The sequence below is a fragment of the Haliotis rufescens genome, unplaced genomic scaffold (assembly GCF_023055435.1).
Source record: "Haliotis rufescens isolate VD_foot unplaced genomic scaffold, xgHalRufe1.0.p SCAF_8, whole genome shotgun sequence".
Taxonomy (NCBI): domain Eukaryota; kingdom Metazoa; phylum Mollusca; class Gastropoda; order Lepetellida; family Haliotidae; genus Haliotis; species Haliotis rufescens.
Window position 1 is genome coordinate 21,013,627 of NW_025964372.1, and position 144,179 is coordinate 21,157,805.

At 44.9% G+C, this 144,179-nt stretch overlaps 5 protein-coding genes across 10 annotated transcripts; 3 read left to right on the forward strand and 2 right to left on the reverse strand.

Annotated features, from left to right (window-relative positions):
- Positions 1 to 4,382: 4,382 nt before the first annotated feature.
- LOC124114173 lies at positions 4,383 to 29,262 on the forward strand. 2 transcript variants are annotated; one of them, XM_046474748.2, is made up of 5 exons: positions 4,383 to 4,480; positions 9,359 to 9,987; positions 20,580 to 20,766; positions 27,487 to 27,701; positions 28,419 to 29,262. In XM_046474748.2, the coding sequence occupies exons 2-5, from the start codon at positions 9,874 to 9,876 to the stop codon at positions 28,587 to 28,589; spliced, it is 687 nt and encodes a 228-aa protein (XP_046330704.1). In that variant the 5' UTR covers positions 4,383 to 4,480; positions 9,359 to 9,873; the 3' UTR covers positions 28,590 to 29,262. The 2 variants fall into 2 exon arrangements, with proteins under 2 accessions (XP_046330704.1, XP_046330703.1); XM_046474747.2 differs by having other exon boundaries at positions 4,424 to 4,501.
- Positions 29,263 to 33,515: 4,253 nt separating this feature from the next.
- LOC124114174 (serine/threonine-protein kinase Nek7-like) lies at positions 33,516 to 45,782 on the reverse strand. The gene is made up of 9 exons (XM_046474749.2): positions 45,698 to 45,782; positions 44,368 to 44,567; positions 43,420 to 43,482; positions 41,334 to 41,444; positions 40,606 to 40,714; positions 38,930 to 39,037; positions 37,726 to 37,820; positions 37,374 to 37,487; positions 33,516 to 36,735 (listed from the first exon to the last, which is right to left on the reverse strand). Exons 2-9 carry the CDS (start codon positions 44,557 to 44,559, stop codon positions 36,529 to 36,531), a joined length of 999 nt encoding a protein of 332 aa, XP_046330705.1. The 5' UTR covers positions 44,560 to 44,567; positions 45,698 to 45,782; the 3' UTR covers positions 33,516 to 36,528.
- Positions 45,783 to 50,946: 5,164 nt separating this feature from the next.
- On the forward strand, positions 50,947 to 92,754 carry LOC124114175 (nuclear pore complex protein Nup214-like). Of its 5 annotated transcripts, none has more exons than XM_048388901.1 (28): positions 50,947 to 51,059; positions 52,807 to 52,933; positions 54,234 to 54,460; positions 55,620 to 55,815; positions 56,580 to 56,708; positions 56,986 to 57,089; positions 60,183 to 60,280; positions 61,522 to 61,588; positions 68,568 to 68,703; positions 69,941 to 70,096; positions 71,243 to 71,545; positions 72,192 to 72,845; positions 74,620 to 74,762; positions 75,342 to 75,491; positions 77,977 to 78,245; positions 79,050 to 79,223; positions 79,325 to 79,479; positions 80,941 to 81,024; positions 81,293 to 81,546; positions 82,074 to 82,386; positions 82,760 to 83,068; positions 85,399 to 85,578; positions 86,363 to 87,428; positions 88,271 to 88,339; positions 88,782 to 89,089; positions 89,569 to 89,752; positions 91,158 to 91,529; positions 92,569 to 92,754. In XM_048388901.1, exons 1-28 carry the CDS (start codon positions 51,018 to 51,020, stop codon positions 92,600 to 92,602), a joined length of 6,303 nt encoding a protein of 2,100 aa, XP_048244858.1. In that variant the 5' UTR covers positions 50,947 to 51,017; the 3' UTR covers positions 92,603 to 92,754. The 5 variants fall into 5 exon arrangements, with proteins under 5 accessions (XP_048244858.1, XP_048244859.1, XP_048244860.1 ...); XM_048388902.1 differs by having other exon boundaries at positions 50,959 to 51,059; positions 74,623 to 74,762; XM_048388903.1 differs by having other exon boundaries at positions 50,959 to 51,059; positions 72,192 to 72,731; positions 74,623 to 74,762.
- Positions 92,755 to 94,906: 2,152 nt separating this feature from the next.
- Positions 94,907 to 99,284, reverse strand: LOC124114177 (protein FAM78B-like). Its single transcript, XM_046474754.2, has 3 exons — positions 98,879 to 99,284; positions 97,782 to 97,895; positions 94,907 to 96,168 (listed from the first exon to the last, which is right to left on the reverse strand). The coding sequence occupies exons 1-3, from the start codon at positions 99,070 to 99,072 to the stop codon at positions 95,601 to 95,603; spliced, it is 876 nt and encodes a 291-aa protein (XP_046330710.1). The 5' UTR covers positions 99,073 to 99,284; the 3' UTR covers positions 94,907 to 95,600.
- Positions 99,285 to 99,533: 249 nt separating this feature from the next.
- On the forward strand, positions 99,534 to 104,960 carry LOC124114178 (polyisoprenoid diphosphate/phosphate phosphohydrolase PLPP6-like). The gene is made up of 2 exons (XM_046474755.2): positions 99,534 to 100,159; positions 100,954 to 104,960. Exons 1-2 carry the CDS (start codon positions 99,874 to 99,876, stop codon positions 101,334 to 101,336), a joined length of 669 nt encoding a protein of 222 aa, XP_046330711.1. The 5' UTR covers positions 99,534 to 99,873; the 3' UTR covers positions 101,337 to 104,960.
- The last annotated feature ends 39,219 nt before the right edge of the window (positions 104,961 to 144,179 follow it).

The following is a 144,179-nucleotide window of genomic DNA, read 5'->3' on the forward strand; positions in this document are numbered from 1 at the left end:
AGGGGAATGTGTTAGTGTCCCATATAGTGTTTAGATACGCTGTTAGCGTCCCATATAGTGTTGTGTATACGCTGTGTTAGTGTCCCATATAGTGTTGTGTATACGCTGTGTTAGTGTCCAGTTTTGTGTTGTGTATACGCTGTGTTAGTGTCCCATATGGTGTTGTGTATACGCTGTTAGTGTCCCATATGGTGTTGTGTATACGCTGTGTTAGTGTCCTATATAGTGTTGTGTATACGCTGTGTAAGTGTCCCATATAGTGTTGTGTATACACTGTGTTAGTGTCCCATAAAGTGTTGTGTATACGCAGTGTTAGTGTCCTGTATAGTGTTGTGTATACACTGTGTTAGTGTCCCATATAGTGTTGTGTATACGCTGTGTTAGTGTCCCATATAGTGTTGTGTATACGCAGTGTTAGTGTCCCATATAGTGTTGTGTATACGCTGTGTTAGTGTCCCATATAGTGTTGTGTATACGCAGTGTTAGTGTCCCATATAGTGTTGTGTATACGCAGTGTTAGTGTCCCATATAGTGTTGTGTATACGCTGTGTTAGTGTCCCATATAGTGTTGTGTACCGGGCAGGAGTTTGGAAATGTGTATGTGGAAGGTGGAAGGTGTAAGTAAGTGTACGGGGCGGGTGTAGGGGAAGGTGTATATGGCAGGTGTAGATGTATGTGGCAGGTGCAGGTGTACGGGGCAGGTGTAGGGGGAAGGTGTATGTGGAAGGTGGAAGGTGGAAGTAAGTGTACGGGGCGGGTGTAGGGGAAGGTGTTTATGACAGGTGTAGGGGAAGGTGAATGTGGCAGGTGTAGGTGTACGGAGCAGGTGTAGGGGGAAGGTGTATGTGGAAGGTGAAAGGTGAATGTGGCTGGTGTAGGGGAAGGCGTATGAGGAAGGTGTAGGGGAAGGTGTATGTGGAAGGTGTAGGGGAAGGTGTAGGGGTAGGTGTATGTGGAAGGTGGAAGTAAGTGAACGGGGCGGGTGTAGGGGGAAGGTGTATGTGGAAGGTGGAAGGTGAATGTGGCTGGTGTAGGGGAAGGCGTATGAGGAAGGTGTAGGGGAAGGTGTATGTGGAAGGTGTAGGGGAAGGTGTATGTGGAAGGTGTAGGGGAAGGTGAATGTGGCTGGTGTAGGGGAAGGTGTATGTGGAAGGTGTAGGGGGAAGGTGTATGTGGAAGTTGGAACGTGAATGTGGCTGGTGTAGGGGAAGGCGTATGAGGAAGGTGTAGGGGAAGGTGTATGTGGAAGGTGTACGGGGTAGGTGTAGGGGGAAGGTGTATGTGGAAGGTGGAAGGTGAATGTGGCTGGTGTAGGGGAAGGCGTATGAGGAAGGTGTAGGGGAAGGTGTATGTGGAAGGTGTAGGGGAAGGTGTATGTGGAAGGTGGAAGTAAGTGTACGGGGCAGGTGTAGGGAAGGTGTTTATGACAGGTGTAGGGGAAGGTGTATGTGGAAGGTGTAGGGGAAGGTGTATGTGGAAGGTGGAAGTAAGTGTACGGGGCGGGTGTAGGGGAAGGTGTTTATGACAGGTGTAGGGGAAGGTGTTTATGACAGGTGTAGGGGAAGGTGTATTTGGAAGGTGTAGGGGAAGGTGTATGTGGAAGGTGTAGGGGAAGGTGTATGTGGAAGGGGTAGGGGAAGGTGTATGTGGAAGGTGAATGTGGAAGGTGTAGGGGAAGGTGAATGTGGAAGGTGTAGGGGAAGGTGTATGTGGAAGGTGTAGGGGAAGGTGTATGTGGAAGGTGTAGGGGAAGGTGTATGTGGAAGGTGGAAGTAAGTGTACGGGGCGGGTGTAGGGAAAGGTGTTTATGACAGGTGTAGGGGAAGGCGTATGAGGAAGGTGTGGGGAAAGGCGTATGTGTACCGGGCAGGTCTAGGGGAATGTGTATGTTTGAGATGAATCTTGTACTTGTTCCTAAAACATCATAGGTATTTATTTAAACTAATCCCAAGCTCTTTAATTAGTGGACTAATCCATTTTGACCAAAGGGTATATGCCTATTGTTGTTTTAACTAATACCTCATTTGCTGTATAACTATTGGGAGTATGACAAATGGGCGTATGACTAATGGGATATGACCGTATGTGGCAGGTGTAGGTGTACCGGGCAGGTCTAGGGGAATGTGTATGTGGAAGGCGTATGTGTACTGGGCAGGTCTAGGGGAATGTGTATGTGGCAGGTGTAGGTGTACCGGGCAGGTCTAGGGGAATGTGTATGTGGCAGGTGTAGGTGTACCGGGCAGGTCTAGGGGAATGTGTATGTGGCAGGTGTATGTGTACCGGGCAGGTCTAGGGGAATGTGTATGTGGCAGGTGTATGTGTACCGGGCAGGTCTAGGGGAATGTGTATGTGGCAGGTGTAGGTGTACCGGGCAGGTCTAGGGGAATGTGTATGTGGCAGGCGTATGTGTACCGGGCAGGTCTAGGGGAATGTGTATGTGGAAGGCGTATGTGTACCGGGCAGGTCTAGGGGAATGTGTATGTGGCAGGTGTATGTGTACCGGGCAGGTCTAGGGGAATGTGTATGTGGCAGGTATAGGTGTACCGGGCAGGTCTTGGGGAATGTGTATGTGGCAGGTATAGGTGTACCGGGCAGGTCTAGGGGAATGTGTATGTGGAAGGCGTATGTGTACCGGGCAGGTCTAGGGGAATGTGTAAGTGGCAGGTGTAGGTGTACCGGGCAGGTCTAGGGGAATGTGTATGTGGCAGGTGTATGTGTACCGGGTAGGTCTAGGGGAATGTGTATGTGGCAGGCGTACGTGTACCGGGCAGGTCTAGGGGAAGGTGTGGGGGAAGGCTAATGTGTACCGGGCAGGTCTAGGGGAAGGTGTATGTGGCAGGTGTATGTGTACCGGGCAGGTCTAGGGGAATGTGTATGTGGCAGGTGTATGTGTACCGGGCAGGTCTAGGGGAATGTGTATGTGGCAGGTGTATGTGTACCGGGCAGGTCTAGGGGAATGTGTAGTTGGAAATTGTGGTGGAAGATGCAGGTGTACGAGGAAGGTGCTCCAGCGTCCCGCCAGTGTAGGCGGGGGCCTTCAGCTGATCTAACAGATATCGGCTATATCTCTCTTATCCATGCCGTACCGGAAGCTGAACAAGCCGTAAAGAGACACGGAAGCAAGTTTAACCACATATGTCGGAAACTGCGGTTTCCAACTTAGCAAAAAATCCGGAAGTTGTGGTTTAAATATTGTCGGTTTGAAAATAAGAGTGGAAGATTTCAAAGACAACTCGTACGCTACACGCGATAACCCCACCCTTATCTTGTCCCCCGCTCGTGATAAAGGATGTCAGCTCAGCAAGACATTAACAGGTGCTTCCGAACACTCTCCCCCTCCTCCTTCTCCCACCCCTACATGATCATGAAAACATCACACATCCAGGGAGCTATTATTGTTGTGTGCATTTGATAAGTCAATGTCTATAATTAGGCAATATGTATATTGACTGATTCACTAAGGCAATGTACATATTAACTGAATTTTTCAGTACGCATATTGCCTCATTTTAATTTTGATATATTGTGATCTTACGATTATCGATGTGACTTTTCTGAGTATGTAGTTTAAACAATATATTGGAAGCAATCTGATGCCATCTTCCCGAGGCAATGGAGAATACTGATTATAAAAGTCGAGTTTCCACCCTTGACGAACGAGGCTGAAATTTCGTGGTTCAATCGTAGCGCCATCAGTTGCTATTACGAGTTATTGAGTTGGATCTCATCAACAGATTCAAATTAAAATGAGGAGATTAACTTAAAGTGTATAACTCATGTCAGTCAATCTGTATAAGATCCATTCTCGTTTTTCAGCGGTATGTATATTGAAGGAACATTTCAAGCAATGTGTATATTGACTGAACATTTCAGGCGAGTAAGTAGTATTCAGCATTCATGGGTAAGAAAATATGACGGAGTCTAAAAAAAGATTGTATTCGGGATTCAGGGAATGGGTTGGCACCCTCACACACACACAAACACACGCCCGCACGCGCGCGTGGTGAGTGTCACGCTCTATCGTGTGGCTGGTGACAAGTCTCACGTACTATATGTGGCACGTGTCACGTACTTTCCACTGCAGTTGTACCAAGTGACAACACTCATTAATATGCCGCGGGGATTCGAAAACCAATTCCTTAGCACCCGTGCTGTCCCGAGCTCCATTAATCGACCAGTCCCTCGACATGGCTGTCTACTATGCCAGACAACCCCCCCCCCCCTCCCCCCCCCGCAACATCTCCCTTTCCCCCCCCCCCCCCCCCCCCCCCCCCCGCAACATCTCCCTTTCCCCCCCCCCCCCCCCCCCCGCGGCGTCTTCAGACGTTGCCGACACGACGATCTGGACATATCGATCTGATGTTGACGCCGTCTTTGTGTTGACCGCGAGTCCTGTCATGATGAGAGGTGGATGATTTGGCGGCCGAAGCGCGGACCGAGGGCCGGACAGTTGGACAGACAGACGGACGGACATAGGCACGTGAGTACACCGGCCGCCTTGGTATGTATACATGTGTATGCTTGTGTATCTGTGTATATGGTCGCTTACGTTGTGGATGTACGTCGTGTCCGCTGTAATGTGAAGGCCAGGGGAAACCTGTTCACAGACAGATGCAGGGACAGAGGGTCGACCACTGCTCAGTTACTCCGCACCCTGACAGCCATCTCTACCTGACACACACACGCGCACTCACGCACGCAGACACACACACATACACACACATGCTCAATTGTTTGGTTATAGAGAAGGAGTCATTGTCTAGATTCAGATAAAACGAAATGTTTGAATAGGTCAACCCCTTCGCCGATGGAAGCCATTACATCCCTGATGACGTACATCGCTGAAATTCACTCCTGGGTATCTGTTTTACAACTGGCACAGCAAAGTGAAAGACCCCATGTCCATGCGTCCACGCAACCACCGGATACCCGTTCTACAACTGATACAGCAAAGTGAAAGACCCAATGTCCATGCGTCCACGCAACCACCGGATACCCGTTCTACAACTGATACAGCAAAGTGAAAGACCCCATGTCCATGCGTCCACGCAACAAATATTGATACCCGTTCTACAACTGATACAGCAAAGTGAAAGATCCCATGTCCATGCGTCCACGCAACCACCGGATACCCGTTCTACAACTGATACAGCAAAGTGAAAGACCCCATGCGTCCACGCAACCACCGGATACCCGTTCTACAACTGATACAGCAAAGTGAAAGATCCCATGTCCATGCGTCCACGCAACAAATATTGATACCCGTTCTACAACTGATACAGCAAAGTGAAAGATCCCATGTCCATGCGTCGACGCAACAAATATTGATACCCGTTCTACAACTGATACAGCAAAGTGAAAGATCCCATGTCCATGCGTCCACGCAACCACCGGATACCCGTTCCACAACTGATACAGCAAAGTGAAAGACCCCATGTCCATGCGTCCACGCAACCACCGGATACCCGTTCTACAACTGATACAGCAAAGTGAAAGATCCCATGTCCATGCGTCCACGCAACAAATATTGATACCCGTTCTACAACTGATACAGCAAAGTGAAAGATCCCATGTCCATGCGTCGACGCAACCACCGGATACCCGTTCTACAACTGATACAGCAGAGTGAAAGACCCCATGTCCATGCGTCCACGCAACCACTGGATACCCGTTCTACAACTGATACAGCAAAGTGAAAGATCCCATGTCCATGCGTCCACGCAACAAATATTGATACCCGTTCTACAACTGATACAGCAAAGTGAAAGATCCCATGCCCATGCGTCCACGCAACAAATATTGATACCCGTTCTACAACTGATACAGCAAAGTGAAAGATCCCATGTCCATGCGTCCACGCAACAAATATTGATACCCGTTCTACAACTGATACAGCAAAGTGAAAGATCCCATGTCCATGCGTCCACGCAACCACCGGATACCCGTTCTACAACTGATACAGCAAAGTGAAAGACCCCATGTCCATGCGTCCACGCAACCACCGGATACCCGTTCTACAACTGATACAGCAAAGTGAAAGATCCCATGTCCATGCGTCCACGCAACAAATATTGATACCCGTTCTACAACTGATACAGCAAAGTGAAAGATCCCATGTCCATGCGTCGACGCAACAAATATTGATACCCGTTCTACAACTGGCGCAGTTAAGTGAAAGATCCCATGTCCTTGCCTCCACGCAACCACCGGATACCCGTTCTACAACTGGCACAGGAAAGTGAAAGACCCCATGTCCATGCGTCCACGCAACCACCGGATACCCGTTCTACATCTAGCATAGGAAAATCAAACACTCTTTATCTTATCTCTATGTCAGAATGATGAGATCTGAGTGGTTCACGGGATCTTGATAAAATACGATGAACTCGCCTAGGAGGGAATAAATCCTGAGCGGGAGAATAAATCCCTTATACCCCGCCACGAAGAACACTAGCTGCACGTGAATTTCTGACTGGGAGAATAAATCCCTTATACCCCGCTTCGAAGCAAAAAGCCTCACGCCTCACGTGAAAAGCACGCGACATAGCACAACCTAACCTCAGCTGAATCGGACAGCTGTTTTCAATCAATTTTGAATTTGTTTTAATTCTTTCACAATGGCAGATAAAAACATGTCGGTAAGATCCGTTCGTTGTTGCAGTATCACTCGGTTTCCGGCTCATGGTATAAAAGCTAACCGCGATAATAATATGCATCAAAGCAACCACGGGATAGCCGTTCTGCAACTGGCTCACTCGGGTGCATGGGCCAAACGCACCTCGAAACAAGCAACAGCCACATATCGTTCAGATGGAAATAGTCGTCAGAGAGAATCTGCCCTGCTGCGTGATCAGGCGTGGCTAAGTGTCGCCAAACGGGGACTGTGCTGACAATTACAACTAACAAGACGCCTCCTGTCGTCAGCCCAACGCAGTGTCGCACGTCTAGCGTAATAGTGCAATCTCGCCAGTCACTGGGTGTGAGATGAGTGTCTATCCCTGCTGTGTCTCCACAGCAAAACACAGTCCAAACACATACGTATCAAACGTATCACTTTCTATATGTCTAGTTATCACCTTCTGTATGTATATTTATCACCTACTTTATCTGTATAGCTATCACCTTCTATATGTAGAGTTATCACCTATTTGTATATATATCACCATCTGTATGTATAGTTATCACCTTCTGTATGTATAGTTATCACCTTCTATATGCATAGTTATCATCTATCTGTATAGTTATCACCTTCTGTATGTATAGTTATCACCTTCTATATGCATAGTTATCATCATTCTGTATAGTTATCACCTTCTGTATGAATAGTTATCACCTTCTGTATGTATAGTTATCACCTTCTGTATGTAGTTATCACCTATTTGTATAGATATCACCTTCTGTCTATATAGTTATCATTTCTATATGTGTAGCTATCACCTTCTGTATGTATAGTTATCACCTTCTATATGTATGGTTATCACCTTCTATATGTATAGTTATCACCTTCTATATGTATAGCTATCACCTTCTATATGTATAGTTATCACCTTCTATATGTATAGTTATCACCTTCTATATGTATAGCTATCACCTTCTGTATGTATAGTTATCACCTTCTATATGTATAGTTATCACCTTCTATATGTATAGTTATCACCTTCTATATGTATAGCTATCACCTTCTGTATGTATAGTTATCACCTTCTATATGTATAGCTATCACCTTCTGTATGTATAGTTATCACCTTCTATATGTATAGTTATCACCTTCTATATGTATAGCTATCACCTTCTGTATGTATAGTTATCACCTTCTATATGTATAGCTATCACCTTCTATATGTATAGCTATCACCTTCTGTATGTATAGTTATCACCTTCTATATGTATAGCTATCACCTTCTGTATGTATAGTTATCACCTTCTATATGTATAGTTATCACCTTCTATATGTATAGCTATCACCTTCTGTATGTATAGTTATCACCTTCTATATGCATAGTTATCACCTTCTGTATGTATAGTTATCACCTTCTATATGTATAGTTATCACCTTCTATATGTATAGTTATCACCTTCTATATGTATAGTTATCACCTTCTATATGTATAGTTATCACCTTCTATTTGTATAGTTATCACCTTCTATGTGTATAGTTATCACCTTCTATATGTATAGTTATCACCTTCTATATGTATAGTTATCACCTTCTATATGTATAGTTATCACCTTCTATATGTATAGTTATCACCTTCTATGTGTATAGTTATCACCTTCTGTATGTATAGTTATCACCTTCTATTTGTATAGTTATCACCTATATGTTTTGTCTACTCGAATCCTCGACGGATAATCTACTCCCGGTAGTCACTACTATTTTTTAACATTTTGCAGTTACGTATGATCTTTCGCAGGACTCTTGTATTGTAGACGTGCAAACATCGTTGCAGTTTGCAGGTTCACAGCACTACTAATAAACAAAACATTATGTCAAAAGATCATCCCAAAATTCATCGCGGCGTCTACTTACGACCTTGAACTTCGTGATTTAGGCCTAAATGAGAGTAGCTTCCCTTAGATCAAGTGGACAGTCGTTAGAAATCGGTGGCCTCTTGTCAAGCTATGTAATTTGTATGACACGAATTGAACACATGGCGTAGTTTATGAAGTCACATAGCCAACATGATCGACATGGCTCGATGAATCGATCGTTTCACGGGCTCCCGCGACCGCGATGCACGGTGCAAACACCGAGTTTGAAACTTGATTTTCCGTTGACGGCATATGTTTTCAGCTTAGGGATGTTTGTATATAAATGCTGTTGTGAACATGATTTTAGAATCGGCATCATCGTTTGTCATTAATAGAAGAAAGCTACGCACGTCATTGCCGGGTTGCACACGAACCTTGCGAGAACAGGCTGGCCGAATGATTGGTGGTACGAATGTTGTATTCGTACGCCAACCGTAGGCTTATACATGTTCCAGCAAAGCATTTTTTTTCAACGTTGAATTTCGATAATGATTAAGTGAGCCATAAATAAATTACGACACCCGTTCCGTTTTGCATTTCGAAACATATGAAACTTGCTTTCGCCTGTTAACTGGCTTAGTAACCCATATTTATCACATGCATGTGTGTTTTCGAAGTCATTATTTGTTCAGGGAACACTTCTGTCAACTTTTCTGGGAATATATGCTTGCCTCATAGCAATGGTCGTGTTTATTGTGTATAGTGTGTCCTACTGCGTCTCAGCAAATGATCTACTAAACCCTCGCGCGTGATGAATACAGAGGACGTTATTCAATGTGTGTGACATGAATATGGAATCTACCATAATCACTGTTTGTGTTTCCAGGCGTACATGCCCCCCATCAGTGACTACGTCCCCTCCATCAGATGACCGGACATCGGACATGCGACATTACCACGAGGATATCTACTCAAACATCCGTTAATTTGTTATAATAGCGTGTAATTGTGGCGCACTAGCGACAGAGCAGGAGGCTGCTGGCCAACTCAGTCTAGATCCATCACTTGGCGACAATTAGCCGACTGATAGTAACCCCTCAATATCTCTTGCACTACTTGTGTGTATCACTACTCTGTGAATGAAAGTGTCCCGTCACTCATTCTGTAGCTTGCCTCCGCCCCCGCACTTGCCGCCCCGCGCGTGCTCACTCATTCATTGGTTGGAGGAAGCACGCGAGCTCCGGTTTTTGTCATATTAATTGTTAAAGGCGAAATAAAGATGTTGAAATGACATAAAAATAAACACAGGCTTGAGTCAGAGCCAAGCGTTCACAGCTGACCGTTTTGTATATAAGGCGGGAGTGTAAAGGAGACAGCAGACAGTACGACTGACAAACAGACATGGATCTGATTCAAGTAATATGCGTGTTCCTACTAAGCCTGATCTGCACGTGCAGGGGGAGGGCGTGGCCGTTCACTGACCGGATCAACTTCGTGGGGCCGGACCCAGCCGAGGTGAGACTTGACATTCTTAAAATAAACTTCTAGAACCAATACTACTTTTCATCAAATAAAGTTGCTTTATAAAACCGATTTCAATACATAACGCTGTAAATATGTTTCTTCAGTAAATGTTGTCTGTGTGTCGCGCTTCATTATGAAAAGAAATATTCAGAATATGCCAACCCCCCTCTTTTGAAGTTGATGATATATTTCATATCTGCGTACATCCCACCTCTCCCCTCCTAGCTGTCCAAGTCAGGGCCTCGACGCTGTGTTCTTGTAAAGGATTTGTTTGGAATTAATTACCACAAACATTTTCGTCACCCTCACTCTTACTAAACCAACTATGCCAAGTGTGACTGATATTCTCGGTTGTCACGGTGTCACGCGGAAAGAGAGATGCTTCATCAACAGTCATTGACCCATGGCATGGGGCGACGCTGCGTATGCCTTCTGTGTCTGTGTGTCTACGGGTATCTTGGTATTGTGTTTTGGGACACAACCTTGCTTTGTCTTGAGCTGAAAATGGTTATGTATATTGTCTGTAGTCAAACGTACGAAAGTTGGTGGAAAGCTATTCAAGATGTGTGTTTTACCGCTCCCTGACGAAACCATCCCCAGAGGGGTATCTTAGCACACATCACAGAGGGATACGTCGGCATTACAAAGTCGCAATATATCCCAAATATATCATCATGTTTTAGTCGAGTTTTGTAGATTCTGTAAAGCCCACAACGTATGTTTTAGTCCAGTTTTGTAGTTTTTGTAAAGCCCACAACGTATGTTCAGTCCAGTTTTGTAGTTTTTGTAAAGCCCACATACGTATGTTTAGTCCAGTTTTGTAGTTTGTTAAAGCCCACAACGTATGTTTAGTCCAGTTTTGTAGTTTTTGTAAAGCCCACATACGTATGTTTAGTCCAGTTTTGTAGTTTTTGTAAAGCCCACATACGTATGTTTCAGTCCAGTTTTGTAGTTTTTGTAAATCACATATACGTATGTTTAAGTCCAGTTTTGTAGTTTATGTAAAGCCCACAACGTATGTTTAGTCCAGTATTGTAGTTTTTGTAAAGGCCACATACGTATGTTAAGTCCAGTTTTGTAGTTTTTGTAAAGCCCACAACGTATGTTTAGTCCAGTTTTGTAGTTTTTGTAAAGCCCACAACGTATGTTGAATCCAGTTTTGTAGTTTTTGTAAAGCCCACATACGTATGTTTAGTCCAGTTTTGTAGTTTTTGTAAAGCCCACATACGTATGTTTAGTCCAGTTTTGTAGTTTTTGTAAATCACATATACGTATGTTTAGTCCAGTTTTGTAGTTTTTGTAAAGCCCACAACGTATGTTTAGTCCAGTTTTGTAGTTTTTGTAAAGCCCACAACGTATGTTTAGTCCAGTTTTGTAGTTTTTGTAAAGCCCACAACGTATGTTTAGTCCAGTTTTGTAGTTTTTGTAAAGCCCACAACGTATGTTTAGTCCAGTTTTGTAGTTTTTGTAAAGCCCACAACGTTTGTTTTGTCCAGTTTTGTAGTTTTTGTAAAGCCCACATACGTATGTTTAGTCCAGTTTTGTAGTTTTTGTAAAGCCCACATACGTATGTTTAGTCCAGTTTTGTAGTTTTTGTAAATCACATATACGTATGTTTTAGTCCAGTATTGTAGATTCTGTAAAGCCCACACGTGTATGTTTTAGGGAGTAGATTCAGAAAGCAGCAAAGTGAAAATAGCGTTGAACAGTTTTCCCCTTCAAAGAGTCATGCCAAACATCAGTTATACATGTTCTATCGTTTAGATAGATTATATCAATCGGAGATGTTGTATTAGTTACACAAAACTTCGGAAACAAGTTACGCCTTTTATATGTAATGGCGTGTAAATCCCCGTGATTATTGCTTGTTTAGCAACGTGGTGGAGAACTCTGGATTCACAATGCTAATGCCTTCTCAAATATTCACTTTCAAACAGAAACAGTCACAGTATTGTTCCTATGCTCATGAAGCATGTGATGTAACCAGGGTTATAAATCCCCCTCCATGCGCAGGTTGCACATGACGTATGCCAACATGCAGCACCATCTGTCAATGGCGGGTCTGCCGTCACTGCAAAGCGCAAAGTCCAAGCGTCAACCTAGGATTTACTGCGACCCCCCTCCCTGCATACAAAGTGAGGCTATGTCGCCCCCCGCAACCACCCCCTTGCACACAAAGTCAATATTTGCCGCCCGCACCCTAGTTGAGGGATAACCAGGGTGTTTTACAAGGGGCCGATAAGACAAAGTCTGACGAAGTTATGCCGCCATTACATCAGGGCGGAACTATGAGATCTATCCGATCCTTGACGAAGACTTAGTGTCTATCCCTATACCCTGATTGCGGGACGGGATTATGAGATATATCCCGTTCTTCACGAAGTGTCTCTCATACCCTGATTGCGGGACGGGATTATGAGATATATCCCGTTCTTCACGAAGTGTCTCTCATACCCTGATTGCAGGACGGGATTATGAGATATATCCCATCTTTTACAGAGTACCGCTCCCTACTCTGATTGCGGGGCGGGATTATGAGATATATCCCATCTTTTACAGAGTATCTCTCCCTACTCTGATTGCGGGACGAGACTATGAGATATATCCCGTTCTTCACGAAGTGTCTCTCATACCCTGATTGCGGGACGGGATTATGAGATATATCCCGTCCTTCACTAAGTGTCTCTCCTACCCTGATTGCAGGACGGGATTATGAGATATATCCCGTTCTTCACGAAGTGTCTCTCCTACCCTGATTGCAGGACGGGATTATGAGATATATCCCATCTTATACAGAGTACCGCTCCCTACTCTGATTGCTGGACGTGATTATGAGATATATCCCATCTTTTACAGAGTATTCCTCCCTACTCTGATTGCGGGACGTGATTATGAGAGATATCCCATCTTTTACAGAGTACCGCTCCCTACTCTGATTGCAGGACGGGATTAGGAGATATATCCCATCTTTTACAGAGTATCTCTCCCTACCCTGATTGCTTGATGAGATTATGAGATATATCCCATCTTATACAGAGTACCGCTCCCTACTCTGATTGCTGGACGGGATTATGAGATATATCCCATCTTTTACAGAGTATATCTTCCTACCCTGATTGCTGGACGGGATTATGAGATATATCCCATCTTATACAGAGTACCGCTCCCTACCCTGATTGCGGGACGTGACCATGAGATATATCCCATCTTTCAAGAAGTGTCTCTCCTACCCTGATTGCAGGATGAGATTATTAGATATATCCCATCTTATACAGAGTACCGCTCCCTACTCTGACTGCGGGACGGGATTATGAGATATATCCCATCTTTTACAGAGTATCTCTCCCTACTCTGATTGCGGGACGAGACTATGAGATATATCCCGTTCTTCACGAAGTGTCTCTCATACCCTGATTGCGGGACGGGATTATGAGATATATCCCGTCCTTCACTAAGTGTCTCTCCTACCCTGATTGCAGGACGGGATTATGAGATATATCCCATCTTATACAGAGTACCGCTCCCTACCCTGATTGCAGGACGGGATTATGAGATATATCCCGTTCTTAATGAAGTGTCTCTCCTACCCTGATTGCAGGACGGGATTATGAGATATATCCCATCTTATACAGAGTACCGCTCCCTACCCTGATTGCTGGACGGGATTAGGAGATATATCCCATCTTATACAGAGTACCGCTCCCTACCCTGATTGCGGGACGTGACCATGAGATATATCCCATCTTTCAAGAAGTGTCTCTCCCTACTCTGATTGCGGGACGTGACCATGAGATATATCCCATCTTTCAAGAAGTGTCTCTCCCTGCCCTGATTGCAGGACGGGATAATTGGACAGGAGCCGGGCCTGGGACACCAGACGCAGCTCGATAGTAAATACTTCTTCCGCTCGCCCCGGAAGTGTCCCATTCGCCATATTGTGACCACCCTCTCCTCCCACAAGCCTTGCCCACTCAACACACCACTTGACACGGCGTAATACCGAGTGTGTACATTTAGCAACATATCGGACGGAAAATATTTCATTTCATTTCCGAATACTTGTTGATTCTTACACACCACCTTGTCCGCCCATAGTGCGAAAAATACAACTACCGCATGTGTCAGAGAGTGCACCATGCGTCGTCCTCGTAGTGGGCTCCTTACAGCTTACCTGGGCTTGCTGCATCTGCTACAGGCAGGACGCCATGTTTACTGCTACATCTGCTACAGGCAGGACGCCATGATTACTGCTGCAGTTTCTACAGGCAGGACGCCATGATTACTGCTGCAGTTTCTACAGGCAGGACGCCATGTTTACTGCTGCAGTTTCTACAGGCAGGACGCCATGTTTGCTGCATCTGCTACAGGCAGGACGCCATGTTTGCTGCATCTGCTACATGCAGGATGCCATGTTTACTGCATCTGCTACAGACAGGACGTCATGTTTGCTGCATCTGCTACAGGCAGGACGCCATGTTTGCTGCATCTGCTACAGGCAGGACGCCATGTTTTACTGCTATAGTTTCTACAGGCAGGACGCCATGTTTGCTGCATCTGCTACAGACAGGACGCCATGTTTGCTGCATCTGCTACAGGCAGGACGCCATGTTTGCTGCATCTGCTACAGGCAGGACGCCATGTTTGCTGCATCTGCTACAGGCAGGCCGCCATGTTTTACTGCTATAGTTTCTACAGGCAGGACGCCATGTTTGCTGCATCTGCTACATGCAGGATGCCATGTTTACTGCATCTGCTACAGACAGGACGTCATGTTTGCTGCATCTGCTACAGGCAGGACGCCATGTTTGCTGCATCTGCTACAGGCAGGACGCCATGTTTTACTGCTATAGTTTCTACAGGCAGGACGCCATGTTTGCTGCATCTGCTACAGACAGGACGCCATGTTTGCTGCATCTGCTACAGGCAGGACGCCATGTTTGCTGCATCTGCTACAGGCAGGACGCCATGTTTGCTGCATCTGCTACAGGCAGGCCGCCATGTTTGCTGCATCTGCCACAGACAGGACGCCATGTTTACTGCATCTGCTACAGGCAGGACGCCATGTTTGCTGCATCTGCTACAGGCAGGCCGCCATGTTTTACTGCTATAGTATCTACATGCAGGACGCCATGTTTACTGCATCTGCTACAGGCAGGACGCCATGTTTGCTGCATCTGCTACAGGCAGGACGCCATGTTTTACTGCTATAGTTTCTACAGGCAGGACGCCATGTTTGCTGCATCTGCTACATGCAGGCCGCCATGTTTTACTGCTATAGTTTCTACAGGCAGGACGCCATGTTTGCTGCATCTGCTACATGCAGGATGCCATGTTTTACTGCTATAGTTTCTACAGGCAGGACGTCATGTTTGCTGCATCTGCTACAGGCAGGACGCCATGTTTGCTGCATCTGCTACATGCAGGCCGCCATGTTTTACTGCTATAGTTTCTACAGGCAGGACGCCATGTTTGCTGCATCTGCTACAGACAGGACGTCAGGTTTACTGCATCTGCTACAGACAGGACGTCAGGTTTACTGCATCTGCTACAGGCAGGACGTCAGGTTTACTGCATCTTATAGGCAGGACGTCAGGTTTACTGCATCTGTTACAGGCAGAACGTCAGGTTTACTGCATCTGCTACAGACAGGACGTCAGGTTTACTGCATCTGCTACAGGCAGGACGTCAGGTTTACTGCATCTGTTACAGGCAGAACGTCAGGTTTACTGCATCTGCTACAGGCAGGACGTCAGTTTAACTGCATCTGCTACAGACATGACGTGTTAACTGCATCTGCTACAGTCCGAACGTCCGGTTTACTGCATCTGCTACAGGCAGAACGTCAGGGTAACTGCATCTGCTAAAGGCAGAACGTCAGGTTTACTGCATCTGCTACAGACATGACGTGTTAACTGCATCTGCTACAGTCAGAACGTCAGGTTTACTACATCTGCTACAGACATGACGTTATAACTGCATCTGCTACAGGCAGAACGTCAAATTTACTGCATCTGCTACAGACATGACGTGTTAACTGCATCTGCTACAGTCAGAACGTCAGGTTTACTGCATCTGCTGCAGACAGAACGTCAGTTTTACTGCATCTGCTACAGGCAGAACGTCAGGTTTACTGCATCTGCTACAGACAGGATGTCCTTTTTACTGCAGTTTCTACAGGCAGGATGTCCTTTTTACTGCCGTTTCTTCAGGCAGGACGCCACGTTAACTACATATTTACTGCAATTGATACAGGGGGGACTTTGTTAACTAAAGTTGTTTGACGCACAATAACTTGCGTACCACATGCGGAATAGGTTGTGTCTAATGCAAAAGCTCACGATGACATATCAGGCCTATTTCACACAACGTTAGCACTTCAACATTGTCTGACAATAAACATAAGCCATAGTTCCGTACTCCTGTACTTTAATATTGCATTGTTAAGCCATCACAAAGAAATCCTACACACAGGCAAGCGTTTTTTTTGGTGACACCTCACACAACCGTCATTTGTGTCAGGCTCCCAAAGTGTTACAGTTTAAACTACAAAAGCAATTATGGACGTCATTACGACATGTTAATTGTAAAATAACATAATCAATGTGACCAGAGCAGATTTAATTGTAGTCAGTATTCTAATAATGTAACGTTACGCCGCCAGATTGGCGTCGTTAGCTCACCGACTACAAGACGAGACGGGTTATTTAGGGTTTAGGATATCTAGTTCATCCCGACGGGGAACCGGATCCTTTTGATGATGGCGTTAATTAATCATCTCTGTAGCTAGGGACTGATTACCATTGTTTCAGTTTCCGCGATGTGGCGACGTTAAATCACGCCATTCAACTGCAAGTAATCATATTCTTTTACCAAGCGACACAACTGACCACAAACTGAAGTAGGATCTCTGGTCTAACTATCGCAAGATATCTGGTCTAGCTGAAGTAGGATATCTGGCCTAATTGAAGTAAGATATATCTGATATAACTAAAAAGGGCTTCTGGTTTAACTGAAGTAGGATATATATACTAACCGAAATAATATCTCTTGTCTAACGTGAAATCCTTGATGCGTTCTTCGCGTTTTGGAAGTGTCAATTTGAATCACTCAGTTTTACAAAATGAAATGTCAATGTTTGAACGTAAAGCAGACTAATTGTTTGGCAAAATATCTATGGAAAAGTATGCCGCCATCTTGGATGAAGATAAGATAAACTTACGACGGGTATGGGGCTATCTTAGATTTACGACAATCTTAAGATACCTTAGGGCTACGATAGTTTCGAAAATATGCTACGATAGCCTACGATTTCCTTACGATAAATTTACGATAATTTTAGGGCTATGGTCGTTTCGAAAATCTAGGCCCTGGTCGTCACGGAAGCAGGATCAAACTGACATAGCACAGCTGGTATAACTGAAAAAAGGTTTCTGGTTTGACTGCAGTAGTATCTTTGGTCTAACTGTCTAGAGCAGGGTCTCGTTTCTAACAGAAACTGGGTCTAACTTAAACAGGCCTGTGTGTTTAGCCAGTTCTCCTCATTAGCTGTATTGAGCTGCTGGCCCAGTAGAGTGGGCAATACGTGCAGCTAAGCTCCTGAATATGGGGGTATTGAGAAACTGTCTAACGCGCGATTGACGATGAATCCGCTGACAATCCATTAATACACTCACTTGCTGAGTACAGCGACTTGGTGAATGAAAGGACGTATTGATGAAATAGTCAATCTGATCGATCGACAAACGTCTGCCCTCTCTGTGTTGTCTGGCTGTCTCGCTACATCTGTATCCAAACACAAGCCCCTCTGTGTTGTACTTCTGTCACTGGGGTGCATATCTCTGCACCTGTACCCCAGCACATGTCAGCCCACCCCCTACCCCCACGACTTGTCCTGCTGTCACTCGGGGACATGTGTCCCTGCACCTGTACACCAACAAATGTCAGGCTGACTGCCACTCCCGGTTTAATGCCGGTTTAAAGTGCCAGACAGCTGAGATACCACGCCGCAATGAATACCCCGACCAGTTTTATCCCGTTAATGATGAGGGCCAGGCAGGGAACCATCTGTTAACCTCTTTTGGTATGACGCGGCGGAGGATCGATTCCCCGAATACCCGCTGCCCGGGCAGACGCTCTGTCCACACGACCACGGAGCGAGATAAGGTCAGTGAGTTGGACAGTAGTTCCGTTATCTCACGGAGTGATGCGGGTGGTAGACATATACCACTGAGAAAACCGACGTGCAGGAGTAAGGTGCTGACAAACCCAGAGTATTCGAATTCATGATTTGTTTGTTTGTTTGTTTGTTGTTTAACGCCGCACTCAGCAATATTCCAGCTATATCACGGCGATCTGTAAATAAACGAGTCTGGACCAGACAATCCAGTGATTGACATCATAAGCATCGATCCACGCAATTGGGATACGTCGAACTCATGAACACAGCATTAGAAATCATGAACACGGCATTCGAAATCATGATCACAGGATATCCACACACACACACACAAAAACCCACTACACCACACTCACGCACGCACACACACAAACAAACGCACACACACACACGCACGCACACACACACACACACACACACACACACACCAGACAATCCAGTGATTGACATCATGAGCATCGATCCACGCAATTGGGATTAATGAAATGCTTCAACCAAGTCTGCGAGCCTGACCAACCGATCCCGTTAGTCGCCTCTTACGACAAACAAATTCGCCTTTTACGGCAAGCATGGGTTGCTGAAGACCTATTCAATCCCGGATCTTCACTCGTCATTATTCATTGGGTCACGTTCAGTTCTATTTCCAGTAGTAGAATGGCGATATCCGTGTTTTGTCTTACTTCTTCATTATTTATTACGTTCGTGACCAAGTCATAGTAAGATCTACCATAGATACAGGAGTACTACGAGAATCTGCCACGCGCTTCAGTCTCACCATTCAACATCGTCAATGCATTATCTGAATATGGGGATTCAATACACCATCGTCAGTGGATAGTCTGAATATCAGATTCAATATCTGAGCCCCAGTGGATAGACAGAATATGGAGATTCGGTTTCTGATTGTCAATCTGTAGTTTCATCGTCAGGCATTTAATTCCGTCATTACATTTTCGTCCTGTGTGATCTGTGTCAGTGGGGAATATGCCTTCTAGATGACTATAGTGCAAGAGTCACCGTGTCCCGCCCACCCCGGTTCCTGACACAGACCTACTTTTCAGTCTCCTCGCCACTGCTAGTTCTGGGTCGGATGTCTCTGGAGAAATCACGTCCAAATACGCCCCCATTGCCAATCAGTTCACAAGTAATTAATTATTAACTCCATGACGATCGTTTTGGGCCGAGTAATTAACCCTTGATTGGTGCATCCCGGTCTTTCTGCCGCCAGAGGGCGCTGGGGACAAGAACCGAGACACCCGCATGACCGGTTACCATTGTTCTGATGACATGAAACTACAGTGACAACTTGGTTATAAGACGTAAACTGTAGTTGCGCAATCACTACAATAAATAATCTCAGCTGGAAACCGCTAAGTACGTAGGTTTCCATACATCCATCCAATGCATACTTCCAACCGATACATCTTGCCACCCAACCGACCATGCACTTCATGCCACCGACCCTCCACACCCTGCATTCCACCCGCCATGCCCTGCTATCCATCCGCTACTCACTGCCTGCTAAAACCCGCTATCCACCCGTCACATCCTGCTATCCACCCGTCACATACTGCTATCCCACCGTCACAACCTGCTGTCCACCCGTCACACCCTGCTATCCACCCGTCACACCCTGCTATCCACCCGTCACACCCTGCTATCAACCAGTCACAACCTGCTATCAACCCGCCACACCCTGCTATCTACCCGCCACAACCTTCTATCCACCCGTCACACCCTGCTATCCACCCGTCACACCCTGCTATCAACCCGCCACACCCTGCTATCAACCCTCCACAACCTGCTATCCACCCGTCACACCCTGCTATCAACCCGCTACATCCTGCTATCGACCCTTCACACCCTGCTATCCACCCGTCACAACCTGCTATCTACCCGTCACACCCTGCTATCCACCCGTCACACCCTGCTATCCACCCGCCACACCCTGCTATCAACCCGTCACACCCTGCTATCCACCCGTCACACCCTGCTATCAACCCGCCACACACTGCTATCAACCCGCCACACCCTGCTATCAACCCGCCACAACCTGCTATCCATTCGCTACACGCCTTTCCTCACCTATGCCCTGCATTCCTTGCGCTTCACCCTGATATCTACCCGCCACACCCTGCTATCAACCCGCCACAACCTGCTATCCACCCGCCACACCCTGCTATCAACTCGCCACACCCTGCTATCAACCCTCCACAACCTGCTATCAACCCGCCACAACCTGCTATCCATTCGCTACACGCCTTTCCTCCCCTATTCCCTGCCTTCCTTTCGCTTCATCCGTAAATCTACCCGTACCCGCCACATCACGCTTTACATCCGCTACAAACTGCTATCAACCCGTTGTAAGTGCATGTGTCCTTCTGCTAATATTTTCGAACTCTTGCAGCAACTGCCGCGATGTCCCCGGGAGAACAAGCCCTGCAAGGTTTTGGTGCGTGAATACTTTGGCAACGGGACGTTGAAGCAGGAGACCCGTAGCGGCAGCATGTGTCTGTGTGAAGGCGGCACGTGCCCGACTGAGTGGGACCATAACCCGGAGAGATCCGTCACCAGATTCCTCCGCACACCACGCGGTAAGTTTGACCCATCACTAGATTCCAGCACGCACGTGTTAAGTAAGCTCGTCGCCATGTCATGACCATATTCCAGTACGCACGTGTTAAGTAAGCTCGTCACCATGTCATGACCATATTCCAGCACACGAGTGTTAAGTAAGCTCGTCACCATACTACATGACACACGTGTTAAGGAAGCTCGTCACCATATCCATCACTATATACCATGACACACGTGTTAAGTAAGCTCGTCACCATGTCATGACCATATTCCAGCACGCACGTGTTAAGTAAGCTCGTCACCATGTCATGACCATATTCCAGTACGCACGTGTTAAGTAAGCTCGTCACCATGTCATGACCATATTCCAGCACACACGTGTTAAGTAAGCTCATCACCATAATCCATGACACACGTGTTAAGTAAGCTCGTCACCATAATCCATGACACACGTGTTAAGGAAGCTCGTCACCATATCCATCACTATATACCATGACACACGTGTTAAGTAAGCTCGTCACCATAATCCATGACACACGTGTTAAGGAAGCTCGTCACCATATCCATCACTATATACCATGACACACGTGTTAAGTAAGCTCGTCACCATGTCATGACCATATTCCACCACACACGTGTTAAGTAAGCTCGTCACCATGTCATGACCATATTCCAGCACACACGTGTTAAGTAAGCTCGTCACCATAATCCATGACACACGTGTTAAGGAAGCTCGTCACCATATCCATCACTATATACCATGACACACGTGTTAAGTAAGCTCGTCACCATAATCCATGACACACGTGTTAAGGAAGCTCGTCACCATATCCATCACTATATACCATGACACACGTGTTAAGTAAGCTCGTCACCATGTCATGACCATATTCCAGTACGCACGTGTTAAGTAAGCTCGTCACCATGTCATGACCATATTCCAGCACACACGTGTTAAGTAAGCTCGTCACCATATTCCATGACACACGTGTTAAGGAAGCTCGTCACCATATCCATTACTGTATTCCATGACACACGTGTTAAGTAAGCTCGTCACCATGTCATGACCATATTCCAGTACGCACGTGTTAAGTAAGCTCGTCACCATGTCATGACCATATTCCAGCACGCACGTTTTAAGTAAGCTCGTTACAATATCCATGACCATATTCCAGCACGCACGTGTTAGGTAAGCTCGTCACCATGTCATGACCATATTCCAGCACGCACGTGTTAAGTAAGCTCGTCACCATATCCATCACTATATTCCAGCACGCAAGTGTTAGGTAAGCTCGTCACAATATCCATGACCATATTCCACCACACACGTGTTAAGTAAGCTCGTCCCCACATTCCACCACTAAACGTGTAAAGTAAAACCCGTCTTTATATACCACCATTAACGTGCTAAGTGATCTAGGTGATATGTTAGACACCTCAACAGTTGCCGTAAGTCATGCATGTTCTTTAATCTAGATGTCGACAATGTCAACACTGCAATAGAGACGAGCACAGTGGTCGATATTTTGAAGAACAATCAGTTGTTATCCCACAACACCAGGCACAGGTTGACACGATGAACGATATTTATAGTATAATGGGTAGGTTTCTCGGCAGGATAAAGACAACGGATAAAACGGTGTTGGTCAGGTAGTAGCTAGTCTACTACTTTCAGTGTTTACAAAGAAACATGGCGTTGCCTTTGCATATCGAAGATAGAGTCAGAATTGACCATCGGGGATCTGGACATATTATTGAATCATGTCAAAATAATTGTCTAAAATATCGAAAATCAGTGAATACAACTTTAAAGACATAAATTGCGAAGCGATGTTAGCGAGAAGGCCAGCGGGATCAGTTTCCATATCTGAGACTGTGCTTAAAGAATGTATGGTATGACTCTATATTATCGCGGTCTCTATCGTGGTATCGGTAAATCTCGCAATCCACACCCCCTGTTGACTGTTTATTTATGCAAATCTTAGCACGATATTTCATCGTTTGATCGAATACAGGACAGACATACACGTTAACTTTTTTTATTATAGTTTCTGGGATGTTTTTGAAGTTGGGATTTCCCCTACATCTATTCGAAATTGACGAAATTAAGCGAAGTCCCTTGGCCCCACCAAGGTCGTACGTACACTGATTATGCGTATTCCAAAAGAGGAAGTGATGTAAATAACATAATCCACACGTATCACACCACAAAATAGCCACACCGCGATAATATAGAGTTGTCCGCCCTTGAGTCGCTAATACCAGGTAAAGAACTCGGTAAAGAAAATCAGCATCGATCAATCCTAATTAATGTGTTATAAAAATTAACAAGGAACAAGAAACATTTTGCGTATGACCATATTTGTAATAGGTCTGTAAGCGTGCGCCATTACGAAATTAACTACCGCGATAATATAGCGTACCATCCTATAGATTTGTGCAAGTTGGGGGTCTTTTCCCGAATTTAAAACAGTCGTATTTGGTCGTAATGTTTTACCTTGTTTCGCTTTGTCTCTGTGTGTGTGTGTGTGTGGGGGGGGGGGGGGGGGGGGGGGGGGGGGGGGGATCTAAACGAACGCGACGTCTCATAAACGAGAGTAGCCTCCCTTTAGCAAAGGGCAGTTACTCTGGCGGGCGAACCAATGGATTGCCGCGAAAGGCGATCACTGACGTTGAAAAGTTATGTGTTGGCAATTGTGTTTTTTTGCCTTAAAGTAGTTACGCCACTGTCTACAAAAGCAATTTTCAGTTTAACTACATTAACTGTCCGACTGGCTAATCACTGACCATGTCACGTGAAATATCAATGCGCACATTCCAGTAAATTTGCAATGTCTGGGTATTTTTTGTGAAAGATGAGAATACCGTTTTCGACAATGTTAATTAAGAATGACATTATATGATAAAGAGGTTGTCACGCTTGTGTGTATTGGAATAGTAAACATCCTTTATTAGGAATAAAGCCTCGCTAAATACAATGTCATTAATACAGGATATTTACCATCCCAACTCGCTTGATAACGTCTATTATTTCTATAATATGTATTATGTTGGGCGTCAGCTGTATGAAACGGCTTGACAATGCTGGGTGTCTGTCTGACGTCAACTGTATGTGAGACAGACACCGGTGATGTGTACAATATTGGGTGTCTGTCTGACGTCAACTGTTTGTGAGACAGACACCTGGTGATATGTACGATGTTGGGTGTCTGTCTGACGTCAACTGTATGTGAGACAGACACCGAGTCATATGTACAATGCTGGGTGTCTGTCTGACGTCAACTGTATGTGAGACAGACACCGGGTGATATGTACAATGCTGGGTGTCTGTCTGACGTCAGCTGTATGTGAGACAGATACCGTATGTACAATGCTGGGTGTCTGTCTGACGTCAACTGTATGTGAGACAGACACCGGGTGATATGTACAATGCTGGGTGTCTGTCTGACGTCAGCTGTATGTGAGACAGACACCGGGTGATATGTACAATGTTGGGTGCCTGTCTGACATCAGCTGTATGCGAGACAGGCACCGGGCGATGTGTACAATGTTGGGTGTCTGTCTGACGTCAGCTGTATGTGAGACAGACACCGAGTGATATGTACAATGTTGGGTGTCTGTCTGACGTCAGCTGTATGTGAGACAGATACCGTATGTACAATGTTGGGTGTCTGTCTGACGTCAGCTGTATGTGAGACAGATACCGTGTGTAAAATTATGGGTGTCTATCTGACGTCAGCTGTATGTGAGACAGACACCGGGTGATATGTACAATGTTGGGTATCTATCTGACGTCAGCTGTATGTGAGACAGATACCGTATGTACAATGTTGGGTGTCTGTCTGACGTCAGCTGTATGTGAGACAGATACCGTATGTAAACTTATGGGTGTCTGTCTGACGTCAGCTGTACGTGAGACAGATACCGTATGTAAAATTATGGGTGTCTATCTGACGTCAGCTGTATGTGAGACAGACACCGGGTGATATGTACAATGTCGGGTGTCTGTCTGACGTCAGCTGTATGTGAGACAGACACCGGGTGATGTGTACAATGTTGGGTGTCTGACGTCAACTGTATGTGAGACAGACACCGGGTGATATGTACAATGTCGGGTGTCTGACGTCAGCTGTATGTGAGACAGACACCGGGTGATATGTACAATGCTGGGTGTCTGACATCAGCTGTATGTGAGACAGACACCGGGTGATATGTACAATGTTGGGTGTCTGTCTGACGTCAGCTGTATGTGAGACAGACACCGGGTGATATGTACAATGTTGGGTGTCTATCTGATGTCAACTGTATGTGAGACAGACACTGGGTGATATGTACAATGTTGGGTGTCTGTCTGACGTCAGCTGTATGTGAGACAGATACCGTATGTACAATGTCGGGTGTCTGTCTGACGTCAGCTGTATGTGAGACAGACACCGTATGTACAATGTTGGGTGTCTATCTGACGTCAGCTGTATGTGAGACAGATACCGTATGTACAATGTTGGGTGTCTGTCTGACGTCAGCTGTATGTGAGACAGACACCCGGTGATATGTACAATGTTGGGTGTCTATCTGACGTCAACTGTATGTGAGACAGACACTGGGTGATATGTACAATGTTGGGTGTCTGTCTGACGTCAGCTGTATGTGAGACAGATACCGTATGTACAATGTCGGGTGTCTGTCTGACGTCAGCTGTATGTGAGACAGACACCGGATGATATGTACAATGTTGGGTGTCTGTCTGACGTCAACTGTATGTGAGACAGACACCGGGTGATATGTACAATGTTGGGTGTCTGTCTGACGTCAGCTGTATGTGAGACAGACACCGGGTGATATGTACAATGTTGGGTGTCTATCTGACGTCAACTGTATGTGAGACAGACACCGGGTGATATGTACAGTGTTGGGTGTCTGTCTGACGTCAGCTGTATGTGAGACAGATACCGTATGTACAATGTTGGGTGTCTATCTGACGTCAGCTGTATGTGAGACAGATACCGTATGTACAATGTTGGGTGTCTGTCTGACGTCAGCTGTATGTGAGACAGATACCGTATGTACAATGTTGGGTGTCTGTCTGACGTCAACTGTATGCGAGACAGACACCGGGTGATCTGTGCAATGTTGGGTGTCTGTCTGATGTCAGCTGTATGTGAGACAGACACCTGGTGATATGTACAATGTCGGGTGTCTGTCTGACGTCAACTGTATGTGAGTCAGATACCGGGTGATATGTACAATGTCGGGTGTCTGTTTGACGTCAATTTGTTACAGACAATTGTACACATTAAACGACCATGTTGATCTTGCGTGTGACGTCATGTATATTTGTCAGAGGGACTGATGTTCCTCTCCCCGGTGTTAGAATACTTAACTGCTGACAGTAAGAGGTCAAGGGTTATCATCCGGGTCTCCAGGAGATTGATGTGGCTAATGCTATTGACAAAGGTATTAGTGTCGTATCGATGTGCGGACATTTGAGGGCCCTGGGTAAACGGTCGACCGGCCTCTTTCGGCGCCAAGAGCTGGCCGCCATTATCTCTAGTATTCGCCATCCCCCGACAATTCCCATTGACACTGACCTTGTCAGTAGTTGGGCAAGGCCGCAGCGTGTTATTGCCCTTGTGGGGAGGGAGATCAGCCACAAGTGTGTTGTCGCTTTCGCTAATTGTGGCAGTTTTCTGATTAATTCTAATGAGAGAAGTGCAATGACATATCACAATAACAATTGTTAAAGCAGAGACCATATAATAGATCTATTATATGGTCTCCGGTTAAAGATGGTATAATTCGTTATGTCTCCCGGTTCTCATACCCGGGTGTCCGATAGCCAGGTCGCTGTGTGGTTTAAACCCAGATCACACTGCCGGCGAGATGTTTGACCCAGGTCAACACAAAGTCGGCGTGTTGTTTAAACTCAGATAACACAATGTCGGTGTTTTGTCTAAAAAACCCAGATAACACACTGTTGCCGTCTTGTTTAAACCCAGATTACGCAATGTCGTTGGCGTGTTGTATAAACCCAGATAATACACGGTCGGCGTGTTGTTTAAATCCTAAATAGGAAACAGTCGGCGAGTTGTTTATACCAAGATAACACACTGTCGGCGTGTTGTTTTAAACCCAGGAAAAACGCTGTCAGCGTGTTGATTAAACCAAGATAACACAATGTCTGCGTGTTGGTAAACCAAGATAACACTGTCGCCGTGTTGTTAAACCAAGATAACACACTGTCGCCGTGTTGTTAAAACAAGATAACACAATGTCGCTGTGTTGTTAAACCAAGATAACATTGTCGCCGTGTTGTTTAAGCCCAGATAACAAACTGTCGCCGTGTTGTTTAACCCAGATAACACACTGTCGCCGTGTTGTTAAACCAATATAAAATTGTCGCCGTGTTGTTTAAGCCCAGATAACAAACTGTCGCCGTGTTGTTTAAGCCAAGATAACACAATGTCTCCGTGTAGTATAAACCAAGATAACACTGTCGCCGTGTTGTTAAATAGGACCGCGTAGTGTTTTCCTTGGGCCACGTTCACTGTGTGGTGTGGTCTAATATTATTTATACGGTGTTGACTGAGGCAGTTTGTACCGATCTTGTGGAAGAGTAGCTTAGTTTAATAGATACGTGTGTATAGTGGTGAAAATGTCATCTTTTCTGACATTATTAGAACCAATAGTTATTAGACAAATGTTTTGGGTAGGCTGAAGTCACGTGGCCTATTTTGCAGGCTCGGAGACAACGTTACAGCTCAAGTTCTGTCAGACAGTCCACGCCGAGCGAATCTGTCAGCCCCACGAGGTAGCACTATCGCTCAAGGGTAGATCCATTCTGCCTTCGGAAGTGACATCAATCAACTGCAGGTGCTCGGACAACCGGCCTCTGCATCTCCAGAGTGTACTGTATGAAAGTTACGAAAGGCACGAGAACTTCGTGTGTTCTATGGTACGTGTGGTCTATTTCTTGGCTAAATTTGATAATTATACTGATTACAAAATAACGGAACATATCGCCATAACAGAATGTTGACTGCTGCATGCAACGTCGGGTTTTCATCATTGTAACCAAAGTGAGTTGGGTTTAACGCCGCTTTAAGCAGTATTCCAGTTATATCAGCTTAATGTGGGAGGAAAGCCCGAAGTGATGCAGGTCTCAGATGTTTATCGCTTTCGTGAAACCCACGGGCACGGGTATGGTGCTGAAAAACCTAGAAACTTAAACGGGGCGAACAGGGATTTGAACCCACTATCACAGGTTTCTGCCGTGCCCAAGGGACGCAACTCTGCACAGCGCATTGCGGCGCCTCAGACGACTGGGCCACCCGTGCCGAGGTGCCTTGTGTAACAAGCACTGAAAACAACCAAACACTGTGGTCAATTTGTAAAATGCCTACGCGGGATTGTGGATAATTGAATTGGAAATATATACATTGTGAATTTATTCAAAGCAGGACTCTGTTTTATGGTGTAATGTGAAATATTTTGTCTACTTATGAAAGAAATCGGGTGTGTTATTTAAAGACGCCTTGAAACAAGCGTTTACGTTTGGACAGTTTCGCTACAATAATGATTGGCGGGTTGGGGTTAACAGGCGGGTTGGTGTTGGGTTTTGGGGCCATGTTTATGCCCAGGGTTTTCTTGATTGACTTTGTTTTGTCCACAGCCGGACTGTGCCCATCCCTCGCGAGGCAGCGCCACCTGTCAGCTCAACTTCCGGAACTCCACACGACGTGAGAGCCGGGTGTTGTGCAAGTGCCCGGAAAACAAGCAATGCTCCTCACAGCGCAGCCACGGTTCCGAGTATACGTTTGGGTACTGCTTGACGTCGATGTGAGGAGTCCAAGCGAACTGCGGCGATGACCACCTTGCCCGGTTGTGTCCAGGCATATATTCTTGGGTTCTTATGCTGGTGTATACACAGCTTTTCCCCCCGAGATGGAGGAACTGTTTTCAGTATTCGTTGTATAATATTTATTATCATTATAATGCCATTGTACGTCACGGCTTAAGGTTTGTCAATGGACACCTACAGCACCTGATATACACCCAATATCTGACCTTCCTATTGGTTGTGAGTTGATGACATCACATTGAGCGATCACGTGACATGTCAGTGCTCCTGATCCGACATCAGCCACGCCCATACGTCATTTACGTCCGCTCTTCGCTAAAGTCTGGAATCCAGAATTTGACCTTTTTTAGAAGTAAGGTAATGTACAATGGTTAACCCCTCAATGGGGAGTTAGTCACAGATGGCGATTGCTACACTTTGTCCCGAGTGTCATGTGACATGATACGTCACTGCCGCCATGTTGTCCCCTTCGTACAGGGAGATGGGGACAGTTGTGTATGTGTGGGGCGTTACCTACTCAGTTGTGTATAAATAATTCGTTGTAGTTGTATGATCCTATTCCTGTCTAAAACGTGGCGTCATATGATGTCCCCCGCGTACATCTACTATCTTGACGTATAGTTATGTCCTCATTAAAGACATTCATTCCAAGTTAGTCAGTGTTGCGTCGTATTTGGTGGAGACTGGGGTGCCAGTCGTACTGTTAGACATGTAGGATTTTGGTTTGGTTGGTTTGTTGTTTTACGCCACACTCAGCAGTATTCCAGCTATATGACGGCGGTCTGTAAATAATCCAGTCTGGGCCCCGTTCCTCACAGCGATCTTAGCGCTACGACGATCGTAAACCTATGTTAAAGTATGGGACTTAAGAACACCTTGGTGCTAAGATCGCTTTGTGGAACGGGGCCCTGGACCAGACAATCCAGTGATTGCTATCACGAGCATCGATCCACGCAATTGGGATATGATGACATTCATCAACCAAGTAAGCGAGCCTGACCACCCGGTCCCGTTCGTCGCCTCTTACAAGCATGGGTTGCTGAAGACCTATTCTACCCCGGATCTTCACGGGTCTGGACATGTAGGAAGCACACAGGTGTGATTGCATATGATAGGTTGATATACTGCGGGTTTTCTTTAAATGTTTTGTACGCTTGTCTGGACCAGACCAGTGATTGATATTATGTTTGTTTGTTTGTTGTTTAACGCCACCCTCAGCTATATTCCAGCTATATGACGGTGGTCTGTAAATAATCCATTGATTGCTATCATGAGCATCGGTCCACGCAATTGGAATACGATGACATGCATCAACCAAGTCAGTGTTAGTCGCCTCTGACGGTAAGCATTGGTTGCTGAAGACTTATTCTACCCCGGATCTTCAAGGGTTGATTCGTATTATGAGGTGAAATGGGGTTTAGCGTAGATTCAAAATTACTGCACTTTCATAGGGTTTTGGTTTGTTGTTTAACGCCGCACTCAGCAATAGTCCAGCTATATGACGGCGGTCTGTAAATAATCGAGTCTGGACCAGACAATCCAGTGATTAATATCATAAGCATCGATCCACGCAATTGGGATCGATGACATGCATCAACCAAGTCAGCGAGCCTGACCACCCGATACCGTTAGTCACCTTTTACGGCAAGCATGGGTTGCTGAAGACCTATTCTACCCCGTAATCTTCACGGGTCTACTTTCATAGGGACGTGCATTCACGTGTGTGTGGCATCTTGTACCAGTCAGGTGTAATGCCGGTTTTGTAGTGTTAGCCCACTGAAATACCATGCCGCAGTTTAACATGGACACCCCACCCAAGACTCCGAGCCGACCAGTCCTTGTGTTATCCCCTTTATGCCGAGCCCCAGACAGGGAAACAATAAGTACCATCTTTTTATGTATTTTGGTATGACCAGCCGGGGATCGAACCACCCAGCTTCCGAACTCCAGACAGACTATATCCAGACAGACAGCAGTCATTGATATCATGAGCAACGTCCACCACTTGTCGTGGGATCAGGGGATTGTGTGTGGGGGCCCCGTGTTTCACACTGGTGGTTGGCGGTAGGGTAGACGATAAACCCCTCTTAACCAGGGTTTTCGACTAACACATGGATACACCGTTGGGTTTCCCTTGCTGTGATTTTGCTAAAACATTGCTCAACACGAGCAGGTATTTTAGGACAAACAAATACTCGTAATTGGGGCGAATCTAGAATGCTTTCAAATGAAAAAAGCATCCTTGCCAATATGGACCCAGTATATCATCGACAAACCATCGAGAGTACGGTGACACACAACCATCCCAGCCCACAAAGCCCGACTACCTGTCCCTCATTTCTGTAGACTCTTGCAACAAAATGTTATCGACTCTAAAACAGGCAGACAAGCATTGAATGGGCTGCCAACCCCATTTTGGTACGCGGGATTCGGGGTCTATTTATGGTATTCGGGACTTATTCGTGTGGTGCGCGGGACGCAAAAATTATCGCAATTGGTACGCGGATTCAACATTTAAAACAAATCTTTATATATTCGATTGTTTTGCACAAGTATCGCACCCTTTTTTGACCTAAGTAGGTATGGTTGCCTGCGACCGACATTCTGTCTTGTAGATTGAATTCTAGATGTGCTCTTGATATTTGGGTTAAGTAGTATTCGAGATTCATTGAAATAAAGTGGAACGGCCCCGCCATCGGGGTACGATGACCCTCGTCTTAGACCATGGGCCACGCCAATGAATCTCTTCACAGACATACACAAACACAAGTGGATGTTTCCTGTATTATATTTATTCATAGATTACACCCACAGCAACCCCCTCTCCATCCTGACGCACCCCGGGAGGGTACCTACATCACGCAGACACTCTAGGTTCACAGCATTTGACAGGTTTCAATGCAGAGAAAAGTATGCCATTCCGTGCAATTTGTGATATTTTTAACATAGAATCTTCAACTCATATCTTCACATCAACATTAGATTAGAATGGACATAAGTGAACTCCCCAAAATAAGCAACACGTGAACAATGACATTTACTTCGGTGTATCTTGGTTACTAATAGTCTACTATTCGCTACATCCTTCCTTATATCCTAGTTGAGTGTATACATGGGATGGATGGAGAGGCTTTCATGGCCTGTGGTATATGTAACTGACGCTGGAATGTTTGTGGAATCATTTCCTTGGTTGAGCAATACACTCTGTGGTATTTCTACATGACATATCACACGATGGCGCCACCGCCCGACTACAGCAGAGGAGTCACCTGCAATCTGGTCTGCCATGTGTCACGAAGCGATCGCTCATGGTAACTCCCATACTTCAACACGGAATTGCAGTCATAGTAGTGTTTGTTACCAGGCCCAGTGAGTCTTTCCATAAAACGATCTTACTCACATACTTTAACATATACTTACTACAGTCGTAGAGCTAAGACCGCTTTGTGGAACGGCTCCGGGCAGTAGCAGTGAGTGAATATCGATAAACGCCCAAGGGAAGGTGTCCAAAATATCAAAATCCTCTCTCCCATAATTTTACTGCCTACAACATACTACATTAAGTGGACACCACTCTGGATCCGCCTATGACACCAATCTGAGGTTAAACATAAATAGTTCAGGAATGTCTTGTGGGAAGAAAGTGGAGCAGGCAGCAGCCGAGAGCTTGTGGAAGGGTACAGTTTAGGTCAAAATAAATTTTTAAAATTCAGCTAGAAAAGTTGGCGATTTTGTTTACCAGCAGGCTGAAGATGTGTCTCCCTTCTGTAGTCAGATGGTGGCCAGAAAAAATGTAGTGAAACCAGACAGAATGTATCAAGGCTACGGAAATACAATGACACCAGGACAAAGTATGTGTTGATGGATGGTGAAAAACCAGGTGTCATATTGGTATCATTGACCAGACAATAACATGCGGTGTCCAGTGACACCAGGGTATGGAGGTGGGAAAGGGGTGACAATACAATACTTTCTATGTACAATATATCTGTTAGACACCTAATAACAATAAGTGCTTGTTTCATCTGTGACTGGATAACACAACAACTGTATTCACAACAAACACAGGGCAACATTCAATGTCTTCACAGACGAGGTTAACAACAGCAAACTAACATGCTTGAACTAAAGCTAAATTCCAATCATACTGTGGACTCCCCTCATCTCAGAGAGAAGCAACAGTCTGGGGACCAGCAGATATTAGGGGACACAAGAACACCAGGGCTTGCGGAATAACATCCTCTTTTATCCCCTGTATCTCTGGCTATATACCCTGTACCCATTCCCACCACCCCTTCCTCATAAGTCTGGTTGAAATTACACAACCCTAAGTACAGTCATCTATCACATAACAATCAAGTGTGAGAGAAATTCTAAGGACTGATGAGAGAAGGGAGGTGGTGAATTCCCTTCCCAAACATAATTATCCTGCTAAAAGACCGCCCATTAGATATTTGGGGGTTATTTCATCAACAACAAAATTGTTACAGAAAATGCTTGAAAAAAATAATTATGCTTCAGACTTTGGGGTAAAAAGGTTCTGTCTGCTACAATAAGCACATTGTAGCAAGGTTTTGTTAAAAAATATATTTTGGCTCATACATTTGATTAAACCACTATCCATTTTTTCAGCTGTAGCTGAAAAAATATCTAGTCGCCATACAAAATCCCAAACATCCACCCCTAAATATCAAATGGTTGGTCCCTAATGAGCCCAGGATAATTATCATAAGAATGGAGAGAACATATTAGAATATTTGAGGAATAACAGATAAAGGTGAGTGAGTGAGTGAGTTGGGTTTAACGCCGCTTTTAACAGTATTCCAGTTATATCACAGCGTGTCAGCTTAATGTGGGAGGAAAACCCGAAGTGATGCAGGTCTGACGTTTACCACTCCGGTGAAACCCACGAGCACGGGTATAGTGCTGACAAACCTAGAAACATAATTGGGGCGAACCTGGATTCGAACCAACAATTGTAGGTTTCTGGGGTGCCCAAGGGACGCAACTCTGCACAGCAAATTGAGGCGCCTTAGATGACTGGGCCACCCATTCCCCCAACAGATTAAGGGTGACGTTTAGGATGAGATAAGGAAAGTCCACTGTACTCGGAGATATCACATATTTGATCTGTCATCTGTGTAGTTATGTAGACAGTAGAATGTGGGGTCTGTACCACAAGACCCAATTCCTTTTAATGGCCCATTGGCAGTTCAACAACTTGCTACATTAGTGCTATTGAAGGTTTAACACTGTGTGCTAAGAACTATTGCTTGCTAAGTAAATACTCTTCTTGGCAACTGAAGAGACAAGTACAATACGCCTGTCATACAAATAGATGCGTTGCCTTGGTGACCAGAGTGTAAAGCTGTGGATGACTACAGCTCAAACCTAGTTACAGGCAGGGGAGGCAACTCCACCTAAACTTAATACTTTTGCTGAACAGCACAAAAATAACACAAAAGTGACAAAACAATGGACGGATTTCTAGAAAAACAACAATATCTAAATATAAGACATGTCAAACATCTAAAGGATGATATGTAAAATATAATATAAAATGCTTCTGAACAATCACGATGGACGATGGACGGTTTCTGCAGAAGAAAGCTCCTGCACGGGTGAGCACAAGTGTTCCAATCATGTGGCATCTTCTGAATAATTATTGAGTAATCATGATTATGATTATGATGATGATCAGATCGTAAAGCGATCACTTCAACCTGGTAAGACCATCTTTGGCTAAAATTAACAAACTAAATAAATACTCTCAGAGAAGCAGTAACTCAGCATCAGTCGAACATCACCAAGTCGGTTGCTCTGCTAGTTCAACAGAGGATGAAAATAAATATGAGAGAAATAACTAATAAAACAAGAAAAACTTGCCACACAACATCATCTCAGTGTGCACACATGTAAAGCAAACCAATCAAGTCAGGTGGTTCAAGGGGGGTAACTCTTGGCCCCTGGTGTGTGAAAACAATGGACCGATAAAGTGTTTATTTGTTTGTTTGTTTGTTGTTTAACGCTGCACTCAGCAATATTCCAGCTAGATTTATATGACCACAGTCTGTAAATAATCGAGTCTGGACCAGTCAATCCAGTGATTGATATCATGAGCATCGATCCACGCAATTGGGATCAATGACATGCATTAGGACCGGTTCAGTGAAACCCATAAGACCAGCCATTGCTTAATGCAATATTCCAGCAATATCACGGCCTACAAGAAGTAAAATATTTCCACTTCTGGAAAGCTTCTGGGCAGATCACGTCTGACCATTTGTGGTTGGTCCATCCTAACACTATCCCAATGAATCTGAACAATTAACAGGGTGGTGTGCTCACAGCACCATTGTGCAGCAAGGGAAGAAAGGGAGATAACTAAGTGTCAGACAGATGTACCAACTTCTACAGGAAAACCTTGCCGACAATAATACTGGGATAATACTGTGCTGTGTCTGGAGGCCTACAGTGGATGGGAATAACGTAACAGTCATTTCACAGGCTTATCATCTTCCCATGAAGTATCAGTCAAATACATCATCAGAATCAAATTAATTTGTCAAAACAGCTCACAGTTAATAAGTGTTACCGCCTGATGCCCGAGCCACACAACACATGCATCCAAACACAGCTAATTTGTTGAATGTATCCACACAATGCTCACATCCAACCACAGCAAATTTGTTGAATGTACCCACACAACACTTGCATCCAACCACAGATGATCTGTTGAATGTACCCACACAACGCTCACATCCAAACACAGATAATCTGTTGAATGTACCCACACAACACTTGCATCCAAACACAGATAATCTGTTGAATGTACCCACACAACGCTCTGATCCAACCACAGCAAATTTGTTGAATGTACCCACAACGCTCACATCCAACCACAGCAATTTTGTTGAATGTACCCACAACGCTTACATCCAACTATAGCAAATCTGTTGAATGTTCTCACACATCGCTTACATCCAACCACATATAATCTGTTGAATGTACCAACACACCGCTTACATCTAACCATAGCAAATTTGTTGAATGTACTCACACAACACTTGCATCCAACCACAGATAATCTGTTGAATGTTCTCACACATCGCTTACATCCAACCACATATAATCTGTTGAATGTACCAACACACCGCTTACATCTAACCATAGCAAATTTGTTGAATGTACTCACACAACACTTGCATCCAACCACAGATAATCTGTTGAATGTACCCACACAACACTTGCATCCAGCCATGACTAATGTGTTGAATGTACCCACACAGCAAAATCAATTGCCATGGTTATCAGAACTGTTCTGCAGCAGCCCCAGAGAGGCCACTTTCTGGAGGTGGGGGACTACATCAGGACGTATCTAGGAGTGTTCAAGTGGCCATATTATGCAAGCAGTAAATAAATAGGACCACTGTGCAAAACTGACTGATCTATCATGAATGAAGCAATTGGTTCAAATTGCAGGAAGGTCATTGTGTACTTCCAGCAAATAAGCATTCTAGCAGTTGTTGTGTTTTGACTGGCGAGGTGGTTTGACCTGCCATCTAGGTGCAGGGAAGTATAGAGTGCTGGTGTATACAACACACATATCCGGGCAAGACATGACCGAGTGTGACCATACTCGGTCACGTGAATACAGTGATCATCACAGGTCAGCTCACACCGTGGCAACAAAGATAGACCATTTACAACCTAACAATGTCAGTCTGAATAAAATCTCTGGATTTAACACTTTACACAACTGCAGTGGATTAAATAACATGACCTGCATAACGACAGTGACCCCTACAATGAAGGAAAAGGTCACATAGACAAGTGAAAGACAGCTCTCTGTAACCTGATAGTGACCTCTAAAGTGAAGGTCAAGGTGAAATGACACATGAAGGTCAAGGTCACAATTAAGTCAGGACTGCTGGGGTGTGGACGTAGCCATGGCCTGGAACTGCTGTGGTACAGCTGGCTTTTGCACCTGTGTGGTGGCACCAGCACCCTGCTGTTTCTGTTGCTGCTGGAAATGAACGTTCATCTTCTGTGCCACGGAGTACGCATAGTCGATACTGGGCCTCTGTTCAGGGTCTGGGTTGATACACATGGCTACCAGTTCTCGCAGCTGTAAACAAGCAATTGTGAAGTGGTGTTATGGATGCAGACATAAACAACGAATGTGGAGCTGTGTCACAGACGCAGCTGTAACAAGCAATGTTTAAGTAGCGTTATAAGGTTATGGATGCAGCTTTAAACAAGATGGAAGTCTGTGTTATAGACAGGAACAAGTTGTGAGTAATTCAAGTCTGTGTTGTACAGAGTAATTCAAGTCAGTGTAATACACAGAAACAAGCATAGAGTAATTTGTATACAGAAATTCTTTTACAATAAGAGCTATTTGCAACATAAATCATCATCCACTGTAGCTAAATGCTATTTTTAATATCATCAAGTAATATTGGCCTGTGTTTTTGTTTCGTTTGTTGTTTTACACCGTACTCATAAATATTCCAGCTATATGACAGCGGTCTATAAATAATCAAGTCAGGCCCAGACAATCCAGTGATAGAAATCATGAGCATCGATCCAGGCAATTGGGATATGATGACATGTATCTGTGAAATCACAGCCTAACCACCCGATCCCGCTAGTCGCCTCTTACGACAAGCATGGGTTGCTGAAGATACATTGTAACATTTTCACGGGTCTATTGGCCACTGGGAGCCCCTGGCTAGGGGGCACCTGCGAACACATGTATCTCACCTCGCGGGAGTAGTGGTCAGATGGCAGCGGTGGGTAGTCACAGGATTCAATCTTCTTACACAGCGAGTACAAGTTCATCTTATCTCCATAGAACGGGGACTGTAGTGCTGCCATCTGGAAGCAAGGGAGACAACTCATTATCACACAGACATAGCATGTAAATAGTAAGTAAATATCTATGAATGATAAATTGTAAAAATATCAAACACTTGACACTGACAGAAGGACTGGCAACACAGGTCACCATGGTTACATTACTGAGAGCAAGACACAGCAGGAATGTAGTGATAACAAAAACACACAGGGCACTGTCAGTGTCAGTGTGGGTCGTACTATCAGACTATATCATCACCTCATACAGTAGACAGCCCAGTGACCAAATGTCAGACTTGAAGTTGTAGCCATTTTCATGAATTCTCTCTGGAGACATGTAGTATGGTGTCCCCACTGCAACAAAAACATATACCTTACTAACAACATAAACATCAGCGTACTTATCAAAACCTCAGGACAGGAAACATGACAACTATTGTGCTGCACCTGTCTACAGTGTACCTACCCAGGAAATGTGTAGCACCTGTGTACCTACCCAGGAAATGTGTCACAGCTGTGTATCTACCCAGGAAATGTGTCGCAGCTGTGTACCTACCCAGGAAATGTGTAGCACCTGTGTACCTACCCAGGAAATGTGTCACAGCTGTGTATCTACCCAGGAAATGTGTCGCAGCTGCGTACCTACACAGGAAATGTGTCGCAGCTGTGTACCTACCCAGGAAATGTGTCGCAGCTGCGTACCTACACAGGAAATGTGTCGCAGCTGTGTACCTACCCAGGAAATGTGTAGCAGCTGTGTACCTACTCAGGAAATGTGTTGCAGCTGTCTTCAGTGTACCTACCCAGGAAATGTGTCACAGCTGTGTGCCTACCCAGAGAATGTGCTGCAGCTGTGTACCTACCCAGGGAATGTGCTGCAGCTGTGTACATTGTACCTACCCAGGAAATGTGTCGCAGATGTGTACCTACCCAGGAAATGTGTTGCAGCTGTCTACCTACCCAGGAAATGTGTCACAGCTGTGTGCCTACCCAGAGAATGTGCTGCAGCTGTGTACCTATCCAGGCAATGTGCTGCAGCTGTGTACATTGTACCTACCCAGGAAATGTGTCGCAGATGTGTACCTACCCAGGAAATGTGTCGCAGCTGTGTACCTACCCAGGAAATGTGTCGCAGCTGTGTACCTACTCAGGAAATGTGTCGCAGCTGTGTACCTACTCAGGAAATGTGTCGCAGCTGTCTACAGTGTACCTACCCAGGAAATGTGTCACAGCTGTGTGCCTCCCCAGAGAATGTGCTGCAGCTGTGTACCTACCAAGGGAATGTGCTGCAGCTGTGTACATTGTACCTACCCAGGAAATGTGTCGCAGCTGTGTACCTACCCAGGAAATGTGTCGCAGCTGTCTACAGTGTACCTACCCAGGAAATGTGTCACACCCAGAGAATGTGCTGCACCTGTGTACCTACCCAGGGAATTTGCTGCAGCTGTGTACATTGTACCTACCCAGGGAATGTGCTGCAGTTGTCTTGGAACTGAAGAATCGACCAAGACCAAGGTCACCAAGTTTGACAACACCCTGAGCAGTAATGAAAACGTTGGCTGGCTTGATGTCTGAAACATAATACTTGATAGTAGAATCATAGTATGGTATAATGTAGTATGATATGATGTATGACTTCATTCGAAGGAACGCAACTCTGCACAGCGAGTTTGTTGTTTACGTGATAGAACCACAACGGCCACATCTCCGACTACAGCAATACTAAGATTGAGTGGGAAATCAGCTCAGACAGTGAGGAACTGTTTTCCTGCTGAAGGTATGAAGGCTAGCTGACCAGTCCGAGGTGTCATTTTGACGGACTTGCATTGTCGGCTTTGTTGTCAATGGTGTTTAGGACACAGTGTATGGCCACATTTGCGATGGAGACATATTTGGTTAAGTGACGAGTCACACTTTATGCTTCGCCATGCAGATGGTAGACCTTGTGTTTACAGGCGTCGCGGGGAACGTTATGCATGAAACTGCATACAGGAACTAGACAGATTTCGTGGTGGAAGTGTGATGATGTGGGCAGTCATCTGATAGAACACTGGTAGAACAGGCTTGGTGCAGGTTTGGGGGAATTTAACTGATGTCCTTCCCATCATGCAACAAACAAACATTATTTTCCAATCTCATTAAAATCAGATCTTAGTTCTCACTACAGCTAAACAAAGATCTGAGGACATCCCATTACGGGTCACGTCAGACCGACCAATGGAATGACCAATCAGAAGGCAGCTTTCTCGTGCTTTACGGCACTAATTTCAAATTGGCGACTACGCTTCAAAACATATTATGACAAATTCTCGATTGCGAATTTGAAACCCGAACAAAAGAACATTCTGGAACGGCTCATAGATGGTCTACATTGTATGGATTCAGTCGTTAAACCTGTAACTATCGTTCGGAGTTAAAGTTTTCGAGGTTGCATGATTCGAAATCACATTCCGACTGTCACTTTCATAATCTGGTAAGCGATGCTCTGATTGGTCGGATGAAAGGCCGTTCTGACGTGACCCCTAATGGGATGTCCTCAAATCTTTGTTAAGCCGTAGTGAGAATTGAGGTCTAATTTTTATGAGATTGATTATTTTCCAACAAGACAAGACAATGCCCGACCTCACAGGGCAAGACTGACAACAGCCTTTTTCAAGAATCACAACATCCATGGCCCTCCATGTCTCCAAAATTTAAACCCAATCAGACATTTATGGTGTGATGAACTGGATCAACGACTGCGAAAACGTCAGCAACAACAACAACAGAATCTACACTTGGCACAAGCACTGCAGGCAGAATGGGTGAACATTTCCCAGGCCACAAGTCAAGTTCTGATCATGCTGATTGCTTCCTTGGGATGACGATGCCAGTCAATTCTAATGGTGGCCATGCAAGATATTGAGAACAGATGACCTTCACCTTGAAAATCTGCTGTTCCATGTGTGCCACACATGCCATATTGAACCTTGGTCAATGACATTGATGAACACCTAAAACCACTTTTCCGGAGATTTTTTGCCATGTTTGCTTAGTATATTTCCAGTGTACACACCCACCTCTGTGAGAGATCCCTGCATATATATCTACAGTATCCACCCACTATGCATGATTTCATGATATATCTGTGTAGACCTACCTCTATGCATGATCCTCCTGGAATGCATATGATCAAGGGCACTACAGATCTGCACAAAGTATTTCCAGATGGTTTTCTCAGGGATGAGGCGGTTCTGCTTCTTAAAGTGCTGAACAAGAAATAGGAACATGATCAGGAGACAAAAATATTCTCTGTACATGAGAAGTCTATCACTGGTAACAAAAGAGTGGTGTAAAAGTGCCGTCAAATACCTTTCACCACCAAGGAATAACATCCCCACTGGAAAATATGGAACAGCTAGAAATAACCTATATTACCCATAGGGTTAGAAATACCTGAGTTCCTACAAATTGTATGTGCACTGGTGCAAATATTACTTCTTGCGCACATGTGCATTGTTTCCTGTCATCTGGACATCATTCAAATCTTATTGTGACGTTAGGTCGGAATGACGTCACACTAGAAACAATGTCAAAGCTGAAGGTTGTTGACGTCATTCGACAAATTGTAGTTTTCTAGGACAGTGGTGGTGATAAGAGCATTTTTCTAAAGGTGAGCTCAAAAGGATAAGAAATAAAGTAATAAAGAAATTATTACACTCACATGTGCGTCATACTGATTTTATGAAACTTGCTGAGGCTTGGGAAATACAAGAATTCTGATACTCATTTCAAAAAATCAGTATGACACACATGCTTGTATAATAATCTCTATGAATGTTGTGCATAAAAAACACATGTTCTTACAACCGTCTCAAAACTCCATACCTTGATCATCCTAGACAGGTCCCCAGCATCCGCCAGCTCCAGCACGATGTTCAGCTCATTGTTACCAATAAAGTTGGCCAGGTATTTGATGACATTTGGGTGATTAAGTTGCTGCAAGTAACAATTGTACTGATACATATGTAATGCTAGGGTTCATAAAAAACTTGAGCGACTACATTTAAGACCTCTTCAAGACTGTTTTCAAACTTTAAAGGCTAAAACTAAATCACATCATAAATAATCAAATTTTGGGATATAACCGATAGGCAAATTAATAACATGATCCATCAGTGCACGACTAGTCATCCCTTTGTATTATAGACAAATTAGTGTAACATCACACCAGTTACAACCCACACTGATATACACCAGTTACAACACACACTGATATACACCAGTTACAACCCACACTGATATACACCACTTACAAACACTGATATACACCAGTTACAACCCACACTGATATACACCAGTTACAAACACTGATATACACCAGTTACAACCCACACTGATATACACCAGTTACAAACCACACTGATATACACCAGTTACAACATGTACAACCCACACTGGTATACACCAGTTACAACCCACACTGATAAACACCAGTTACAACCCACACTGATATACACCAGTTACAATCCACACTGATATACACCAGTTACCATGGTTACAATCCACACTGATATACACCAGTTACAACAAACCCTGATATATATCAGTTACAACAGTCACACTGATATACACCAGTTACAACACACACTGATATACACTAGTTACAACAAACCCTGATATACTCCAGTTACAACAAACCCTGATATATATCAGTTACAACAGAGTCACACTGATATACACCAGTTACAACACACACTGGTATACACCAGTTACAACACACACTGATATACACCAGTTACAACACACACTGGTATACACCAGTTACAACAGACAGTCTCACTGATATAGACCCGTTACAACATACACTGATATACACCAGTTACAACACACACTGATATACACCAGTTACAACCCACACTGATATACACCACTTACAAACACTGATATACACCAGTTACAACCCACACTGATATACACCAGTTACAAACACTGATATACACCAGTTACAACCCACACTGATATACACCAGTTACAAACCACACTGATATACACCAGTTACAACATGTACAACCCACACTGGTATACACCAGTTACAACCCACACTGATAAACACCAGTTACAATCCACACTGATATACACAAGTTATAATCCACACTGATATACACCAGTTACTGTCCACGCTAATACACACCAGTTACAATCCAGACTGATATACACCAATTACCATGGTTACAATCCACACTGATATACACTAGTTGCAACAAACCCTGATATACTCCAGTTACAACAAACCCTGATATATATCAGTTACAACAGAGTCACACTGATATACACCAGTTACAACACACACTGATCTACACCAGTTACAACAAACCCTGATATACTCCAGTTACAACAAACCCTGATATATATCAGTTACAACAGAGTCACACTGATATACACCAGTTACAACACACACTGGTATACACCAGTTACAACAGACAGTCTAACTGATATAGACCCGTTACAACACACACTGATATACACCAATTATAACACACACTGGTATACACCAGTTACAACACACACTGGTATACACCAGTTACAACAGACAGTCTCACTGATATAGACCCGTTACAACACACACTGATATAAACCAGTTATAACACAAACTGGTATACACCAGTTACAACACACACTGGTATACACCAGTTACAACTGACAGTCTCACTGATATAGACCCGTTACAACACACACTGATATAAACCAGTTATAACACACACTGGTATATACCAGTTACAACACACACTGGTATACACCAGTTACAACAGTCACACTGATATACACCAGATACACCAGTTACCACACACACTGATATACACCCCACAAGTTACAACCCACACTGATACACACCAGTTACAACAGACACTGACCATACTGATATACACCAGTTACAACACACACAGATATTACACAAACTAGCTGAACTTACCCTCAATAAATCGATTTCCTTGATGCAATCCTGCCTAGCCTTGGCATCCATCATCTCAAATATCTACAACAGAGCGGGGATCTATCAGTCACATCAAGGATAGAAATGTATTTTTATTTTCAAGTGTGTCACAGGGCAACTATAAATATGTTTAAAAGTGCTGTATGGAATAATAGTGTGCCAACTACAAGAAAACATATAGCCATTTCACTAAGACTAGACAATAAACAGCTGTAATTTGGAAAGCTTGCCTCATTCATCATGTTGATAATATCCTTTTTCATTTCTCAATACCCAAGTCAATATTTACAAATCATACTGTACATAAAACATGTTCATATGTTCATCATTTCCCATGCGTTTGTCATATATTTTGTGGTTTTCTATAAAAAGTATTGTCACAAGGTATTTTCAAACATACTATGTTTTCTAAGTGTGCCCTTCAGGCATCAGAAACTTATTTCAACCGCACATTTATAATTTTACAATGTCGTCGGAATTAAACTACAAGGAATCAAACCATGTATGTCTATAACATGTGTATAAGGCATGACGATTTATGACAATATAACCACTTCAAACTACTACCACTGTTCAGGTAGAGCACTGCGAGTGAAAACATGGTTTTCTCACCAACCTCCCAAATAATCATGATAATAACCTTGGCTACCTATGACTCAACCGAACATGCTTGAGGTTACCTGGACTTTCCTAACATGCTTAGAACTACAATATTGTTGACAGACTACAGACTACAGTGAGTGAGTGAGTATGGTTTTACGCCGCTTTTAACAATATTCCAGCAATATCACGGCAGGGGACACCAGAAATGGGCTTCACACATTGTACCCATGTCGGGAATCGAACCCGGGTCTTCGCCGTGACGAGCGAACGCTTTAACCTCTAGGCTACCCAACCACCCCTTACAGGCTATAGACTACTACATACTTGCACTTTCTTGAGAGCGACAATACTGTTGTCGATGAGGTTGAGTGCCCTCCAGACCTCGGAGAACTGCCCCTTGCCGATCTTCTTCTCTACCTTGAAGTTGGTGAGGCCACTGTAGATGTTGTCAGAGTCCTGTGTGACGCACACCTCGGACTCCACATGGCTCGGGTCACACTCCATCGGGTCCATCATGGGGACGGCTGTAAACACACACAGGCATTGTAAGGTGGATGGTTAAAAAGTATTTCAATATTATGTCGTTTGCTGTTTTACATCATTATACATTGCAGTAGACAATTTCAAAGCTACATCATTGCAGAAAAATAACTGAGCCTGGGCAAGAAAACATGCAGTTTACCAGGGGCAGCTTATTTATTGCTAATTGGATCAGGCTGCCACTCTTGCTTCGCAGATCTTGCTTGTCGCTTTGATCCTTAGGGTTAGTTGTGTTAGCAGTTAGGGTTAGGTTAGGTTACCTCTAACTCTGTCCTTAGCCTCTGGATCCCCTTTCTGATAAAGTGTCCCTTTTATGATTATTAGGGTAAGATACCCCTTTCCCATCAAACATCCCTTCACAATCTTTAAGGTTGGGCAGCACGATCCTTAGGGTTAGACAACCTTTTACAATCCTTAGGAGGATTAGTAATGAGGTAGGGTATGGGCTAGCTATCTCTTTAACAAATTAATCCATTGTTATTTGAAGAAATGCTGAACAATTTTTACCAAGTTTCGCTGAGAAAATGTGTACTGTGCATGCACATAAAGGTAAACAATCGGGTGCTGATGACTTGGAAAACAAGTGCCGATGTTCCCGTGTTAGGATGTTGGCAAATTAGATTATCTTGTCAGTCTAGGTTTGCTTCAAGCTGGCAATGTGAGTTCGATCCCACACGCAGTGCTAACTGAAATCCGAAAAGTGCACTAGGACTACTTCCAGTATTTTAACCTTACATAAATTATTAAAAGTCCATTTTGTCACCAGACTCCACAAAACGATGTCGTGGTGTGTTCACGACTCTTGTGCCTGACATTCTCCAGACGTGGGGACTAAAGGTACAATGACGAAATGTACTGCAAATTGTTCTAAATGTATTTGTTTTCTACAATAATGAATTGTCTCCGCGATATCGATGTCATATTAAAGACAATATTTTGTTGATTGTCACTCTACCCGAAAATCGGCCTGTCGTCGGCCATGTTTGTTGACATAGTCAAGGGACTTGTCACACAGTTACTGCACGAGATCGTCTGCTTAACCTCTATCTCAATCTTACTCAGATACCAGCCTTTCACTTATACTAGTCAGGATGGTGACATATCTCACACGTACCTATAATATGGACGGATGAAATTAGGAGTGGTAATTCCAAAAGATCTGTCAGTCCCTTACTCCTTGTCCAGCTGAATTTACAGGAAGTAGCACACGCGCATGCGCAAATTCAGATGTCAACAAATGACGTAAACAAGTTGAGTGAGTTTGGTTAGGTTGAGCAAGTGATCTACCTTATTTATTCACTTGTTGATATAGACTAATTAATCGTATCTCTCAATAATTAATTAGATTAATACTAACTTATTCATTTAATATCTCACTCTTCGTTTCAGTTATATTCAATTAAGCTTGATTTTATTGATTCCTTTCAATAGGTTTACGAATGTACGTCCCTTATACCGTATTAATTAAGTGTCTATGATTAAACAATCTACCTGAACTGTACATGTATGTCCCTGCGGGGCCCATAGTAATATGCAATATAATAACAATACTTTTATTACTTACCACACGAGTGTATTTGAAAAATATGTTTTACCCTCCATAAATGTTGGTCTTAATTGTCATTACCTCCCATCCCCGTTGTTTTTGTATCTAAGAGCTCCAGATAATGTTATGAGCCATTAAATATTTACTCACAGGTTATTGTTCATATTAGGTATTGATAGTTTTCTTTGGGTATTCAATAATATAAATACTTCCTTGGGTCTAATCTGTTTGTACTTTCACATCAATGAGAAGACATATGAAATTGTGTGATAGGCATTACTTAGAAGTTGACGTATCTATACCGAAACGTCGCCTTTACATGAATTAAAGAAGCTGTTATCCATAAATTGTGTCTACTCTGAGAAGACATATGTTCTTTGTTAATCTGCTTACAATGCTGTTTCAGACGACTTCTAATTTGTATCTGTTCGTGTGCTGGCCCAGCTATGTAATATCAGAGACCATATAATAGATTATATTATATGGTCTCTGGTAATATGTCTGATTAACAAAAAGAGAGACGTAGCGCCATTTTAGGCTTTATTACCTTCAGTAAATAAAGATCTGTAAAGAAATATTATTTTGTTTATTTCTTCATGCGTATTAATACGCCGACTACTCCAAATTAATTACGCAATGGGGATTTATTATATATATTTTACGCAAATATGCAGCTTAGCTGCATCACATCTGTGCAACGAAATGAATATTTGTAATTGATTATTCAATATACAGACATAAACATTTAAAATATTCAAGGGTGTTCTGTTTAATTGATTCATTTTCTTTTTGTATTGGAAAAATGAATTTTTGTCACCTGGAAAAATATACAAACAAACCTGTTTCTGTCGTCTTGTGGGCGGTGCTGCAGCCCTGACTGGGGTTCAATTCCCCACATGCATGGGTACAATATGTGAAGCCTATATCTGGTGTCCCCGCCGTGAATATAGCTAGCATATGAAACATCAACGCCAGTCTCGCTTCTCTGCCGAAACAGTGATGAACGTACAAGTAATTACATATTGTTCAAGTCCTGTCGGACGTGAGTGTAAGATAACTGAATATTGTTTAAGTCCTGGCGGACGTGAGTGTACGAGTAACTATATATTGTTTAAGTCCTGGTGGACGTGAGTGTACGATAACTGAATATTGTTTAAGTCCTGGCGGACGTGAGTGTACGAGTAACTGAATATTGTTTAAGTCCTGGCCGACGTGAGTGTACGAGTAACTAAATATTGTTTAAACCCTGTCGGACGTGAGTGTACGATAACTGAATATTGTTTAAGTCCTGGCCGACGTGAGTGTACGAGTAACTAAATATTGTTTAAACCCTGTCGGACGTGAGTGTACGATAACTGAATATTGTTTAAGTCCTGACGGACGTGAGTGTACGAGTAACTATATATTGTTTAAGTCCTGGTGGACGTGAGTGTACGATAACTGAATATTGTTTAAGTCCTGGCGGACGTGAGTGTACGAGTAACTGAATATTGTTCAAGTCCTGGCGGACGTGAGTGTACGAGTAACTGAATATTGTTTAAGTCCTGGCCGACGTGAGTGTACGATAACTGAATATTGTTTAAGTCCTGGCGGACGTGAGTGTACGAGTAACTGAATATTGTTCAAGTCCTGGCGGACGTGAGTGTACGATAACTGAATATTGTTTAAGTCCTGGCGGACGTGAGTGTACGAGTAACTAAATATTGTTCAAGTCCTGGCGGACGTGAGTGTACGATAACTGAATATTGTTTAAGTCCTGGCGGACGTGAGTGTACGAGTAACTGAATATTGTTTAAACCCTGTCGGACGTGAGTGTACGATAACTGAATATTGTTTAAGTCCTGGCGGACGTGAGTGTACGAGTATGCGACTATTGTTAGTCGTCGTATCAGCAATTTGGCAGTCACATACGTAGGCCCACATACACATACAGACGACGTTTTATTCTGGACTGGAGAGGCCACTGAAACATCTGCCATGTAAGAGTCACAGTGTCGTCTTTAACCTTCAGGTAGTGCACACAATCATCCATCATTAATGTATCTAATTATCATAAAACCGCCACTGCTCCGGCATCTGTGTGGTATAAACTGTATACCTCCACGTATGTAACAAGATTTTTCAAAAGACGAACGTTCAAATCTCAGACCATATTAAAGCGGGAAAGTTGCTACTTTCTACATGTGCATTCCGTGTCAGTGCCAGCTGGCTTTAACCGTCTGTATTTGTAAGGAGACGCGTGTGCGTATTTGACAGAAAGGAACTCTTCATTTGATCACCTATCTATATGTTAAATAGGTCCGTGACTTGATGTAAGTCTGTGAGAATTCGTCTTTATTTACCGGAGTTTGGTTTAAAGGATCATTGAACAGTATTTCAGTTATAACGACGTATATATTTGACGTGACTCTGCAATAACAGTGTCTATTTGACGGGTGGTTATGTAAGGAGAAATGTGTGCTTGACGTAGGTCTGTGTGAAATTACTGAGAATGCGCCAGTACTGGGCGTAAATCGGCGGGGTGTTGAAGACGTCTGTGTTTGACGTACATAAGTCTATCTCAGACCCCGAAACAAATATATCCAAAAGAGCCCATGCAAGTGTATAATAGTTTGCAAGTCTAGATTACTGCAGTTTCTGAAAATGGAGAGACTCTGGGCTTCATTTGTTGTGTTTGACTAAGTCTATAAGTTGTAAAATTAAGGGAGCATTAATTTGAATTGTAGGGATTTATTTGAGAACAATCAATATTATTTCCAGCTTTATCCAACAAACTATTTATTTACCGAACACCCCATCAAACGAACTATCATTTTCACCATAAACAAACAAGTTTTGACGTTTGTGTATTTTCCACAAAACAAACTATACATTTTCTTCACCACTGCCAACAAACTACTCATTTTGGGCATACTTCTAAACAAACTTTTCGTTTAAAAAATACCCACCCATTATAAAAATCAAATGGATGTTTCCTAACGCTATATGCGTGGATACGTCTGTTTTTGACGAAAGTTTATGATGCAGACGTCTGTGCATGACAGAAGAAGGGACATGTGGGAGTTTCTTTTGAATGTTAATGTCAATTCTTCAAGGCATCCATTTTATTCTGGGACAACTTTGCGTTTCTCCATTTTAAACAGCTGATCAAATGACCTCTAAGACCTATCAGCTGGCTATAGCTGGTACACCAATTACATGAAAGCGCTATAGAGTTCATGACAAAACATTTGACACCGCTAAAGAGGGGCTGGGGGCATGAAAAAAGGCTCACAGTTCTGTAATTTTATCAAAATATGACACAGTCTAAGCTAGAAGTGTATATCGATAAACATAGTAATGTACATGTGTGTTATTTGTCCAAATCTGCACACCACAACAATAAGCTGTAGGATATGTACATTGACTACGCACACCATCTGCGTCCGCTATGAAACGACTAAACATTCGGAAAACGTCGGAAAGGGTGCATGTTCTCGCTTTCACGAGTGCGTAGTGGTCTTTTCCCAGTCTTATATTGTCGTCTTTTTGCCTTAAACCATGACAACTATTAATGAGGGTGCCAACCCCCTCCTCCACTGAATCCCGATCGAATACCTTATGTACTTTCACCCTTGAGTCTCATTGCGCACCCCTGAATCCCAAATTCTACTTCACACAAATCTCAAAAGCATTGACATGTCAGATCTGAACATGTCTTCATCCAATCTCATTAAAATCAGATCTTACTTTTCGCTACCGCTAAACAAAGATCTGAGGACATCACATTACGGGTCACGCCAGACCGACCTTGCGCGAACTTTGACCGACCAATGAAAGGACTGACAAGAAATCGACATTAGCCAATCAGAAGGCAGCTTTCTCGTGCTTTACGGCACTAATTTCAAATTGGCGACTACTCTCCGAAACATTTTTTTTCTCACAAATTCTCTATAAAAAATTTGAAACCTGGGCAGAAGAACATTCTGGAATGGCTAATAGATGGTCTAGATTGTATGGATTCAGTCGTTAAACCCGTACCTATCGTTCGGAATACCCCGTGTTAAAGTTTTCGAGGCTGCATGATTAGAAATCACATTCAGACTGTCACTTTCATGGTCTGGTAAGTGACGCTCTGATTGGTCGGATGAACGGTCGTTCTGACGTCAGTGACGTGACCCCTAATGGTATGTCCTCAGATCTTCATCCTGCCTGTTGATGACATTATGGAAATTTGCGAGATCTACATTTTCAAGAAAATAATATCCATAATCAAATAATATTTTTGTTGTTATGACATTTTTTATTGTGGCTGTTTTGACCATGGGTTGTAGCCGTTTTGACTTTTTCTGTGGCCGTTTTTACTTTAGCTTTTGAGACCGTTCTGACACGAGGCCGTTTTGACCTGCACCCCCCTCAAACATGCCCCTGGTATCCCCGTGTACCAAAAGGGGGTTGTCAGCCTCATTAATTTTCATACATGATGTCAATGCACACGATTTATTTTGTATTTAACTACATATTTCACTCAGTTATTTATATATTTGTTAGCTAAATGATGATACACTAAGAATTCTGGTGAAGCCCACTTGAAAGAGGCGCAATGGAAGGGAGATAACTATGATATTCTTCACATTACAGGGGAGGAAGCATTTAATGAAAAATACAACATCAGAATGTAAAGTATTTGCCACTTCATGTTTATTTAAAACATATAATATTGTTCAGACTTAATTTTAAATTAATTTTAAATACATATGTAAAGATGAATTGAAATTAAATACACAAAGAAATTCTCTGAATTATGTTTATGAATGTAACTATTTAGTTTGATATAATGATACCTCCCTAGGGAAATTCCCAGTTTGGCGCAGTAACCAGACGAAGTCCATGTATTTTGTTTAAGACGATGTCTCAGAGTAACGATGGTCCACCCGAAAGGGACGTGAAGGTAACGCTACACGTTGGCTTGATACGTCAGGATTTGAATACAAGTCCGTAACCGAAAAAATGAATCTTCCTTGGCACACCCGTTTGAAATCCAAGTTTGCAAAATGACTCCAGTTGATCCTGTATACGCACTCACAGAAACTACATGATTGAATAAATAGATATTATTTTTAGCGTAGGATTTGATGAGTGACCGACACACCATAAAACCTGCGATATTCGTCATTTCTATTCAGTAGTCTTATCTGTCATGAGATTTATCCCCAGGTAGTTTTCAGTTTTGCAACCAATATGTCGAACTTTCAGTTTTGCAACCAAAGTTTTGTCGATCAAAACAACGCTAGAACTAGGCCTATTGGTTTATTATATAACCATGTAAAATGAAACGTGTCTCATCTCGAATAAGGCAAGGGTTGTCTCACTAAATAGTTTGGATGTTTTTGTTTAAACACATCATTTTTTGTCTGTTAGAGAGTGAGTGAGTGAGTTTGATTTAACGCCGCTTTTAGCAATATCACGGCGGGGGACACCAGAAATGGGCTTCACACATTGTACCCATTTCGGGAATCGAACCCGGGTCTTCGGCGTGACGAACGAACGCTTTAACCACTAGGCTACCCGACTGCCCCTTTGTCTGTTAGTGTCTACTCCAGGCTTCTTGTCTTTGGATTCCTCTGTTGTTTTACTTGTGTTAGACAGCCTTCATTGTGTACATAGGTCACTAAGGTGGAATATAAAGATGCCTTATCTGAACAGTCATCACAAATTGGGTATTCAGCAATTGGTGTGGCAGTCAGAAAGTCATTCCAATATGCAAAGGGTAGCTATCATAATGTGCTTTTGCACGTGTGACACCAGAGGGTACGTACCATCAGATATACTGTTGTGTGCTGGTGTTCTGGACATTGAATCATGTCTGCATGTCTTATACTTGGTCATGTTTATTTATCAATACTTTAACATAGACTTACGACCGTTGTAGTACTGTGATTGCTTTGAGAAACAGGCCATTGTAGCTTATCTTTACTGTGCTGTTATGAATTTGACCATGCCAACAGCACTAAAATACAAGGAATTTCAAACCCTGATTACATTCACAGCAAAGTGTTTCACAATGGGTAACAGGATTTAATGGACACAAAATATTGTGTCTTATGCATATTAAATATTGTGTCCTGTTCACATAAAATATATATTTTGTGTGTGCTAGTGTTCTAGACAGTGGTTTATATCTGCATATATAATGCTTGGCCTTGTTTATTCGTCAACTGCACATTATTTCTTCTGGCTGTGCAGGCCGATTTAAAAAGCGTTTGGAGAACTTCAGGTTACCAGGGATAGAATGTATTTTTTGAGTGTTTTATATGTTTGGGCGTGCCTTTTGGAATTGAAATGTGCCATCTTGAAGAATAAAAACATTCATGATTGACAAAATGCCTTTCACCCAGGGTAGATAGGTAGCTGTAACTTAGAAAATTTGTCTCCCCCCTTTTTAAGGGTCGATATGTCCTTGTTCTGGACATCCAGGTTTATTTTGTGAATCATACTCATCTACTGTGATTCAGCTTTTCTTTATATGTTCATCATTTTCAATGTGTTTGTCATGTTTATTTGTGGTTTCACATGATAAACATTGTATGTAATAAGGTATTGTTGTCAATCACTCAGTGTCCCAGAAAATGAACTGATTTGGAGCCTTTTGGATCTGCTAATCAATAATGTCATTTGAATATTTCTTCTGTTGTCAGGACTTCAGGTTCCAGCAACTGTGTAAAGTGCGTGTGTCAGCACCGCTCGATGAAGTCCGCACAGATCGGTCACAATGGATTGCCACAAGCAACAAGTTCGGTCTGATCTTTGTTGGCCTCAAGGATGGTAGGCATCATGTATATGCTACTTCATTTATCCTGTATACTGGACCCTCACTTATACCTCCCCTTCATGGCTGCTGGTGTAACTGGACACTCTCTTATCCCTCGCCTTCATGGCTGCTGGTGTAACAGGACACTCCCTTACCCCTCCCCTTCATGGCTGCTGGTGTAACTGGACACTCCCTTATCCCTCCCCTTCATGGCTGCTGGTGTAACTGGACACTCCCTTACCCCTCCCCTTCATGGCTGCTGGTGTAACTGGACACTCCCTTATCCCTCCCCTTCATGGCTGCTGGTATAACTGGACACTCTCTTATCCCTCCCCTTCATGGCTGCTGGTATAACTGGACACTCTCTTATCCCTCCCCTTCATGGCTGCTGGTATAACTGGACACTCTCTTATCCCTCCCCTTCATGGCTGCTGGTATAACTGGACACTCTCTTATCCCTCCCCTTCATGGCTGCTGGTGTAACTGTACACTCCCTTATCCCTCCCCTTCATGGCTGCTGGTATACATTGGACCCTCCCTTATCCCTCCCCTTCACGGCTGCTGGTGTAACTGGACACTCCCTTATCCCTCCCCTTCATGGCTGCTGGTATACATTGGACCCTCCCTTATCCCTCCCCTTCATGGCTGCTGGTGTAACTGTACACTCCCTTATACCTCCCCTTCATGGCTCTCTGATGTAACTGGACGCTCCCTTATCCCTCCCCTTCATGGCTGCTGGTGTAACTGTACACTCCCTTATCCCTCCCCTTCATGGCTGCTGGTGTAACTGTACACTCCCTTATCCCTCCCCTTCATGGCTGCTGGTTTAACTGGACACTCCCTTATCCCTCCCCTTCATGGCTGCTGGTGTAACTGGACTCTCCCTTATCCCTCCCCTTCATGGCTGCTGGTGTAACTGGACGCTTCCTTATACCTCCCCTTCATGGCTGCTGGTGTAACTGGACACTCCCTTATCCCTCCCTTTCATGGCTGCTGGTGTAACTGTACACTCCCTTATCCCTCCCCTTCATGGCTGCTGGTGTAACTGTACCCTCCCTTATCCCTCCCCTTCATGGCTGCTGGTGTAACTGGAAGCTCCCTTATACCTCCCCTTCATGGCTGCTGATGTAACTGGATGCTCCCTTATCCCTCCCCTTCATGGCTGCTGGTGTAACTGGACACTCCCTTACCCCTCCCCTTCATGGCTGCTGGTGTAACAGGACACACCCTTACCCCTCCCCTTCATGGCTGCTGGTGACACACCCTTCCTTCCTTCATGGTTGCTGGTATAACTTCCCATTGCTTTTTTTGCAGGCTTTAAAGTGTTGAAGACAGCTGACATTTGTCATGTTGATGGCGTCAATGCAAGGGACCGAAGCACTGCCGTCATCAGCGACTTCCCGTTCTGGTCGTCAGTGACGATGACCAACCCCATCAGCCACCTGGCCCTCAGCTGTGATGAACTGACACTGGTGGTCGTGATGAAGGAATGTGGCAACCTGATGCTGTGTATGTACGATGTGCGCCAGTTCGCGGTCAAGGTAAGTCCATGTGCTCAGCTGGACCCATTTGGGATACCAATGGACTCAACTTGACCCTTTTGGGATAACCATGTGCTCAGCTTGACCCTTTTGGGATACCCATGGACTCAACTTGACCCTTTTGGGATACCCATATGCTCAACTTGATCCTGTGGGGATACCCATGTGCTCAACTTGATTCTATGGTGATTCCCATGCGCTCATCTTGACCCTGTGGTGATACCCATGTGCTCAAATGGATCCTGTGGGGATACCCATATGCTGAACTTGTACCTGTGGTGATACCCATGTGTTCAACTTGACCCTGTGGTGATATCCATGTGCTCAACTTGACCCTGTGGGGATACCCATGTCCCTAACTTGACCCTGTGGGGATACCCATGTGCTCAACTTGACCCTGTGGTGATATCCATGACCTCAACATGACCCTGTGGGGATACCCTTGTGCTCAACTTGACCCTGTGGGGATACCCATGTGCTCAACTTGACCCTGTGGGGATACCCTTGTGCTCAACTTGACCCTGTGGTGATATCCATGTGCTCAACTTGATCTTATGGTGATACCCATGTGCTCACCTTGACCCTGTGGGGATACCCATGTGCTCAACTTCACCCTGGCTAGCACCAAGGTGTGTTTGTATGAGTAGACATAACTGAATATATGGTGGTTATACTATAGTATTTTCAGACTACTGGCTAGCATCAAGGTGTGTTTGTATGAGTAGACAACATTGAATATGTGGTGGTTATACTATAGTATTTTCAGACTACTGGCTAGCATCAAGGTGTGTTTGTATGAGTAGACAAAATTGAATATATGGTGGTTATACTATAATATTTTCAGACTACTGGCTAGCATCAAGGTGTGTTTGTATGAGTAGACAAAATTGAATATATGGTGGTTATACTACAGTATTTTCAGACTACTGGCTAGCATCAAGGTGTGTTTGTATGAGTAGACAAAATTGAATATATGGTGGTTATATTATAGTATTTTCAGACTACTGGCTAGTATCAAGGTCTGTTTGTATGAGTAGACCAAACTGAATATATGGTGGTTATACTATAGTATTTTCAGACTACTGGCTAGTATCAAGGTGTGTTTGTATGAGTAGACAAAATTGAGCATACAGTGGTTATGTTTTTTTTTAACTATCAGACGGACAGCTCTGTGGCGTTTGCCCGATGTCGCCTTAACGCATCCCCGGGGTCGAGTCTGCTGGACATCATGTGGAACCCCCTGGACCCCACACTGCTGGCGGTGTGTGTGTCAGATGGCAGTGTGGAGCTGATCAGAGTCACCAACACGGTCCAAACCGTCGGATCTCTGCCTGTGTCAAGCAATGCCTCTTGTTGTAAGTACTCAGCTTAAAAAGATGTTTGCTACTATTAGACCTTTTATCCCCCTGGCATATAATGCGGGTGGATATAGTCATCATCAGGTCTGTGTGTCTGTCCGTCTGTCCATCTGTCTGTATTTTGTTTCCGGAGCATAACTTGAAAACTGTGAAAGATATTTCATCCAAACTTTGTACATGTATTCTTGACAGTCAAGATTTCAGCAGATGTAGAATTATATTTTGAACAGCATTATAATGATGTTTCAACAGTATACAAGCATATTTTAAACATATTTACAAGCTTATTTGAAATATTGTTGCCAGAATGTGTTCATCAGTGGTGCAAACATTTTCAGCAGTTCAACAAACATATTTTCAACAGTCTTACAAACATGTTTTCAAAAGTCTTACGGGGCGGTCGGGTAGCCTGGTGGTTAAAGCGTTCGCTCGTCACACTGAAGACCTGGGTTCGATTCCTAACATGGGTACAATGTGTGAAGCCCATTTCTAGTGTTCCCTGCCGTGATATTGCTGGAATATTGCTAAAAGCGGTGTAAAACCATACTCACTCACTCACTCACTCAAAAGTCTTACTAAAGTTTTTTCAACAGTGTTGCAAACATGGTTTCAGCAGTGTTACGGACATATTTTTTCTAGCAGTCTTACAGACATGTTTTCAGCAGTCTTACAAGTCTGTTGCCTGAAGTTTGTACAAGAAAGGAATGTGATTACTAATGCTGCAATATTCTTCCTTATATCAGTTGATCTTATCTTGTCAGTGAATTGGAGTCCTAAAGGGAGACAACTCGTGATTGGAAGGAAGGATGGTACGATGATTCAGTTTGACCAGGAGATGAAGGAGAAACGCAGTTGGCCAATGCCCAGCATCCTGGCCACCACTCACCAAGGTAACATCGGGAGTTTCATGGACGTCTTCACACACAAACAAGATTGATCTTAATGTCTCCGCGATGGGGAATGTGTGGATAACATGGATAAAGGCCAATCCATTTTTTGCAGTAAAAGTTGATTTGTCAGATTCATGTGTGGGAAATACTGCCGAAATTGAACAGCCTGGCACATGTAATCGGTAATGGCATAGTTCCAAATATGTTTGGCCTTAAAAAACTCTTAAGATGACACTGAACAGTGATGGTGAGTCTGTATCTCCTCTGTGTGTTTCAGTTGTGGACGTGACATGGCTGTCAACCTATGTGTTCCTGGCAGCGTATCTTCCCAGCACAGCGGAGAGCTCAGACCAGCCACAAGTCCTGCTCACTGTCTCATCTGTAAGTATCTCCTATGTCTACCACCTCACTGTCTCATCTGTATCTCCTATATCTACCACCTCACTGTCTCATCTGTATCTCCTATGTCTACCACCTCACTGTCTCATCTGTATCTCCTATGTCTACCAACTCACTGTCTCATCTGTATCTCCTATGTCTACCACCTCAATGTCTCATCTGTATCTCCTATGTCTACCACCTCTCCGTCTCATCTGTATCTCCTATGTCTACCACCTCACTGTCTCATCTGTATCTCCTGTATCTACCACCTCTCCGTCTCAGCTGTATCTCCTGTATCTACCACCTCTCCGTCTCATCTGTATCTCCTGTATCTACCACCTCTCTGTCTCATCTGTATCTCCTGTATCTACCACCTCTCCGTCTCATCTGTATCTCCTGTATCTACCACCTCACTGTCTCATCTGTATCTCCTGTATCTACCACCTCACTGTCTCATCTGTATCTCCTGTATCTACCACCTCACTGTCTCATCTGTATCTCCTGTATCTACCACCTCACTGTCTCATCTGTATCTCCTATGTCTACCACCTCTCTGTCTCATCTGTATCTCCTGTATCTACCACTTCTCCGTCTCATCTGTATCTCCTGTATCTACCACCTCTCCGTCTCATCTGTATCTCCTGTATCTACCACCTCTCTGTCTCATCTGTATCTCCTGTATCTACCACCTCTCCGTCTCATCTGTATCTCCTGTATCTACCACCTCTCCGTCTCATCTGTATCTCCTATGTCTACCACCTCACTGTCTCATCTGTATCTCCTATATCTACCACCTCACTGTCTCATCTGTATCTCCTATGTCTACCACCTCACTGTCTCATCTGTATCTCCTATGTCTACCACCTCACTGTCTCATCTGTATCTCCTATATCTACCACCTCACTGTCTCATCTGTATCTCCTATGTCTACCACCTCACTGTCTCATCTGTATCTCCTATGTCTACCACCTCACTGTCTCATCTGTATCTCCTATGTCTACCACCTCTCCGTCTCATCTGTCTCTCCTGTATCTACCACCTCTCCGTCTCATCTGTATCTCCTGTATCTACCACCTCTCCGTCTCATCTGTATCTCCTATGTCTACCACCTCACTGTCTCATCTGTATCTCCTGTATCTACCACCTCTCCGTCTCATCTGTATCTCCTGTATCTACCACCTCTCTGTCTCATCTGTATCTCCTGTATCTACCACCTCTCCGTCTCATCTGTATCTCCTGTATCTACCACCTCTCCGTCTCATCTGTATGTCCTATGTCTACCACCTCACTGTCTCATCTGTATCTCCTGTATCTACCACCTCTCCGTCTTATCTGTATCTCCTATGTCTACCACCTCACTGTCTCATCTGTATCTCCTATGTCTACCACCTCGCTGTCTCATCTGTATCTCCTTTATCTACCACCTCACTGTCTCATCTGTATCTCCTATGTCTACCACCTCGCTGTCTCATCTGTATCTCCTATATCTACCACCTCCCTGTCTCATCTGTGTCTCATGTATCTACCACCTCTCCGTCTCATCTGTATCTCCTGTATCTACCACCTCACTGTCTCATCTGTATCTCCTGTATCTACCACCTCTCCGTCGCATCTGTATCTCCTATGTCTACCACCTCACTGTCTCATCTGTATCTCCTATATCTACCACCTCACTCTCTCATCTGTATCTCCTATGTCTACCACCTCACTGTCTCATCTGTATCTCCTATATCTACCACCTCACTGTCTCATCTGTATCTCCTGTATCTACCACCTCTCTGTCTCATATGTATCTCCTGTATCTACCACCTCCCTGTCTCATCTGTATCTCCTATATCTACCACCTCAATGTATCATCTGTATCTCCTATATCTACCACCTCACTGTCTCATCTGTATCTCCTACATCTACCACCTCACTGTCTAATCTGTATCTCCTATATCTACCACCTCACTGTCTCATCTGTATCTCCTGTATCTACCACCTCCCTGTCTCATCTGTATCTCCTGTATTTACCACCTCACTGTCTCATCTGTATCTCCTGTATCTACCACCTCACTGTCTCATCTGTAAGTATCTCCTATATCTACCACCTCACTGTCTCATCTGTATCTCCTGTATCTACCACCTCACTGTCTCATCTGTACCTCCTGTATCTACCACCTCCCTGTCTCATCTGTATCTCCTGTATCTACCACCTCACTGTCAAATCTGTATCTCCTGTATCTACCACCTCGCTGTCTCATCTGTATCTCCTATATCTACCACCTCACTGTCTCATCTGTATCTCCTATGTCTACCACCTCTCCGTCTCATCTGTATCTCCTACATCTACCACCTCACTGTCTAATCTGTATCTCCTATATCTACCACCTCACTGTCTCATCTGTATCTCCTGTATCTACCACCTCCCCGTCTCATCTGTATCTCCTGTATTTACCACCTCACTGTCTCATCTGTATCTCCTGTATCTACCACCTCACTGTCTCATCTGTAAGTATCTCCTGTATCTACCACCTCACTGTCTCATCTGTATCTCCTGTATCTACCACCTCCCTGTCTCATCTGTATCTCCTGTATCTACCACCTCACTGTCTCATCTGTATCTCCTGTATCTACCACCTCGCTGTCTCATCTGTATCTCCTATATCTACCACCTCACCATGCTCACTGTCTCATCTGTATCTCCTGTATCTACCACCTCACTGTCTCATCTGTATCTCCTATGTCTACCACCTCGCTGTCTCATCTGTATCTCCTATATCTACCACCTCACTGTCTCATCTGTGTCTCCTGTATCTACGACCTCACTGTCTCATCTGTATCTCCTATATCTACCACCTCACTGTCTCATCTGTCTCTCCTGTATCTACCACCTCACTGTCTCATCTGTATCTCCTATATCTACCACCTCACTGTCTAATCTGTAAGTATCTCCTGTATCTACCACCTCACTGTCTCATCTGTATCTCCTGTATCTACCACCTCCCTGTCTCATATGTATCTCCTACATCTACCACCTCACTGTCTCCCCAGTATATCTGTATTTTGATGTATTCTTGCAGTCACCATGGTTACGTTACATGTTTACAGAAAGATGGGCCGACATCATATGTGAACTTTGAGGATGTGTGCTACGGCTCCGGGGAAGACAGGAGACACAAGTACTTCTTCATGTTCCTGGCAAAATGGTGAGACTGGTATCACAACAACATTCAAACTTTATAATGATACATTTGTATGCTTGTGTCTACAGGGACATAGTGGTGTTCAGTAAGTGTATGCTTGTGTCTACAGGGACATGGTGCTCTGTAAGTGAATGCTTGTGTCTACAGGGACATGGTGCTCTGTAAGTGAATGTTTGTGTCTACAGGGACATGGTGCTCTGTAAGTGTATGCTTGTGTCTACAGGGACATGGTGCTCTGTAAGTGAATGTTTGTGTCTACAGGGACATGGTGCTCTGTAAGTGTATGCTTGTGTCTACAGGGACATGGTGCTCTGTAAGTGAATGTTTGTGTCTACAGGGACATGGTGCTCTGTAAGTGTATGCTTGTGTCTACAGGGACATGGTGCTCTGTAAGTGAATGTTTGTGTCTACAGGGACATGGTGCTCTGTAAGTGTATGCTTGTGTCTACAGGGACATGGTTCTCTGTAAGTGTATGCTTGTTTCTACAGGGACATGGTGCTCTGTAAGTGAATGTTTGTGTCTACAGGGACATGGTGCTCTGTAAGTGTATGCTTGTGTCTACAGGGACATAATGCTCTGTAAGTGTATGCTTGTGTCTACAGGGACATGGTGCTCTGTAGGTGTATGCTTGTGTCTACAGGGACATGGTTCTCTGTAAGTGTATGCTTGTGTCTACAGGGACATGGTGCTCTGTAAGTGTATGCTTGTGTCTACAGGGACATGGTGGTGTTCAGTTAGTGTATGCTTGTGTCTACAGGGACATGGTGGTGTTCAGTAAGTGTATGCTTGTGTCTACAGGGACATGGTGGTGTTCAGTAAGTGTATGCTTGTGTCTACAGGGACATGGTGGTGTTCAGTAAGTGTATGCTTGTGTCTACAGGGACATGGTGTTCAGTAAGTGTATGTTTGTGTCTACAGGGACATGGTGGTGTTCAGTAAGTGTATGATTTTGTCTACAGGGACATGGTGGTGTTCAGTAAGTGTATGCTTGTGTCTACAGGGACATGGTGGTGTTCAGTAAGTGTATGCTTGTGTCTACAGGGACATGGTGGTGTTCAGTAAGTGTATGCTTGTGTCTACAGGGACATGGTGGTGTTCAGTAAGTGTATGCTTGTGTCTACAGGGACATGGTAGTATTCAGTAAGTGTATGCTTGTGTCTACAGGGACATGGTGTTCAGTAAGTGTATTCTTGTGTCTACAGGGACATGGTGGTGTTCAGTAAGTGTATGCTTGTGTCTACAGGGACATGGTGGTGTTGTCGTCCAGCAATGCAACAGAAGCTGCAGTGGTTGCCAAGCATCCTGATGGGGTGAGTAGCACCAGGGACCATTAATGATAAACGTTGTTATACCACACCCGGACCACTGATATGCATTGTTATACATCAACATGGACCACTGATATGTATTATACATCAACATGGACCACTGATATGTATTATACATCAACATGGACCACTGATATGTATTGTTATACATCAACACGGACCACTGATATGTATTGTTATGCATCAACATGGACCACTGATATCATGATGTGTTGTACATCAACATGGACCACTGATATGTATTGTTATACATCAACACGGACCACTGATATGTATTGTTATACATCAACATGGACCACTGATATGTATTATACATTAACATGGACCACTGATATGTATTGTTATCATGGTTATACATTAACACGGACCACTGATATGTATTGTTATACATCAACATGGACCACTGATATGTATTGTTATACATCAACATGGACCACTGATATGTATTATACATTAAGATGGACCACGGATATGTATTGTTATACATCAACACGAACCAATGATATGTATTGTTATACATAAACATGGACCACTGATATGTATTATACATCAACATGGACCACTGATATGTATTGTTATACATCACTACGGACCACTGATATGTATTGTTATACATCAACATGGACCACTGATATGTATTATACATCATCATGGACCACTGATATGTATTGTTATACATCAACACGGACCACTGATATGTATTGTTATAAATCAACATGGACCACTGATATGTATTATACATTAAGATGGACCACGGATATGTATTGTTATACATCAACACGAACCAATGATATGTATTGTTATACATAAACATGGACCACTGATATGTATTATACATCAACATGGACCACTGATATGTATTGTTATACATCACTACGGACCACTGATATGTATTGTTATACATCAACATGGACCACTGATATGTATTATAATTACATTAAGTAATACGTTACCACTGTTATACAGAGGCTGTTGTCTCCCACAACTGCTGCTATAGCGAAATCTACCACAGAGATCTCAATTACTTCATGCAGCACGTGCGTAGCCACCTAGCTGCCATGTGACACCCTTCACTCTTGTCTCCTTCGTCTGCTTAGCAAGACATGTTTTCTCCTGCTGAAGCGTTCCTTGAAGATTTGGTGATATTTATTACAGTTTATTCTCTAATAAACTGTGCTTTTATGGGGCGTTGCGGTAGCTACGCTTGGTTATAATTTTCCCGCCAAACGGAAAATTTTTCCCGCCCTTTTTTCTATATACTTGCGGGGTTCGCGTATGCACGTTGTGTTTTACGTTTCCCCTGTTCTTGTATGTTTTGGGGGTTAACATCACTTATTTCTTTAATAAAAGTTATATGTGTATGTTATATGTTCACATTGCTCGTTTATTTTCTTGTGAAAATGTTCGTTTGTGAATCATTGTGGTGCGTGCGTTGTAACCATGTTTTGTTCTTTGTTTATAGCAAACAATCAATGTCTGACATGGATATGTCCCCAGTATCCACCCCCTCTACCCCTGCTCCTCGGAGTTGTGGGGTGTGCAGAAAGTTTTTGTCGTCCCGGGATCCGCTATCGGTTTAGGACCGCGTGGCCATGGTTTATGACCTCTTTGAGGACATGCCCCGGCCGGTACCGCGGGGAATCCACGACTGTGGGTTCCTCCGAGGTATACGATGAGTCTTCCGACACGGCTTTCCCCGCATCAACCTTGCTGCGCGGTTTCAAGCCTTCCTTGGAGAACGCCTTCGCGGCGGCCTCCGGTCGGGGTCTCCCGTTGCCTCCGACGTCGTGGAGAAAGGGTTTATTCCCGGTACATGACCTTGCCTTTCCCGAGGCTGGTCCTACCGCGGAGGCCCATGTTGAGCGGTTGGGTGTCCGTGCCCCACCGGCTGCTACGGTAACGCAAGCTACCTTGCACCAGCTGGACGCCCTCGCTCGGCACTCCATGTCTCACGGAGACACTTACTTGGCTGCAGCGGCCCGTCTGGTCGAAGGTTCTCCCACGGACCGTGACCAGCGCATTTACAACTGCCTGCTCAGTTTAAATGCTTCCCTGGAGTACGTTGCCGAGGACTCTCGGCACACACTTGCTGTTGTTGGGTCCCTGCAAAGGCGCCTGGGTGCCGCTCCTAACCGGAGCGCGCCCCAGGCTACTGCGGCCGGTAGGTCTAAGGGGTCGGGTTCTTCTTCCTCTGGGAAGTAGCCCCGCCCTGAGGGCTCCGGTATGGGCAATCAGCTGCCCTTTCGCGGGAAGACGGGGAACTGGGGGAAGCCCAAGTCGTCGACGGACGGCAAGGGCCCCTCCAGGTGACTCTCATTGGATGGGTTCGTATGCCGACAGCGCCAACTTCGGTTGGCCCTTAGGCGAACCCGAGTCACTTGGCCCTGGACAGTTGCGCCTGCCGCAACCTGTCAGGGCCCCCTCTCCTTCCCCAGTGGGAGCCAGACTCCAGACTTACTGGGAGAATTGGGAACAAGTGTTCGACGACCCGTGGGTGGTCAACGCGATTCGGTACGGCTATCGGCTTGATCTCAAAGCGAATCCGCCGCTCACCGTTGCCCCGTTGGCAGGTTTCGATTCGGAAACCGATCTTCCCATCCTCGCCGATGCCATCGGCAGGTTGGTGGAGAAGGGGCAGTACGGGAGTTAGCTCTACCAGAAATAACACCGGGGTTTTACTCCAGGATATTTCTCGTTCCCATGTAGGACAGTGCCGAACTCAGAATGATTCACACGTCCGCTCCCTGGCTGTTCACCCGGTTAACCACCCCCATAGTGGGGTTCCTCCACAGGAGGGGTGTCCGGTACTTCGCGTACCTGGACGACTCGCTAGTAGCAAATCGAATGACGGACACCCTGTCACGCCATCTCGTTTTCGCACGTCGGCTCTTGGAGCAATTTGGGTGGATTATCAATCTCCCCAAGAGCGAGTTAACCCCTTCTCAGAACTTGCTGTTCATCGGAGGTCGGTTCAACACGGTGTCCCATCGCCTCTTTGTCCCCCCAAACCGGTGGCACAAAATTCAGGCGATGATTGCCAAAGTCTTAGCGGTGCAACAGACTGTTCACTTTTGGGAACAGCTGTTAGGGCTACTTGTATCAGCCCAGGACTGCACCGAACGGGGTCGTCTCCAACTCCGCCCGCTGCAACGGTTTTTAATCCAGTTGTTAGCAACGGAGGTGAACAGTGCGACCGTCGCCCTCCCGGATCGGCTCCGACCGCATCTGGAGTGGTGGACGGTCCCTTACATTGTCTTATCAGGAGTCTCTATGCGGCCCTACCGGGCCACGTTGACCCTGTATACAGACGCCTCTCTAGTGGGCTGGGGCGCCCATCTAAAGGGGGAGGTGAGCTCGGGGCTGTGGTGCGTAGACGAACTAGGTCTTCACATCACTTGTCTCGAGTTCAAGGCAGTGATCAACGCAGTCAATCACTGGCAGCATCGTCTCGTCGACGACCGGCTCATGCTGGCGACCGACAACACGACGGTAGTGTCCTATGTGAACAAACTGGGGGGAACCCACAGTCACTCGCTACTCGATCTCACGTTCGAGTTTTACGCTCTGGTGGACAGTGTCCCGTGCCAGATACGCGCCCGTCACATCCCAGGTGTGCGGAACGTACTGGCCGATGCTCTATCGAGGCCTCAGGATCCGAGCCCCACAGAGTGGATGCTGAACCCAGTAGTGTTTCAGTGGCTGTGCGAACGTTTGGGTCGTCCGATGGTCGACCTGTTCGCAACGCGGTTCAACAATCAACTCCCGTTGTTTGTATCACCAGTCCCGGACCCGAGGGCCATCGATCACGATGCTCTCGCGTTAGACTGGACGGGCTTGGACGCTTATGCTTACCCGCCGACAGCGTTGATACCACACATTCTTAGCCGGCTCCGAGGAGTTCGCTGTCGAATGTTACTGATTGCGCCCATGTGGCCGAACTGATCGTGGTACCCCGACTTGCTGACCCAGGTCACGCAGTCGCCACTTCCACTGCCTGTGAGACCGGATCTCTTGATCCACCCTCACACCCGTCAGCTTCATCCAAACGCAGGGCAGTTCAATCTGCACGCGTGGATGTTGTCACCGAGCGTCTGAGGAGTAAAGTTTTTTCTCGCCGGGCGTCTCGGGCATACGTTAGTATGCATCGTGATTCTACCCAGAAGGTGTATAATGCACGTTGGGTTCTTTTCACGAAGTGGTGTTGTAAACATCACATTCATTCGCCAGATAAGGTATCTGTGCAGGATATTGCTCGTTTCATGTCTCACTTGCGAGAGACCCGGAAACTCTCCGGGGGTTTCCATTGCCAACTATGTCTCGTCCGTTGCTACGGTACGGGGCGTTGCTATGGGTACCAGTCTCTCCAAAGAGCCGGTGATACGGGGTATTATCAAGGGTTTCAAACAGCACGATCTTAAGAAGGGCCGCCTTCGGGCACCGGCCTGGGATCTTTCCCTAGTGTTGCAATCACTTACGGAAGCTCCGTATGAACCCTTGCATTGTGCTTCGTTCCGGCATGTGACTTGGAAAACAGCATTTCTCCTCTCCTTTGCCACGGCGGCACGTGTATCCGAAATTCATGCACTCGATGTCGCCAAGGTACGATTCGATAGGGGTGACGAAGGAGCGGTCCGCCTGGGCCTGCTCATGGGCTTCGTCGCCAAGAATCAGAGAGTCGGGCAAACGGAGAGAGAATTCACTGTAAGATCACTCAAAGAAATCTTACATCCTTCTGATACTGTGGACAGAGCGCTGTGTCCGGTTAGGGCCCTTAAGTATTATCTTAAGGTTTCGAATGAACGTAGACAAGGGCGTGACCGTCTGTTCATATCGTGTAACCCTAATCGCACGGTTGACATAACTCGCAACTCGGTTGCGTTGTGGCTTCGTTCTGTCATCAATCTGGCGTACCGGTTTCGGGGGTTACCGGTAGCGGGGTCAAACCCGCACGAGATCAGGGCGCTAGCGGCAACAATTGCCCTACACTCGAATATCTCTGTTCGCAGAATATTACGAGGTTGTTACTGGCGTTCTGACTCGGTTTTTTTGCCAATCATTACCTCAAACAGGTCGCTGATGCCGTCGTGGAGAGTGTGCACCGTCTTGGCCCGCGGATCGCGGCGCAAGCGGGCACCTAAGGGGTGTGCCCAGCGCAATTCCGAACTCCTCAGGCGTCTGACCTTGCACGGTGGTCAATCTGGGTCGACTCCAATGTTCCCACTGCCGTGGGTACAGGAGTTGGGGTCCCGCAAACCAGCGCACTCACACCACAGGTGAGGGCGGCTTTTTGTGTGCTTTGTCCTTATTTGTATTTTGACAATTATGTCTTTAATTGTCTGTCGTGTATCCCAACCTTGTGATGCATGCTTACAAATACTGGAATTAGGTCACGCGCCTAATGCATACTTTAAGTAGGCTTGCTCTGGGATATACGGTCTGAATGAAATTAATTTCCCTCTTTTCGACTGTTTAACCTGATCTAAGATTAAGCTCACGCGGATACAGTGTTCTCATCCGCTGCGGCGATGAAATACCTATCCAGTGGGGCCGTTTGGAGTCACCAATCGTTTTGGCAATGACGATTGAGCCTTACGGTATGCGCTTGACAGTGCTTTGGTATTCCTATAGGGTAACGCCTAGCTAGGTGCATGCGCATCGAGTGCTTCCGCCTTGGTGTTTACTTCCGCTGGTCGGAAGGAACGCTAGCAGTCAGGATTCGGGTTGTAGGTGCTCCCCACCGCCTACTGTGGTAGTCAGCCTCGGTATAACAGTGGTAACGTATTACTTAATGTAATTTGTAGAATTTTCCTATTCGGAATATTCTATAAGTAATACGTTACCATTGGGCTGCTGCCCGCCCGTCCGTCCCCCGAGCACTTGCTCTCGCAGGAGACAAGAGTGAAGGGTGTCACATGGCAGCTAGGTGGCTACGCACGTGCTGCATGAGGTAATTGAGATCTCTGTGGTAGATTTCGCTATAGCAGCAGTTGTGGGAGACAACAGCCTCGGTATAACAGTGGTAACGTATTACTTATAGAATATTCCGAATAGGAAAATTCTACAACATTAACATGGACCACGGATATGTATTATACATCAACATGGACCACTGATATGTGTTGTTATACATCAACATGGACCACTGATATGTATTATACATTAACATGGACCACTGATATGTGTTGTTATACATCAACATGGACCACTGATATGTATTATACATCAACATGGACCACTGATATGTGTTGTTATACATCAACATGGACCACTGATATGTATTATACATTAATATGGACCACGGATATGTATTGTTATACATCAACACGGACCACTGATATGTATTGTTATACATCAACATGGACCACCGATATGTATTATACATCAACATGGACCACTGATATGTATTGTTATACATCACTACGGACCACTGATATGTATTGTTATACATCAACATGGACCACTGATATGTATCATACATTAACATGGACCACTGATATGTATTATACATCAACATGGACCACTGATATGTGTTGTTATACATCAACATGGACCACTGATATGTGTTGTTATACATCAACATGGACCACTGATATGTGTTGTTATACATCAACATGGACCACTGATATGTATCATACATTAACATGGACCACTGATATGTGTTGTTATACATCAACATGGACCACTGATATGTATTATACATTAACATGGACCACGGATATGTATTGTTATACATCAACATGGACCACTGATATGTGTTGTTATACATCAACATGGACCACTGATATGTATTGTTATACATCAACATGGACCACTGATATGTATGATACATTAACATGGACCACTGATATGTATTATACATCAACATGGACCACTGATATGTGTTGTTATACATCAACATGGACCACTGATATGTATCATACATTAACATGGACCACTGATATGTGTTGTTATGCACCATCAGGGACCGACATCGGTGTGGGAACATTGGACACTGGAGGATTCTGGACGAGCTGAGCTGCCTCTGACTGCAAACCACCTGGACTCTTTCCCCATGGGTGTGACCCTCACCCTGGGGTGTCAGACACCGATTACACTGGGTAAGTGCCCCTGCCCCTGCCCCCCCCCCCCCCCATGGGTGTGACCCTCACCCTGGTGTGTCAGACACCGATAACACTGGGTTAGTGCCCCTGGCCCCCTTCCCCATGGGTGTGACCCTCACCCTAGAGTGTCAGACACCGATAACACTGGGTAAGTGCCCCTGGCCCCCTTCCCCATGGGTGTGACCCTCACCCTGGTGTTTCAGACACCGATAACACTGGGTAAGTGCCCCTGGCCCCCTTCCCCATGGGTGTGACCCTCACCCTAGAGTGTCAGACACCGATAACACTGGGTAAGTGCCCCTGGCCCACTTCCCCATGGTAGTGACCCTCACCCTGGGGTGTCAGACACCGATAACACTGGGTAAGTGCCCCTGGCCCCCTTCCCCATGGGTGTGACCCTCACCCTGGGGTGTCAGACACCGATAACACTGGGTAAGTGCCCCTGGCCCCCTTCCACATGGGTGTGACCATCACCCTAGAGTGTCAGACACCGATAACACTGGGTAAGTGCCCCTGGCCCCCTTCCCCATGGGTGTTACCCTCACCCTAGAGTGTCAGATACCGATAACACTGGGTAAGTGCCCCTGGCCCCCTTCCCCATGGGTGTGACCCTGACCCTGCCTTGTCCTTGGGTGTCAGTCACAGATACAACAGGGTAGGCTCCCCCTTCCCCATGGGTGTGACCCTCACCCTGGTGTGTCAGACATTGATACAGATTGGTAGGCTCCCTCTTTCTTATGGTTGTGACCCTGGTCCTGGGGTGTCAGACATCGATACAACTGGGTAGGTTCCCCCTTCCTCATGATCAGAGGTAGAAATTGGCACTTGTCCTGTAGTCCTTGCCAAACTGCCCAATAGTTAAGGTATCATAAGGACTAGTAGAAATTTGTCATTTTTAAGAGTTTTGCTATATGTTATCATTATAAGGACTAGTGGACTAAAACTGTTAGTTTCTACCGCTGCGCATGGGTGTGACCCTCGCCCTTTCGTGGAAGACATTGATACAACTTGGTAGGCTCCCCCTTCCTCATGGGAATGACCCTGGCCCTGGGGTGTCAGACATTGATACAACTGGGTAAGTCTTCCTTGTCCCACCTGCCCATTGGTGAGATGTGACCCCCTCCTTGCATTGACTTGGCGTTTCAGATGAAAAGGAAGTACCCCTGCCCCCTTCCCAATGAGCTGACACTCACACTGAGGGGCCTAATATATATGATTGTTGTCTCTACTCCAGGTGATAACAAGACTCATCCCCCAAGCCCGATCCTGTTGATGTTGTCAACTGATGGCCTCCTGGTGCCCTACTACCTGTTAAACCATAACAATGGTGCCCCCAGCCTCACTGTGCCCCTGGAGCAGCTCACATCAACCGGGGCACGCACATCTACAGGTAGGTAAACGTCAGCGCTAGTGCCCCCTGGAGCACGCACATCTACAGGTAGGTGAACCTCAGCACTAGTGCCCCTGGAGCACGCACAACTTCAGGTAGGTGAACCTCAGCACTAGTGCCTCTGGAGCACACACATCTACAGGTAGGTGAACCTCAGCACTAGTGCCCCTGGAGCACACACATCTACAGGAATTGAACCTCAGTGCTAGTGCCCCTGGAGCACACACATCTACAGGAAGTGAACCTCAGTGCTAGTGCCCCTGGAGCACTCACATCTTCAGGTAGGTGAACCTCAGCACTAGTGCCTCTGGAGCACGCACATCTTCAGGTAGGTGAACCTCAGCACTAGTGCCTCTGGAGCACACACATCTACAGGAAGTGAACCTCAGTGCTAGTGCCCCTGGAGCACACACATCTACAGGTAGGTGAACCTCAGCACTAGTGCCCCTGGAGCACTCACATCTACAGGTAGGTGAACCTCAGCACTAGTGCCCCTGGAGCACACACATCTTTGGGTAGGTGAACCTCAGCACTAGTGCCCCTGGAGCATGCACATCTACAGGTAGGTGAACCATCCATTCATCCATTCATCCATTCATTCATTCATCCATCCATCCATCCATCCATCCATCCATCCATCCATCCAATACAAAGTTTCATTCAGTTCAGCTTGGGTCTTAATTGGGTCACAACAGGCTTTTTGCTTGGTAGCTGTTGATTGGTTCAAACTGGTGACAGAGCTTGGTGGATCTTGTATGGTTCACAAGGGATTGTGCTTGTGTATCAAGCCAACCAACCACATTTGGGACAGTAAATACTCTAAAGAGCTGTATAGTTTCCAGAGGTTTGAAAAATTGTTTTGTTCAAGTTTTTAAATTTAAATGAAGCAGGGATTTATGTAGGTCATGTGTTATGAGCACTGATTTGATGGCCTGGTCGAGGTGACTTATAGGTCACTGATAAAAGGAAGAGGAAAAAGTTTGAATGTTAAAATACCTATGCATTTTAGAGAATAATAACTTTAAAAAAGTTTGAACAATATTACAATTTATTCCAAATTTGCATGCTGGCAGTACTAAACTTGTACTTAGTTTGTAATCCTGGGTAAACGACAGACGTGTATATTGTCTGCTGCATCTGTTCCAGACGCCCTCCAGCCTTCTACACCAGGATCAGCCATGTTGGGAGCACAGAAGTTGAGCCAACCTGTGTCGACCTTGGGTCAAGGGTCAACTCTGCCCAAGACAGGAAGCTCATTCCAGTTCGTACAGAAGGCCCCCACTACGGCATCAGACACTCCAGGAGCCTCCTTGTTCTCGCAGCCCAAGACAGGATTGGACACACCAGGAGCATCCTTGTTCTCGCAGCCAAAGCCATCCTCTCTGCCGACCACTGGCAGCTCTTTCCAGTTTGTGACGAAGCCCAGTCAGCCGACACCTGACATGCCAGGTGTGTGTTGGGTGTGGGGTTTGGTGTTGGGTTCTGGGTTGGGTTCTGGGTTGGGTTGTGGATGTGGTGTGTGTATTTGGAAATAGTGGGTGTGGGTGTGGGGTTGGGCATTGGGTTTTGGGTGGGGTTGTGGATGTGGTGTGTTGGTGTACGATATGGGATGTGGATGTGGGTGTGGGTGTGGGTGTTGGGTGTTGGGTGTGGGTGTGGGTGTGGGTGTGGGTGTGGGTGTGAGTGTGTGCAATTCATGGTCCAGACTTGTGTCCCTTGGGAACACCGGTAACCTATCATCGTGGGTTAGAATCCCTGTTCATCCCATTCACATTATGTTTCTAGGTTTGTCAGAACTATAACCATGCTCATGGGTTTCACAAAAGTGGTAAATGTCATGCATTACTTTGGGCTTTCCTCCCACATTAACCTGACATGCCATGACATAACTCGAATACTGTCATTAAGCAGCATTTAATCCAACTCGCTCGCTCGCTTGCTCGTTCACTCACTCACTCGCATGCTGAGAAATTTTAGTAGACTTGGGCTACAGACTAGTGGCTAAAGTCACGGACAGTCACAATGACTTTCATAGTTATCCCTGCGACACAGTTACTTCCTGCTTGTCAGTTCATGCTTTGTTATTTGTTGACAGGTCGCCAGGCCTTCACACCAGTCGTCACTCAGGTAGCCAATGTGACACCTGCCTCCGGCAGTCAGAAAACAGGGATGCCCTTCACGCCATCATCCTCTGGGGCACCGACAGCCTTCTCTCCTGCCACCACCAAAGTACAGGTGCTCTCTACACCCTCCATTGGCACCAAGTCTGTGTTCGGGGGAAACACAGGAGCACTTGACCTTGGTGCAACCAAACCTGATGCAGAAAAAGCAGCGACATTGCCGTCTTTTGGGTTCAGCACCGTGCCGTCCACGACTTCATCGAACACTGCTGGAGGGGTCAGTGGGTTCGGTCAGCCAGCGGGCAAGTCCATGTTTGGGGGATCTACAAGCTTTACCGGTTTCGGTTTCCCCAAGCCTCCACCTACAACAGCCCCAGCTACCTCTGCTGCAGCTGCACCGACTGCAACATCGACACCAGCTGCTGCTCAAGGTGTAACATCAGCAGGATTTGGAGGGAACACCTTCACTAAACCCACAGAATCTTTAGCACAGAAAAACTCAACAGGGGGATTTGGTGGGTTTACCATGGGTCAGACTGTCACACCCATCCCAGCCCCGGGGCGGTCTCCCCCGTCACAAGCCCCACCCTCGCTCCCACCAAACTCACTACCCCAAGCCTCTAGTAAAGGTGAGGTCATGTTCATTCTTTGCACGATAATGTAAATAGAGTTGTTTGAGTTCTCTCCAGTATATAATCAGCTGAGCTTTGTCACAAGATTCCCATCCCTGACATAAGGTTCTCATCCCCAACATAATGTTCCCATCCCTGACACAAGGTTCTCATCCCCAACATAATGTTCCCATCCCTGACACAAGGTTCTCATCCCCAACATTATGTTCCCATCCCTGACATAAGGTTCCCATCCCCAACATAATGTTCCCATCCCTGACATAATGTTCCCATCTCTGACACAAGGTTCTCATCCCCAACATAATGTTCCCATCCCTGACATAAGGTTCCCATCCCTGACACAAGGTTCTCATCCCCAACATAAGGTTCTCATCCCCAACATAATGTTCCCATCCATGACATAAGGTTCCCATCCCTGACATAAGATTCCCATCTCTGACATAAGGTTCCCATCCCTGACATAAGGTTCGTATCCCTGACACAAGGTTCTCGTCCCCAACATAATGTTCCCATCTCTGACACAAGGTTCTCATCCCCAACATAATGTTCTCATCCCTGACATAAGGTTCCCATCCCTGACATAAGGTTGTCATCCCCAACATAATGTTCCCATCCCTGACATAATGTTCCCATCCCTGACATAAGGTTCTCATCCCCAACATTATGTTCCCATCCATGACATAAGGTTGTCATCCCCAACATAATGTTCCCATCCCTGACATAAGGTTCCCATCCCCAACATAATGTTCCCATCCCTGACATAATGTTCCCATTTCTGACACAAGGTTCTCATCCCCAACATAATGTTCCCATCCCTGACATAAGGTTCCTATCCCTGACACAAGGTTCTCATCCCCAACATAAGGTTCTCATCCCCAACATAATGTCCCCATCCATGACATAAGGTTCCCATCCCTGACATAAGATTCCCATCCCTGACATAAGGTTCCCATCCCTGACATAAGGTTCGTATCCCTGACACAAGGTTCTCATCCCCAACATAATGTTCCCATCTCTGACACAAGGTTCTCATCCCCAACATAATGTTCCCACCCCTGACACAAGGATCTCATCCCCAACAAAATGTTCTCATCCCTTACATAAGGTTCCCATCCCTGACACAAGGTTCTCATCCCCAACATAATGTTCCCACCCCTGACACAAGGATCTCATCCCCAACATAATGTTCCCATCCCTGACATAAGGTTCCCATCCTTGACACAAGGTTCTCATCCCCAACATAATGTTCCCATCCCTGACATAAGGTTCCCATCCCTGACATAATGTTCCCATCCCTGACATAAGGTTCCCATCCCTGACACAAGGTTCTCATCCCCAACATAATGTTCCCATCCCTGACATAATGTTCTCATCCCTGACATAAGGTTCCCATCCCTGACATAAGGTTGTCATCCCCAACATAATGTTCCCATCCCCAACATAATGTTCCCATCCCTGACACAAGGTTCTCATCCCCAACATAATGTTCCCATCCCTGACATAAGGTTGTCATCCCCAACATAATGTTCTTATCCCTGACTCAAGGATTGATCTATTTGAGTCATATTTGTATGAGGGGACAGCCCTAGCTAGGGTTTCCAATGTGCCACATTTCAGTACTAGATCTACACAATTGGGATACAGTGACATGCATTATCAGTCACAGAGCCTGACCACCCGATTTTGTTGCCTCTTGCAACAAGCATGGGTTTCTGAAGATAATTTCTAACCCAAATATTCACATGAATATAGCAATGTATGTTGATGTTAGCAGGTGTGACGCTGGGAGTAAAGAGAGACATCGAGGAGGAGGCAAGGCAGTCAGAGGAGGAGGCACCACTACCGCCACCGTACGAGAAACCCTCGGTGAATGAGACAGTGGAGAGTACGTTTACCAGGTCCATCATGGAGGAGGTAAGATGCATCTTGTGTTGCAGTGTACAGTCTGTGATATCATCCACAGCTGTGTATAGTGATGTCATATATGGTCATATAATGTCAAGCTGTATGTACAATGTCTTAATATCATTGCATAAGGCTAAAAAATAATAATCTTGGTTCTCAGGCACTGCCAACATCATCATAAAGTCTGCCACGCATTTCTTTTTTTATTTCCATTTTCAATTTAATTTTTTTTTCCTTATACTTAAAAACAATGCATCCAATATAACATACTGTTACTTCCCTTAACATGCTCACTGCTTTACTGCACATCTCGTGTTATGGTCATGGCGTTAATAGGAGTTTGTATGCTTGTTTATGTAGGGAGGCCCTTTCCAAGATTTATGGTACACAACTGTTTATTTGGTTACATACTAGTTTGAACAACCAAAAGATAAAAAAGCAGCTGCCGGGACTATTTTCTATAAAAGTCATTGCCTGAGAACCAATTCTTTTATATTTTTAAGCCTAATATCACAACACTGCCTTTGCAAATCCTTGTATCCATTTGTGTCCCTGCTAGTGCCTACACAGATTTGATCTGTGTTGTAGATGCAGCACTTTGAGAAGGAGCTGCATGATCTGAAGCTGAGGTCAGGCAACAGTCTGAAGGAGGTCGGCACCAGGAAGGAGATGCTGGACCTGAGACGAGCAACAGAGGACATGGCCAAGTTCTGCCACGACATCAAGGAGAATACCAAGGTTGACAGTCGGTTCCTCCAGCTGTACCCTTTAGCCTCCAGGGGATCCAGTCATCTTCCCCTACACCTACCCCTAGCTCTAACCCAACTGGAGATCCAGTCATCTTCCCCTACACCTACCCCTAGCTCTAACCCTACTCGGGATCCAGTCATCTTCCCCTACAACTACCCCTAGCTCTAACCCAACGGGGGATCCAGTCATCTTCCCCTACACCTACCCCTAGCTCTAACCCAACTGGGGATCCAGTCATCTTCCCCTACACCTACCCCTAGCTCTAACCCTACTCGGGATCCAGTCATCTTCCCCTACACCTACCCCTAGCTCTAACCCTACTCGGGATCCAGTCATCTTCCCCTACACCTACCCTCAGCTCTAACCCAACTGGGGATCCAGTCATCTTCTCTTACACCTACCCTCAGCTCTAACCCAACTGGGGATCCAGTCATCTTCCCCTAGACCTACCCCTAGCTCTAACCCAACTGGGGATCCAGTCATCTTCCCCTACACCTACCCCTACCTCTAACCCTACTCGGGTTCCAGTCATCTTCTCTTACACCTACCCTCAGCTCTAACCCAACTTGGGATCCAGTCATCTTCCCCTACACCTACCCCTAGCTCTAACCCTACTCGGGATCCAGTCATCTTCCCCTACACCTACCCCTAGCTCTAACCCTACTCGGGATCCAGTCATCTTCTCTTACACCTACCCTCAGCTCTAACCCAACTGGGGATCCAGTCATCTTCCCCTACACCTACCCCTAGCTCTAACCCTACTCGGGATCCAGTCATCTTCTCTTACACCTAACCCCAGCTCTAACCCAACTGGGGATCCAGTCATCTTCCCCTACACCTACCCCTAGCTCTAACCCTACTCGGGATCCAGTCATCTTCTCTTACACCTAACCCAGCTCTAACCCAACTGGGGATCCAGTCATCCTTCTGCCCCTTCAGGCTTCCAGGGATCCTGTCTTCTATCAATAACCCTTTAGGCTTCCATGAGATGCAGTTGTTTACCCCTACCCCTACCCCTACCCCTACCCCTACCCCTTTAGGCAGGATTCCAGGAGATGTAATTGTCTACCCCTACCCCTTTAGGCTTCCAAAGATGCAGTCGTCTACCCCTACCCCTTTAGGCTTCCAAAGATGCAGTCATCTACCCCTACCCCTTTAGGCTTCCAAAGATGCAGTCGTCTACCCCTACCCCTTTAGGCTTCCAAAGATGCAGTCGTCTACCCCTACCCCTTTAGGCTTCCAAAGATGCAGTCGTCTACCCCTACCCCTTTAGGCTTCCAAAGATGCAGTCGTCTACCCCTACCCCTTTAGGCTTCCAAAGATGAAGTCGTCTATCCCTACCCTTTTAGGCTTCCAAAGATGCAGTCGTCTACCCCTACCCCTTTGGGTTTCCAAAGATGCAGTCGTCTACCCCTACCCCTTTAGGCTTCCAAAGATGCAGTCGTCTACCCCTACCCATTTAGGCTTCCAAAGATGCAGTCATTACCCCTACCCCTTAGGCTTCCAAAGATGCAGTTGTCTACCCCTACCCCTTTAGGTTTCCAAAGATGCAGTCGTCTACCCCTACCCCTTTAGGCTTCCAAAGATGCAGTCGTCTACCCCTTCCCCTTTAGGCTTCCAAAGATGCAGTCGTCTACCCCTACCCCTTAGGTTTCCAAAGATGCAGTCGTCTACCCCTACCCCTTTAGGTTTCCAAAGATGCAGTCGTCTACCCCTACCCCTTTAGGCTTCCAAAGATGCAGTCGTCTACCCCTACCCCTTTAGGTTTCCAAAGATGCAGTCGTCTACCCCTACCCCTTAGGTTTCCAAAGATGCAGTTGTCTACCCCTACCCCTTTAGGTTTCCAAAGATGCAGTCGTCTACCCCTACCCCTTTAGGCTTCCAAAGATGCAGTCGTCTACCCCTACCCCTTTAGGCTTCCAAAGATGCAGTCGTCTACCCCTACCCCTTAGGTTTCCAAAGATGCAGTTGTCTACCCCTACCCCTTTAGGTTTCCAAAGATGCAGTCGTCTACCCCTACCCCTTTAGGCTTCCAAAGATGCAGTCGTCTACCCCTACCCCTTTAGGCTTCCAAAGATGCAGTCGTCTGCCCCTACCCCTTAGGCACCCAGGGAATCCTGTCATTTACCACTACCCTTTAGGCTTTCTTAGTATCCAGTCGCCTAAGGCGTCACAATTTTATAATCACAGGTTTTAATCCCAGATTACCTCTGATTACGACTCTAGATTTTTGTCAGAGCTCATTGATTTAACCAAAGTGGTAAATATCTAAGGCCTGCATCACACTTTCCTCAATGTTTTTCATGAAGTACTGATATAATTATGTACCTTTCTTACTAAACACAGCTGTGATACAGCTGTCTTACTAATACTGCTGTGATATTCCTGCCTGATTACATACTGCTGTTGTTTAGCTGCCTTATTGAGTACTGTTACATAGCTGTTGTGTAAGACATTGCTGTCCCGACTACAGGAGCAGAGCCGTGAAGTCCACGACCACAAGTCGCTGTGTCTGGAGCTGTTTGCGATGGCGGAGGAGTGCCGGGTGCGTCAGGAGCGCAACGATGACCCCAAGTACCACAAGCTGTTGAGGTCACGGGCCCTGGACCCAGCCAGTGCTGATAAGCTGAAGCAGCTCCAGGCCCAGTATCAGGCCCAGAGTCAGGGCCTGGTTGAGGTCGACCTGATCCTGGACCAACAGTGGGAGGAGCATCAGGACCGGAAGAAGGCCATCAAGGGGAGGTCAGTCTGTGTGAAGGGGAGGTCAGACTGTGAAGGGGAGGTCAGTCTGTGTGAAGGAGAGTGTGAATAGGTGGTACATCTGTGTGATATGGAGATCAGTCTTTGTAAAGGAGAGGTCAGTCTGTGTGAAGGAGAGTGTGTGAATGGGAGTCCAATCTGTGTGGGAGGTCAGTCTTGTGTGAAGGGGGGGTCAGTCTTTGTGAAGGGGAGGTCAGTCTGTGTGAAGGAGAGAGTGTGAATGGGAGGTCAGTCTGTGTGAATGGGAGTCCAATCTGTGTGGGAGGTCAGTCTGTGCGAGTGGGAGGTCAGTCTGTGTGAAGGAGAGTGTGTGAATGGGAGGTCAGTCTGTGTGAATGGGAGGTCAGTCTGTGTGAATGGGAGTCAAATCTGTGTGGAAGGTCAGTCTGTGTGAATTGGAGTCACTCAGTGTGAAGGGGAGGTCAGTCTGTGTGAAGGAGAGTGTGTGAATGGGAGGTCAATCTGTGTGGGAGGTCAGACTGTGTGAAGGAGAGTGTGTGAATGGGAGGCCAATCTGTGTGGGAGGTCACTCAGTGTGAAGGGGAAGTCAGACTGTGTGAAGGGGAGGTCAGACTGTGTGAAGGAGAGTGTGTTAATGGGAGGCGAATCTGTGTGGGAGGTCACTCAGTGTGAAGGGGAGGTCAGACCATGTGAATGGGAGGCCAATCAGTGTGGGAGGTCAGTCTGTGTAAATACGGGGTCAGTCTGTGTGAATGTGTGTTTCAGACTGCAAGCACCCAATTAGGACATAGCTTACTGGTTGCATGTGTTATTCTATTGTTTTAGACTGCAGGCCCCGACATCGGACATGGTCTACCGCGCAGTGAAGAGCAACCACAACCTGATCCACACTCAGAAGACGCAGCTGGAGAAGCTGCAGGAGAACCTGAAGAACCTGCAGCTGTACAACCGCTCGGCAGACTGGCAGAACATGTCCATGTTCCGGACAGACACCTCCAGGTAATACCGTGTTCCCTTCCTCCGTCTGTGTGTTCTGTGTACATCCAAACATGTCAGAACTCAGGTGTCTAATCTTTGCTTGTGTTTGTACTTGCTTCTAGATCCCCGGACATCACATCCCTGGTCAACTCGCTGGGGAGGGGGAGTGCCCAGCCCGGACTTTCCCTGGCAGGATCTGTGTCCCCGGAAAAGACTGCACAGCTGAGACAGTTCCTGGCCCAGCGAACTGTACCCCGCATCAGATCAACCAAGCCAGGTATGTTGAACCATTCCTGTATCCTGTCAACCAAGCCAGGTATGTTGTACCATTCCTGTATCCTGTCAACCAAGCCAGGTATGTTGTACCATTCCTGTATCCTGTCAACCAAGCCAGGTATGCTGTACCGTACCTGTATCCTGTCAATCAAGCCAGGTATGTTGTACTGTACCTGTATCCTGCCAACCAAACCAGGTATTTTGTACCGCACCTGTATCCTGTCAATCAAGCCAGGTATGTTGTACTGTACCTGTATCCTGTCAATCAAGCCAGGTATGTTGTACCGTACCTGTATCCTGTCAATCAAGTCAGGTAGGTTGTACCTGTATCCTGTCAATCAAGTCAGGTATGTTGTACCTGTCTCCAGTCAATCAAACCAGGTATGTTGTACCATGTACCTGTATCCAGTCAACCAAACCAGGTATGTTGTACCACGTACCTATATCCAGTCAACCAAACCAGGTATCTTGTACCTGTCTCCAGTCAAACAAGCCAGGTATGTTGTACCTGTATCCTGTCAATCAAGCCAGGTATGTTGTACCGCGCCTGTAACCTGTCAATCAAGCCAGGTATGTTGTACCTGTCTCCAGTCAATCAAACCAGGTATGTTGTACCATGTACCTGTATCCAGTCAACCAAACCAGGTATCTTGTACCTGTCTCCAGTCAATCAAACCAGGTATGTTGTACCATGTACCTGTATCCAGTCAAACAAGCCAGGTATGTTGTACCACGTACCTGTATCCAGTCAACCAAGTCAGGTATGTTGTATCATGTACCTGTAGCCCGTCAACCAAACCAGATATGTTGTACCGTACCTGTATCCAGTCAAACAAGCCAGGTATGTTGTACCTGTCTCCAGTCAAACAAGCAAGGTATGTTGTACCACGTACCTGTATCCAGTCAACCAAGTCAGGTATGTTGTATCATGTACCTGTAGCCCGTCAACCAAACCAGATATGTTGTACCGTACCTGTATCCAGTCAAACAAGCCAGGTATGTTGTACCTGTCTCCAGTCAAACAAGCCAGGTATGTTGTACCATGTACCTGTATCCAGTCAAACAAGTCAGGTATGTTGTACATGTCTCCAGTCAAACAAGCCAGGTATGTTGTACCACGTACCTGTATCCAGTCAACCAAACCAGGTATCTTGTACCTGTCTCCAGTCAAACAAGCCAGGTATGTTGAACCACATACCTGTCTCCAGTCAACCAAGTCAGGTATGTTGTATCATGTACCTGTAGCTCGTCAACCAAACCAGATATGTTGTACTGTACCTGTATCCAGTCAGCCAGTCACTGGAAATGAGTTGTGGTATGTCATGATTTCTGAGGCCTTCTAGAAATGGTGTTGAATGGGCTGATTCTGTTTTAGCAAATACTTACAAACACCTTTGTACTTTTTCTCTGATGTTGGGGATTGAGACATTCCTATATATCTGTCTGTTTCCTGATGTTTCAGGGAATCTGTCCATGTCGAGGATCGTAGCAGCCAAGGGACTCCGGGAGAAACTGGAGGATGTTCGAAGTCCCCGATCCTCCCCTGGTATGTACTCGACTCACTAAGAGAGTTTTTGCTCCACTGTCTGGTAGTCATGGTAACTACAGAGATGTGGCAGACATTGTTTTTTTGAGTAATAGTTATCCCCAGCCATGAAGTGTTCTAATATACGTCCGCTTCTCAATGGTGACAAATTTCCTCCCAAAATATTATATACTCAGCAGCCAATGTGGTTTTTAAATTACTTGCATCTAACTTGTGAAGTCCTAACAGTTTGTCATAATTATGAATGTAAACACAATGTGTTGGCCAGGTGGTGACCAGACCACGCCCCTTCAGCTGGTGCGCCCTAGAGAGGAGTATTCTGACCCCACAGGAGGCCGCACAAGGTTCCTACCGACCGGTCAGGGCAACTTAAAGAAGCTCCCCCCTACCAACAACAATGCCATCTCACAGGCGAGATCTCAAAGTGACCTTCACCCTGCCAGAAGTGTACAAATAACAGCAGCCATGAAGAACAACAACAGCAGAACTGACTCGCAGCAAAGGGGCTTCGGGGGTCTGGAGGTTAGTGTTTGATGAATCCCCGACCAATCACCAAATTTTCACCTTATCACCAAACCTCAACCCCCATCACCAAACCTCAATCCCATCACCAAATCCCCACCAAACCCCTACCACATCACCACACCCCCATCCCATCATCAAACACTCACCCCATCACAACAACCCCATCCCATCACCACACCCCATCCCGTCACCACACCCCATCACCAACCCCCGCCCCATCTCAACACCCTCACCCCATCACCAAACCCCACCCCATTACCAAACCCCCAACCCCATCACCACACCCCCACCCCATCACAACACCCCCACCCCCATCAACCCCCTTTCACAACACCCCATCACAACACACACACACCCATCACCCATCCCCCACCCCATCACAACACCCCCACCCCATCACAACATGAGAGAAACAGGCCTTATGTTTGTAGTTTTCATAATCTAGAATGTCTTTCCTGTGAAAGCAAGTGAAGATTGGAAATGTAACTTGAAGCTTGTAGTAATCAGTTAACTTCTTCTGCCAGCCTGTCTACAGGAACACAGGTCGTGGAGTGAGCTCGGAGGAGCTGACGTCGGCGATGTTGCGTATGAAGGAGACTCTGACTGCGACATACTCGGGTGGGGGTCAGCATCCAGACGTGGAGGACATCTCCCCCAGCTTCACTCCTGAGCTAGAGAGTGATGAGCAAGAGGGTCTCACAGAGGAGGATGAGGGGGAATATGATGACGAGGAGGACGATGATGATGAGGAAGAGGCTGGATTTGGTGTAGAGTACTCCCTGGAATCCCGAACAGACGCATCTGGGGACAACGAGCAGAACCAGCACAAGCATAGAGGTAAGGAAATCAAAAGGATTTTTTTTTGTGAATTCATGAAAGTACAACCCCAACATTTATTTACAACTGATTGTTTTCTCTTTTACTTTTTTTTCAAAACAATTGATATAGAAGACATGTTGGGCAATATGACAGCATTGGAGGACTAAATAATACCAATATATCTCAATGCAAATTTAGTATTTCTGTCAATGTCAATGAGTTGTTATTATTGGTATGTTACTTTAAGCATTTCTGGGTGACCTTGACACATTCAACATCATGTGATTTGAATGATAGAATTCTAGTAATGTGTAACTGACGAGCACATTAATGTGTAGACTAGTTTTCTCTGTATGTATAACTCTTAATCTGAGAGTGAACTGTCATCCAGGTTCTGCCGGCACCCCTCTGTCGTCCCTGCACTCAGCTGTTCCCACAGATCAGAAGGCTGGAGTCAGCAAGAACCTATTTGGTGGATCAAAGACCTTCATCTCCGATCAGCTGTCGACTGGCAAGCTCTCCACAAGCACTCCAGCCATGATGGCTAAACAGCCCAGTAATACACCACCAGTCCCAGCTTCAGGCTTTGGGTTCAGCACCGAGCTGGGAGCGTCAGGACTCGCTGGCAAATCTTTGTTTGGGTCTGGATCTGCTGGAGATCCCAGAGTGAAAACACCAGACGTTGATGCATGTGCTGAAGGTAGCATGCTTTGATAATATACACTGATTACATGATAATATACACTTTACATGATGATGATGATAAACATTGATGATGATGATGACAATGCACAGAGATTGATGACAATGCACACATATGATGACAATACACACAGATGATGACAATGAACACAGATGATGACAATGAACACAGATGATGACAATGAACACAGATGATGATAATGCACACAGATGATGATAATACACACAGATGATGACAATACACACAGATGATGACAATACACAGATGATAATGCACACACATGATGATAATACACACAGATGATGACAATACACACAAATGATGACAATACACAGATGATAATGCACACAGATGATGACAATACACAGATGATGACAATGCACTTTGAGAATGACAATACACAAATGATGACAATACACACAGATGATAATGCACACAGATGATAATACACACAGATGATGACAAGGCACACAGATGATGATAATACACACAGATGATGACAATACACACAGATTATGACAAAGTACATAGAGGATGACAATGCACTTTGAGAATGACAATGCACAGATTATGACAAGACACAGATGATGATAAAACACACAGATGATGACAATACACACAGATTATGACAAAGTACATAGAGGATGACAATGCACTTTGAGAATGACAATGCACAGATTATGACAAGACACAGATGATGATAAAACACACAGATGATGACAATACACACAGATGATGACAATGCACACATATGATGAAAAGACACAGATGATGATTATACACACAGTTGATGATAATACACACAGATGATTATAATACACACAGATAATGACAATATACACAGATGATGACAATACACAGATGATAATACACACAGATGATGACAATGCACACAGAGGATGACAATACACACAGATGATGACAATACACAGATGATAATACACACAGATGATGACAATGCACACAGAGGATGACAAAGCACTTTGGGGATGACAATCCACAGATGATGACAATACACACAGATGACAATACACAGATGATAATGCACACAGATGATGATAATACACACAGATGATGACAATACACACAGATGATGACAATACACACAGATGATGACAAAGCGCATAGAGGATGACAATGCACTTTGAGGATCACAATGCACACAGATGATGACAAAGCACATAGATGATGACAAGACACAGATGATGACAATACACAGATGATGACAAGACACAGATGATGACATACACACAGATGATGATAATACACACAGATGATGACAATACACACAGATGATGACAATACACACATATGATGAAAAGACACAGATGATGACAATACACAGATGATGACAAGACACAGATGATGACAAGACACAGATGATAATGCACACAGCTGATGATAATACACACAGATGATGACAATACACACAGATGATGACAATACACACAGCTGATGATAATACACACAGATGATGACAATACACACAGATGATGACAAAGCGCATAGAGGATGACAATGCACTTTGAGGATCACAATGCACACAGATGATGACAAAGCACATAGATGATGACAAGACACAGATGATGACAAAACACAGATGATGACAAGACACAGATGATGACAATACACACAGATGATGACAAAGCACATAGATGATGACAATGCACACAGGTGAAGATAAAGCACATAGATGATGACAATACACAGATGATAATGCACACAAATGATGACAATACACACAGATTATGACAATGAACACAGATGATGAAAATACACAGATGATTACAATGAACACAGATGATTACAATGAACACAGATGATTACAATGAACACAGATGATGAAAATACACAGATGATTACAATGAACACAGATGATTACAATGAACACAGATGATGACAAAACACACAGATGATGACAAAACACACAGATGATAAAATACACATATGATGACAATGAACACAGATGATAATACACACAATATGACAATGCACACAATATGACAATGCACACAGATGATTTCAATGCACACAGATTAGGACAATACACACTGATGACAATGCACACAGTTGGTGACAATACACACATGATGACAATACACACAGATGATGACAATTCACACATGATGACAATGCACACAGATGATGACAATACACACACACACATGATGACAATGCACACAGATGTTGACAATGCACACAGATGGTGACAATACACGCAGATGAAGACAATACACACAGATAATGACAATAGACAGATGATGACAGTGGAATGAATGGACTCAGATAGAAGATGATGCTAATTGTGATGCATGTTATGCCATCAGATGAGGCTACGGCAGGCAAGATCCAGGCCAAGGGTTTCAGCTTCTCGACAGCCCCTTCCACCACTGCATCCACAACAACAGCATCCACCGCCCCAAGTGGGTTTTCCTTCACTGTGCCAGGGGGGAACGCTACTGCCACCAGTGGTGCCGCTGCTGCCGGGGGATTCTCTTTTGGTGCCAGTAAGTCTGCATTGCCTTCTCATTGTAGGATACCATGGAGACCAGGGTCGAATTATGTTACCAGCACTCTTGATCTTGTTTTGTTTGTTTGTTGTTTAACGCCGCAGTCAGCAGTATTCCAGCTATATGATGGTGGTCTGTAAATAATTGAATCTGGACCAGACAATCCAGTGATTGACATCGTTAGCATCAATCCATGCAATTGAATACGATGACATGCATCAACCAAGTCAGTGAGGCTGACCACCCGATCCCGTTAGTCACCTCTTATGGCAAGAATGCATTGCCGAAGACCTATTCTACCCCGAATCTTCATGGGTCCTATATCTTGTAGTAAGAGATGAGTAAATTGAATCGGGTGGGCAATGTCTGTGACTAGACAGATTGTGTGTCATCATGCCCAGAGTGTAGGATGTTGCTATTGAACGTTTTCAGTCACTGGTCTGCCTGGACAAACTGTCATGTTATAGCTGGATTACTTATGACTGCATCATTTACAATGGTGACTCTATCTATTGATGTGATTGTTGGCTGGCTGGTGAAACAATGTTACAAAAAGCTTTCTTCAAAACTCATCTTAGGCGGAGGCAATTCTAAAATCTCTTCACATATTAAAAACAAGAATAACCCCAAAGTTTTAACTGTGTTGCCTGGTTCAAACAAGGTTTGTGACCTGTTTCTCCTCATTGTCATGAACGTCACAGATCATGCTTAACTTCTTATGGTTACATTCTCTGTTATCAAAAACACAACATTTGTAAGTTTGGATATGTTTTGTTCACAGACAGTGGCATATTTTCCAAGCCATCGACTGAGACAGAAAAGCCACAGTCAACATCATTCTCAGCGTTTGGGGGAGGGACATTCGGTGGTAAGAGTGACACCACCACCACTACCACTCCCAGTGTCACATCTTCTGTCTCAGCAGCGGCAGTGACAGCAGCCCTCAGCAGCAGTCTACTGGCTGCCCTAACTGATACTTCCACAACATCCACATCAGCAGCGTCTGTAACTGCGTCTGCTGCACTAGGGAGCAGCCTGCTTGCAGCGCTGACTGACGCTTCGTCTACTGCACCCCAGGAAGCTGCCGCAGCTCTCAGTAGTTTCAGCTTCAAGCCTGGTGACTCTCCGTCACAGCCCACTCAACAAGGCAACACCTCACTGGCAGTCAGCGGCGCCACTACAACAGTATCTACATCGGCAGATACACCCGCCACAGCTGTTACTGCAGCAGCATCAAACCTGTTCGGCTTATCTTCTGGTGGATTTGGTCAGCCGGCCAAGTTTGGGGGTAGTCCTCCAGGTGGCGCCACCACAACCACCACGACTGCCCAGTTTGGGGGCAGTGCAGGGGTGTTTGATTCTACAGGCCCGACATCGTTCGGCGCCCTGGCTACTACTACCCAGGTGTCCAGCACTGATGACACAACAACCACCTCGACAACATCAGCCACGGTCACCAAGTCCTTGTTTGGCACTACACCCACAACTTCAGCAAGCACCGCTGCCTTTGGACAAACAGCAACAGCATCAACTGAAGCAGCAGCAACTCCATCCCAAGCGGCTGCAACAACAACAACAGCAGAATCTACTGGTTTTGCATTTGGTAGCTCATCTTCCACCACATCTATATTTGGTGGGAGCTCAGCAGCCAATACTTCATCGGCATTTGGTGGCGGAACAGCCACGACAGGAGTGTTTGCATCATCCACAGCTACTACAACAACTCCATCTGTCTTTGGGACTACAGCGCCAGGAACAGCCACGTCAGGGTTTGGGTTCGGACAAAATACAACAGGGTTTGCCAAACCAAGTTTTGGCCAGTCGCCAGGTTTTTCCCAAACATCAAGGTAACTAGGTTGTGTGTGACGTCCTTTTATGATAAAAACACGTTCTTTTACTTATGTACATATTTTGAAAGATCAATTTAGGTTTATATTGTAAAAAGAAATCCTTAAAAAATAAATGTTATAAGAAAAATACAAACATAATGTGTTCAAGATTCACATAGTTAAAGTCAATCTCATTAAAATCAGATCTTAATTCTCGCTGCCGCTAAACAAAGATCTGAGGACATCCCATTACGGGTCACGTCAGACCGACCTTTCGCGAACTCTGACCGACCAATGGAATTATTGACAAGAAGTCGTCAGTAGCCAATCAGAAGGCAGGTTTCTCGTGCTTTACGGCACTAATTTCAAATTGGCGACTACACTTTGAAACATATTTTGACAAATTCTTGCTTAAAAATTTGAAACCTGAACAAAAGAACATTCTCGAATGGCTGATATATGGTCTAGATTGTATAGATTCAGTCGTTAAGCCCGTAACTATCGTTCGGAATACCCAGTTTTAAAGTTTTCGAGGCTGCATGATGAGCTATCACATTCCGACTGTCACTTTCATGATCTGGTAAGCGACGCTATGATTGGCCGAATGAAAGGTCGTCCTGACGTGACCCCTAATGGGATGTCCTCAGATCTTTCTTTAGCGGTAGCGAGAACTAAGATCTGATTTTATTGAGATTGAGTTAAAGTTAAAGCATATTTTTCACTCTCTTTTTAAACTTTAGAGCAGATTCATCCAGATTGGTGACGTATCAGATGATGTCACCCTGACTCAGCTGGGTTAACCGACTATCTTAACTTGACTTCACATAAAGACCATAACAGATCAATAATGTCTGTTTCAGTTTTGGCGGGGGTTCTGGAGCTTTTGGTGCTGGAGGTTCTGTGTTTGGTCAAACAGCGACCACCACAAGGTGAGCTTACAACATTATTCTTTGGTTGCTTGGTTTGTTGTTTAATTCCGCACTCAGCAATATTCAAGCTATATGACGGCGGTCTGTAAATAATCGAGTCTGGACCAGACAATCCAGTGATTAATATCATGAGCATCGATCCACGCAATTGGGACACGATGACATGCATCAACCAAGTCAGTGAGCCTGACCACCCGATCCTGTTTGTTGCCTCTTACGACAAGCATAGTCGCCATTTAAGGCAAGCATGGGTTGCTGAAGACCTATTCTACTCCAGATCTTCAGAGTCTGGACTCTGAGTGGATAACACTTCCTGGACACTAAGTCTATTGATCCTTAGTTTGTCAGTACTATACCTAAACTCATAGGTTTGCAAGTAGTTAATGTTGACAATAAGTATCACACGACTAAGTCACTTACATGAAGTTCTTTTCCTTTCCAGTTCTTCTGCATTTGGTCAATCTACAACCACCACCACTGCCAGTTCTGAGGCAGTGGTGTTTGGTGGGGGAGGAGGAGGGCTGTTTGGGGGTCTTGGTGGGAAACCCAGTGCAGATAAAGCAAATAAAAACGTGTTTGGGGGAGGGACATTTGGCACCACCGACAACACCCAGAACACTGGTCTCTTTGGCAACGCTGGATCGACATCTTTTGGCGGCAAGTCCGATGGAGGGTTTGGGTCTGGAGGCGGATTCAGTGGCGGAAGTGGCGTGGCAGCAACAGGGTTCGGTGTTGGGCAGAGTACACAGGGTAAGTCAGCTGTAGATACTTGGTAGCAGTGGTCAGACAGTCCACAGGGTACACCAGCTGCAGGTACTTAGTAGCAATGATCAGACAGTCCACAGGGTAAGTCAGCTGTAGATACAAGGTAGCAGTGGTCAGACAGTCCACAGGGTAAGTCAGCTGTAGATACAAGAGAGCAGTGGTCAGACAGTCCACAGGGTAAGTCAGCTGCATATATACAAGGTAGCTGTGGTCAGACAATCCACTGGGCAAGTCAGCTGTAGATACAAGTTAGTGGTCAGACAGTCCAAAGGGTAAGTCATCTGTATTGTGTATATATACAAGGTGGCATTGGTCAGACAGTCCTCAGGGCAAGTCAGCTGTTGATACAAGTTAGTGGTCAGACAGTCCAAAGCGTAAGTCAGCTGTAGATGCTCTCTCCCTCTCACTCTCTCTTGGATATTGGACAGACAACATTATAATTGCAAACCGTCCTCTGTTCACAGCACCTGCAGGGTTTGGGGGTCAGCCCTCATTTGGTGGGAGTCCGTCCCTGGGTACTTCTTCGTTCGGTGGAGCACCTTCATTTGGCAGCCCAGGGGGAGGCTTTGGGACCTCTGCAGCGTTTACCAGCCCGGTCGGCACCACTGCAACATTTGGTTCAGCTGGGGGACAGGGTGGCTTTGCCAGGTGAGGATTCCACCCCTTACAGCTGCCATGGTTTACTGCATGATGATCACAGTATGATACAAGTTGTCTTCGGGGTCACACTGTATGATACAAGTGGTCTTCTGGGTCACAGTATGATACAAGTGGTCTTCTGGGTCACACAGTATGATACAAGTGGTCTTCGGGGTACACAGTATGAAAGAAGTGGTCTTCAGGGTCACAGTATGATACAAGTGGTCTTCTGGGTCACACAGTATGATACAAGTGGTCTTCTGGGTCACACAGTATGATACAAGTGGTCTTCTGGGTCACAGTATGATACAAGTGGTCTTCTCGGTCACACAGTATGATACAAGTGGTCTTCTGGGTCACATTATGATACAAGTGGTCTTCAGGGTCACATTATAATACAAGTGGTCTTCGGGGTCACACTGTATGATACAAGTGGTCTTCTGGGTCACAGTATGATACAAGTGGTCTTCTGGGTCACACAGTATGATACAAGTGGTCTTCGGGGTACACAGTATGAAAGAAGTGGTCTTCAGGGTCACAGTATGATACAAGTGGTCTTCTGGGTCACACAGTATGATACAAGTGGTCTTCTGGGTCACACAGTATGATACAAGTGGTCTTCTGGGTCACAGTATGATACAAGTGGTCTTCTCGGTCACACAGTATGATACAAGTGGTCTTCTGGGTCACATTATGATACAAGTGGTCTTCAGGGTCACATTATAATACAAGTGGTCTTCAAGGTCACACAGTATGATACAAGTGGTCTTCTGGGTCACAGTATGATACAAGTGGTCTTCAGGGTGACAGTATGATACAAGTTGTCTTCTGCTTCACACAGTATGATACAAGTGGTCTTCGGGGTCACAGTATGATACAAGTTGTGATACTGTGGGGCTCACAGTATGATAAATGTTGTCTGTGGGTCTCATATAATTTTAATGACTTTAAAGAGCCATAACTTCATACTCCATCAAGATGGAATTCTTCCTGAAACATGTGGTATTTGAACCTTAAAACTGAAGCACTGACGAAGTAAAACAAACATCAAAAGTTATACAAGTTGTCTTCTGGCTCGCAGTATGATACAAGTTGTCTTCTGGGTCAAAGTATGGAACAAGTTGTGTGTTAGGCTCACAGTATGATACAAGTTGTCTTCTGGGTCAAAGTATGGTACAGGTTGTGTGTGGGGCTCACAGTATGATACAAGTTGACTTCTGGGTCAAAGTATGGTACAAGTTGTGTGTGGGGCTCACAGTATGATACAAGTTGTCTTCTGGGTCAAAGTATGGTACAAGTTGTGTGTGGGGCTCACAGTATGATACAAGTTGTCTTCTGGGTCAAAGTATGGTACAAGTTGTGTGTGGGGCTCACAGTATGATACAAGACTTCTGATGTTTGACTTTTGTTTCAGTTTTGCCAGTGGGAACAGTCCAACATTTGGAAACATAGCTCAGTCCAGTGCACCATCATTTGGTAACCTAGCAACAAGTACAGGAGGAGGCTTCGGTGCAGCCGCAGGAGGATTTGGGAATACTGCAGGGGGATTTGGGAGTCCAGCAGGAGGATTTGGGAGTCCAGCAGGAGGATTTGGTAGCCCTGCAGGAGGTGGATTTGGAGCAACTCAACCCACTGGTGGATTTGGAGCAACTCAACCCACTGGTGGATTTGGTGCCACACAGCAAGGGGGTGGATTTGGTGCCACGCAGCAAGGAGGTGGATTTGGAGCCACACAGCAAGGAGGTGGATTTGGGAGTCCTCAGCCTGGAACTGGGGGAAACTTTGGGTAAGACACTATCACATGTGAGAGGCGTGTACGATGAGGTCAACTCAGATGAAGGAGTTATGTCAGTCTGTCAGATGTTCAGGGTAGGTGGTGCAGACATTAGCCACTAGTCTGAAGCCAGAGTGTAGTAACATTTGTTGCGGTCAAGTAAGTTCAGCTAATGATAGTCCAGATCATATTGTATCAATATATCAACTTCTGATACTTCAGTAGTATGAAAACTCGGCCTATCATGATGCATCAATTTGGTCCCACCCCTAACTATTATAGGGTAGACCGCTTCAATACCAGGTATGTAACCATGGTAACTCGAAAGACCTGCAAGGAGCCTCATACCAGCTGCTGCTTCCCTCACACATGGCAGCCAGTCTCCATGAAACCTGGCACAGTGTACCATTCCTCATCACCCTGGGCCCTTGACTCTACTAGCCGGAACTAGTCACTTGGCATTATTTTCAGTAGCTATCAGTATGCTTCTTATTGTGGCAGTTTGCAGCGATTGGCTGGGTTTTTTTCATTTGTTTCAATAAAACGTCAGCTCTGGACCAAGTATCTTTCATCATCAGGTTGTGTCATTCTTTGACCTAGCTATCATATGTATTGTTTCATTACTTGTATTGTCTCAACCCTATACATGGTTTGTTGTTTTACGCCGCACTCAGCAATATTTCAGCCAAATGACTGCTGTCTGTAAATAATTGAGTCTGGACCAGACAATCCAGTGATTGATATCATGAGCATCGATCCACGCAATTGGGATCGATGACATGCTTCAACCAAGTCAGTGAGCCTGACCACCCGATCCCGTTTGTGGCCTCTTACGACAAGCATAGTATAGTCGCCTTTTACGGCAAGGATGGGTTGCTGAAGACCATTCTACCCCGAATCTTCACGGGTCAAGTGATTTGGTAATGTAGTAGTAATCATGACATTGTGTCTCATTATAAGCTTATTAACACATCAGATGAGGGGCCAGAAGTGACCATGTAAAAGATGGGAGAGTTGTAAAAAACAAGTGTCAAATCTTTTCTCTTTCCAGGTCCAGTCCACAGTTCACCAGCTACAGAGGCTAGACAGGATGTACAGATGTGTGTCTCACGTGACTGCATGCCTACAAGTGGGATAACAGAGACTGCAAGGATATGTTTTGGACCTACTTCTATTACAGTCAATGTGAAATGTTGAAATGAATTTTCTACTGAAATAAAAAGATTATTATGTTAAAGCAGGTTTTGTGTACTTATATGTATTGTATTGTCCCATCCCACAGGAGTGTTGCAGCTGTCACGACACATACTAGAACACGCACAGACTGTTGTAACTCCCATACAGGAACATTAACTGTGGTAACTCCCATACATTAACATAGACTGACTGTTGTAACTCCCATACAGGAACATTAACTGTGGTAACTCCCCTACATTAACATAGACTGACTGTTGTAACTCCCCTACATTAACATAGACTGACTGTTGTAACTCCCATACAGGAACATTAACTGTGGTAACTCCCAAACATTAACATAGACTGACTGTTGTAACTCCCATACATTAACATAGACTGACTGTTGTAACTCCCATACATTAACAGAGATTGACTGTTGTAACTCCCATACAGGAACATTAACTGTTGTAACTCCTATACAGGAACGTTAACTGTTGTAACTCCCATACATTAACAGAGACTGACTGTTGTAACTCCCAAACATTAACATAGACTGACTGTTGTAACTCCTATACAGGAACGTTAACTGTTGTAACTCCCAAACATTAACATAGACTGACTGTTGTCCCTCTTAAACATTAACATAGACTGACTGTTGTAACTCCCATACAGGAACATTAACTGTTGTAACTCCCACACATTAACATAGACAGACTGTTGTAACTCCCATACAGGAACGTTAACTGTTGTAACTCCCAAACATTAACATAGACTGACTGTTGTCCCTCTTAAACATTAACATAGACTGACTGTTGTAACTCCCATACAGGAACATTAACTGTTGTAACTCCCAAACATTAACATAGACTGACTGTTGTAACTCCCATTCAGGAACATTAACTGTTGTAACTCCTATACAGGAACGTTAACTGTTGTAACTCCCAAACATTAACATAGACTGACTGTTGTAACTCCCATACATTAACATAGACTGACTGTTGTAACTCCCATACATTAAAGGGGAAGTGTACACGCAAAAATCACTTTCTTTCTTTTTCTAAACAAAACGCAATTTTAGAATTAGTTAGTATCTGTGTTTGAAAATATACGCTCATTTTTTTTCACAGTGAACGTAGGAAGCTCACAATAGTGTTAAAATGATATATCGTTATGAGGCCTTCGTTTTACGAGCGAAATAGGCCTGAGTTATCCCCCTTAGATTATGACGTAATTGGTGCCAATTCAACTGGGTCCCTGTCTATTCTCAACGCAAAAGATATCAAGGACCAGTTTGCGGTGAAAACAACATGGTCTACGACACACTCCGGCGCAGTGGTGACACAATTCTGGCTGGCATCTGAGACGCTAGAATCACAAAACTGTACCTACACCACGTGAAGCGGCTCTAACAAAGCATGATGACGTCATAATGTTTGTCAATTGGCACCAATGACGTCATATTGCAAGGGGCATAAGCCATGGTGTTTTTGTTATGGAAATAGAACACTTGGTAAATGTGAAAAATATAAATCGTTTTAATGCAAAAAATATGTTAATTAAATATGATGTTTTTATATTTTTGTCTATGACACTTCTATGTTAACACTTTTAATGTGGAAAAAGTACAAGAAAAATTGGTTCATTTCCGTGTGAACTTGCCCTTTAACATAGACTGACAGATGTAACTTCCATACGGAAACATTAACACAGATTGTGGTAACACCCATACATTAACAGACTGTCATATTTCCCATACTCTTATGACATTGTTTACTTGGTAGTCTTGTTAGTTGTCATGCAAAAGAAATTTATGTCTTGCAGATGCCTTCATTTATTGTGCTTTCTTTCACTTATTCACTAAGTTTTGTTATAGATGGGTATATATGGAGCTTAAACACAACACAGATTATGTTTTGAAAGATTCTTACACCAGAGTTTAGAGGGGGACTGTATAATTGTCTGATATAAAGCTTTCCCTAGATGGCACCTGGTGGGGTAGGTTGGGGTGGGAGATAAGGCAGGCTGATTGTTTGGCCCCTGCATTACAACATCCAGGCAGCATCCCTGTGCCAAGCTATCCCAGTCATCCAGGCAGCATCCCTGGGCAGAGATCTCAGCAGTGGTAATGAAGCAATTATACTGAACACACATGGACCCCAAGGCTTTCCACAAAACAGAATTCTTGGCATTTTCTGTTTAACAGATCAAAGAAACACTGTAAAAAACAGATTTTATTTCAACTGCAAATACATGTATAAAATGATAAATACATGGTGAGTAAACAAAACGAAACAAATATGTAAATAAACCTTTGGCAGCTTAATTCTGACTAGGAGTGGTTTTCTACTGATATTTACATCTTGCTGCACCTTGTCCAAGACCAGGTTATGGAAATTGCACTTGCCTACTAACTACCTGTATTCTAAACAACAATGGATTAAACCTGTGAATATTAGTAAAGAATCCTTAAGAATTATACATTCATATCAAAAGTTAAAAATATCTATAAAATGTTTGAAAAGACCCTATACAAATTGAAAGTAGAAAGTTCTTAAAACGTTACACATGTAACAGGTGAAATATGGCTGCAGTATTCTTCCATCGTGTATATATATGTCCACAGTTATGGTGGAAGCCATGTCAGGGATTAGTGATTGTGTGTTTTTAATTCTTTAGCCTGCTGTGTGTCCCTGATACTAACACTCCATTTCTAAAAATACCTAGATACTGATGAACACAAGATAAAATGGAAATCAGCCTGTTCTCAATAACATGGCAAAAGGAACCTTATTAATATCATGCAGAATGTATAAAAGCAACCAGTTCATGCACACTGGATCGTTCACAAATATAAAGTCTGTAAAAGAGGGATTGGTCATTGCTGAGGACCACCCATGTGAGAGTTGACTAAAGCTTGCTGTCACACTTGACCACAGGGTCGTTTGGTGACCAGACTGGGGGAATGATGCACACGGGCTTGCCCCGTACTGGCCGCCAGACCAACATCTGCGCGCTGTTGGCGTTAGGGGGCACAAGTGCACAGCGGGGGATGGGCACATTCTTGTCCAGGATCTGAGGCTGTTTGGCAATGGGGTTGCTTATGAGTCGAGCTCTCTTTCCCAGCTCGCTGTGAGGCTGGACATCGATCTCGAGCTGCATGCCCCATCTGATGGTGGCGAGGATGTATGACTTGCTGGCTGTCTGGTTCCAGGCTACGAGCCACACGTAGAAGCTCTGGTCACGCATGATGTGCGTGAGGTTTGGTTCCACTTGGTGCCGGTTAGCAGGATTACGCCACGTAACGTGCGGGTGGAAGTTGTCATTCATGGTGATGGTGGCAGTCTGGAAGCTCTTGCAGGGTCCCCTGATTATGGCGGTCTCGTTGCGGGAGCCGTACCAAGGGTAGTGTCGACCATCACAGTCGCTGATCATCACCTGCTTGCCGCTTGTCAGCTCGGGGAACTCCCAGCTCGTGCTACACACAGGAGAAACATGTACCATCATGTCATACACGTCATCAACATTACTGGATACATCTCTGCTTTAGCTATTACAACCATATATACTTTTCATTGTAAAAAATTCAAACTGACCGCAGCCACAGTTAAATTGAGACAAGAATAAAACCTTAGGGACAGCTCTTCGGTTTCCCACAAAATTGTTGGACATATTGCTTGTTATTGCAAAGTTGTGAATATTTCTTTGGTAACAAAATGTGTATCACGTACTTGATTCACGAAAATCCAACAACAGTTTTGAAGAAACTCAAATTATGATAAATTGGATGATTAAAAATGGCAACTATTCAAAATACCACTGCTTTGAAGTTCATACAAAGGTGGAATCGCATGCGCTTTGTTTGAATTGAATATACCATTTCCTGAGTACAAAAAGCCTTTACTTTATACTCGTATTTTGATTTATTAAACATGTTTAAGTTATGCAAAAAAGTGTTTTGAGCAAAAGACTAAGTAATACAAGGTTAGGTTTCAGGAACTTTACATAAGAAAGACATCAACTTAATCAGTAATAATGTCAGAAAGAAATCAGAAAACTTGAAAAATATTAGTGAAAACTCATCACATGTATGTCACATCCATGTTTTGGATAGTATGTTTTTACTTTTAGTACAATTTAGGTGCTTTTAGTACATCCATGCCACTCAGGTTCTAAATCTTTAAATAAAAGTGAGTTTCGGTACCTCTGGTACCCTGGTTTTAACTATGAATAGATTATTCCCATTGAATATATATGAATTCCCTTGAAAGAAAGAGTGAGTGTATTTTGTTTAACTGTGCAGTCAGAAATATTCCAATTATGTCACGGCGGCCTGTAAAGCATGTCTGTGCCCGACAAACGATGGCTGATATGCGCAACGTCCCACGCCGTCGGGGTATCACCCAAATCACCCAGACTGACCAATCGAACCTCTTCTTACAAACAAGGGAGTGCTGAGGACTAGTCTGTCTCCCAGACCCAAGAGAAAACTAATCCAACTCAGATCTGTAATGATTTGGCAAGTCGATATTGCCTCAGCTCTAGATATAATTGCAACTGAATCTAGCACCGTAGAAAAGACAATTCTGACTGCACATTGTAAGTTCAATATTAAGCAGAAAATATCAGTAAAGAGTTATTGAGTTGTTCCTGAATGGAAAAGAAGTGTTATTTTGTTCATCAACTGGAATTTTAAAATCGCTAATATTTGAAACTGCATCATATTTATACAAAGAGTTCGAAAACACGAAGAGCTCAAAAGCAGCAGTCTTAGAGGAGGCATTCAAAGGGAGGTGACTGGGTGTGGTCAGACATATGCTGGCAGAGGAGCAGAAATGAAGGTTGACACTGACAAGATTACAGAAATTCCAACAAATAGAGCCTTACAGATTTGGTTAGTCCTTGAAATTAAGCATTGTTCCAGGCTCATTTGGATATTATTTCTTTTTTTGCAGATATTATTACATATATATAATCATATATATTTGAATATGATAACTTTATTTCTTGGACTAAATGTTAGTCCAGCTGGAGACTTCCCCCAGTCCGTGACTCCCATTGGAGTATGGATACAGGGGTCGAAATACTTACTGTCCCTCCTGGCCGTACTGGTTGTGGAAGAGCATATCTGTACAGGCCTGGATCCAGCCCACCTTCCATGTCTCAGTGTGGGACAGTGGCGCCATCTCAATCCTTGCACTTGCCCTGAAACACCCCGTGTCAGAATTCAACGACAGCTATACACTCCATACTGCTCGGTCAACGAAATCACAGACCCTATGTGGGCCCATTTCTGCCCCAGAATTCCTCTCATTCAGCTTATTAAGGGGTAATTTCATCCACGCCAGGGGTCCATTTCTGTTTAGGTCTGCACGTTGTTATTCAAGTGCCTTGTTAGACTAACATCTAGTCTCTGAAATGAACATATTTTACAGAAAAAAACAGTTGTTAAATTATAGTTATGAAATATAATAAAAAGGAGCCCAGAAACTTTCATCGTTTTAAGAAACTGCAGTAATCTAGACTTGCCAAACATTAAAGACTTGCATGGGCTGTATTGGATATTTTTGTTTCAGGGTCTGGATGACAGACTATATAGTGTATTGTGTGAAACTGAGGCTCCTTCGCTTGTTGCCTACAGTGTACTTTGTACAGTGCAGTTAGTTTCCAGTGCAGTTTGCCGATAGCAAATTACACCTTTACCTTTGCATATGAACAAGTCCAATAACACCTTCAAAGTGAGCTTATGTCAAGGCTCGCCTGTCACAAATCATGCACCGAAAATGTCACCAATTCCAGACTTTACTTTAGACAAAGGCTTAGTCACTAAAATATACAATTTTGATAGAAACAAACAACTCCATTTAAATTGAAAATAAGCCCGACTTAGATGGGAGATTCAGCTGTGGAAAGTCTAAACTTGCATCATTTAGGGCGATAGCATTACAGTAAGGCTAGGCGGAAGTTAAAATAATATGGTTAAGGGACTGCATGTGAGACACTCTAGCTGCAAATGTTCATGGCTGCAAGATTGTTGACGTTTTATTTTTAAATTGCCGCCGCCACCAACAGTTTTGTGAATAATACACCGACAAAGTACATTCTACCCAATAACTTACATATTCAATCTGGATATATAAAACACGGGTCCAAAATATATAGGCTACCTCATTTTGGCCTATACAAACCTGAAATTCGGAGTTCTGTATTTCAGAACAGCCGGAGAATTCTCGTCGATCTGCGTTGCTTCATTATCGATTCTAGTATCAATATTCACGATTTTGATTTTACTAGGAACCCCTTTGGGCGCTGAAACGGATATATTGGACAGTTTCTTGTTTGAGCTCCCAGCTGTACCCATGTCTCCTTCGGCGAAATCCATGGGAAATAACCCCACGCTGGTTTTTAATCGCCACCTGGGCTGTTTGAAAAATACCCAAAGCCTGATTTTCGTTGACTGATGTTGCCGTCTTCTGATATTACGATCCGATGCACTTGTTTATGGTTCTCGGGATCCATTATGACGCTTATGAGTATTTTCATCCATTTCAAATTTGGAGCGTCTGCTACTGTTGTTATGTTGACAAGGAGATAGCCCCGACACCAAAGTGATTTTGTTATATATTTCATTTTCTTCATATCGTTTAATCTTGATTAAGAAAATAGAGTGAAAATATTAACAGTATCTTCATTGCAAGCTATAGATTAAATTATTAGTTAGTTGCTTTTCTTTTGACAATATGCAACAGTAAAGTATCTGTATTATTTATGGTTAGAGAGTAATAACTGAAACGTCACAACTATCAGTTTCGTAGTTGTTGTGAAAATATATGGTTGTCGTGATAACTAATCAAGTTTTAAATCATAGAACAAATATTTACAAGTGATTGTATTTCATATAACATATAAACAACCATAGACATATAAACAGCGTATATTGGACGTGTGCCTACGTTATTAATCAGCTAATATTCATTTGTAGAAGGATAGTAGTATATTTAGTGCGTCATCAATTGCTCTATCGCAGCGCGTGTTACCATTCGTAAAGTATCGAATAGAACGGCAGTATCGCTGTACAGAGTTCGGCAAATTATCTCAGGAAGTCAGCTGTCTGCTTTGGAGAAGGAACTGAATCTCACTTCCTGATCATCAAAAGCTTCGTGTAACCACACAAATTACCACAATGAGTGCACGCAGGCGACAAGCTAGATCTGCAGAAACCGATAGAAAGAACCGATCACGCAATTTAACAAAGTCACCATGGGAAACCATTCTCAAGTACGACCGGCGGTGTACAAAAGCATTCGGCCTTTGTGCGACACAGAACTCGGCCTTAGGTCAACTTCGGCCCTTGATGAAAGTTTTAGAGATCAGCTGTCACGGCGTGCCTTGGTTGATTGGGACAGTAATTTGGTTTGTCTGTGTCCACAAACCAGAAGATGTTGAACTTTCAGTTAACCTCTTTCTAGGTAGGAAAACATCAAGCTGTAGCATGTAGAAAGTATTTCTGAATATTGTTTCTCTGCTAACTAGGCTAATATTTGTCATATGTTTACTTCAATGAGAACCGTTGACCAATGACCGTTGTATACAATGTGTGTGGTGGTCAATAGAGTATCTAAATGTGGACATCAAAGCTGTTTATATGCATGCTATGAACTGGGTATAAATATCAGAAAATTTGCATATGGAAAATATTGCAATACATAAGAAGCTGATAATACCAGACATTTAAAAAAGAAAAGTATATTCCTTAGTGTTCATGTTTGTTTTTGTTTCAATAACACCAGAGATTTCTTTCAGATGAATATTTTTGAGAAATCCTTCACATTGTGTCTTCTTTATATTGCTTGTGCATACAAATGTAATCAACTAATCTGATGCAAGAGTGGTATTGGGTATATTTAAATATGGGGTGAGTCAGTGAGTATGGTTTAACGCCGCTTTTAGCAATATTCCAGCAATATCACAGCGGAGGACACCAGAAATGGGCTTCACACATTGTACCCATGTTGGGAATCGAACCTGGGTCTTCGGCGTGACGAGCGAACGTGTTAACCACTAGGCTACCGACCGCCCCTATTTAAACATGGCAATTGTCAACTGCCTCATGACAATTACTATGAAAAGTCTACTTTTTAAGTTGTTTGACTTCTGCCACCTCCAGTTACTCGAGCCTTCATGTTTATCCAGGCTGTAGGTATTATGCCTATTGACAATTTGATTATTACCAAAAGAACTTTTCCTACATCTGATGTTTCAGCACTCATCTTTGACCTGGTGATTGTGGCAGTGTTGAAGATGCTTGTTCAACGTCCACGTCCCGCCAACAATCAGATGGACATGTTTGCTACGGTTTCCATCGACCACTACTCCTTCCCCTCTGGTCACACGACTAGAGCGGCCATGCTTGCGTGTTTCTACATTGAACGTGTGCTGATCAACCAACTCCCAATGACCCTGATTCTGACCTGGTCCGCATGTGTGAGTCTATCGCGTGTGATGCTAGGACGTCATCATGTCCTAGATGTTCTCAGTGGATGCCTGATCGGTGTTCTGGAGTATTTGGCATACTCCCAATTCTGGATTCCACAGGATAAGTGCTTGCTGTGGCTGGAGCCTTATTTTGGTCATGTTCATTTGTGAATAGGACATACGGATGTTTACATTGTACTGCATGTACAACATACAACATGTCCATAATACAACATCTGTGTGATGATTATCTCAGCTTCACACATACAGATGTTTACATTGTACTGCGTGTACAACATACAATATGTCCATAATACAACATCTGTGTGATGATTATCTCAAGGTGCATACCAGTACTTTTCTGCATGGCTGGTAAATATATCATAAAATGGCTCTTTTATACATGTTTATACAAACAGGGTGTTATATTGAAGATTGGTTTGAAAAGATTGTTGGTGGTTGTGATCATTGAATCAATCTCAGTTTGAACAATAGCATCTTCCCGAGGCAAGCAAGTCCACTAGCCTATATCAAAGCCTAGTTTCTACCCTTGCCACATCAAGGCCACTTTTCTTGGCTCGACCCTGGCGCCACCTAGTATAAGATGACGAGTTATGCTACTTGTAATGAAAACGCAATATCCAATCAGATCGCTGTTCTTATCTGACAAGCTTCAAAAAGATGGCACTACCATAGGCGACAACCTAGTCAATCAGATAACAAAAACATTCACGATTTCATCCTGACACAAAAAATAGGCAATCGTTGGGGGGTTTAAAGGATGAAAAAGACATAGCCGTGCCAACGAAGACAGGCAACAGTAAATCACCTTCATCATGTTCATACAAAGGTGTTCAGTCAGGAATGTTGATTTTATGAAACGTTCTCTGATTGGGCTATTCATGTCGGCAATAGTCCAATCATATTGAGCACAGGAAAGTGGGCTTGATGTGGCAAGTGTGGAAACAAGACTTTGATAAAAAGGCTGGTGGATGCACTTGCCTCGGGAAGATGGTACAAAAGTGACACGTATGACCCATATTTTAAGCTTTTATGTATAACATACCAAGTAGGAAATAATCAAATCAGAGGGCATTTCACAGAATTCTGATTCTTCTGAGGACCTTTGTTTGAAATGTTGATGAATTTGGTTTTATGAATGTGAGAGTTCTGGTTCAGGATTCATTATACCGGTAATGTAAACAGACAACGCAGTGGTCTATATTTATGCAGACAAACAAGTGAGAAATGATGAACATATGAAAATGTGTAATGGACAGAATTTTAAGTAACATTTTATATTTCTTGAAAGATATTCTTCTTGTTGACACTCTTAGATCCCAAAGGGCACAGCTAAACACTGAGTGCCTCTTGGCAGATTTGGGAAAAACAACACCTACATTAATCTTTTCTCTTCTATTCACATGTCATGCTTTGATACATGGGACGCAGCATGCTTGTTTTGATGGCAACAGACGCCAGTATACAGCGTTGGTGATTACTCCCTATAAGGATAACATAAATCAAAACCCTTAAAAAGGGTATATTTCTTCTAGTCCTTAGGATACCTTATCTATTGGCAAGTACTACAGGACTAGTGCCAATTTCTAACACTGCTGTATATGAAGTGCATGGTTGTTGTTTTTTGTTTAACGCCGCACTCAGCAATATTCCAGCTATATGACGGCGGTTGAAGTGCATGTCAATATTGGTGTGTATCCATTCATGGTATACGACACCAGTGTGTGAAGTGCATGTCAATATTGGTGTGTATCCATTCATGGAAAACGACACCAGTGTGTGAAGTGCATGTCAATATGAGTGTGTATCCATTCATCGAAAACGACACCAGTGTGTGAAGTGCATGTCAATATGAGTGTGTATCCATTCATCGAAAACGACACCAGTGTGTGAAGTGCATGTCAATATTGGTGATTATCCATTCATGGAAAACGACACCAGTGTGTGAAGTGCATGTCAATATTGGTGTGTATCCATTCATGGTATACGACACCAGTGTGTGAAGTGCATGTCAATATTAGTGTGTATCCATTCATGGAAAACGACACCAGTGTGTGAAGTGCATGTCAATATGAGTGGTTATCTATTCATGGAGACTGTGTGTGACTTGCATATGAATATGAGTGTGTATCTATTCATGGAGACAGACACATGTGTGTGACATGTTTTATTCATGGAGAGAGATACCAGTGTAGGAAGGACTGGGTCTTGTCTTCAGTTCCATATTTCCATTGTTACAGTGATAATGCACGATAATGCAATACAGTTACCCAACTTACTGATATTGGGTCAGATGTAGCTTTAGCCTCAGCGTGTTGTAGTTTGTGTGGTGTACAAGGACTGCTGTGTACCATGTATGCGTCTGCATACCAACCTTGGTTCAGTGTGATGTTTAGATGCCTGATTTATCTTGGACTGGGTTCAAATCTACCAACACATTGTCAAGAATAAAATGTTTTATATTATTAGATAAGAGGGTATATCTATGAGAAATTCAGAGACTACATAAAGGCACATGGAGTAAGAGGGTATATATATGAGAAGTTCAGTGACTACATGAAGGTACATGGGAGTAAGAGGGTATATCTATGAGAAATTTAGTGACTACATAAAGGCACATGGGAGTAAGAGGGTATATCTATGAGAAATTTAGTGACTACATAAAGGCACATGGAGTAAGAGGATATATCTATGAGAAATTCAGAGACTACATAAAGGCACATGGGAGTAAGAGGGTATATCTATGAGAAATTCAGAGACTACATAAAGGCACATGGGAGTAAGAGGGTATATCTATGAGAAATTCAGTAACTAACTTATTACTGTTTTGTGCCTAGTATTTATTTTCTTGTGTTTAATATGCATCCAATTTTTTGTGGTTCCTTTTTTTAGGGTTGGGGAAATATCATTTTGATTCAAGTGAAGTCTTTGTTGAGGCAAGATGGAGAACAAATATGTCTGTGCAACGTTTGAGATGAAAGGCTGTAAGGCATGTTTCTTTTTTGTGACAGAATCTTTTGATGTGTTTTACAAATATCCTAAATGTGAGAGGCATATCGGAATGTATAATGGACGACAGTTGACAGTATATCAGGTTTGGGATCATCCCTTCGTAGATGAAGCATGTTATGTGTCATATCCTTGAGTCGAATATAAGGAGGAATAGTTAAAGTCTTACAAATGACACTAGGCAAAAAAGATATTTACAGTGTGAGGTCAGTTTTAACACATGGGCAGTACCGCATCATTCGAGATCCAATGCTGTAACTTTTTTTAGCTATGACGTCATTGCTAACTGTGTAAAATATATATTAACAAAATATAATATAATGTATTTGTGTAACATATATTTACAAAATAAAATATCAAATCCAAGCCCAATGCTTAATTATAGAGAGGAGGGATATCTAGACTTGCCAAATCACTGACTCAAGTTGGATATATTCTTTAATTTATTCTCTAGGGTCTGGGAACGGTGTGTGAAATAAGAAAATGCCAGGCTACCATCAGGACACACATCCCTAACACATCCCTGCAGGCCCTTAATAAACTCTTCAGGCCAGTCAGTTTTTACACATGGGCCCAGTGCCACGAAGCAGTCACTGCCCTAAGACTGTTGTAAGTCTATGTTTAAATGTGGTTGTAATAGTTGTAGTCCAAAGATTGATTTTTAAACAAGGACAGCAAATAGCTACTGTGTATTAGTTATAGATTATTTGGTGAGAATTTTGTACCTATGTCTTTCAGAAAAAGCAATAAATATGATGGTCCTTTTTCTTTTGCTTGTCTATTCTGTGTTGTTGCAAGAATGACCTGACAGAGTGGTACCAAGGAGAAGAGTGGGAGTAGCCTACTTATAAGAGGGATAGAAGTGGTAGGGGCCTGCATGTACAGTGAGAGAGGAATGGGAGGTGGCTGCAGGTACAGTGAGAGAAGAGTGGCAGGGGCCTGCATGTACAGTGAGAGAGGAATGGGAGGGGCCTGCATGTACAGTGAGAGAAGAGTGGGAGGGGCCTGCATGTACAGAGGGAGAAGAGTGGGAGGTGTCTGCATGTACAGTGAGAGAGGAGTGGGAGGGGCCTGCATGTACAGTGAGAGAGGAGTGGGAGGGGCCTGCATGTATAGTGAGAGAAGAGTGGGAGGTGTCTGCATGTATAGTGAGAGAAGAGTGGGAGGTGTCTGCATGTACAGTGAGAGAGGAGTGGGAGGGGCCTGCATGTACAGTGAGAGAGGAATGGGAGGGGCCTGCATGTATAGTGAGAGAAGAGTGGGAGGTGTCTGCATGTACAGTGAGAGAGGAGTGGGAGGGGCCTGCATGTATAGTGAGAGAAGAGTGGGAGGTGTCTGCATGTATAGTGAGAGAAGAGTGGGAGGGGCCTGCATGTACAGAGGGAGAAGAGTGGGAGGTGTCTGCATGTATAGTGAGAGAGGAGTGGGAGGGGCCTGCATGTACAGTGAGAGAGGAGTGGGAGGGGCCTGCATGTATAGTGAGAGAAGAGTGGGAGGTGTCTGCAGGTACAGTGAGAGAAGAGTGGGAGGAACCTGCTTATAAAGAGGGATAAGAATGGGAAGGGCATGCATGTACAGTGAGAGAAGAGTGGGAGGGGCATGCATATGCGAAGAGTAGGAGGGGCCTGCATGTACAGTGAGAGAAGAGTGGGACAGGCCTTAATTTACAGCGAGAGAAGAGTGGGAGGGGCCTGCATGTACAGAGGGAGAAGAATGGGAGGGGCCTGCATGTACAGAGGGAGAAGAATGGGAGGAACCATCATGTTCAGAGGGAGTAGAGCCGGATGCCTGCATTTACGCATTTACACAAAATATAATTATGTCAAATCCAAACTAAACCCAATGCTTAATTGTAGAGCGGAGGCATATCTAGGCTTGCCAAACACTGCCTTGCGTTGGATTTGTTTTTAAATTTTATACTTTGGGGTCTGGGAGTAGCGTTTAATTTTTTTTTAAAATGTCAGGCTGCCTGACACACAGCCTTTACACGCTGCGTGCCCTTTATAAACTCTTTAGGCCATAGGACCCGTGAAGATCCGGGGTAGAATAGGTCTTCAGCAACCCATGCTTGCCGTAATAGGCGACTATGCTTGTAAAAAAGGCGACTAACGGGATCGGGTGGTCAACCTCGTTGACTTGGTCGATGCATGTCATCGATCCCAATTGCATGATCGATGCTCATGATATCAATCACTGGACTGTCTCGACGGGACTCGATTATTTACAGACCGCCGTCATTTAGCTGGAATATCGCGTAAAAAGTGCGGCGTAAAACAACAAACCAACCAACTTTAGGCCATAGTTTCAAAATCGTAGTTTATTGTGGGAAATGAATCGACACTTAAATTTATTGCAACCATAAGGATCCATACAAATTTGAAACGAAGGGCCCGACCTGAACTCTACCTGTCACGGGCCTACGGGCAGGCGCATATTTCGAACACTGCCTGAGAGACCGACAAGTCATCACAGAGCCGTGTTTCCTGTGACTTTCCTGTAGGACCCCCTTGAACTTATTTCATTGACTTGACCTTTTGCAATGTTTTTGACCTTATTCAACAAATGAAATGTGTTCACAAAACTTTGATTTCTGATGGTGATTACCAGATTTACTGTGCACTTAACAGTGTCAAACATATCACTATCACTTCTCAGGCGGTGTCTTGGCTTTCAGTGTGTATGACGGGAAGAGGTGAGGCGCACGTACAATCATCCGGGTCTCGCCACCGGCCCAGCTGGTTACAGCATGGGTACTGCGTGTGTTTGCTGTTCCCTGCCGCAGTCTGTAGTCAGCAATATTCCAGCTACATCATGGCGGCTGACTAACATTCAGTCTCAGATTTTTTTATTTTTTTATTTTTTTTTATGTCTTTAAAATATAATACAAATAGAGCCCAGAACACTGCTTAATTTCAGGACTTGCTTAATCATTCTGGACTGACTGGGGTTCCTTTTATATTTGTTCTCTAGGTTATGGGAGACAGGCAGTCAGCAATATTCCTGTTTATATCACGGCGGCCTGCAGTCAGCAGTATTCCTGCTTATATCACGGCGGCCTGTAGTCAGCAATATTCCTGCTATATCACGGCGGCCTGTAGTCAGCAATATTCCTGCTATGTCACGGCGGCCTGCAGTCAGCAATATTCCTGCTATATCACGGCGGCCTGCAGTCAGCAATATTTCTGCTTTTATCACGGCGGCCTGTAGTCAGCAATATTCCTGCTTTTATCACGGCGGCCCGTAGTCAGCAATATTCCTGCTTCTATCACGGCGGCCCGTAGTCAGCAGTATTCCTGCTATATCACGGCGGCCTGGAGTCAGCAATATTCCTGCTATGTCACGGCGGCCTGTAGTCAGCAATATTCCTGCTATGTCACGGCGGCCTGTAGTCAGCAGTATTCCTGCTATATCACGGCGACTTGTAGTCAGCAACATTTCATCTATATCACGAGGGCTGTCAGCAATATTATCGATATCATTATAATCAGAATTATTGCTTGCTACCGTTCCACAAAGATCTGAGGACATCCAATTACAGGTCACGTGAAAATGACGAACTTCGACTGATCATTGAAATTGTTAACAAGAAGTGATTAGCCAATCAGGAAGCAGCTTTACGGCATTTGTTTCAAACTGGCGATTTCCATTCCAGATTACGCTTTGAAAAATATTAAGAGAAAGTTCTCGATTCACGATTTGAATACTACACAAAAGAACATTTTTGGGATATGGAGAGTTTCTTCCTCTTAAATGTTTAACCAGCTGAAGCGAGAGATAGACGATGATTTTGACGGAATCAGTCGTACATCCCGTAATTGCCGTTCGGAATACCCCGTGTTAACCTTTTCGAGATTGCATGATTAGAAAACACATTCCGACTGTCACTTTCCCGATCTGGTAAACGACGCACTGATTGGTCGGATGAAAGGTCGTTCTGTCGTGAACCGTAATGGGATGTCCTCAGATCTTTGTTTAGTGGTAGGAGAACTAAGATCTAATTTTAATGAGATTGGCAATATTCCGTTATTGTGTTATGTATATAAACCGAATTCATCACACGACTTGTCAGGTGAAGTGATGCAGGTCTGATTCTATGTATCTATGTTTTGTTTGTTTGTTGTTTAACGCCACACTCAGCAATATTCCAGCTATATGACGGTGGTCTGTAAATAATCGAGTCTTGACAGACAATCCAGTGATTGACATCATGAGCATCGATCCACGCAATTGGGATACGATGACATGCCTCAACCAAGTCAGCGAGCCTGAAAACCCGATCCCGTTAGTCGCCTCTTACGACAAAGCATGGGTTGCTGAAGACCAATTCTACCCCGGATCTTCACGGGTATGTTTCAATGTCAAAACCCAAATCCGAAAGCTCAGCAGGTTCTATTTACCAAAATATTGAACTATAGGTACTGGTATGAATGTATGATGTGTTGGTATATAGATCGAAGTACTGATTAGGTGTTCTCATGGAATTTCACTGGTGTCCATCAGTCCGAGTAAGTAAACAGGTTTTACGACACTTGCATACATGAGTGAAAAGGTTTTACTGCACTCGTAAAAATGAATGAGTGAGTGAATAGATTTTACTGCAGTTGTAGGAATGAGCGAGCGAATAGGTTTTACTGCATATGTTGAAATGAGCGAGTGAATAGGTTTTACTGCATATGTTGAAATGAGCGAGTGAATAGGTTCTACTGCATATGTTAAAATGAGCAAGTGAATAGGTTTTACTGCATATGTTGAAATGAGCGAGTGAATAGGTTTTACTGCATATGTTGAAATGAGCGAGTGAATAGGTTGTACTGCATATGTTGAAATGAGCGAGTGTATAGGTTTTACTGCATATGTTGAAATGAGCGAGTGAATAGGTTTTACTGCATATGTTGAAATGAGCGAGTGAATAGGTTTTACTGCATATGTTGAAATGAGCGAGAGAATAGGTTGTACTGCATATGTTGAAATGAGCGAGTGAATAGGTTTTACTGCATATGTTGAAATGAGCGAGTGGATAGGTTTTACTGCATATGTTGAAATGAGCGAGTGAATAGGTTTTACTGCATATGTTGAAATGAGCGAGTGAATAGGTTTTACTGCATATGTTGAAATGAGCGAGTGAATAGGTTTTACTGCATATGTTGAAATGAGCGAGTGAATAGGTTTTACTGCATATGTTGAAATGAGCGAGTGAATAGGTTTTACTGCAGTTGTTGAAATGAGCGAGAGAATAGGTTTTACTGCATATGTTGAAATGAGCGAGTGAATAGGTTTTACTGCATATGTTGAAATGAGCGAGTGAATAGGTTTTACTGCATATGTTGAAATGAGCGAGTGAATAGGTTTTACTGCATATGTTGAAATGAGCGAGTGAATAGGTTTTACTGCATATGTTGAAATGAGCGAGAGAATAGGTTGTACTGCATTTGTTGAAATGAGCGAGTGGATAGGTTTTACTGCATATGTTGAAATGAGCGAGTTGATAGGTTTTACTGCACTTGTAGAAACAGTCTAGCCATATGAAGGCGAGGGCACGGAGAATGGGCGTGGCACATTGTACCCACGTGAGGAACTATCTCTTGTGATTAAGCATGGCTGAGGAATCTGTTGAGGTACTGTGGGTGAATGTGACCACACCTGTATCCACAGTGGGCGTTTTGGAACACAGAGCAGTCCTGTTGGCGTAACGAGACACTCTTCCCATTGCAGAACGCGCCATTAACCGCGAGCATGTATACACGCGTCGGCATATTACAGGAGACAATAAGGTTGTTCGCGCACTGTTTCTTTCTATGACTTCGCTGGTAATGTCAGTAGTGAGCACCCTGGTTGATATTTGTCGTGGTATGTACATGGAAATGAAAACGGAAAACTCCGTCTGAAATGCTGTCGAGTCAGTTTTGTTTCTCCAAGGGCGAACACAACAACCCTAGCGAGCGCAAAGGAACTGACAGACTTGCTGTGCACCACAGAAAGTTACAGTGCTTGGCGAGTCCAACCTCCAGCGACACAATACTTGGCGAGTGCCTGTGATAACGTTATAGTTCTTGACGAGTGTCTGTGATAACGTTACAATACTTGACTATAGCCTGTGATAACGTTACAATACTTGGCGAGTGCCTGTGATAGCGTTTCAATACTTGACGAGTGCCTGTGATAACGTTACAATACTTGACGAGAGCCTGTGATAACGTTACAATACTTGACGAGTGCCTGTGATAACGTTACAATACTTGACGAGTGCCTGTGATAACGTTTCAATACTTGGCGAGTGCCTGTGATAACGTTACAATACTTGACGAGTGCCTGTGATAACGTTATAATACTTGACGAGTGCCTGTGATAAATATAGAATACTAAACGAGCTCCCGTGTAATACCAATTTTATGAAACGAGTGAATAGTTCTGGTATCTGACGAGCGAAAGCGAGTCGGATACAAGTATTCACGAGTTTCATAAAATTGGTTTTACATGGGAGCTCGTTTAGTATTTTATTTCTTACTTGCCATTCATAACGCTTTTAGAATTATACTGTTGAGTGTGGATAGGCTGACACCTTCACGACTCACAGCATAATCCAATTGAGTTCAACATAATAATACTAATAGGGTCATCGAGTGTGCATAAGCTCCTCTCAGTGATCTATCATCTCCACACGCAATGTCGTCGAATAAGGCAAGGGATGTTGAGAGCTTTCAATATTTGTTCGTGAAAGCACGCGTTTTGGTATTGCACAATGTGTAATACAGCTGTATGTTTATTAAACGGGTGATCTCTTCACGGGGTAGTAATAAAGTTATAATACTTGACGAGTGCCTGTGATTAAGTTACAATACTTGGCGAGTGCCTGTGATAACGTTACAATAATTGACGAGTGCCTGTGATAACGTTACAATACTTGGCGAGTGCCCGTGATAACGTTATAATACTTGACGAGTGCCTTTGATAACGTTACAATACTTTTAGAGTGCCTGTGATAACATTACAATACTTGGCGAGTGCCCGTGATAACGTTACAATACTTGGCGAGTGCCTGTGATAACGTTACAATACTTGGCGAGTGCCCGTGATAACGTTATAATACTTGACGAGTGCCTGTGATAACGTTACAATACTTGACGAGTGCCTGTGATAACATTACAATACTTGGCGTGTGCCCGTGATAACGTTACAATACTTGTCGAGTGCCTGTGATAACATTACAATACTTGGCGAGTGCCCGTGATAACGTTACAATACTTGGCGAGTGCCTGTGATAACGTTACAATACTTGGCGAGTGCCTGTGATAACGTTATAATACTTGACGAGTGCCTGTGATAACGTTATAATGCTTGACGAGTGCCCGTGATAACGTTATAATACTTGACGAATGCCCGTGATAACGTTACAATACTTGGCAAGTGCCTGTGATACAGTTATAATACTTGGCGATTGGCGAGTGCCTGTGATAACGTTACAATACTTGACGAGTGCCCGTGATAACGTTATAACACTGGACGAGCGCCTGTTATAACGTTATAATACTTGAAGCGTGCCTGTGTTACCGTTACAATACTTGGCGAGTGCCTGTGATTAAGTTATAATACTTGAAGAGTGCATATGATAACGTTACAATACTTGACGAGTGCCTGTGATAACGTTACAATACTTGACGAATGCCTGTGATAAAGTTACAATACTTGACGAGTGCCTGTGATAACGTTATAATACTTGACGAGTGCCTGTGATACCGTTACAATACTTGACGAGTGCCTGTGATACGGTTACAATACTTGGCGAGTGCCTGTGATACCGTTACAATACTTGGCGAGTGCCTGTGATACAGTTATAATACTTGACGAGTGCCTGTGATAACGTTATTATACTTGACGAGTGCCTGTGATACCGTTACAATACTTGACGAGTGCCTATGACCGATCATAGCTAGGCGAGTTTAACCTGGAAAGCTTGAAACTTTGACGAGCGAATCACAGCGTTAAAATACTTTGCAAGCGCGTGCATGAGTACGGGGGCGAGCCCAACGTATAACGTGACAAAACTTGGTCAGTGCAACTTTAACGCAGGCTATCACATACTACGCGCGCTCCAATCTGTTTCATGCCTGGAGCGGACTCTTTTTGGCCAGAAAATTTTATTTATCATAACACTGAGCGTTAAGTCGATCTAGAATTCTGTCGCACCAGGGCTCCGTGGGAATATACACGGCTCGTGTTGCCGGGTGTCCCGTTCATGTTGCTAGGTGCTAGTGTTCATTTAGCTAGCTGCTAGTTCTTATGTTGCTAGGTGCAAATGTTCCTGTTGCTAGATGTCGGTGTTCTTGTTGCTGGTGTCGGTGTTCATGTTGCTGGTGTCGGTGTTCATGTTGCTGGTGTCGGTGTTCATGTTGCTGTTGTCGGTGTTCATGTTGCTGGTGTCGGTGTTAATGCTGCTGGTGTCGGTGTTCATGTTGCTAAGTGTCGGTGTTAATGTTGCTAAGTGTCGGTGTTTGTTGATCGTGCAGTCATTTCAGGCTACTCCAGTTAACGCCGTAGCCAAGGCTCCTTGCAGCAATTTAGGCGTCATGCGCTGTGGCAAGAGTTTGCTAATGAGGTCTGAACAAGGTTTATGTGTTCGCTCATTTAAAATTCTTTTGGTTGAGGCGGAATGCATTCTTTACGACTCTGTTGTTTGTAAAACAAATAAAAAATTGATAACAAGGTTCCGACTGCCTGCGTTTGAATGAATAACTTTCCGAACGTGATATAACAGAGAAAGGAGAGAGATTTGTGGTAAATAGTATTCGGGATTCAGGGGTGAGCAATGAGACACGGAGTGAAAACGTAGATGGTATTCGGGATTCAGGGGTGAGCAATGAGACAGTGAAAACGTGGACGGTATTCGGGATTCAGGGGGGAGCAATGAAACAGTGAAAACGTAGACGGTATTCGGGATTCAGGGGGGAGCAATGAAACAGTGAAAACGTAGACGGTATTCGGGATTCAGGGGGGAGCAATGAAACAGTGAAAACGTACACGGTATTCTGGATTCAGGGGTGAGCAATGAGATACAGAGTGAAAACGTAGACGGTATTCTGGATTCAGGGGTGAGCAATGAGACACGGAGTGAAAACGTAGACGGTATTCGGGATTCAGGGGTGAGCAATGAGATACAGAGTGAAAACGTAGACGGTATTCGGGATTCAGGGGTGAGCAATGAGACACAGAGTGAAAACGTAGACGGTATTCGGGATTCAGGGGTGAGCAATGAGACACGGAGTGAAAACGTGGACGGTATTCGGGATTCAGGGGTGAGCAATGAGACACAGAGTGAAAACGTGGACGGTATTCGGGATTTAGGGGTGAGCAATGAGAAACGGAGTGAAAAGGTAGATGGTATTCGGGACTCAGGGGGGAGCATGCGTGAGTGAGTGAGTGAGTGGGGTTTAACGAAGCTTTGAACAATATTCAAGTTATACCTCGGCTGCGAGGAAACAAGCAGTTGTGTAGAGAACGGGAAGCTCAGCTTAGTTGTAATCTTCAATCTTCATTTACATTTCACATTCACCAAGTAATAACAACCAGACAATTCTTTCCGAGTCTTCATTTGTGGGTTGGAGCCCCGTGAAGATCCGGGTTAGAAAAGTCTTCAGCAACCAATGCTTGTCGTGAGAGGCGACTAACGGGATCGGGTGGTCAGGCTCGCTGACTTGGTTCATGCGTGTCATCGTATCAAAATTTCGTGGAGCAATGTTAATCATATCAATCACTGAATTGTCTGGGCCAGACTCGACTATTTACAGACCGCCGTTATGTAGCTAGAATATTGCTGAATGCGGCGTTAAACAACAAACAAACAAAAATTTATGTGTTGGGCATGTTGGCCCAGATAGCTCCCAGTACACTCATGTGACTGATAGGGCGCGCATGGCGTCATTCTACACGATGACGTTACTGATAGCCAAGCTATGTTTGCGGGGCTGAATTGCGGGCATTTGACGGACAGTTTATGTGTGTGCGGGGGGCACAGATAACCCTGTCATCTAAGGGGCCGCAGTTCGCTGTGCTGAGAGCGTCCCTTGGATACGCCAGAAACCTATGATTGTGGGTTCGATTCCCGGTTCGCCCCGATTATATTTCTTGGTTTGTCAGCACCATACCCGTGCAAGTGGGTTTCACCAAAGTGGTTTTCCTCCGACAATAAACTGACACGTCGTGATAAAACTGTAACATTGTTAAACCACTCACTCATTCACGCCCATGTGTGTGTGTGTGTGTGCGGGACAACAGGCGCACGTTCCCTCTGATCAAGTACGGCCACAGAAGTCGGGTTATGTTTAAAATACCAGGAGGGCTTTCCATGAGAAGTGAAATACACAGCATACCACGTGCCATGAGCTCAACCTTCTCAGGTGCCCGACGGCAGAACAAACACTTCACTTTCCACGTGCACTGACCTCAGCCTGGGTCGCATTGTGCACGTGCAAGCTCGAGGCATCAGGTGCACGTATAGTTCTGGCAACTGCACGTTGCCTGATCGGCTGGCGTCGGTAGGATGAATTGAACGACATCGGCGTGAAGGAAGCGCCGTTTTCCGAGATCTTCACCCGCTGACAGACATGGGTAGATCTTCACCCGTTCATACATATGGATGGATCTTCACCCGCACATAGACATGGATAGATCTGCACCCTTCAATAGACATGGGCGGATTTTCACCCGATCATAGGATCCGTAAAGATCCGGGGTAGAATAGGTCTTCAGCAACCCATGCTTGCCGTAAAAGGCGACTATGCTTGTCGTAAGAGGCGACTAACGGGATCGGGTGGTCAGACTCGCTGACTTGGTTGGTGCATGTCATCGATCCCAATTGCGTGGATCGATGCTTATGATGTCAATCACTGGATTGACTGGTCCAGACTCGATTATTTACAGACCGCCGTCATATAGCTGGAATATTGCTGAGTGCGGCGATTAACAACAAACAACAACAACAACAACAATCCGCACATAGACATGGTTGGGTCTTCAACCGTTCAACCGTTCTAAGGCGCCGCAATTCGCTGTGCAGAGTTGCGTCCCTTGGGCACGCCAGAAACCTATGATTGTGGGTTCGAATCCCGGTTCGCCCCGATTATGTTTCTAGGTTTGTCAGCACCATACCCGTGCTCGTGGGTTTCACCAAAGTGGTAAACGTCTGAGACCTGCATCACTTAGGGCTTTCCTCCCACATTAAGCTGACACGCCGTGATATAACTGGAATACTGTTAAAAGCGGCGTTAACCCCAACTCACTCACTCACTCACTCAACCGTTTATAACACCGGCATCAAGCATGTCTATGGCCCCTATGACTGGCACCAAGTCTGTGTGTGGCAGCTACCCGGGGCTGCTCTAATTGGGTGTCGTCCAACTCGCCGGTATCCCCCTCAAGGTAGACAAACGGGGCGTTTAATATTGCACTCTTTGTTTTTGTAGTTTTGGGGGGCATGGATTATTAATACACACGATGTGTTATTTCGCGGGGCAAAGTTCTGGGTCAGACTGGAAATAGCTCCAAACATCCATGTTGACCAGGTCATTGGCCACACTCTGTAGGAGGCCATTGACAGGGACAAGCCGTTCCCGCTTGTACCACACGTTTTGGTGGTAATTCTGTAATATTCTAAGTAGCCACAAGTGGGATGTGAGAGGGCGGACCCCGAGATCAGAGATGCCACGCAAAGGTCAGAGATCGACTAGTGCACGTGAGACGGATATATGACAACACTACAGGTCTGATGTGTGCAGACTGCGCCCAGTTTCTTCTACTGGACATGGCAGTCACTACAGGTCTGATGTGTGCAGACTGCGCCCAGTTTCTTCTACTGGACATGGCAGTCACTACAGGTCTGATGTGTGCAGACTGCGCCCAGTTTCTTCTACTGGACATGGCAGTCACTACAGGTCTGATGTGTGCAGACTGCGCCCAGTTTCTTCTACTGGACATGGCAGTCACTACAGGTCTGATGTGTGCAAACTGCGCCCAGTTTCTTCTACTGGACATGGCAGTCACTACAGGTCTGATGTGTGCAGACTGCGCCCAGTTTCTTCTACTGGACATGGCAGTCACTACAGGTCTGATGTGTGCCGACTGCGCCCAGTTTCTTCTACTGGACATGGCAGTCACTACAGGTCTGATGTGTGCAGACTGCGCCCAGTTTCTTCTACTGGACATGGCAGTCACTACAGGTCTGATGTGTGCAGACTGCGCCCAGTTTCTTCTACTGGACATGGCAGTCACTACAGGTCTGATGTGTGCAAACTGCGCCCAGTTTCTTCTACTGGACATGGCAGTCACTACAGGTCTGATGTGTGCAGACTGCGCCCAGTTTCTTCTACTGGACATGGCAGTCACTACAGGTCTGATGTGTGCCGACTGCGCCCAGTTTCTTCTACTGGACATGGCAGTCACTACAGGTCTGATGTGTGCAGACTGCGCCCAGTTTCTTCTACTGGACATGGCAGTCACTACAGGTCTGATGTGTGCCGACTGCGCCCAGTTTCTTCTACTGGACATGGCAGTCACTACAGGTCTGATGTGTGCAGACTGCGCCCAGTTTCTTCTACTGGACATGGCAGTCACTACAGGTCTGATGTGTGCAGACTGCGCCCAGTTTCTTCTACTGGACATGGCAGTCACTACAGGTCTGATGTGTGCAGACTGCGCCCAGTTTCTTCTACTGGACATGGCAGTCACTACAGGTCTGATGTGTGCAGACTGCGCCCAGTTTCTTCTACTGGACATGGCAGTCACTACAGGTGCCTGGCACAGTGTGTTGCCGTCTCCCACCAACCACGTGCCTGTCGACCGCAACAACACATTCGCCAGTGCGTGCCAAACTGCAAAATTGCTGCAGCAACAGGCAATATGATGCTAAAGCCCTGTAAGATATATTAAATCGAGTAAGAATTGTTTTACGCCGCTTTTAGCAATATTCCAACAATATCACGGCGGGGGACACCAGAAATGGGCTTCACACATTGTTCCCATGTGGGGAATCGAACCCGGGTCTTCGGCGTGACGAGCGAACCTGTTTACCGCTAGGTTACCCCACCGCCCGCAGATATATTTAAAAGTTAAATAACATGCTGTATTGTGTGTTATTTTAGTAAAGCCTTTTTTATAAGGTTTATGTTATCCACGAGGAAGTCCAGCATTTCAGTAAACTTCAGATGACACTTGCTCGACAATTTGTCCTGAACCTCTGAAGATAGTGATGTAGCTGTATCGATGGCCCGTCGTTCAGTGAAAAACGATCCATGGAACAAGGAATGTAGTTTTTCCTTTAGTATATCGTGTAGAATAGTGGTGTTCAGAGATTGCAAAACGTCAAACAAATCCTTGGTGTTTTGTAAAATGGGCTTCACACATTGTGCCCATGTCGGGAATCGAACCCGGGTCTTCGGCGTGACGAGCGAACGCTTTAACCACTAGGCTACCCGACCGCCCCTAATCCACATGGTAGTCATTCCACTCGTCTCAAACTTTGACCGGTTGTATTGAGGATTATCTTTGAGACAGGCATTTGGTGGTACACTTGCTGGACCCTGGATTCTGTACCAATATCAAACGTATCAGAATATCAAATGTTGTGTTTCACATATTGGTTCACCCGTGAAGATCGGGGCTAGAATAGGTCTTCAGCAACCCATGCTTGCCGTAAAAGGCGACTTTGCTTGTCGTAAGGGGCGACTAACGGCATCGGATGGTTAGGCTCGCTGACTTGGTTGATGCACGTCATCGTATTCCAAATGCATGGATCGATGCTCATGGGGTCAATCGATGGATTGTCTGGTCCAGACTCGATTATATATATTTACAGACCGCCGTTATATAGCTGGAATATTGTTGAGTGAGGCGTTAATCAACAAACAAACAAACAAACAAACAAACAAACAAACAACAAACATATTGGTTCTGTTGCGGAGTTTCTGTTGTAATATTGGTGCACGACAAGGTGAAACATTGTCACCCTTCTTATCTACCGTACCTTAACGATCTACAAACGTTTCTTTCTGAAAATGGGTTTTATGGGCTGCAAAGTATGAATAACCGTAATACTATTATCGATCCTTTTAATTTGCACATAAAATGTTAAGTCATATTATTTACTGATGACACTGTTTTAATGGTAGAAATTCAGAAGAATCTAAGAAAATGGTCAACTAGATTTGAAGAATGCTGTAATAAATGGAAACTCAAAGTAATAATACAAAGGTTGTCAGATTTTTGGTGGTAAAAAGGCAGTTTTATGTTAAATGATAATGTTCTTCGGGTTGTGAAAGAATATGTTTAACTTTGTGTCATATTACAAACACCGTGTAAACTTGTATAAAGCGCAGAGAAAATTGACAGATCAGGCATCGAGGTCTATGTAATATTTAGAACAATAGACTTTCAGAATACCTTAGCCTATCGATTGTCAGCTTAGACTGTTTGACCAACTCGTTCAACCCATACTGTTGTGTCGTTAATACAAAAGGTCACCCCAGAGAATATCCAGTCTCGATTATCCGCCGAAACAGATTTCATTGGGCGTAAATAGCGGTGAAATTTATGTCAGTGTATGACTGAAATTCAACGATGACACGCGAAAAGGGTAAGCATGTCCTGCCCTACCGGTAACACCCGCCAATTACACAATTTGCATAAAAAAGTGTTTGTTGCTGACGCCGCACTGCGGTACTCCTGCCATGCGACGGCGGCCTGTAATCAAACCAGACAATCAAGTGATCGATGGAACAGAAAGAAATACGGGGCTTTGAGAAACCAATGTTCTTGGAACATGCACATTTATACACTGTACTTATATACAAACAGTCAACGCCAGTGTATATGGTGTATGTGATGCATGCGTGTGCTTATTCAAGGATAGCCAGTGAGGTTATCCTTGAATAAGCACTGGACGTTTTTATTTGTATCCGAACGTTTCTTGATGCATTATTGATTTGAGAGATTGATTTTTTCAGAGAGGCGTTTTGGAAAAAATGCTCTTGGTCTCATTTCTCCTGAAATAAATATGCGGTGTGTCCTAAAAAGGTTGTTTGGCTTTTAAAGTCGGGACCGGAAACCAGGTTCGAGATAACGTTGTTCGAGAAAACGAGGTTCAACTGTACTTTCAAAGGAAAAAGACTCTCCACCCCCTCCCCTTCTCACCGATTGTAACTGGTGGATCTTTAAGCTTAATTTGAAGCAAACACAAAAAACAAACAAAGGCATGCAACATCCAGTACATAAAACATGTGGGGTAATGAAAAACATGATTTTTACGCCATGCGCACAACCAGGTTATGCTCCGATAAACCGTTAGATACATCATCTGACTTCAGTTTTAATTGACTCGAGGTTTACTGCCGCAAAGCATCTAGCTGAGCCGGACCAGACCCTCGTGCTTGTGATAGTTTCGTGAAGGTTGTGTGCATGATATCATTAGGCAAAAGGGTATTATGGTATGAAAAGGTTATGGTAATAGAAATGCACAGAGAGTCAAATATTTCGTGAACCAAATGTGAGTTTATCTCCTGCCAGCTTTCCCTCTATATTCTGCAGTAAAGACTCTGTCATCCGTCTTCTTGTCGCGGTCGTGTAACTAGATCCCGTCACTTGAGCCCGAGTCTGCTGACGCCGTATCGCTCAGCTGATCAACTGCCGGATGTTGGAATTTAACTCACGGTGTTAACAACAAATTTGGGATCATTACATTACAAAATGGCGTCAGACGACAGGCTAAAGTGTTATGTAACGCCAATTGTCCCGACTGGCTTTGCACAGGATGTCACTCAGTCTAATTGTTTCTTTAGTTGATTGTCTTCAACTGTCACTCTCGGAACATGGTTTCTGTTCTCACTGAGGGGGAGCAATTAGAGTTGAGCAGCCCCAGACGAACAGCGATCGAGGCTGGGAACAGATAGAGAAGAGCAGAATGAGTTGAACAGCGATCGTGGCTGGGAACAGTTGGAGAAGAGCAGAATGAGTTGAACAGCGATCGAGGCTGGGAACAGTTGGAGGAGAGCAAAAAGAGTTGAACAGCGATCGAGGCTGGGAACAGTTGGAGGAGAGCAGAATGAGTTGAACAGCGATCGTGGCTGGGAACAGTTGGAGGAGAGCAGAATGAGTTGAACAGCGATCGTGGCTGGGAACAGATAGAGAAGAGCAGAATGGGTTGAACAGCGATCGTGGCTGGGAACAGATAGAGAAGAGCAGAATGAGTTGAACAGCGATCGTGGCTGGGAACAGATAGAGAAGAGCAGAATGAGTTAAACAGCGATCGTGGCTGGGAACAGATAGAGAAGAGCAGAATGAGTTGAACAGCGATCGTGACTGGGAACAGATAGAGAAGAGCAGAATGAGTTGAACAGCGATCGTGACTGGGAACAGATAGAGAAGAGCAGAATGAGTTGAACAGCGATCGTGGCTGGGAACAGATAGAGAAGAGCAGAATGAGTTGAACAGCGATCGTGACTGGGAACAGTTGGAGAAGTGCAGAATGAAAACAAATATACCTGAAAAATGCAAGTCTATTTGGCAAGTCTAGATTACTGCAGTAATGAAAATGAAGAATATATCTTGGCTCCTTAATAATTTAACAACTTTTTTTTCTGTAAAATATGTTCATTTCAGAGACTAATTGTTAGCATACGAGTTGAACAGCGATCCTGGCTATTGACGTTCCTAAGGGACGGGAGACGCGTGCGCTGTTCACAATATGGCGGGACAGTTGATGTATCTACATCCCAGTCCACTTGGAAACTGAGACCCCACACACGCCGGCTGCAATGTAGAAACTGAAATATAAGCATTGTATTTCTTTTAAGTAGGCTGATATGCACTTAACCTCAGATCTAGACAGACAAACCGACCAAGCCAGACAAACAGATTTAGCCAGACACACAGAGACCTTATCAGACGCACAGCCGTAATCAGACACACATATACCTAATCAGACACACACAGACCTAATTAGACGCACAGACTTAATCAGACACACAGACGCACATACCAAGCGATACTGGCAGACAGACCAAGCTGGATGCACAGATGAAGCTGGACGCACAAACATAGCCAGACACACAAACCTAGCCAGACACACAGAACTAGCCAGACACACAGACCTAGCCAGACACACAAACCTAGCCAGACACACAAATCTAGCCAGACACACATACCTAATCAGACGCACAGATCAAGCGATACTGGCAGACAGACCAAGCTGGACCCACAGATGAAGCTGGACGCACAAACCTAGCCAGACACACAGACCTAGCCAGACACACAGACCTAGCCAGACACACAGACCTAGCCAGACACACAAACCTAGCCAGACACACAAACCTAGCCAGACACACAGACCTAGCCAGACACACAGACCTAGCCAGACACACAAACCTATCCAGACACACTAACCTAGCCAGACACACAAACCTAGCCAGACACACAGACCTAACCAGACACACAGACCTAGCCAGACACACAGACCTAGCCAGACACACAAACCTAGCCAGACACACAAACCTAGCCAGACAAACAGACCTAGCCAGACACACAAACCTAGCCAGACACACAAACCTAGCCAGACACACAAACCTAGCCAGACACACAGACCTAGCCAGACACACAGACGTAGCCAGACACACAGACCTAGCCAGACACACAAACCTAGCCAGACACACAAACCTAGCCAGACACACAAACCTAGCCAGACACACATACCTAGCCAGACACACAAACCTAGCCAGACACACAAACCTAGCCAGACACACAGACCTAACCAGACACACAGACGTAGCCAGACACACAGACGTAGCCAGACACACAGACCTAACCAGACACACAGACGTAGCCAGACACACAGACCTAGCCAGACACACAAACCTAGCCAGACACACAGACCTAGCCAGACACACAGACCTAGCCAGACACACAAACCTAGCCAGACACACAGACCTAGCCAGACACACAGACCTAGCCAGACAAACAGACCTAGCCAGACACACCGACCAAGCCAGACACACAGACCTAGCCAGACACACCGACCAAGCCAGATACGTCTTACTAGTGAATGATAAGACTTATCGATGACTACGGGACACTGCAATTACCTGATAGGAGTGAATAACAACTGGACACTGCACGCAACCTTTACTATAGCTAATAGTAACATGACCTTTCCATAACAACTGGACACTACACGCAACCTTTACTATAGCTCATAGTAACATAACCTTTCCATAACAACTGAACACTACACGCAACCTTTACTATAGCTAATGGTAATATAACCTTTCCATAACAACTGGACACTGCACGCAACCTTTACTATAGCTAATGGTTATTTAACCTTTCCATAACAACTGGAAACTGCACGCAACCTTTACTATAGCTAATGGTAATATAACCTTTCCATAATAACTGGACACTGCACGCAACCTTTACTATAGCTAATGGTAATATAACCTTTCCATAACAACTGGACACTGCACGCAACCTTTACTATAGCTAATGGTAATATAACCTTTCCATAATAACTGGACACTGCACGCAACCTTTACTATAGCTAATGGTAATATAACCTTTCCATAACAACTGGACACTACACGCAACCTTTACTATAGCTAATGGTAATATAACCTTTCCATAACAACTGGACACTGCACGCAAACTTTACTATAGCTAATGGTTATATAACCTTTCCATAACAACTGGACACTACACGCAACCTTTACTATAGCTAATGGTAACATAACCTTTCCATAACAACTGGACAATGTACGCAACCTTTACTATAGCTAATAGTAACATAACCTTTCCATAACAACTGGACACTACAGGCAACCTTTACTATAGCTAATGGTAATATAACCTTTCCATAACAACTGGACACTGCACGCAACCTTTACTATAGCTAATGGTAACATAACCTTTCCATAACAACTGGACAATGTACGCACCTCTTACTATTTAATGGTAGTCGACCTAGCGATGAAAACTGGTCGTTGCACGCACCTCATTCCGGTCAATTACGTTAAATGTTTACCGCAATGTGTGGGCATAACCTATAATCCGTTTTCAAACATGGCCGTGCAGTGTGTCACGTGACAAACGTCTGTGTTTTAATTGGCGGCCACTTACCCCCCTGACTCAATGACCTTCTCGGCTACATCCGAATCATCCTGATGCCGTAGACACAAAGACGTCGGTAGTTCCATTCATGAAAGATTAAAAAACATCCATCTTAACAAAGCCCGTTGCTCATAGTCCACCTAATTGGCGTCAGAGAGGAAGTTTTCCTTTCCTTCATTAAACAGGTTTTTGCAATTCATGGCCTCTCTGCTACGTAAGTCTGTAAATCTGTGGCGACAATAAAAAAACCTTTAACAATTAGAGTTTGTTCTGAAAGAACCAAGACTATAGGAGAAAGGCATTACATCTACGATGACCCTGCCAACTGAAAGCACTGACATGGATGTATACATATAGGTTTATATGTGTAGACATACTGAGGTCGTATGCGTGTACATACTCACGTTCTAGGAGTGTACTTACTCAAATTATAGATATGTACATACTCAGGCAGTATATGTGTATTTCCCCGTGTACCTAGGCAATATGTGCATGTGGCCTCTGTGTATTTTCGCAGTAGGTGTGTATATCCCCTTGTATCTGGGAATATGTGTGTATATCGTGTATCTAGGTAATATGTGTGTATATCTACTGTGTATCTAGGTAATATGTGTATATATCTCCTGTGTATCTAGGTCATATGTGTGTATATCTACTGTGTATCTAGGTAATATGTGTGAATATCCCCCGTGTATCTAGGTTATATGTGTGTATATCTCCTTTGTATCTAGGTAATATGTGTATATATCTCCTGTGTATCTAGGTAATATGTGCGTATATCTCCTGTGTATCTAGGTAATATGTGTGTATATCGTGTATCTAGGTAATATGTGTGTATATCTCCTGTGTATCTAGGTAATATGTGTGTATAATCCCCTTGTATCCAGGTAATATGTGTGTATGTCCCCCGTGTACCTGGGTAATATGTGTGTATTTTCTGTGTATCTAGGTAATTTTTGTGTTTCCTGTGTGATTATGACACGTGACAGAAGGGTAGGGATATCAGTAGGATAATACCTCTCTTCCCTGACTTCCACCTTGTTGCCTGCCACCCCCGGGATAACTGACCGGCCGTGTATATTTGTGGTATTTCTGCCCCTAATTCACCCCAGAGCTTTCCCCATCTCCAGAAATGGCGGATCGCAGGTGCGGGCGGTCTCCTTACATTGCAGGGGTATGTTTGGAGCCGACGGAAACCCTGGCAAATAGTGTGATGACAATAGGTTGTTTAAATGCATCATATCTGGGTAGTATTCTGACATCTGCTGTGTTTTACATGAGAACCACTTACATGTCGTGGCCATGTTTATTTCCTCAGCCGTTGAGGCAACAAATACCTGCTATAGCAAATATGAAAGTTATTCACATATGCATTGAAATATGTGATGTTTGTGTAGACATCGTATACATGTTTTTATTTCACATAAACAATATGATGTGTATTATTATGCCAAGACATTTTTGAATGCTTTAAGAGCTTTCTGCTGAGTAGTTCCTACTGGACTGAACTCCTAGGATTCAAATTCCTCAAAATACCAAATACTTGTGATGAAAGGCGACTGGACATATTGTATTTAGGGCTTGTGTTTGTTCTTGATCTGAAACAACTTTGTGAACTCATAAAAAATCATTAATGATTTATAGTTCTATCTTTCATGAATAACATATGCACATTTCCGTCTGTAAACCACCCTTGTGTGGCTGGTTGGTGAGTGTCACTCGAACTGTTTTTAACGCTTGTAAAAACAAAAGGGACATTTTGTAATGACTGATAATCTTGATCTGAATGTAAAACTACCTATACGTTGCATCTGGTATGCGTTGCTTTTAGTAGTGGAGGAATGCCTATGATATACCCATGTGTTGTGAGTTACTCTCCCTGTTTGTTTTCTCCGTTTGTCTGTCTGTCTGTTACTCTATCTGGGTGTCTGTGTTACCAAACTTGCATGTCTGTTACTCTCCCTGGTTGTCTGTCTACCCGTCTGTCTGGCTGTGTGATTGTCATTTTCACTCTACTCTGTTACTTTCCCCCGCCTGTCTGTTATTCCAGCTGACCTTCGGTGTTACTTTACCTGTCTCTCCGTTACTCTCTCCGTCTGGTACTCCACATCTCTCTGTCTGTGTCTGTCTATGTGTGTGTTACTCTCTCCGTCTGGTACTCCACATCTCTCTGTCTGTGTCTGTCTATGTGTGTTACTCTACATGTCTGCCTGTGTGTTACTCTACCTGTCTGTCTGTTACTCTCTCCGTCTGGTACTCCACATCTCTCTGTCTGTGTCTGTCTATGTGTGTGTTACTCTCTCCGTCTGGTACTCCACATCTCTCTGTCTGTGTCTGTCTATGTGTGTGTTACTCTCTCCGTCTGGTACTCCACATCTCTCTGTCTGTGTCTGTCTATGTGTGTTACTCTACATGTCTGCCTGTGTGTTACTCTACCTGTCTGTCTGTTACTCTCTCCGTCTGGTACTCCACATCTCTCTGTCTGTGTCTGTCTATGTGTGTGTTACTCTCTCCGTCTGGTACTCCACATCTCTCTGTCTGTGTCTGTCTATGTGTGTGTTACTCTCTCCGTCTGGTACTCCACATCTCTCTGTCTGTGTCTGTCTATGTGTGTGTAACTCTACATGTCTGCCTGTGTGTTACTCTACCTGTCTGTCTGTTACTCTCTCCGTCTGGTACTCCACATCTCTCTGTCTGTGTCTGTCTATGTGTGTGTTACTCTCTCCGTCTGGTACTCCACATCTCTCTGTCTGTGTCTGTCTATGTGTGTGTTACTCTCTCCGTCTGGTACTCCACATCTCTCTGTCTGTGTCTGTCTATGTGTGTGTTACTCTCTCCGTCTGGTACTCCACATCTCTCTGTCTGTGTCTGTCTATGTGTGTGTTACTCTCTCCGTCTGGTACTCCACATCTCTCTGTCTGTGTCTGTCTATGTGTGTGTTACTCTCTCCGTCTGGTACTCCACATCTCTCTGTCTGTGTCTGTCTATGTGTGTGTTACTCTCTCCGTCTGGTACTCCACATCTCTCTGTCTGTGTCTGTCTATGTGTGTGTTACTCTCTCCGTCTGGTACTCCACATCTCTCTGTCTGTGTCTGTCTATGTGTGTGTTACTCTCTCCGTCTGGTACTCCACATCTCTCTGTCTGTGTCTGTCTATGTGTGTGTTACTCTCTCCGTCTGGTACTCCACATCTCTCTGTCTGTGTCTGTCTATGTGTGTGTTACTCTCTCCGTCTGGTACTCCACATCTCTCTGTCTGTGTCTGTCTATGTGTGTGTTACTCTCTCCGTCTGGTACTCCACATCTCTCTGTCTGTGTCTGTCTATGTGTGTGTTACTCTCTCCGTCTGGTACTCCACATCTCTCTGTCTGTGTCTGTCTATGTGTGTGTTACTCTCTCCGTCTGGTACTCCACATCTCTCTGTCTGTGTCTGTCTATGTGTGTGTTACTCTCTCCGTCTGGTACTCCACATCTCTCTGTCTGTGTCTGTCTATGTGTGTGTTACTCTCTCCGTCTGGTACTCCACATCTCTCTGTCTGTGTCTGTCTATGTGTGTGTTACTCTCTCCGTCTGGTACTCCACATCTCTCTGTCTGTGTCTGTCTATGTGTGTGTTACTCTCTCCGTCTGGTACTCCACATCTCTCTGTCTGTGTCTGTCTATGTGTGTTACTCTCTCCGTCTGGTACTTCACATCTCTCTGTCTGTGTCTGTCTATGTGTGTTACTCTACATGTCTGTCTGTGTCTGTCTATGTGTGTGTTACTCTCTCCGTCTGGTACTTCACATCTCTCTGTCTGTGTCTGTCTATGTGTGTGTTACTCTCTCCGTCTGGTACTCCACATCTCTCTGTCTGTGTCTGTCTATGTGTGTGTTACTCTCTCCGTCTGGTACTCCACATCTCTCTGTCTGTGTCTGTCTATGTGTGTGTTACTCTCTCCGTCTGGTACTCCACATCTCTCTGTCTGTGTCTGTCTATGTGTGTGTTACTCTCTCCGTCTGGTACTCCACATCTCTCTGTCTGTGTCTGTCTATGTGTGTGTTACTCTCTCCGTCTGGTACTCCACATCTCTCTGTCTGTGTCTGTCTATGTGTGTTATTCTCTCCGTCTGGTACTTCACATCTCTCTGTCTGTGTCTGTCTATGTGTGTGTTACTCTCTCCGTCTGGTACTCCACATCTCTCTGTCTGTGTCTGTCTATGTGTGTGTTACTCTCTCCGTCTGGTACTTCACATCTCTCTGTCTGTGTCTGTCTATGTGTGTGTTACTCTCTCCGTCTGGTACTTCACATCTCTCTGTCTGTGTCTGTCTATGTGTGTGTTACTCTCTCCGTCTGGTACTCCACATCTCTCTGTCTGTGTCTGTCTATGTGTGTTACTCTCTCCGTCTGGTACTCCACATCTCTCTGTCTGTGTCTGTCTATGTGTGTTACTCTACATGTCTGTCTGTGTCTGTCTATGTGTGTGTTACTCTCTCCGTCTGGTACTTCACATCTCTCTGTCTGTGTCTGTCTATGTGTGTGTTACTCTCTCCGTCTGGTACTCCACATCTCTCTGTCTGTGTCTGTCTATGTGTGTGTTACTCTCTCCGTCTGGTACTTCACATCTCTCTGTCTGTGTCTGTCTATGTGTGTGTTACTCTCTCCGTCTGGTACTTCACATCTCTCTGTCTGTGTCTGTCTATGTGTGTTACTCTACATGTCTGTCTGTGTCTGTCTATGTGTGTGTTACTCTCTCCGTCTGGTACTCCACATCTCTCTGTCTGTGTCTGTCTATGTGTGTTATTCTCTCCGTCTGGTACTTCACATCTCTCTGTCTGTGTCTGTCTATGTGTGTGTTACTCTCTCCGTCTGGTACTCCACATCTCTCTGTCTGTGTCTGTCTATGTGTGTTATTCTCTCCGTCTGGTACTTCACATCTCTCTGTCTGTGTCTGTCTATGTGTGTGTTACTCTCTCCGTCTGGTACTTCACATCTCTCTGTCTGTGTCTGTCTATGTGTGTTACTCTACATGTCTGTCTGTGTCTGTCTATGTGTGTGTTACTCTCTCCGTCTGGTACTCCACATCTCTCTGTCTGTGTCTGTCTATGTGTGTTATTCTCTCCGTCTGGTACTTCACATCTCTCTGTCTGTGTCTGTCTATGTGTGTGTTACTCTCTCCGTCTGGTACTCCACATCTCTCTGTCTGTGTCTGTCTATGTGTGTGTTACTCTCTCCGTCTGGTACTTCACATCTCTCTGTCTGTGTCTGTCTATGTGTGTGTTACTCTCTCCGTCTGGTACTTCACATCTCTCTGTCTGTGTCTGTCTATGTGTGTGTTACTCTCTCCGTCTGGTACTCCACATCTCTCTGTCTGTGTCTGTCTATGTGTGTTACTCTCTCCGTCTGGTACTCCACATCTCTCTGTCTGTGTCTGTCTATGTGTGTTACTCTACATGTCTGTCTGTGTCTGTCTATGTGTGTGTTACTCTCTCCGTCTGGTACTTCACATCTCTCTGTCTGTGTCTGTCTATGTGTGTGTTACTCTCTCCGTCTGGTACTCCACATCTCTCTGTCTGTGTCTGTCTATGTGTGTGTTACTCTCTCCGTCTGGTACTTCACATCTCTCTGTCTGTGTCTGTCTATGTGTGTGTTACTCTCTCCGTCTGGTACTCCACATCTCTCTGTCTGTGTCTGTCTATGTGTGTGTTACTCTCTCCGTCTGGTACTTCACATCTCTCTGTCTGTGTCTGTCTATGTGTGTGTTACTCTCTCCGTCTGGTACTTCACATCTCTCTGTCTGTGTCTGTCTATGTGTGTGTTACTCTCTCCGTCTGGTACTTCACATCTCTCTGTCTGTGTCTGTCTATGTGTGTGTTACTCTCTCCGTCTGGTACTCCACATCTCTCTGTCTGTGTCTGTCTATGTGTGTTACTCTACATGTCTGTCTGTGTCTGTCTATGTGTGTGTTACTCTCTCCGTCTGGTACTCCACATCTCTCTGTCTGTGTCTGTCTATGTGTGTGTTACTCTCTCCGTCTGGTACTTCACATCTCTCTGTCTGTGTCTGTCTATGTGTGTGTTACTCTCTCCGTCTGGTACTCCACATCTCTCTGTCTGTGTCTGTCTATGTGTGTGTTACTCTCTCCGTCTGGTACTCCACATCTCTCTGTCTGTGTCTGTCTATGTGTGTGTTACTCTCTCCGTCTGGTACTTCACATCTCTCTGTCTGTGTCTGTCTATGTGTGTGTTACTCTCTCCGTCTGGTACTCCACATCTCTCTGTCTGTGTCTGTCTATGTGTGTGTTACTCTCTCCGTCTGGTACTTCACATCTCTCTGTCTGTGTCTGTCTATGTGTGTGTTACTCTCTCCGTCTGGTACTCCACATCTCTCTGTCTGTGTCTGTCTATGTGTGTGTTACTCTCTCCGTCTGGTACTCCACATCTCTCTGTCTGTGTCTGTCTATGTGTGTGTTACTCTCTCCGTCTGGTACTTCACATCTCTCTGTCTGTGTCTGTCTATGTGTGTGTTACTCTCTCCGTCTGGTACTCCACATCTCTCTGTCTGTGTCTGTCTATGTGTGTGTAACTCTACATGTCTGCCTGTGTGTTACTCTACCTGTCTGTCTGTTACTCTCTCCGTCTGGTACTCCACATCTCTCTGTCTGTGTCTGTCTATGTGTGTGTTACTCTCTCCGTCTGGTACTCCACATCTCTCTGTCTGTGTCTGTCTATGTGTGTGTTACTCTCTCCGTCTGGTACTCCACATCTCTCTGTCTGTGTCTGTCTATGTGTGTGTTACTCTCTCCGTCTGGTACTTCACATCTCTCTGTCTGTGTCTGTCTATGTGTGTGTTACTCTCTCCGTCTGGTACTCCACATCTCTCTGTCTGTGTCTGTCTATGTGTGTGTTACTCTCTCCGTCTGGTACTTCACATCTCTCTGTCTGTGTCTGTCTATGTGTGTGTTACTCTCTCCGTCTGGTACTCCACATCTCTCTGTCTGTGTCTGTCTATGTGTGTGTTACTCTCTCCGTCTGGTACTCCACATCTCTCTGTCTGTGTCTGTCTATGTGTGTGTTACTCTCTCCGTCTGGTACTTCACATCTCTCTGTCTGTGTCTGTCTATGTGTGTGTTACTCTCTCCGTCTGGTACTCCACATCTCTCTGTCTGTGTCTGTCTATGTGTGTGTTACTCTCTCCGTCTGGTACTCCACATCTCTCTGTCTGTGTCTGTCTATGTGTGTGTTACTCTCTCCGTCTGGTACTCCACATCTCTCTGTCTGTGTCTGTCTATGTGTGTGTTACTCTCTCCGTCTGGTACTCCACATCTCTCTGTCTGTGTCTGTCTATGTCTGTTACTCTCTCCGTCTGGTACTCTACATGTCTGCCTGTCTGTTACTCTCCCCGTCTGTTTGTTACTCTACCTGTCTGTTTGTTCCTCAACCTGTCTCTTTGTTACTCTGCCCGTCTGTGTTTTACTCTTCATGTCTGCCTGTGTGTTACTCTACATGTCTGTCTGTGAGTTACTCTCCCCGTCTGTGAGTTACTCTACCCGTCTGTGTGTTACTCTACCCGTCTGTGAGTTACTCTCCCCGTCTGTGTGTTACTCTGCCCGCCTGTGTGTTACTCTGCCCGTCTGTGTTTTACTCTTCATGTCTGCCTGTGTGTTACTCTACATGTCTGCCTGTGTGTTACTCTACCTGTCTGTGAGTTACTCTCCCCGTCTGTGAGTTACTCTCCCCGTCTGTGAGTTACTCTACCTGTCTGTGAGTTACTCTCCCCGTCTGTGTGTTACTCTCCCCGTCTGTGTGTTACTCTACCTGTCTGTGAGTTACTCTCCCCGTCTGTGTGTTACTCTCCCCGTCTGTGTGTTACTCTACATGTCTGCCTGTGTGTTACTCTACATGTCTGCCTGTGTGTTACTCTACATGTCTGCCTGTGTGTTACTCTACCTGTCTGTGAGTTACTCTCCCCGTCTGTGAGTTACTCTCCCCGTCTGTGTGTTACTCTCCCCGTCTGTGAGTTACTCTCCCCGTCTGTGTGTTACTCTCCCCGTCTGTGTGTTACTCTACCTGTCTGTGTGTTACTCTGCCCGCCTGTGTGTTACTCTGCCCGTCTGTGTGTTACTCTACATGTCTGCCTGTGTGTTACTCTTCATGTCTGCCTGTGTGTTACTCTACCTGTCTGTGAGTTACTCTACCCGTCTGTGTGTTACTCTTCATGTCTGCCTGTGTGTTACTCTACCTGTCTGTGAGTTACTCTCCCCGTCTGTGTGTTACTCTACATGTCTGCCTGTGTGTTACTCTACCTGTCTGTGTGTTACTCTACCCGTCTGTGTGTTACTCTACCTGTCTGTGAGTTACTCTACCTGTCTGTGTGTTACTCTACATGTCTGCCTGTGTGTTACTCTTCATGTCTGCCTGTGTGTTACTCTACCTGTCTGTGAGTTACTCTACCCGTCTGTGTGTTACTCTTCATGTCTGCCTGTGTGTTACTCTACCTGTCTGTGAGTTACTCTCCCCGTCTGTGTGTTACTCTACATGTCTGCCTGTGTGTTACTCTACCTGTCTGTGAGTTACTCTACCTGTCTGTGAGTTACTCTACCTGTCTGTGAGTTACTCTACCTGTCTGTGAGTTACTCTACCTGTCTGTGTGTTACTCTACCTGTCTGTGTGTTACTCTACCTGCCTGTGTGTTACTCTCCCCGTCTGTGTGTTACTCTACATGTCTGCCTGTGTGTTACTCTACCTGTCTGTGAGTTACTCTCCCCGTCTGTGTGTTACTCTACATGTCTGCCTGTGTGTTACTCTACCTGTCTGTGAGTTACTCTCCCCGTCTGTGTGTTACTCTTCATGTCTGCCTGTGTGTTACTCAACCTGTCTCTTTGTTACTCTGCCCGTCTGTGTGTTACTCTACATGTCTGCCTGTGTGTTACTCTACCTGTCTGTGAGTTACTCTACCTGTCTGTGAGTTACTCTCCCCGTCTGTGTGTTACTCTACCTGTCTGTGAGTTACTCTACCTGTCTGTGTGTTACTCTACCCGTCTGTGAGTTACTCTACCTGTCTGTGAGTTACTCTACCTGTCTGTGAGTTACTCTCCCCGTCTGTGAGTTACTCTCCCCGTCTGTGTGTTACTCTACCTGTCTGTGAGTTACTCTCCCCGTCTGTGAGTTACTCTCCCCGTCTGTGAGTTACTCTCCCCGTCTGTGTGTTACTCTACCTGTCTGTGAGTTACTCTACCTGTCTGTGAGTTACTCTCCCCGTCTGTGAGTTACTCTCCCCGTCTGTGTGTTACTCTACCTGTCTGTGAGTTACTCTCCCCGTCTGTGAGTTACTCTCCCCGTCTGTGTGTTACTCTACCTGTCTGTGAGTTACTCTACCTGTCTGTGAGTTACTCTACCTGTCTGTGAGTTACTCTACCTGTCTGTGAGTTACTCTACCTGTCTGTGAGTTACTCTACCTGTCTGTGAGTTACTCTCCCCGTCTGTGTGTTACTCTACCTGTCTGTGAGTTACTCTACCTGTCTGTGAGTTACTCTGCCCGTCTGTGTGTTACTCTCCCCGTCTGTGTGTTACTCTACATGTCTGCCTGTGTGTTACTCTACCCGTCTGTGTGTTACTCTACCTGTCTGTGAGTTACTCTCCCCGTCTGTGTGTTACTCTACCTGTCTGTGTGTTACTCTACCTGTCTGTGTGTTACTCTACCCGTCTGTGTGTTACTCTACATGTCTGTGTGTTACTCTACATGTCTGTGTGTTACTCAACCTGTCTGTGTGTTACTCTACATGTCTGTGAGTTACTCTCCCCGTCTGTGAGTTACTCTACCTGTCTGTGAGTTACTCTCCCCGTCTGTGTGTTACTCTTCATGTCTGCCTGTGTGTTACTCTACCTGTCTGTGTGTTACTCTACCTGTCTGCCTGTGTGTTACTCTACATGTCTGTGTGTTACTCTACATGTCTGCCTGTGTGTTACTCTACCTGTCTGTGAGTTACTCTCCCCGTCTGTGAGTTACTCTACCTGTCTGTGTGTTACTCTACCTGTCTGTGTGTTACTCTACCTGTCTGTGAGTTACTCTCCCCGTCTGTGTGTTACTCTACATGTCTGCCTGTGTGTTACTCTACCTGTCTGTGAGTTACTCTCCCCGTCTGTGTGTTACTCTTCATGTCTGCCTGTGTGTTACTCTACCTGTCTGTGAGTTACTCTCCCCGTCTGTGTGTTACTCTACATGTCTGCCTGTGTGTTACTCTACATGTCTGTGTGTTACTCTACATGTCTGCCTGTGTGTTACTCTACCTGTCTGTGAGTTACTCTCCCCGTCTGTGAGTTACTCTACCTGTCTGTGTGTTACTCTACCTGTCTGTGTGTTACTCTACCTGTCTGTGAGTTACTCTCCCCGTCTGTGTGTTACTCTACATGTCTGCCTGTGTGTTACTCTACCTGTCTGTGAGTTACTCTCCCCGTCTGTGTGTTACTCTTCATGTCTGCCTGTGTGTTACTCTACCTGTCTGTGAGTTACTCTCCCCGTCTGTGTGTTACTCTACATGTCTGCCTGTGTGTTACTCTACCTGTCTGTGAGTTACTCTCCCCGTCTGTGTGTTACTCTTCATGTCTGCCTGTGTGTTACTCTACCTGTCTGTGTGTTACTCTACCCGTCTGTGTGTTACTCTACATGTCTGCCTGTGTGTTACTCTACCTGTCTGTGAGTTACTCTCCCCGTCTGTGAGTTACTCTCCCCGTCTGTGTGTTACTCTACATGTCTGCCTGTGTGTTACTCTCCCCGTCTGTGTGTTACTCTACCTGTCTGTGAGTTACTCTACCTGTCTGTGAGTTACTCTCCCCGTCTGTGAGTTACTCTCCCCGTCTGTGTGTTACTCTACATGTCTGCCTGTGTGTTACTCTACCCGTCTGTGTGTTACTCTACCCGTCTGTGTGTTACTCTCCCCGTCTGTGTGTTACTCAACCTGTCTGTGTGTTACTCTACATGTCTGTGTGTTACTCTCCCCGTCTGTGTGTTACTCTACCTGTCTGTGAGTTACTCTCCCCGTCTGTGTGTTACTCTACCTGTCTGTGAGTTACTCTCCCCGTATGTGTGTTACTCTCCCCGTCTGTGTGTTACTCTACATGTCTGCCTGTGTGTTACTCTACCTGTCTGTGAGTTACTCTCCCCGTCTGTGAGTTACTCTCCCCGTCTGTGTGTTACTCTACCTGTCTGTGTGTTACTCTACATGTCTGCCTGTGTGTTACTCTTCATGTCTGCCTGTGTGTTACTCTACCCGTCTGTGTGTTACTCTACCCGTCTGTGTGTTACTCTACCTGTCTGTGAGTTACTCTCCCCGTCTGTGTGTTACTCTACCTGTCTGTGAGTTACTCTCCCCGTCTGTGTGTTACTCTACATGTCTGTGAGTTACTCTCCCCGTCTGTGTGTTACTCTACATGTCTGCCTGTGTGTTACTCTACATGTCTGCCTGTGTGTTACTCTACCTGTCTGTGTGTTACTCTACATGTCTGTGTGTTACTCTACCTGTCTGTGTGTTACTCTACCTGTCTGTGTGTTACTCTACCTGTCTGTGTGTTACTCTACCTGTCTGTGTGTTACTCTACCTGTCTGTGTGTTACTCTACCCGTCTGTGTGTTACTCTACCTGTCTGTGTGTTACTCTACATGTCTGCCTGTGTGTTACTCTACATGTCTGCCTGTGTGTTACTCTACATGTCTGTGAGTTACTCTCCCCGTCTGTGTGTTACTCTACATGTCTGCCTGTGTGTTACTCTACATGTCTGCCTGTGTGTTACTCTACCTGTCTGTGTGTTACTCTACATGTCTGTGTGTTACTCTACCTTTCTGTGTGTTACTCTACCTGTCTGTGTGTTACTCTACATGTCTGCCTGTGTGTTACTCTACCCGTCTGTGTGTTACTCTACACGTCTGTGTGTTACTCTACCTGTCTGTGTGTTACTCTACCTGTCTGTGAGTTACTCTCCCCGTCTGTGTGTTACTCTACCTGTCTGTGAGTTACTCTCCCCGTCTGTGAGTTACTCTCCCCGTCTGTGTGTTACTCTACCTGTCTGTGAGTTACTCTCCCCGTCTGTGAGTTACTCTCCCCGTCTGTGTGTTACTCTACCTGTCTGTGAGTTACTCTCCCCGTCTGTGTGTTACTCTACCTGTCTGTGTGTTACTCTACCTGTCTGTGTGTTACTCTACATGTCTGCCTGTGTGTTACTCTACCCGTCTGTGTGTTACTCTACCTGTCTGTGTGTTACTCTACCTGTCTGTGTGTTACTCTACCTGTCTGTGAGTTACTCTCCCCGTCTGTGTGTTACTCTACCTGTCTGTGTGTTACTCTACCTGTCTGTGTGTTACTCTACCTGTCTGTGTGTTACTCTACATGTCTGTGAGTTACTCTCCCAGTCTGTGTGTTACTCTACCTGTCTGTGAGTTACTCTCCCCGTCTGTGAGTTACTCTCCCCGTCTGTGTGTTACTCTACCTGTCTGTGTGTTACTCTCCCCGTCTGTGTGTTACTCTACATGTCTGTCTGTGAGTTACTCTCCCCGTCTGTGTGTTACTCTCCCCGTCTGTGTGTTACTCTACCTGTCTGTGAGTTACTCTCCCCGTCTGTGTGTTACTCTACCTGTCTGTGAGTTACTCTCCCCGTCTGTGAGTTACTCTCCCCGTCTGTGTGTTACTCTACATGTCTGTGTGTTACTCTACCTGTCTGTGTGTTACTCTACCCGTCTGTGTGTTACTCTACATGTCTGCCTGTGTGTTACTCTACCCGTCTGTGTGTTACTCTACCTGTCTGTGTGTTACTCTACCTGTCTGTGTGTTACTCTCCCCGTCTGTGTGTTACTCTACCTGTCTGTGAGTTACTCTCCCCGTCTGTGAGTTACTCTCCCCGTCTGTGTGTTACTCTACCTGTCTGTGAGTTACTCTCCCCGTCTGTGAGTTACTCTCCCCGTCTGTGTGTTACTCTACCTGTCTGTGAGTTACTCTCCCCGTCTGTGTGTTACTCTACCTGTCTGTGTGTTACTCTACATGTCTGTGAGTTACTCTCCCCGTCTGTGTGTTACTCTACCTGTCTGTGTGTTACTCTACATGTCTGTGAGTTACTCTCCCCGTCTGTGTGTTACTCTACCCGTCTGTGTGTTACTCTACATGTCTCCCTGTGTGTTACTCTACCTGTCTGTGAGTTACTCTACCCGTCTGTGTGTTACTCTACATGTCTGCCTGTGTGTTACTCTACCTGTCTGTAAGTTACTCTACCTGTCTGTGAGTTACTCTACCTGTCTGTGAGTTACTCTACCTGTCTGTGTGTTACTCTACCTGTCTGTGAGTTACTCTCCCCGTCTGTGTGTTACTCTACCTGTCTGTGAGTTACTCTCCCCGTCTGTGAGTTACTCTCCCCGTCTGTGTGTTACTCTACATGTCTGCCTGTGTGTTACTCTACCTGTCTGTGAGTTACTCTACATGTCTGCCTGTGTGTTACTCTACCTGTCTGTGAGTTACTCTCCCCGTCTGTGTGTTACTCTACCTGTCTGTGAGTTACTCTCCCCGTCTGTGAGTTACTCTCCCCGTCTGTGTGTTACTCTACATGTCTGCCTGTGTGTTACTCTACCTGTCTGTGTGTTACTCTACCTGTCTGTGAGTTACTCTCCCCGTCTGTGAGTTACTCTCCCCGTCTGTGAGTTACTCTCCCCGTCTGTGTGTTACTCTACATGTCTGCCTGTGTGTTACTCTACCTGTCTGTGAGTTACTCTCCCCGTCTGTGTGTTACTCTACCCGTCTGTGTGTTACTCTACCTGTCTGTGAGTTACTCTCCCCGTCTGTGTGTTACTCTACATGTCTGCCTGTGTGTTACTCTACCTGTCTGTGAGTTACTCTCCCCGTCTGTGAGTTACTCTACATGTCTGCCTGTGTGTTACTCTACCTGTCTGTGTGTTACTCTGCCCGTCTGTGTGTTACTCTCCCCGTCTGTGTGTTACTCTACCTGTCTGTGAGTTACTCTCCCCGTCTGTGTGTTACTCTACCTGTCTGTGTGTTACTCTCCCCGTCTGTGTGTTACTCTACCCGTCTGTGAGTTACTCTACCCGTCTGTGTGTTACTCTACCCGTCTGTGTGTTACTCTACATGTCTGCCTGTGTGTTACTCTACCTGTCTGTGAGTTACTCTCCCCGTCTGTGTGTTACTCTACCTGTCTGTGAGTTACTCTCCCCGTCTGTGTGTTACTCTACCCGTCTGTGAGTTACTCTACCCGTCTGTGTGTTACTCTACCCGTCTGTGTGTTACTCTACATGTCTACCTGTGTGTTACTCTACCTGTCTGTGAGTTACTCTACCCGTCTGTGTGTTACTCTACCCGTCTGTGTGTTACTCTACATGTCTGCCTGTGAGTTACTCTCCCCGTCTGTGTGTTACTCTACCCGTCTGTGTGTTACTCTTCATGTCTGCCTGTGTGTTACTCTTCATGTCTGCCTGTGTGTTACTCTTCATGTCTGCCTGTGTGTTACTCTTCATGTCTGCCTGTGTGTTACTCTACCCGTCTGTGTGTTACTCTACCCGTCTGTGTGTTACTCTCCCCGTCTGTGTGTTACTCTTCATGTCTGCCTGTGTGTTACTCTCCCCGTCTGTGTGTTACTCTACCTGTCTGTGAGTTACTCTCCCCGTCTGTGAGTTACTCTCCCCGTCTGTGAGTTACTCTCCCCGTCTGTGTGTTACTCTTCATGTCTGCCTGTGTGTTACTCTTCATGTCTGCCTGTGTGTTACTCTGCCCGTCTGTGTTTTACTCTTCATGTCTGCCTGTGTGTTACTCTACATGTCTGCCTGTGTGTTACTCTTCATGTCTGTGAGTTACTCTCCCCGTCTGTGTGTTACTCTACCCGTCTGTGTGTTACTCTACCCGTCTGTGTGTTACTCTCCCCGTCTGTGTGTTACTCTACCCGTCTGTGTGTTACTCTACCCGTCTGTGTGTTACTCTACCTGCCTGTGTGTTACTCTCCCCGTCTGTGTGTTACTCTCCCCGTCTGTGTGTTACTCTCCCCGTCTGTGTGTTACTCTACCTGTCTGTGAGTTACTCTCCCCGTCTGTGTGTTACTCTATCCGTCTGTGTGTTACTCTACCTGTCTGTGTGTTACTCAACCCGTCTGTGTGTTACTCTATCCGTCTGTGTGTTACTCTATCCGTCTGTGTGTTACTCTACCTGTCTGTGTGTTACTCAACCCGTCTGTGTGTTACTCTGCCCGTCTGTGTGTAACTCTACCAGTCTGTGTGTTACTCTACCCGTCTGTGAGTTACTCTCCCCGTCTGTGTGTTACTCTGCCCGCCTGTGTGTTACTCTGCCCGTCTGTGTGTTACTCTATCCGTCTGTGTGTTACTCTGCCCGTCTGTGTGTTACTCTATCCGTCTGTGTGTTACTCTACCTGTCTGTGTGTTACTCTACCCGTCTGTGTGTAACTCTACCCGTCTGTGTGTTACTCTACCCGTCTGTGTTACTCTACCCGTCCGTGTGTTACTCTACCCGTCTGTGTGTTACTCTACACGTCTGTGTGTTACTCTACCTGTCTGTTTGTTACTCAACCTGTCTGTGTGTTACTCTGCCCGTCTCTGTCTAACTCAACCCGTCTGTGTGTTACTCTACCCGTCTGTGTGTTACTCTACCTGTCTGTTTGTTACTCAACCTGTCTGTGTGTTACTCTGCCCGTCTCTGTCTAACTCTACCCGTCTGTGTGTTACTCTACACGTCGGTGTGTTACTCTACCCGTCTGTTTGTTACTCTACCCGTCCGTGTGTTACTCTACACGTCTGTGTGTTACTCTACCCGTCTGTGTGTTACTCTACACGTCTTTGTGTTACTCTACACGTCTGTGTGTTACTCTACACGTCTGTGTGTTACTCTACACGTCTGTGTGTTACTCTACCTGTCTGTGTGTTACTCTACACGTCTTTGTGTTACTCTACACGTCTGTGTGTTACTCTACACGTCTGTGTGTTACTCTACACGTCTGTGTGTTACTCTACACGTCTGTGTGTTACTCTACACGTCTGTGTGTTACTCTACCTGTCTGTGTGTTATTCTACACGTCTGTGTGTTACTCTACACGTCTGTGTGTTACTCTACCTGTCTGTTTGTTACTCAACCTGTCTGTGTGTTACTCTACCCGTCTGTGTGTTACTCTACCCGTCCGTGTGTTACTCTACACGTCTGTGTGTTACTCTACCCGTCTGTGTGTTACTCTACACGTCTGTGTGTTACTCTACACGTCTGTGTGTTACTCTACACGTCTGTGTGTTACTCTACACGTCTGTGTGTTACTCTACCTGTCTGTGTGTTACTCTACCCGTCTGTGTGTTACTCTACACGTCTGTGTGTTACTCTACACGTCTGTGTGTTACTCTACCCGTCTGTGTGTTACTCTACCCGTCTGTGTGTTACTCTACCCGTCTGTGTGTTACTCTACACGTCTGTGTGTTACTCTACACGTCTGTGTGTTACTCTACCCGTCTGTGTGTTACTCTACCCGTCTGTGTGTTACACTACCAGTCTGTGTGTTACTCTACCTGTCTGTGTGTTACTCAACCCGTCTGTGTGTTACTCTGCCCGTCTGTGTGTAACTCTACCCGTCTGTGTGTTACTCTACCCGTCTCTGTGTTACTCTACCCGTCCGTGTGTTACTCTACCCGTCTGTGTGTAACTCTACCCGTCTGTGTGTTACTCTACCCGTCTCTGTCTAACTCTACCCGTCTGTGTGTTTCTCTACCCGACTGTGTGTTACTCTAACCGCCTGTGTTACTCTACCTGTCTGTGTGTAACTCTACCCGTCTGTGTGTTACTCTACCCGTCCGTGTGTTACTCTACCCGTCTCTGTGTTACTCTACCCGTCCGTGTGTTACTCTACCCGTCTGTGTGTAACTCTACCCGTCTGTGTGTTACTCTACCCGTCTCTGTGTTACTCTACACGTCCGTGTGTTACTCTACACGTCTGTGTGTTTCTCTACCCGACTGTGTGTTACTCTAACCGCCTGTGTTACTCTACCTGTCTGTGTGTAACTCTACCCGTCTGTGTGTTACTCTACCCGTCTGTGTGTTACTCTACCCGTCTGTGTGTTTCTCTACCCGATTGTGTGTTACTCTAACCGCCTGTGTTACTCTACCTGTCTGTGTGTAACTCTACCCGTCTGTGTGTTACTCTACCCGTCTCTGTCTAACTCTTCCCGTCTGTGTGTTACTCTACCCGTCTCTGTCTAACTCTACCCGTCTGTGTGTTACTCTACCCGTCTCTGTCTAACTCTACCCGTCTGTGTGTTACTCTACACGTCTGTGTGTTTCTCTACCCGACTGTGTGTTACTCTAACCGCCTGTGTTACTCTACCTGTCTGTGTGTAACTCTACCCGTCTGTGTGTAACTCTACCCGTCTGTGTGTTACTCTACCCGTCTGTGTGTTTCTCTACCCGATTGTGTGTTACTCTAACCGCCTGTGTTACTCTACCTGTCTGTGTGTAACTCTACCCGTCTGTGTGTTACTCTACCCGTCTCTGTCTAACTCTACCCGTCTGTGTGTTACTCTACCCGTCTCTGTCTAACTCTACCCGTCTGTGTGTTACTCTACACGTCTCTGTCTAACTCTACCCGTCTGTGTGTTACTCTAACCGCCTGTGTTACTCTACCCGTCTGTGTGTAACTCTCGTACACGTACTTTCGGAGTGCATGACAGTTGTAATCTTGTAACAATTATTTAAGTTTTTCAAACAGTTAAGTTATTTTCTTGTTGAGTGTCCATCTTCATCGCCTCGGCTCAAGGGGTGTACAAATTAACTAGCAGTGAAGAGCTACTTGAACATACATGACTGTAAGGAAACTGAAGTGCACACATATTACACAGCAGCAGGAAGTAGGATCACGCCAACGCATGCTTCACTCATACAACGGCTACGTCTGTCGTAATACCGATACTTGGCCTTACAGCAACTATGCCCCTTGTGGCTAGGACCTCCCTACTCTGCTCCTGACCACTCCGGTCTAGATTCCTGAAATGTAGATTCTCTGCTCCAGGGTCATGAAACGTACCTGTAGGGACCTCCCTGCTATACCCCTGAAGGTGTACATGACCTCGCTGATCTAACCCTAAGGGGTTCATGACCTCCTTGCTCCACTCCTGAAGGGATAGATGACCTCCCTTCTCTACTCCTGAAGGGGTACATGACCTCTCTGCTCCACTCCGAAATGGGTACATGACCTACCTGCTCCTCTCCTGAAGGGGTACATGACCTCCCTTCTCCACTCCTGAAGGGGTACATGACCTCCCTTCTCTACTCCTAAAACGGTACGTGACCTCCTTGCTCTACTCCGAAAGGGGTAGATGACCTCCCTGCTCTACACCGAAAGGGGTACATGACCTTCCTGCTCTACTCCGAAAGGGGTAGATGACCTCCCTGCTTTACTCCTAAAGAGAACATGATCTCCCTGCTCTACTCCTAAATGGGTACATGGATTCCCTGCTCTAGTCCGAAAGGGGTACATGAGCTCCCCGCTCCACTCCTAAATGGGTACATGACCTCCTTACCCTATTATCAAAGGGATATGACCTCCCCGAGATACATAGTATCCCTGTTCTACTGAAGCGCTTCCAGCCCTCCTCACCCTCGTCCAGAAGTATATAGCGAATCTGCTCCGGACTGATGAGTGCACACCCTGGGAGGTCGCTGTGACTGTGGTGGCGGAGAAGGAGCATGCATCTCCCAGTGGGAAACAGGTGCGATGGAAGGAGAGACTATGTTGCTGTGAACCCCCAGGGCACCGTTGCACCAGAGGATTCTCCCGAGGGAGTCGAGAAACATCTGCACTACGTAATACATTCTACCGCTTGGGCCTTCATGTAAATTCTTCCCTTAGCCAGACTACATCGAGAGTGAGTCATTGGTGACTTGGTACATGTTTTTTTGTGTAACACATGGTGGTACATGGTGGGTCTGTGTAGCACATGGTGGTACATGGTGGGTTTCTGTAACACATGGTGGTACATGGTGGGTCTGTGTAACAAATGGTGGTACATGGTTTTTTGTGTAACACATGGTGGTACATGGTGGGTCTCTGTAACACATAGTGGTACATGGTGGTCTGTGTCATTCATGGTGATGCATGGTGGGTCTGTGTAACACATGGTGGTACATGGTGGCTCTGTGTAACATGTGGTGGTACATGGTGGGTCTGTGTAACACATAGTGGTACATGGTGGGTCTGTGTCATTCATGGTGATGCATGGTGGGTCTGTGTGACACATGGTGATACATGGTGGATCTGTGTGACACATGGTGATACATGGTGGATCTGTGTAACACATGGTGGTACATGGTGGGTCTCTGTAACACATAGTGGTACATGGTGGTCTGTGTCATTCATGGTGATGCATGGTGGGTCTGTGTAACACATGGTGGTACATGGTGGCTCTGTGTAACATGTGGTGGTACATGGTGGGTCTGTGTAACACATGGTGATACATGGTGGGTCTGTGTATCACATGGCGTTACATGGTGGATCTGTGTAACACATGGTGATTCATGGTGGGTCTGTGTAACACATGGCGTTACATGGTGGGTCTGTGTAACACATGGTGATACATGGTGGGTCTGTGTAACACATGGCGTTACATGGTGGGTCTGTGTAACACATGGTGATACATGGTGGGTCTGTGTAACACATGGCGTTACATGGTGGGTCTGTGTAACACATGGTGGTACATGGTGGGTCTCTGTAACACATAGTGATACATGGTGGATCTGTGTAACACATGGTGATACATGGTGGGTCTGTGTAACACATGGCGTTACATGATGTGTCTCTGTAAACACATGGTGGTACATGGTGGGTCTGTGTGACACATAGTGATACATGGTGGGTCTGTGTAGCACATGGTGATACATGGTGGGTCTGTGTTACACATGGTGGTACATGGTGGGTCTGTGTAACACATAGTGGTACATGGTGGGTCTGTGTAACACATGGTGGTACACGTCGGGTCTCTGTAACACATAGTGGTACATGGTGGGTCTCTGTAACACATAGTGGTACATGGTGGGTCTCTGTAACACATAGTGGTACATGGTGGGTCTGTGTCATTCGTGGGGATGCATGGTGGGTCTGTGTAACACATGGTGATACATGGTTGGTCTGTGTAACACATGGTGATACATGGTGGGTCTGTGTAACACATGGCGATACATGGTGGATCTGTGTAACACATGGTGATTCATGGTGGATCTGTGTAACACATGGTGATACATGGTGGGTCTGTGTAACACATGGTGATACATGGTGGATCTGTGTAACACATGGTGATACATGGTGGATCTGTGTAACACATGGTGATACATGGTGGGTCTGTGTAACACATGGTGATTCATGGTGGATCTGTGTAAGACATGGTGGTATATGGTATATCTTTTAAAATTTGACAAAGTATGTGAATGCGTTATCTGAATGTGGAAGTGGTTTTAGCGAGTGTTGATTCCGCACATAAGTAGGAAGTCATGAATGTTGACCCTTTCTGTCTCATATTCCCCATCATTGAATGGAACCAGGGACCAGGGATACAGCCAGGTGGTCTACTGCAGTGTGACACATCGGGGTCTGTTACAGGCGGGTCCTGCAGATAAACCGGAGATATGCCTTTACGTAGACGTGTTGTTGCAGGGCGGCGTTGATGTTGTAGGAGTTACCTTCGTCGGTGTTGTCATAGTTATTTACACCGGTACAAAACCTCACATTGCTAATACCGTATATACCCTCCAACATATTCTAGACTACGGGCGCTTATCGGAGAATCAGGTTTCATAGCTGTCCGCGATTGTCGGAGACCCTGGGTTCATATCTGGCAGTGACGTC

Coding starts and splice junctions, on each gene's coding strand:
- LOC124114173 (XM_046474748.2), top strand. CDS start 9,874: ATGGATCTGATTCAAGTAATATGCGTGTTCCTACTAAGCCTGATCTGC. Junction 9,988..20,579: donor TGGGGCCGGACCCAGCCGAG/GTGAGACTTGAC, acceptor GAACTCTTGCAG/CAACTGCCGCGATGTCCCCG. Junction 20,767..27,486: donor ATTCCTCCGCACACCACGCG/GTAAGTTTGACC, acceptor CCTATTTTGCAG/GCTCGGAGACAACGTTACAG.
- LOC124114174 (XM_046474749.2), bottom strand. CDS start 44,559: ATGATGGACCCGATGGAGTGTGACCCGAGCCATGTGGAGTCCGAGGTG. Junction 41,445..43,419: donor AGGAAATCGATTTATTGAGG/GTAAGTTCAGCT, acceptor TGTTACTTGCAG/CAACTTAATCACCCAAATGT. Junction 37,821..38,929: donor AACTGCAGCACATTCCCTGG/GTAGGTACAATG, acceptor TTTTTGTTGCAG/TGGGGACACCATACTACATG.
- LOC124114175 (XM_048388901.1), top strand. CDS start 51,018: ATGTCTCAGAGTAACGATGGTCCACCCGAAAGGGACGTGAAG. Junction 52,934..54,233: donor CTTTGTTGGCCTCAAGGATG/GTAGGCATCATG, acceptor CTTTTTTTGCAG/GCTTTAAAGTGTTGAAGACA. Junction 81,025..81,292: donor AAGTCCCCGATCCTCCCCTG/GTATGTACTCGA, acceptor TGTGTTGGCCAG/GTGGTGACCAGACCACGCCC.
- LOC124114177 (XM_046474754.2), bottom strand. CDS start 99,072: ATGGATTTCGCCGAAGGAGACATGGGTACAGCTGGGAGCTCAAACAAG. Junction 97,896..98,878: donor TACAGAACTCCGAATTTCAG/GTTTGTATAGGC, acceptor GGGGTGTTTCAG/GGCAAGTGCAAGGATTGAGA. Junction 96,169..97,781: donor CAGTACGGCCAGGAGGGACA/GTAAGTATTTCG, acceptor TCCTGTGTGTAG/CACGAGCTGGGAGTTCCCCG.
- LOC124114178 (XM_046474755.2), top strand. CDS start 99,874: ATGAGTGCACGCAGGCGACAAGCTAGATCTGCAGAAACCGATAGAAAG. Junction 100,160..100,953: donor TTCAGTTAACCTCTTTCTAG/GTAGGAAAACAT, acceptor CTGATGTTTCAG/CACTCATCTTTGACCTGGTG.